The following is a 122,036-nucleotide window of genomic DNA, read 5'->3' on the forward strand; positions in this document are numbered from 1 at the left end:
ATGCTTTTTTTTCTATTATGCATTTTTTTCATAATCGTACAAATTTCATGTCAAGTTTTTTCCCGACACTTAAACTTTACACTCATAAACACCATTTTGAATAATGATTATTTTGCAATATCATTTTTGACATTCTTGTAAAGTGCTAATACATTTTTATTTTTTTTCCTCATAATGTTTTTCTCATCATATGCTGACAATAATACACCGAAAACTATCGCATCTGTAAGAAAAAACATAGTAGGCACTATAAATAGAATTGTATTATTCATAAATGTATGCAACCTTTAAAGGTGATATTTGTCAACACCGGTTCTCGGGATCCATATTTCCATAATGGTTTGCTCACAAGGACCTTTACATATGGGAGCCGCATGCATTTTTCACCCATTTTTTTCTATTTCTGACTCCAGCAGAAAGTTGCTGTTGACACATTGTATATGTATCACCACTTGCGTGGTTGTTATATAATATTCTTCCTCTACTGTTAATGCAAGGCAGTTCATTTATTATTTATTTTTCTTTAGTAAGCCACAGCAAGGACGCTAATGAGCTGTAGCACGCTAATACATCTGAGGTCACTTCAAGGCACTCTTGTCGTAACAACTTGTATGTCTAAGTCACCCCATTAAAACTAACAAATTAATTTTCTCTGTCTTTTTTTTTTTTTTTTGATAATCATACTGTACGATATTCGTCCCAGACCCAAACAAAAAGGGGAAGCGTCGTAGTGCAACGTCTGAAAACTTCTTGCCGGCCTTTTTACATATGACGGCTGGCGGCGGGCCTCCCAATTCACTCTAGCAGACGTCCTCAGACGGGCATTCTTTTGTCACGCATGGTGACGCAGGCTCATTAAGACCAGGGCATCGTTAGCGGGCAACGGCGAAGTACATCACGCCCGAATGTGGCTCCGGCTCAGGGCAAGGAGAGAGGAAATAGGGTTTGCTAATGACAGACGCATGCAGAGTATCGATCGCGGCTCTGATTTTAAAGACACCGATTTTAAAGACACCGTACGTAACATTTTAACTTTAAAATGTAATTAAAAGAACTTGTCATAAGAAAACAAGACTTATTGGAACAAAACAATGTATTCTCATATGCCAACTTCAAATTCATAAATTATTATTTCTATTTAATTCATTTAATGATCTCCCATGAGCTTTTATTCTTTCTGTTGTGGCGGTCATAGGGAGTGAGCAGTTGTCCTTGAGAGAGTGTGTGTCGTCTCTATAATTTGTCAAATGTTGTTACTTTGACGCTGATGTGCTCGGACGTGTTCATCAATCATCGACCATAGTGGAGAAGGCGCTAATATGTTAACGAGCCATGCAAATAGTAATTAAGACTGCATGCAGCATTTTAGCGTCATCATCGCACAGTTTGTATTTGGGTATTGAGTTTGCGTGCATATATATTTATTCATAAACACACACACTCACACCTGTGTATGCAAATTATTCTTTAAATGCTTGGCTTGTCCACGCCCATATTAGCAGGTGTGCGCCGCTGCTTATGTAGTTACGCAAATCACTAATTATTTTGATTTCATGCTTGTTCATGTGTAACTGTAATATTGCACATCACACCTCCATGCAGTTGTCACAGTGTTAGATTAATGACTTTGTCCTAATGGGCCCACTAGTGAGGAGTATAGTTGTCGAAATTTAATGATTGTTACCTCCCAGTCCTACACTCCTACAGTATTATTTATTTTATATCCCATGGAAAAATTAACTTTTTGGAAGGTGTGTGTGTCTCATTACATCATGCGTAAATGTACAGCATTTCAGATAAAGAACATCATCCCAACAGTCAAATGTGGTAGTGGTAGTGTGGTAATCACGGGTTGCCTCGCTCTTTCAGGACCTGGACGACCTGTTATGAACATGATTTTTGCTTTTTACCAGAAAATCCTGAAGGAGAATGTTTGGCCATCAGTTTTTCACCTGAAGCTGAAGCACACTTAACTTCTGCGGCACAGCAACAAAAATATCTCCACAGAGATGTGAAAGACTCATTGACAATTAATGATGTTATGTTTGCTATATGTCTGTCTGAGATAAAAAAAAAAGAAAAATACCTTGGTGAAACTGCAAAAAATAAGAATTTGAAGAGTGCCAATACTTTTACTATTAATAATTAAAATTATAATTGCACACAGCAGCTACGTAGTCATAAACTATGCCATCATTGGCCAGTATCTGACTCTCCAAAAATGCATCCAAAGCATATTGCTAATCCAAAAGCATGCGGCCCTTTGGAAGTAGATGATACAGAATGGATTTACCATGAAGACATTGCAAATCCATTTGCTCTATCAGTAACATCACGCGCGCGCGTAGCATGATGCTAATGTTTACACATTAGATACTATAGCAAAGAGTGTCCTTTTTTTAAACTGTTGATGTATGTCTCACAAAGTAGTGAGCTTTATTGCCCTCTTAATTTCCCCAAAGCCATAAAATAATGCACGAAGAGAAACACGGAATCATAACATTAAGTGCAAGTCATTTTCCTAACTTTTTCATCACAATGAGTTGTGGAAGAACGCAACGACAATAACAAGGGCGTTGAGGGACGTTTGACAGCCCAGAGGCAATTTGTCAGGTAACGTCCTCACAACATGGCCGCCTCACTTCACACAGGAAATGATTCATCTGCATCCTGCAGCAGCAGAGAACCAAGCCGCTGAAAATTACCAACAACTTATCTGGCCAATAAGTTCTAATCAGACAGCTGCCGCTTGGCGCACTGTAAACAAAAGTAATTACAGTAGATGTGATGGATGGAGAGAATAAGACGCTTTTGTGCGTGCTCAGGAGCAGCCTGCTGCTTGCTACTCTGTGGAGCAGAACACTTTAATTAGGGACAGCAGCATTCAATGAGCCTGACCAAGCACATGTTGCTAAAATAAGACTCTGCCTATTCTTTACTTCATTTTGGGCCTCCCCGGTGTCTCTCACAAAAACATCACTATCACTTTCTAGGCTCACGCAGCACTTTAGAAACTCTGTGCAGTCATCGCTAGCTATCATAGCCTTACTCCGTTTTCATACTTTCGATGCTCGTTTGAGCGGGTGGCCGATAGCCTTGATAAACAACTTTGCATTTATGTCAAGTGACTCGTCATTTTTCCACTTCTTGGTGCCACTTTTGGCCTACTAGTATCATCAGCCGGTCATTAAAGATATCAAATATCTATCCTAATCTTCAACCAGCTTCAACATCTTTGATATTCAGCGTAAGGTACATGAACTAATATATTTTGTGACCATTAATTAGTACATTTAGCACACTATTAGAATTACTAGGGCACACTAGTTAAATGCTTGTGTCTTTTTTTTAACTAGTAGTGAATGAAGCTTAAAATTTGCTTCATGAACCAGTTATATTTTATGTTCAGCACATGACCAGTAACTTGGGTCAAATTCACCCAACTTCTTGGGTAGGTCCAGTTTTTACATTAAAGAGTGTATGTTAATACATTGGATTGGGAATTCATGAAATTCAGAAATGTTCTCCATTTTCACGCGGTCCATATCGACCCAGTTGTGATGTTTTGGTTCGAACAGTGAGTCATGTTGGTGTTTCTGATGTGTAAATGAAGGGATTGATGGCGTCCATTGGCTAGCAAAACAAACGGACATGATGCAAACCGCAGTCAACAGTTACAAAGGGCGGTCTTGACCTACTTTGCCCTTGTTTTGTCTTTAAGTAGAAATAGAACTTCTTTGTCTGAATCTTTATTCCAACAAATGTTACTTGTGATATTTCAATGTGCCTAGTAGGCTTGCCCAACCTTTTGGCTTCATTTGTTTCCACTTCTGTGCATCCTCATCTTCAAAAAAAAAAAAAAAAAATATGCTGCAGGTTTGCTACCATGTGACTTGATGATGGATACATAGAGATTACGCTTTAATGAATTGTTCTTATTGCCTTGAATGGGAATGGATAAATGTATATTGATCTGGTGAGTTCAGTTTTGAAATACATTCAGCTCGTTCAGGTAGCACAAGTCATTGACTCATAATCACAGTTCAATCATTTTCAATCTATGTACGAGCGGGTTGGTATGTATTTGGTTTGAGTAATTCCTTGGAACATTTGAAATCACAAATAATTGGTCCTTTTGTGTGGTTTAGCAGCTTTTAGCTGGGGGCTTCTTTGGCTTTTCCAATGAGGAAACTTACTGTGAATTCCAAAGCAAATTCACAGCCTGAACGCTTGCTTCAGTGTGTCATAAAACAGCGTGCTTATTAGCAAGTTCAGTCGAAAAAGTATCGCTCTGCCACAGTTGCATTGGCTGCTTTATGCGCTGCTCCATCCTCTGCATACTAACTATGCCATCAGGACTCCTCGGGGGGAATAAAAAAAACGTTAAAACGCCGCTCCTGAAGTGGCGAACAAACCCGGGCAGATCGTAAAAATGATGCAAGGGGCGCGTCGGGAGATCTGCTTGTTTTTTTTGGGGGGGGGGGTGTTTTTTTTCTTTGCTGTGTTTACACGCAATGTAAGTGGCCAAAGCCAAACTTATTTACATGCACTTTAACGGCCTGTGATGGAGAATCCGCCGTTGCCATGAATAAACTATTTGCACATTGGCATTCACTCGTGTCCCTGTAGCTATTTCTCTTTATTCCCTTATTTAATTGCAATGGCTTCTCGTTAGCGATTAGCACGTCGTATTGGAAGCATGTGTGCGGTTTGAGTCCAAGGTATTTGGAAGCGCTTGCTGACCTCTGGTGTCTTGTGAAAAGGTGCCTGCGAGAAAAAGTCGAGATTTGCTTTTACTGAGGCTTTCAATTATTTTGTTGGAAAAATAGACGATTCGTGCATGCAGTTGAATTAAGGAAAGAAAATAGCACACAATGAGGCGCTTTACATGCCTCAGTGACGCTATTTTGGTTAGCAATGGGCTAAGCAAAGTCGTCAGTGGAAAACTACCTTTTTTTATGCGAGTGCGGTGTAGTCCTGTATGGAATTTCGTTTGACCCACCCAGGCTGAGTCATCACATTGTTCTATTTGCTCGAACTTGCTTGCTGAGTTTGCTCAGTTTGTCACTTTTAGTCCCCCTCCAAAAAAAGAATTGTTTGCAATGACAATATGGTCAGAGTGCACAATGTTTGTAAGCTCGGACCCAAACAAAGTGAGCTCACACTGAGGATATCCAAACATTAACATTCACTGTCTGTCAGCTTTGGCTTGAAAACTCATTTCAACTTGAGAAGTGTGTTGTGTTAACACTTGAAAAGGCGCTACTATCAGCTGTGAACAGCCTCAAAGTCTCTATTTGTCTTTGAGATGAAACTATAATTAATAAACCTACAGTGAGAGGCTACATTGAATTAAAAATGTATCCTCAACTAGACTTTTTGTGCAGATAAATTACAATTCATTATAATCCGGTATATTTTACATCTGATGTTGATTTAGGGCTGTAGGAAGCCAGCGATCTGCTAAAAAGGGTGCGAAACATCAAGACTTGCCTTTCCTTCCTCTAATCCCTCACCAGCAGCTCCCGAATTAGAGTGAGAGGCCACCCAAGCAACTATTGGGCCAGCAGCCACTAATCTGTAATTTAATTTCCAGCGGGTGTGCAGGCCATGAGGACACCCAGCAAGGTCAAGGGCTACTGTGCACACAGCCTCGTGTGGTTTTGCTTAGGGACCAGGATGTGTGCGTGAGTGTGTGTCTAAGGGAGGTTTACTTTTGGATGGGGGTGTCATGCTTTTCTCTCTGACTTATGCAAGGTAGCTATGTTGCTTATGATGACTAACAAACAAATCAGAGAGCCTGATAATGATCCTGAGCATTTGAATGAAGTGACAAAGCCTGGTTACCTTGCTGCCTATGACACTACCTTGACCTTCTTTGCATGCATTTGTGACTGGATTTAGGTTTTCCAACTAGGGTTTAAAACTATGGTTAGGGTTTCAAACTAGGGTTAGGGTTTCAAACTAGAATTTGAAACTAGGGTTAGTTTCAAACTAGGGTTAGGGTTTCAAACTAGGGTTTAAAACTAGGGTTAGGGTTTTAAACTTGGATTAGGGTTAGGGTTTTAAACTAGGGTTAGGGTTTCAAACTAAGGTTAAGGTTTTAATTAACAATATGGAAGCATTTGTATTTAAAAAAATACTATATATAGTAAGGCTTTTTTTATGGAAAAAATATTACCATGTATTTTTTTGATGGCTTTTTTTTTAATGAAAAAAAGACCATGTACAGTAAGGCTATTTTATGGAGAAAAAAAATGACCATGTATAGTCATTTTTTTAATGAAAAAAGGCTTTATTTTATGACAAAAAATGACCACAGTAAGTATAGTAAGGCTAGCAAAGCCTTTATTTTTTTCTAAATAAAATAATGACTATGTTTAGTAGGGCTTTTTTAATGAAAAAAAAAACATGTATAGTTGGACTTTTTTAATTAAAAAAAAAACAGGTAAAGTTTCTATTTTTTTCCCAAGTTTTTATGAAAAAAGACCATGTATAGTAAAGCATTTTTATGAAGAAAAAAAGCCCATGTATTGTAAGACTTTTTTTAATGAAAAAAAGATCAGTCAGGCTTTTTTATGAAAAAAAAAGTCCATGTATAGTAAGGCTGTATCTCTAATACAAATAGGCACAATTTTGGCATTCCTACTTAAACCTTTGGCACAGAGAAAACTCTTGTAAACCAGAAGGTGAAACCCCACACATCTCACTGACAATTTCAAGCAACCGGCTGTAGTCTCACGTTCATTCAAAACAATGCGTTATACAAGGCTGTTGGGCTGTGTCCCATGCACCATTTGCAGTTTGCCAGAGCTTAGCCGGCATTCAATTACAATCACTTCCACTTCCAGGAGATAGCAGAGGGGGGACCAAGAGCAGGCGCTGACAGATAGTGGTTACCAGGGAAACAGACGCTAATTATGAGCGTGAGAATAATGCTCTTCTCTAATGAGAGAGGCAACTTAAAAAAGATCTAACATGTTTTTTGCTTTTTTAAAATCGGTCTTTTGTATTGAAAATGACCAACTGTATTGCATTCACAGTGGTTGCTGGTGGACCTCCATTGATATAAAAAAAAAAAAAGGCCAGGAAGGGCTTGAGCACATAGTTACGTGTGATGTGTGTGATGGCCACTCGAGGGAGATTCACACGCGAAGACGTTGACGATGCTGCACTTGTCTTTCGCCCGGGCTGTGACGAGGACGCCGTTATAGTTCACAAAGGATGCCGAAAACAGTCATCAGGTAGATGGATCCTGATAGTTGGGGTAGAATTACCCGCCTGACTTTTCATTTCGGCTGCCCGGCTGAAACCCCTGAAAGAAGAAAAAGATGGTGAAATTTAGCAGACTAGCTTTGAAAGATGCTGGTCATGATAACACAGGCAGTTTTAAAAATATACGGTTTACATAAAGTTCTACTTTTGTGGTCACTTTTGGCCAAATGAAACCGGAGAATACAATATTTTTCAATGCTTCGTGATTCTCTGCCAACCGGTCGAGGGCCACTCTGCCCCTTGCCCATAGAGAAAATGCATTGATAGCTTGTTGTAAAGGCATCATGGATCATCAAATCAATCCGTAGCAGCCCGTTCTTGTGGCGAGGGATCCCATCAGACCGAGTAAATGTGCAGTCTTACAAGAATGAGGCAGTGGATAGCAGCGACAAAAGCCTTCCAATGAATTTAAATTGAGAGAAAAAAAAAACAGCTCCCAATTAGAACAGGGTGTGTGCAATTTGCAAGTATTTCTGACGTTTATCAACTTCTATGCGAATGCATTTGAAGGTTTGACATTTTAGAGCTCCAAGCAGTACCCTCAGGCTTTGGAATCACGTCAGCCTGTCCGACTCGTAATAGTCGTCTCAATTAGATAGCGGGCATGGCTGGCGAATATACTGTAAGAGTTTCTGTAGTCATTGAAAATCTGGCTTCAAACAGCCAAAGATGTCTCTAGCTTCCCTCGAGCGGGCTTAAGCCGTTCAAAGTTCTCGTATATCTAAATCAAAAGGGATCGGTGACGGGTTTAGACAAGCACAACCGAGGTCTTAATGCAGAACACCATCTCCTGTGCAATGTGGCAGAGATTATTAGGCTCCCTTGCTGCACTTAGCGTTTACCATCCCGAAAAGGAAGCGGAATGAAACTGTTGCTCTGCTCGTTGGCGACTGAGTGTTTTCATTTAGGAAGCCATGCATACACGTCCCGCCGAATGACTTAAATAATGTATCGGCAAAGACGGCGTAGTTAACGCAAAGGGCTTAATGAAGGCCTCAAACCGGTTTCTCACACTGTTAGAGGGGCTGCTGGCAAGACACAAAGAAGATATAAGATTTTCTGATTTATTCCTGATTATGCAAACAGAATTTTAACTCGTTGCAATTGTGCCAAATGTGAAATTGAGTAGAGATATTCAGCATTGTCAACACAAAGGACAAAACACATTTTATCAGTAATATGATGTCATCCCCATTATGGCAATCTGAAAAAGTTGACTCAAGGTACCTGGATTCTTTTCTTTACTTCGAAATCTTAGATGGAGAGTTTCCTTATTTATGTCTCTGGTGGGAGTGTCCCTTGGGGGTTGTCACATAAGGATCGTTGTTGTTGTTGTTGTTGCTGCTGCCAGGTGTGGCCGATAAACGACGGTGATAACCCCCAGGAGACAAACCCACCAGACATAAGTGGGGAAAATGTACAGCAAAGATTTCGAACAAAAGCAGTGTTAAAGGTGAAACTTCTGAAACAACCACGAGCCCACTTGCCTCGAGTAAGGGAGCGACAGAGATGTGCTAAAATGCTGACTGGCAAGTTTGGCAGAAACAAACAGAGGCTTGTCACGTCCATGTCTCATCTGTCTGTCAAAAGGTGAGCTGCACCCTGGACTGGTCGCCGATCGATCGCAAGGCACATACAAGCCTTCACACTCACACCTGCGCTCAGCAAATTTTCAACATAGACCATCACCAAAATAGGATTGTATCCAGGATCTTTTAACAAGGAGGAGGCCAAATTAAACGCCAGCGTGTTAAACAGGCAGAAGCAATTCTCTGCTTCCAGCGCACGAGCCCCGACGCTGATGGACGGATTCATTTGCACAGGCACTCCAACTTGCAGGCTGCTTTGAATGGCCTATCAGAGCTTGTTCATGTGCAAAATAAGGCGGATTCAATCTCATCGACCATTTCTTTCCTTTCTTATCATTCGAAACTGGGGGGAAAAAAACAGGGACCACAGTTCATCCTCCAGAGTTTGCAGCCTTCCTTCTAATTTGTATATTTGAGGAACATTACACGCAAAGAACAGCGGGGCTGCCGCTTTATGACACCGAGGAGCCAGAGCACAATCAGAGGAAGCCATCAAAGACAAACACCGGCGATGAGACCATGAAACGAAACCCCCAAAAAATTGAGGAGAGTTGGCGCATAATGAGCAAAGGCGCTTAAAAGCTTGGTAAAGATCATTACCAGGAGGATCAAACGCCCGCGAAACCATTTCTCCGTGCGGGGACTGGTAATTATGAAGTATTGTCGATAGCTGCTCAGAGACAATGTACATTTACATTCATTTGCATAACTCCCATTACCTGTAACCTATACCGTGTTTGGTAGATGGGAAGCCCGCACCGAAAATAAGATCTCCGGGGAACTTCTGCAATAGTTCAATGCATGTTTACATCCTATAAAAATATATCAGACAGCCTTGACCTCGCGTAACAATGTCTCGTCTTAAAATGTATTCTGTATGCGGATAGAGGTTAGCAGTAACCACCCACAAACTCAACAAATATCTACTCGCAGAAAGACAATCTTTAAAACCCCAGAGTAAAATGCACTAATATTGATTTCTGAAATTAATAAGCTGTTAAATGCCAGAGTAACGGATGGTGTGCTAACTCATAATAGTACACACACCAGAGGCGGACAACATTTTTCTAATAGATATAGACGTTGTCACAATAAAAACAGTGCCTTGAGATAGTTATTTAAATTATTTGTGAGCTTGTATCTCAGAAGAACCATACTTCAAATTATCATTCCCATTGAAATGAATGGAAATGCAAGTAATCCGTTCTAGCCTCCCCAAAACATCCACAATTTGTTAAAATATTACAATGTATAAAAACATAAATATAAATATGATACAAAGAAAATATTCCTAAATGTAAAACCATGTATACCTTATTACACACAGCATGAGTTTGACACCATTTCCCTACACAGTTTCTAAAGGCTGAGCGTAGAATCAATGAATTCCATTGGCATTATTGTTTCTAAACAAACACAGTAGGATTCAACTTTTGCTGTTCCACTGTATAGAAGCTCGGAGTACCAATTGTATGTTTATTTGCTGACAGTTCAGTTGAGATCAATGCATTTCTAATGCCCACAGAAAAAGAAAAAAAACAATATTGCTGTGCCCGCCAAAAGCTGCTTGGCTTTGCAAAAAGATTGCAAAGTGTGTGAGACATAATCATTTTTTATCAGAAATGACCATGCATAATGTTATGGAGAGAGGGTTGCAGGCTGGGGATATTCCTTGGTATGCAACATTGACGTAATCGTGTCCTTGAGTCTCCTCTGGTTGCTTAGCACCCTGATGGAAAAAATTGACGGGTGCCAGTAAATGTCAAACGAAATAGTTTTAGCCTATAATGGAAGGAGACTGTTCATTAGGATTAAAGATACACAACAATATATTTTTTAATCAGAGAATATGTTTCTAAATCTTTGCTACGAGGATAACTTGGAATTAAAGATACATTTACTGGGACTCAGATAAATCCAAAATATGGATTGGCCACCATCAATAAAACAAAGAGTGAGCTCCACTGGAGGAGAAACTTCGGGGCAAAAAAACGGAACGTCATGTCCTTAGTATCCATTTTCTATGATGCTTCTTTGGACCACTATCAAGGTTGGCCTGCCAATAACATCAACGCCTGCAGCCTCTCCAATTAGCTCCAGTAGCTAAAAACCAGCATTATTTTGCCTTTCCCAGTTATCCCAGTCCAATTGAACACATCCTTTACCTTGCAAGAGGCTTTTCTCTCCTTACCGGTCAAGGTATCCCGCCAAAAAAAGGCCCGTGGCACTGGTGGCGTTAATTATGAGACTCCTAGCCACAGCCCTTGAGGCTGATTCGAACACGGATGTGCATTAATCTTTACTCTTCTCTTCACACTAAAAGGATGGTTTGAAGAGACTCCTGTGGTAAGCCCCAAAGGCAAGGTGACTGGCGGAGCAGGAGGAAGGTTGAAAGAGAGCAGAAAAATAAAAGCGGCACTTTATTCGCCGCTCACAACGGGACGCCGACCGCCTCGATAGACGAGTGAGTCATTTTTTTGCCCCCGCCGCTTTACATCCTCACTATGTTAATCGGATTGAATATTTAAAGTGACACAGTATGACATTCCCGGCGACCTCCTCCTTCCACCTGCGTTGTGATTTGTTTGTTTCCCGACGCGGCGTGAAGGTGACCGTCCATTTGGAGGCTGCTGAAGGGCCACGACATGCTTATTTTCGCCAGCGTTTTATTTATTATTAGGATCCGAGCCAATTTAGTCTGTCAGATTCAAGCTTTATTTGCTTAAAATAATAACGGGCGCTCATGACAAAATGATCTACAGTCGACCCTTGGCTCTGTTTTTCCCAGTTTTTATCATGTAATTTATCAAACATATATTCATAACGTTATTCATTAATCTGGTGTGAGTGACGTGATGAATTTTTACATTAAGTTTTATAAACTGCATAAATAGTCCTTTTTCGATGTTCATATTGTCTGTCTACATGTGTTAATGCACCGTTTGTGTTCAAATATCTGCTGCTACAATGTTTATAATATCGCAACTATTGATACTACTTAGTTAGCTCGTCTGCGCCGTTTTGTATCGTGTGTTAGCATTAAACGGCCATCTTTTTCAATTTACATATGAAACAACTCTGAACTTTAAAAGCTCTGTGATTGAATTGTGACCATGTGTACCCCACCTCTCACTCAAACTCAGCTTGGGTAGGCTAGACCCTGACTCTGAAACACTGACAAGTGAAGCGGCTTATTATTTTCCATATTTGCCCAAAGCACATCACTGGACCTGGGACTTCCCGGTCCACAAGTTCTTACAGACCCAATAAAAAAACATTTTTCGGAGAACAAATACAGCAGTTATTTTAGGATAATAATTCCATTAAAGAATGCATTCATTATTTGGCTTGTCAGTTTCCACGACTCCTTTTTTGACACGTTTGTCTGTCATCTACAAATGCACAGCATATCTCGCCGTCGCAATATCCCAGCAGTCTTCATTCCGCCCATGCACATCCGCATCAACACGGCAACGGCGCGGCCCTCATGCACACGCTCTCATCTGCTTTATGCCTAATCTTTGGCAGTTAATTGAGCCCAGAGGCAGAGGGTTTCAATGGAGGCTCCTAAGGTTTTTTTTTTCCCCGGCAAAAACAAGAGAAAGAGCCCTCTCGGGGAGCGGAGTGGTAAACAGAGCGGCACGCTCGCCTTATTCATTAGCTGTCATTGAGTCAGTCGAGTAGCACAGCTGACGTGCTAACGCTGGTCATGTATTGCACATAATTAGCAATGTGAAGACAGTAAATGTAGCAGAGTAGTTTCCTTGCATTAGTCAATTTTTAGGCGATGAGGACCAAGCGAAGGCTGCTTCGCTACTTCGAATCGCCATTTATTATCCTTTCCAAGAACTTGTCTTTGTATATTGCGTTGAAACCGTATTGTACAGTGGCTCCCCCTGCTGATACACAAAAGTATGGCTAAATTAAATGTGACAAGATGACAAAACTTTTTTTTCCATCAACAAACTGTAGTACTCGTTTCTTGCCATCTCAGTGGTTATCATCGTACTCCATCACAGTACACGGACGACAGGACGAGGCTGAGGGGGATAAAAGCGCAGATAAGTGGCTGAGACGGCCGCATGCATAATTTAAATACTACAGCCAGTCAAAGCCAACTAGAAGGCATCACACAAGCTCCCTTGGAGACATTCCAGCATCCTTCTGTTAGTTTCTGCTGAGCCTCACCTGACAAATAAGACAGTGAAGGACTCAAGGTATTCCCTCTTTTCTCTCCCGCCTTGTCCTCACTTCCCCTTCCTGCCGACAGCAAAGAGTTTTAATCTCGTTCCCCTTTTGGGGAGAGCTCTTCAGATAACGCCGACTGTGCAGCAAACACTAACGGCAAGGACTCCTAATCTTAGCGGAGTATATGCGAATACACGGGGGTGGATTAAATTGATATTTGTCAGTTGTACTAAAGCAGGGAGGAAACGACCATTATGTGGCACTAATTGCACCTTTGTGTTGAAAAATGCAATCCACTTTTTCGTCCGGGGTCCTCAGGTACCGAACCCGGAGCTATGGTACTTCTCACCCCTGGACTGTTTTTTTTTTCCAGATCATTTGTGTGCAAGAGAGCGAGATGAGAAACAATGAAACTGATGTCTTGATGTCGGAGACCGCAGTCAATCCATTCATTTGTGTCTGCACTGCTTGTTATGAGGATTGCAGTTAAACTGGAGCCGAAGATGACTCAGTGGCTCGCTAGTCAATCACTGGGCACAGACACATTCATTCAAATTCACATTCACACCTACGGATAACTGATAGCCTCCGTTGAACCTGAGGAAGGTTTCAACAGATTACAACTCAGAAATCCTTAGCAGATTTTCTAACCATTGTGCCAGACTGAAATGTAACATCTTTTTTTCTCATTGTGTGGCTGTGGCTCAGTTCTTGGAGTGGGTTGTCCAATGACTGAAGTGTCAATGGTTTGATTACTGACTCCGCTTGTTCCTTGTCTAAGTGTCCTTGGGGAAGACATTGAACCCTAAATGGTCTCCAGGTTGGCATTGTAAATGAGATTGTGTCTCGCACTCTTGTGCCCCCCATCTGACCAAGAGGCCGGTCAGATCCTAAACTAATGGTCATTTCATGGTAATGTTGACGAGTTTGGGAAAAAAATTACAAAAAGCCCCAAATTTGCTGAACTGTTTGCTTTGGACATATTTCTCCAACTCACAACATACGACAAAGGAGGTTAACTAAATGACACAAAATATTTGTGTGAAAAACACTTGCAGACCATCATAGTAAAGATATTTTCATGAAAAAAAATTAACGTGGCCCAAAAATTTGAATGGTTGTGGAAATGATAATACAGTTAATAAAAATTTTGTACCCTAAAAAAATTCCTTATTTTTTGTGAGATTTTTTTTAATCAATTTAAGAGTTAGAACACCTTGCTTGACTGTGTTCAACTTTGTAAGTTCTACTTTTTATGTCAAAACTAACCGAGAGAGAGTATCGTCCGGGTGTGCCGCAGATAGTTATTTACTATGTGATCTGATCTCGGTCGCCGGTAATGACGCCATAAAAGCCTCGAGCGAATAAACATAAGTCATGGATGAACATGTATCGATAAGGAGGAGGTTTATGAAAACAAAGTGCCCCTGAACTCTCCAACAAGTTAATTAAATGCAGAGGCTGGCTTGATTAAATAAGGTATACCGCAGCCCGCGTAAACGCGCAAATCGATGGCAAAAAGTGCCACACAAATATTAGAATAATTGATCAGGGATGATTCAGCAGCCGAGAGGTCGAAAAGGCCGGCAGGATATTAGCGAGCGACAAGAGCAGCGGTGAAGGTCAGTGGATACTACGGTAATGACTAACGCCCTTTCCTTGACTCCAACGGGCCAGACTTTATTTTGGCTAGTTACAGGAAATTACTTTTGCTATTTTCCATCATCTTCTTCTCGCGCCGGGCTCGCACGCGTTGGCTTTATAGCGATGACCAATCAGGGTGCAATAAAAACAAGCTGTAACTGGCCAAGCCTGTAATGAAAAGGATTCATGCAACTGACACCAAACTGACGGTTATTAAAGTAAGAGTTAGAGGCGCATCGGAGCACTAATACAGTGCGCTTCTGTACTTTATGTTAATGTCATCTGCTCTATTATTTCCCGCCTTTTGCCTTTGCAATACTATGGCGGCCAGGAATGGAGCTGTAGTTAGGGCATCAGCCAAATAATTAACAGTAAACAATAGTGAATATTTCAAACAGTAAAATTTCAATCGGATGATCATATTATGGGCATAATAATCAAAGTGTGTTTTTTGTTGTTTTACTAATTCTGCTGTTTAGTAGAGGAATCAATGTGAGTGAGAAGCTATTATCACCATATTTTGGCCATAATGTTGCAATTGCATGGCATTCGATATTATCGTTAAGAGTTTTATTTGTTTATTTTTTACTAATAAAAGCAAAAGATTGAACGCCCGATGCCGCAAAACACGAAGGGTCTGTCATGCCAAAACCCGCTTAGTCAGTCTCACGCAGAGGCAATCACGGAGAGAGGTTATGCTATCAGGAATGTGACATCTCGCATCTTCTCCGGGTGGAACATCGCCGCCGCCTCGGATCTACGGCGCTGACGTTTGACGGAGTTTGGGCCGCGGCGGAGTGGGCGAAGTGGAGTGAGGCCAAAGAGTCCTTCTCCGAGTGTACCCTTGCCAGAGGCCGTCCGTGAGTCAGTCTGCGCCGAGCCAAAACAGGCTGCTTCCACCTCCTGATGCGACCCGCAACCCCGCCCCCTTGCGTTCGTGCCACATTCACTGAATTGTTTTTGATGACAATTCTACATGATGGGGCCTTGTTGAATCAGGTTTGGCATCCCTCCATCTGTTTTAAAGTCCTTGGCTTGTGTTGTACTTTTATGGAAGAGTGCAAAATAAATAATATGGTTTCGGTCAGCTAAGGGGAGCAATACAGCTCCAGCAATATAAGCATTGATGTGTTTCAAGCTGCTTGCAGCTGTCCGTAGAAGTATCTATTAGAAGTACCAGAGTCTTTAATCAACATTGCATGCATGGCTTTGGAACGTTGGCGAGGAAAGCAACCTACTGGATTTTATTAGATAAAATAAATTGTAAAAAAAAGAAGAGGACCTTGAGGCCTTTTTGGTTTGTTTCATACTTGTATATGTGTAAGATATTTTAAAAGAATCCATTAGGGCCTTCTTGTATTTGTTTACCTCTATTTTGTAAGATCTCTTTAGGAGGATACTGCTCTCTAATACAGAATGTTTTCAGAGTAATTGCCCCCCCCTGAAATGTCACAAATTGGCCGCCGGCGCTCCGAACAATAACATCAGCAAACAAGAGCGACAAATGAATGTAAAACAAACTAAATAGTTTCTGGACAAAAACAAAGAGTGTGTGACTCAAGCTTTGGAGTGTTTACAATTAATCAGCGGTTTGATGCCAACAGCCGAGGGGGGGGAGAAAAAAAGGTTTGTTTGCATATTAAGTCCAATAAAACGCAAGTGTCACATCACTGCTGTGATTTGTTATATCAAAATGCCAAGAATCTCATATTTCTTTTGTACTGAATTAATACCGCTGAGGCTCATTACGACGTCACTTACCCCGTAATGTGCGAGCGTGTTTTGAAGAGAGTCACAAAAACAAAGACACAGGTGATCCACATTCACAACACACTCACCCTTCGTTGTCTTCGGACTTAGCTCGTCAGTAATGTCATAGCTGAGGAGGAGAAAGATGAGATCAGTGTGAGATACACATGATGTCCGTCCACCCCGCTTGTTGCATCATCAGGAAGCAGAAGGCGTCACACTTTTATTTAATTAGTCACACCGGTGCGGAGGCGGCGGATCGGATGAGTGAGATGGATACGCCAACTCTCCTAGCAAGCTTCCACTGTGCTGTCAGACGAGTGGAGATGACGCGATAGGAAAGTGCGCACTATGAGCATCACTACTAGCGGTAGTGAGTCTGGGTCTAAGTGTTTTGTAAAGAGGGATACACACATATTGGGCCAAATCGAATGTTTCCTCCCTTCCGATCAAAGTCAGGACAAGCTAGCTTGATTGTATGATTAGCCTGAGCCATGATGAGCTAATTTTCCTCCTCGAGCTACTAAAAAAAAAAAAACCTGATCGGTTCAACAGTTCCTTAGGTGTAAATAATACTGATAACCTAAAAGTTAAATACAGCTGAACTTAAATTTCGGAAAGGTCGGTGACCTCTGGAGCAGATAAATAACGGGTATTCTCTGAAACATCGTGAAGTAGTAGCGCTCCTGTTCAGCTGGATTGCGTCTAATTCCAAATCAATGCAATATTAAGAGCTTTATAATTCCAGTTATTATCCGAGCAGTGTTTCCAGTCTCTCGGGTGCATCCCTGGGAGAAATACGCTCGCGTGCCGTGCAGGCTTTTGCCGTCAAAGCCGCGAGCGCGGTGGTTCCGTAACATGCGTGTAAACCGCTAAACAACTCAGCACGGGGAAGGCTCTTAATTAGCACTCTTGAAGTTATTCGGCAGCCCGCATCTAATAACGAAGGCATCACCGCCGTCCTATTTACATATCTTTAGTTAGTAATGCGTGGCCGCTGGGAGAGCCTCGTGGCTGAGGATGCGTTGCCAGTGAAAAGAAGGGCATGTCAAGTTGAGCTGCTTTCCGCGGGCCCTCTTCCTCTCAATTATGACTAGCGATGTATGCGAGGGGACCCAAAGGTCTGTCAAACAAGGTTATGATATCATAATGTTGTAAGCAGCAGTGCAGCAATGTGTATTTATATCATGGTAAGAAAGGCTACTTTCTGATTGAACCAAATTACTGTATCACTATGCAGATTAACTTTTTCAGTGAATGAATTCTATTTTAGTCAGCTGATTTTTGATTGGCAGAGCGGTAACAACACACTTCCTTGAAATTAGTGGCTGGAAGTCAATCCGAAAGATTGTCAACCAATATGTTATTGTGGTTTCGTGTTGCAATGCATTAAAATTGAGAGTTGCCTATAAAGCTCAACATTATCTTTTCAAAAGGCATTTCCCCTCCCCTGCCCAATACATCGCCTGTATAGGAATCCATTATTTTCCGCAAGTGTACCTAATGTTGTACCCGGAGGATAGAGATAGAAAAAGGAGCCGCTGTTATTGATTTCTTGAGTGTTGCTTTCCTTACCAAGATGCCCTCTTTTCAATATAATAATATCATACAGTTCAGGACAATTATACACAAAAAACAATTGTCTGTCTGTATTGAAAAAGATGCATGCATTGTGTATCAAAGTCCCAGAGGCAATTAAAGACGCCCAGGAACATACAGCTAACGCTCCCTATAGAATATTGAAACGCTGGCAGTAATTCGCTGCGAGCGTAACACTGCGATCCCCCAGAGAAGCATAAGGTGAACACTCCGTTCCTCGCGCATTAAGGTGTTCTATCTTTATTGCCGTACGTGCCGGCGAATAACTCGATAGACGGGACAGAGGGGGGATATAAAAAGAACAGAGGTGACTTTGACTGATACGGCCGTCCTTGTTTCTGTCCGTCTGCAACAAGCGGCCTTTAGGCTCATTTATGCTTAGACAAAAATAGATGCGTGGCGTTTAAAATAGTATTATACGTCTTCATACTTTCATGCGTGTGTATTTATAATCTGGCCAGTTCTAAATCAGGATTTCCCCCCAACTCTCAACAAGTATTGACAACAGACATTTAAAAAAAAAATCTATGGATGTTCTGTGCATATCTGACAGTGGGCATAAATGAGCCTTGTGTTATCGCGCTGCGTTAAATCAAGTCAATACTTGGCTTACTTGGAGATTTGGAGGGATTTGAGCATTTGCTGTTAATTGCTTCAAAGTGAGGCAGAACGATTTTTGAGAGTTTAGCGCGGCACGAGCATTTGGAGTTTGACTCTCAACTACAATATAATAAACCTCTAAAACAGGGGTGTCAAAAACTCGCTTTCAACTCAGACGAGTAAAAACTGGTCAAGTATTTTTAAAAAAAGATATTAAAAATGAAGACAATTTGCAATTCTAGTAATGACACACGAATTTGATGCACAATTTGTCTTCGGGGGCCGCATAAAATGATGTGGCGGGTCGTATCTGGCCCCCAGGCCTCGAGTTTGACACCTGTGCTCTAAAACCATCGTCATACATCAAAGTCGCCTTCCCATATCATCTTTCATCTCTTTTTTTCTTCGTGCTCATATCACACAAGCCGCCAACACTTTACATTTCTTGCGCCAAAATAAAAGCGCACAAAGTAAAGGCCGCCTCTAATGCTAGCTGCACTCGTGTGACTGTGGTGCTTTCTAAACTGTGCATCATGCTCAGATTAGTGCACATGCTGCAGAGAGGAGGCGGGAAGCCTGTGTGTCCAACACATCTGAGAGGAGGAACACATGTACTTGGCTGTCTATACGAGTGTCGCTTTGCATGTCGAGGGGGAGGTGAGCATGTTGTTGCATGTGATGCCGCTCGTACAAGTGCCTTACTGTGAGGTACAAAAATGTCAACAGAAATACAAAAGGTGGCAAGGCAGGAAAAAAAAGTATTAAAATCTGAATCCAACTAATTTGTTTTTTCGAAACAGCTATTTGCAAACCCATCGTAGCAATCTGCATGGAAAGTAAAGAGCCATGTTGAGCACAGTGGCAAAGGTGCCTACGTGTGCACTATGAATCCCGCGATCGGAGCGCTGTTGTTGAACATTATTTGCCGTAGCCATAAAGGCAACAAAGGAATACCTCAGCCCAGCGTGACTGAGAGAGTCCTGGTTCCTAGTTATCAGCGCTTATTGTTCCAATCAGGCTGCTTTTGAAAAGGAAGGCGTGCTCTCCTTTGGACAGCTCATTAAGATAACGCACATGAGCTCCCCATCGTCGCCATTAAAGTGGAGCTTGTTTTGGGCGGCTTTGTTTCGGGCATGAACCTGTGCCTTTGTCAGCACAATTGGAGCCAGATGGCAACACAAAAGCCGCCTGTCTTGAGTGCTTGCACGAGCCCATCTCGGAAGACAACGGCCATTAGCTCGCCTTCTCCAGCGCCACCGCCCCGCGACGTCCACCTGGATCGAAACAAGATCCGCATGATGACGGGAGGGATCGAGGGCAAGGACCGTTGGTTGCAAGTCGTCGCTGTGATCGGCTTGCACTGTGCTACCCTCCTCTACCCTTTTCGCTCACGCTAAAATATTCAGGCCGGCTAGTTGTGGGGCAGCTGACCCCACTCCTGGCTGCACGGATCACTCTGAAACATTCATGAGGGACTGGGAGGCAATAAAGAATAGAAAAAGTCATCGGCTCTACCGCCATCACCTCGCGGCTTATTAAAATCACATGGTATTAACTTTACTGTTGGCGGGAAAAGGCTAAATAATTCAATCAGACTAAAGGAGGAGTCAAATGAATGACGCAAATGAGATTAACGCTTGAGGGAGAAATGCTCAGGATGGTGATGGGCATTTACTGAAGTTCACTTGGCTTCTTTAAAGTTGTTTGTGGATTTAATAGTGGTCGTGTCGTCAAGTCAAACATTTTATTTAAAATAAATGTATTTATTAAGTTTGACAGGCTCCACATTTGACCAATATTAACAAAATCCCCTGATCAGTCTAGGCTGGAGTCCATCAAGTCATTTGGAAAGACCCTGGCCCCCGAGAGACCCCGAACAATAGACGTATGGATGTTATTTTGCAAAACGACTGAATTGACTCCGGATTTACCTGCCGACTGCAGAGACTGAGCTAGAAGCGTTGGCCTTGCTATCAGCTCCTAAAAACGTCTCTTAATTTAATTTCCCTACTGACATTACATAACATGTCTCATTTTTTGTTTTTATTCATTGGATATTCCAATAAAAGTGTGAACTTAATCAAGAGGCAAAACTTTAAAACAGAGAACTTCAAGGTTCTCCGGGGATGTTCCCTTCCCGGTACTGCGTAGTGTCGATGTACACCCCAAATATCAAAAAGTGCGGCTCCATCAACACGCTTGACGTACACGGGTGCTCTGTCACCGCCCATTTGGTGCAACTTGAACATAATGAATTTTACAGTCAAGCTTTTTGAGGAAGGTGGAATGTAAAACAGCTTGTTGGCGTCTCTAAATGAGTGCATCTGTCTCCATTCAACACACACAGACACACACACACACACGTGCACACACAGCACACACACACACTTGACTAAGAATGATGCCAACAGGCTGCTGGACTTGGTGCCTGGAGCAGGTCTCATTTTTTATGTGCATTCATGCTTCATCAGCATTCACTGGCACTTGAGTAAACAAAGTTAACATTCACTAAGTGCTTTTGTTGGGTCGCCCTAACACCTGCCCACCTGCTCAGACTCTTTGCTTGAGTGTCCAACTGCCACATTGGCTAATTCATCTTCTTGCTTGTGTTTGACAAGCAACGTAGGCTATTGCAATAATTTACAAAAGTGCACGTTCTTGTAATTGTTGGTTTTTCCTTTCAGACAAATTGTTCATGTGTGAAGCCGGCAATTATTGGAGATTGTTTGGCAATTTTGGTGATATCGGCTATTTCTGCAACTCACCGTCTTCTGTTTTCTACCACTATGCCTTAACAGCTCGACATTGTGGTTTTTTTTTTGCATACTTTCTTTGTCCTTACCAAAAGCTGATAACACAAAGAAAAACATTAATCCTGCCAAGTATATTTTTCCCTGTCATAAACATACAGGCAATATTTCCGCGATTTCGATAACTGCGCTTGTGTGAGCAGGTGTGGATCGGCTGACCTGTCTTTGACTCTTCTTCTTCGAGTTCCTTGGCCTCTTCAGCTGTGAGGGAAAAAAAAAGAACCGGTATGAGTGGAAGTTGATGGGCACAATGCAGTCACTTCATCAGCAGCCTGGGGCGAGCTCAAAAGCCATCAAGCTCAACACAACTGCGCCCCGTCGCGACACGCACGCTTGCACGCACGCTTGCACGAACGCAATCATAGCCATAGCCAAGCCCAAACATACTATCCATCCTTCTCATCAGGAGAGTAAACACATTCGGCTTTAGCTGCTGGCTAAAAAACAATCAGTAGAGTTGTGGAATGACACCACTATGGTGAGTGACACACTTGCGCATAGGAACTTTTGAGTTGTGCTTAAACAGACTTTTTAATGGGCTTCTCGCAAATATTTCAGTTTCATCTGTGCCTGGCCACCCATCAAATACAAAAAAAATAGTATAATTTTTTCGGAAATTGTGTCTGCAAGCCAGACATACATTCATATTATTTGGATGATAACCACCAGAGAGAGACAATTTTTTTTTTTTTTTAAAGTCAAAGTGGGCATTGACATGAAACAGAATTTTCCTTGGCAACAGGCTAACTTCAAGAAATTCTTGCTTTTACAAAAGCAAGTCAAGTCAGACATGTTATTAGTGTTTCAAATTATATAAAAAAAATACTACATAACATGATTTATATAGTGTGATCTGGGACGGCAAGGAGAACATCATTCTGTTCCGGTAATTACCATGACGAAATGTCTGAGAATCACTTAAAAAAAAATAAAACTGCTGGTGCGGACAGGGACAGGATGGTGCAAAACCATGGGCTCCGCTGTCATGAGATCCGCGCAGAGTGGAGGAGACATTTAAATAAAGGTCAGTCGATGTCTGCAACGGTGCCCAGAGGTTTAAAAATAAATATGGAAGTGACACAGACTTAGGAGTGGGAGAGTAAATAGCTCCATGGAACATATACAATCAAATGAAATGGAAAGAGAGAAATATATAATACACTGCCTGCCAGAGCTCTTGGGGTTGCGTGGCCCCCTTTTTTGTTGGGTGGAAAGGAGGTGGCGGCACTGAGAGCAGGATTGATTATCTGGTTAGCCATCTTATTGAAATGTAAAGGCGTACAGACGCTGTTTCCCTTCTGGCAGCGCTTTGGTGTTTGAAGTGGAGGTGCCGCGTTGCCTTGTTCGCGTACAATACACACTAATGGAATGACAGGGTGTGACGACGGAGGATTATAAAAGCCAACACAACGGCCTAATTGTGCTTGTCTTGTCTTTAAATGGTGTTCCCGTGCCAAGCCGGATTGCAGTGGATTCGCTCCTACACGCGGAGTGCGGAAGGGGTCAGTTAAAAAAAAGTGTGGAAGTAAGCAATTTATCTTTGCTGTCTTCCTTGTCATAATATATGTGGGCCTTTGCGGTGCGTATCATAACCCAACCAAGCAGTGAAAGCTCCAAATCCGGGGGTGGCATTCTCGATATCTTTTTTTTTTTCCTTACAATCCTCACAGCCTTTTCCACTATACTTGATAATGAACACATGGATTGATATCAGTATCATCGATTGCGTATAATTTGATTATTGGATTGTTAGACTGTTTACTTTTACTTGAGTAATATTATTCTAAAGGAACAGTATTTTTTACTTAAGCACATTTTTGGGGGTATTTTCTTTTTCTTTAGTTACCACGCATTTATATTTGAAAACACTGACCTCCAAAATGAAAGTATTCACATTTTGTTCAACCCGCAAGGCTTATACGTTGACATGAGTCTGGTGGTGAGCCATCATTAGTGAGATGTGAGAATGCCCACCGGTGTCGAATGACCTCCTTACCTTCTCTCCTGGCCTCCTCACAGCTCTCCTTGATCTTCCTGCGGCAGACGGCGGCCAGCGCCACGAGCAAGACCAGCAGGCACACGGCCAGGCCGACGGTCACCCACAGTGCCACGGGGGGGAAGGAGAGGTTCTGTCCTGAAGCGGGGGAAGAGGGTTGGGGATTGAAAGCGGGGGCAGTGCAGTAGACAGGAGAAAACATTATGAGTCATACTGACTGATTTATTAAATTCAAATCTAGGTCAATCATCGTTGATCTTGGTGTTCATTTTGATTCACTGTCAGACTTGGTTTTGCACCTAATCCTTGGTGAAAAACTGATCCCAAATTTTGTCCCAAACATTATAACAGAAATTACATTACTAATCATCAGTGGTGACCATTTACCAGTCTTCACACCCAAAACCGAATTATGAAAGACAACAGAAGGATGAGTCAACCTTTTGGTCTTTGTGAGAATGGTTGGATGGACGGCTGGTAAGAGCCTCTTCAGAACTCCTTTTGAGTCATTCCATCGGGTCCAGATGGCTGCTTTTTTCGCTCAAACAACATTGGCATGGCATTAAGCAAGCTGGAGCTAACTATCGCCTTCTGCCGTCGAGGTTCTGATGAAGGGCGTTTTTGGTGCATTATCTCCAACAGGGATCAGGACACAAACACGATTATGCATATTAACACATAAATTGTGTTTTTAATTAATGCTTTTCCGACACAGCTCTCTTGTAAAATCACATAAAAGTGAGTTACGGTGTCTCAGCAAAGGGCAAACTGATGAGTAGAAGCAAAAAAAAAAAAAAAAAAGGGGGAAATGGTCAGCAGGAAAAAAAAAACTATATCAGAGACACAGACAAATTTCCCCTGAGTATTCAAACTGAACAGAGGGAGAAGAAAAGAAAACAGGCGAGCCAGTGAATGGCTATGAGCCTGGCGGTAGCACAAACAGGCTTCCTTCAGAGAATACCCGCTCTGGCCAGATAATAATGGAGAGGGGAGGAAAAAAAATACAGAAAAAAAATGCTGGCTTTGGAAAGAGGAAATGATGAAGCATCTGCAAAGCCTTGGCACAGAGTCTCAAGGCAGACAGTCAAGGCTTTATACAGTGAAGCCAAGATGGAGGGCAAACAGAGGGGATCCTTCCCGGGGATGAGCCTCCGTCAGAGGTGCTCCATCTGACGACGGCAAACAATTGTTCCTCTTTGTCCCTTGCAAGAGGTAATGAAGGGGCAACAGTGTTCAACAAGAACGAAAAGGATATTTGAACATGGAACAAGTTGTACAATTTGGAGTCCTACCAAAACTGTGGTTAAAATATTTGAGCACAGTTATTTTTCTCCCAGCTGACTTTGGGTGAGAGGTCCCCAGTTACACCAGTTTTAAAACAAGTGTTCTGGAAAAGGAATAAATGAACATTTGACCTCAAACGGAAAATTTCATTTTGAAAGAGGACCGAATCCAAGTTGGACAAGCGCAATACGAAAAAAAAATCTGAATACAAACTACCAGTATTTGATATTAGTGCCGTGCCGTTGCTACAAAGCGAATGAAATGTGCTCAAGTCACCTGTATCATTTTGATAATAACCAGCCAGGACCGGTTTTTCCATCTTTGTTCTTTGCTATTTAAAAGACCCCCTGAGAGCCTCATTGTATCCACAGAGAAAAACATACTCAAAAACAGTAATCAGAAGTATATCTTCAAGTACTGCGCAGACACACACTCTCACACACATTGATATGATTTTTTTTTTCAAGAGTGAAGAAATCTGACGCTCTTCGGATTGCGTCGTCTTTCTCATTCCTTTTATTTTCACACTTTCCCGGCCACATTCCCGCTCCCTCAAGGCGGACTGATAAAGACAAATGCCACAGTCGGCTATCATTGCCACGCCGGGGCCCAAAGGGCCGCACGATCATATTTTTCTTCTTCTCGTGTTTGATGATGTGATTTTGTTTTCTTCAGAAATAGATTTGTCTCTAATGGCTTTGTTTACCTAGCCTCTATTCCCTTCTGTGCTAGGAAATGGATGGAGTGCCTTGGACATTACCTGCTGCAGCAGATTTTATATGGACTTGCACCAAACAAGCTTCTCTTTATAAGTGTATATCTCTAAATAGTTTGGGTGTGTGTGGGGTTGGGGGGGGGGGGGGGGGGAGTACATCAATTCCATCTTCACCATCTGTATAATTTCATGACAACTGCATATAACTCTGAAATTGGATATGTGAAAAAGATTTTGCCATATGGCACAAGTATGACCCCACGTTTTTGTCTGTATAGTCATCATCGTTATCGTTGAAAAAAATATTTTTAAGAGCCTGCAGTGTCAGTTGACATCAAGTTGAGCTAAAGCAACTATGCAAACCAAGATAATGATAGCCTGAAAAATGTGTTTCATTATTAAACACCATTGGATTCTAATAAGAGGTCAGACAAATGTGTTTCAACTACCGTGACGGTGGGCGCACTGCATCTGCATATCGAACGGTCTTTCAACGGAATCCTCCTCTATTGGTCTATTATTTAACACGTTGCCAAACACTATTAGCAGACCTACATCCCATTAGGGAGAAGAAGTCTAGCTAATAGGCAATGAAGCTAATTTTAAGAAGGTTCAGTTCTTCCGTCATTTGTTAAGCCCAATGCAATACTAACCTCCTTGCTGAAATTCTTGTTCCGGGGAATAATACCTTCTATCGTGAGTAAAGGTTGATTTATCAACAGCATACGTTTAAAGTGGCTATAATTAAAACTATTCTTTTTGACTCGAAACACAGGTAATCTTTTTTTTACTTTAGTTCATGGTGAAAGTGGTTGTCTAAGATGACAGCCGCTATAACGGTAATTAATTGGGAGCACTGACAATCATAGCAGTATCGCTGAATATTACTCATGACCGCCTAATTACATCAGACAAATATCTTTTGGGATTTTTTTTTCCTGTAGTGTTCTTCTACATCTGCTTTTGACACAGTTGTATGTTAGCAAGCAAACGTGATTGGGGTACGCAAGATAGATTTTGAGCTTTTAGCTTTTTGTCATGGCAGTAAAATTTGATGAGTCTAATAACTCAGTTCCGCAAGGTCAAAGCTTGACCAAACATTTTGTGGGGGATAAAGAGATTAATAGGTGCCACCTACTGACCAAAATGTACAGTTGCAATAACTGCACTCCCCTAACTCATCTTGAATCTGGACTGGACCGTTTTAAATTTCAACTCAGATAACCAAAGAGTCGTCAGCCATCTGACCATTTTAGTTTGATGTGTTATGAAGTGGTTTTCATGATCAAAAACGTTGCAAGTTCAAGATAAACTCTTTGGATGCACGAATCTACCTGTAATGGTACCGCTGTGTGTCATGGTGAACACAACTGCAGTTTATCTTATTTTGTCAGCTGGATTACAGGTGCTGCATTGCCTTTGGGTGTTTTGTATTTTAAAAGGCCACAGCAGACAGCTATGTTAAAAAATAGATGTTTAACAGGGCCAGGCAACAGTATGATAAAATGCGACTTCCTTATGGAGCTTCTAACATCGCCTGTGAGACAGAAGCCCTCCTTATTCTCTGGAAGACACTAGCGGGCATTCACAAGGGCCCAGTTCCGGTATTGTTTTGGCTTCAGTAAACGCGAGCGCCACAATTTCCTGGCATTTTTTAGTAGTCTGGGTGGTTTCTCTCACACCTTTAGTGGAATAAAGTGGTCCAAAGACACACTTGCCTGTCATCTCGAATGTGCCACGAGACGACGATGAGGATCAAAGCTGTTTTCCTACCGAGTGTCAGTTCAGCGTTACCTGCCTGGAAGAAACCTTTCGTCTTACGCTGTGACCAAAGGGGAATAATGTCTCTTGAGAGACTGATGCCTTCGGGCTGAAAGAAGAGCCTAAAGCCTCACTGAAGTCAATGTGAGGGATGAGAAAACGTCAATTAGGGGTTAGCCTTAGGTGTCATGCTCGGCTTTATTCAACTCAAAACGTCGGGGATGCTTACGGACAAGGGGCTTGACCAGCAGCTATGTGCAGTGCCCTGCTAAAAGACTCAAGGTGATCACAGCCATAGATTGAAGAACAGTGAAAACCCTAAAGTCAAAAACTTTGATTGCTTGTAACATCTGAAGTTGGATCAATATTTGCAAACCAATTGTTGACATCAATGCTTCACGAGACCACATTTTGGCTACGGCTGGTTTTATTTTGGTAGGGTGCTACTTCCTGTTTTTTGTTTTGTTTTGTTTTGCTCCTCGTCCCATTGGCTTGATGAGACAGAGATGGTTTTGACCAGGATTTTGGATTTTGCTTGACCAAGAAAGGTATTTTATATTGCTCTCTTGCAATAGCCATTGGCTAGCTGGTGACTAGCTTCTTCTCACTTGCCATTTAAAGGTAGTAAAGTGCGTTTACAGGGAGCCATAATGTTAAGAAAATAATTTTGTCAAGAGTAGTGACAAATCGTGAAATGTTTTATACTTGCATGCCAATTAACCACATTAAAATGTTATTTCAAACGCTGTACAGTAAATACAGGTTTTTGGATGGCCGAGATGAAGGCATACATTCATTAAAACAACACAGTATAAACAAGATAGAACTGTAAAGTCAATGAGATATAAAACTGAGAGAGACACAAGAGCTGGCGCTTAAATCACAATGACCGAACGCTGGCATTGTGATTGATGCGTACCACCTCAAAAAGTAGTGGCTTGCCAACATAGTGATTTAAACATCTTCATCAAAGTCTTGTGTGAAAAAGAGTGGCAGAACAATAAAATAAATAAAAGCCAACTCCTTTTGTGATGGACGGTAGCCTAGATGAAAAACACGGGTACGAATAGAAATGACGATGACTGATTCTCAGTTGTATTTTGGTATTAACCTTAAAACCATTCCTCAAATCCAGAAAAGCCCTTTCCATTAAAGCCAAGTATGAAAAGCTTGTAAGTGCACACTGACTTTTTTTCCAATTATTCAAGAAACACCTATGCTTTTTGAAGAGTGAAAGACTACAAGGTGACTTGTCGACGGGAAAAAAAACTTGGCCAACTGAGACTGATAGAAACGGTTTTCCATCATTTTCTTAGAATTTCAACGCAACCCCTCTATATATAGCAAGATGCTAGCTCGCCATTTTATTGGCATGCTGAGGAGCGGCGCGCTCATATCGCGAGCAACAACCTATCGTCCAATTACTAACGTGATTTGTCTGACATTATTGCCTTTCCCTCAACGACCCCGGTCTTGTGGCAAAAATAAAACGAGCGAGCGACGAGCAGGCACCCACATTAAAACCGGAGTAATGGCTGTGCATTAGCAAGAATAAAGTTTCTAAAGGCGCTCTTTTTTTTTTCTCAGCAGGGGGGTCTTTAAAAGCCATCTGCTGGCGTTGAAAAGCGTATGATGAGGGAAGGAGTGTGCAAAAGAGATTGAATAAATGAGAGTAGCCACATTTCCAGTGGCTTTTTTTCAAGACCTGACCCATATGTAGCACTATGTAAATAAAGCTGACTGCCGTGAGGTCGCTCCACAATGTTTTGCACGTCTATCTTTATGTTCCAGTACCTCCAACTTATTACTTCCAACTAGTCTGTATTAGTATTTTTCAATCCTTTTCATGACATAATGCAATTGTAATGACGACCCTTCGGCAGTTGAGTAAATGAACGCCCATGGCCACAATTTGCAGAAGTATGGTTTCATTCTGACAATGTAATGGATTATTAATTATGAGGTGCTGTGTTAAGGTCATCTCCCCTCGAGTCGCACAGTAATGATCCACAGGTGAATAATTTCGGTCAACCACTGGTCAAACCCTACAGGCTCAGGCTCTCATTATCACACACACTGAGAAAGGGTTGCGAGAGTGATGATATTGTAGTTTTCAATATTGTCGCTGTCCCATGAAACCTGGTGAGTCCACTTCAGATAATATTTTAATAGTTTTTTCAGCAAAACGTGTAGCTAGCCAATTAAAACATTAGTGTGCCTCATAGTTCAAATCTCAGATTGTGTGGAGTTTGCCGTGTCACTGTGTGAAAGTCCACATTTCATATGCATCTTTGCTTAGTTCAGTGTAAAAGGCAAAGACAGAAAAATTCAGTACTTGCCCCCCACTTGCTGTCTTGTGTTATTATTAGGGCAGCGAAACAGTCCGCCTTGTGCTTTTAATTCATACACGAGTGCAAAGTCTACTCGTGTCAGAGTTGCGAAACGCTCACTTCTTCTTCATAGTGCGTGACATATTTGCTCAGGGTTTTTGGTCCCGTCGCTGTTCAGCTGTCCAATTCCATTTTCTTCCTTGGCATTTTTCTTGCATGCAAATGTTGCATTTGTTTTAGCGCAAAGGGGAAAGTGTATGCTCACTGGTGAACATGGGCTGAGCTCATACCGGCACTGCACTTTTGACATGACATTTACAATCTATTTTTTACAAAAAGAAAAAAAAAACACTGTAGCCGTATCCACGCGAGGGAACGTTCTCCCCGTGTAAAGTTTATCCTTGTTATACTGTCCAACCTCTACCTCCGGGCTATTGTTTATGCAGTCTCTTTCTCAGCTATTACACATTCTAACCGCGCTCCACTTGCCGTATAGACTTTGGCGTGCTAACAGGACAGCCCAGCTCCAAGCAGTATTTTCAGTCAATTAACCAGTCTACTGGGCATGGGATTACATCCACCTGTGAAGATGAGAAAATTCACTCTCAAATTGCCAGCAGCATAATGTCTGAATAAGTTCAAATAATTAATTTCAGCTCAGTTGTCCTCCCTTTACACTTTATTCACAGAATTGTGCCTATTAACGTGTCTCTAAGATGCACCAGAAATACAATGCAAAAGTCTACAAAGTATGCCAGTATAAAAGCGCTCATCAAATAAATCATTATAATTAGCACATTTTGGTCATGCAAATATGAGAGAACGTAAAAATCGGCAATCTTACTGTTGGAAACAAACAAGTAGAAATAAGAAACAGCTGTGAAAATAACAATAGTGTTGTTTTCAAAAATAGTCAAGAATTTACTTCGTGTTCATTGAATCTACCAAGTCTTCATGTTTGGTGACTGCATTCTGAATGCCAAAATAAATGCTTCAAACTGTACAATTTTTTTTGTTTTACCTGCCAATTTTATACCAAAACAGTTTTTCTTTGCGAGTTTCGCATAATGCAAATGACCAACGTGGCCATTAGCAGCAATACATCCCAGCCAGCCACCTCCCTCTCCACTCACTCAATTAAGAGCTCCTGTGATGTCCAACAACTGACAGACACTCCATCACCTTCACACATCCGCCCTTACTGATTGTGGCATTAAGATGTCGGAGGCGCCCGGACAATTGATTTTCTTCAATCTTTGTTTTTCATTCCGTCTTAGCTTCTTTGTTTCTTCACTCGGCCATCTTGGCAATGCGGGCAGAACTTGGGAGCGCCATAATCATTTGACAATGTGGTGTTGTCTAAAATTTTAATTAGCTTTAAAACAAGTGCTCCCTTACCCTGCGAGAGGTCTAGGATGTGTAGGAGAAGATTACTAGTGACAGCTATCAGTGGCCAAACAGACCATCAGTGTGGTGGAAAAGACTGAGCAGCTGAGAGGAGTCAGACAAGGATGCATTGATCCAGAATTCCAGACATGATTCACCATGAAGACGAAAAAAAGGGGGGGTTGCTTCCAATTATTGCGTCGGTCCTAGTCTACTTTAACGAACCTCCTTGACACAAACAGTACACAGACTGTTTACTGACGCACCAAAGACTGAAGGACTCTCGAAAGTCAAAAGGATTTCTCTTTTCTACATCCTCTAACAACACAGCCAGTTTATAAGATCCAACTTGGGTCTGTTTTTAGAAGGATTTCTTGTCATCATTTTTGGTCTTATCTACCAAACAATTTGTCCAATTGGTCTGATCCTCGTCTACCCCAGAGACCACATACCACAAATTGACTGACTTCTGCTGTCTTCCGTCGCATGTAGCCCACCTATTCGTCCATCTATTTCAAATTTACGACGAGGTATGCAGATCTCAGATTATGTCACAAAGAAGCCAGCGCTTACGAATTGAAATTTATTTCCACGTTAAAGCAGAGCCAAAGTTAACATGTCGTAAGTGCATCGTGCTCACCGCGAGCGGTCTCCTCTGTAGCAGAAGACAAACGGTAGTGTCAGTCATCTTGCAGACACCCTGCAGCACACACCTAGTATTGCTAAAACAGCCCCTGTGTTGCATCACTGCGGAGCCAAGCCAATGAGGAATATCACACGGGAAATTAACGTTAACATGACATCCGTTCAACCAGCCCCCCTTGAAGTGTTTATTTTAATCGAGAACCCATCCGGCGCTATCGGCATCTTGTGGAATCATCTTTCGTGTTTGAGTTGTGGGAAATATATGAGTGAAACCACCGCATATGTGACCTTTGGATCGGTCTCTATGTCCACAAATCCCGATTTGAATTAGAAATGCAATCATGGAATCCACACTAAAATCTAAATGTTAAACCCAGGAACAAAGCAGTTCTTCAAAGAAAAAAAGGAAGGCTACTTTACAATGCAACGCAAGTGATCAACCAAACATGAAAGGGCTGGGTGGACTTCTTCAAAGGACTACGGGCTGTTAGTATGCTTCGCATATTGCTGGAGAACCTGGAGAAGTGGGCGAATATGTGATAAAATTTTTAAAGGCATATCGTTGGATAGTTTTTGGCCTGGCTGTCTCTATTTATACATATATTATAATATATTAGTAAATAATTGTAATTAAAATGTTTGATGCCTCAAGTGTTACTGTATAATTTGCCATCATTACAGGATTGTACATGAATTTGAGGGGAGGGTCTCAAATGCTACATTATAAGATCTAATTTGGAATAATATTATAATCCCTTGTGGCGAAGGAGCCATCCACAGAGTTGAAATCATTAGAATATGCAACTATAGGGAATTAGTTAACAGTGAAAGTTGATGTAAAATAACCCATAACACCAAAATTACCACTGAGATTTATGGATGAAATTGTATTAATATAACACTCCGCGGGACATTTGGATTTTTACTTTTTTATTGTTGCTGTCATTTTACAAAAGACCGAGCTTCACAGCAGTCTACTTCAAATGAGTCGTGCCCACGAGCTCCTCCGAAATATCAGTGAAGTACAACTTCTCATGACTTATTACTTAAATATTCTTCGCCTCCCTCCAGCGGTTTTACAGTAGGAAATCTCAGACGGACGGAACTTTTGATGTCAGTGAATGTCTCACTGAATGGGTCACACTGTGGCTAAATTGCAATTTGGGTGCGGATGTTTTTATTAAAAGCAGCAAAAAAGAAATGAATAAGTTCGATTGAATTTTTATAACATATATTTTACATTACTTTTATTGGTTATTTGCAATGAGTCAGGTCACACAAATGGGGAAAAAACGATACTGTGAAAAAGTAAGATTATTATTGTGAATACGTTGGGTGAATGTACATACTTTTCTATACAATAAGTGACAAGTCAAGGTTCGTCTTTGACTTTTTATGGCAATTTTCACAAATGCTCTCGGAAGCTCTGCCTTCTTCATCTTGTGTCTGCCAGTCAGTTACCCGGCAACACTCGTGTTCTACCACCTGTGTCTGATTTCCTTGCCGGTTCAAAGTCAATTTACTTCCTTGTTTTCCATCCAATCTTGTTGGCTCATTTGTTTTCTGGTTGCGTTTCACTCTTGTCCTTAGTTTGATTTCAAAAGGAAAAGTTGTTCCAACCCGTTTGCCTCACTATAGAGAAGTTCTACCTTTTAATCAGGCCTTCTAAATGTTCTCATCGTGCCTATCTGCTTTGACCCTTCCCACACACAAAAAAAAACATGCGTGTTAGTGTAACTAAAAACTAAATTTGTGATGGTACGTCGTTTGTATTGATGATGTCACGTCAGAATCACAACATTGTTTGGGTGAAAGAGACATTCCGATGACACTCCTGGCCATGGCATTTTTGGGGAAGCACACATAGTATGGCATTTTCTAAACCTATTACCGGTTTCATCATTGCACGCCCGCAATGCCATTACATTGTGTAATGTGGCAATGAGAAGTGGTGACAAATTGAAATCCAAGGGCATTATTGTCACCCGGCCTCGTGAGTGAGTCAGCGGGGACAATGTATAAATAGCCCTCCCGGTCGCAACAGCACACACACTCCAATTCTAATAGACTGTACGTTGGACAAACATAAAGTCTACGCACACCTGTTCAAATACCAGGCTTTACACTTAAAATCTGGATTTATTTTTATTTTTTGGTTGAAAGAGGTCAGTACTATTGTAAACGAAGGAAGCCCTCATAGTGGTAAACGATAAACAACTGTAAAATGTTGAATTGACTTCCCGTGAATGACCCTGTTCAGATTGCCCTCTTACAGTTTACATGAAGAAAACAAATTAGCTTCAACAAATTACCAACACATCCATCACTCGTCATGCGTGGGAGTGAACAAGAGTGGCTAAAAGCCCGGACAGACACATATTATAGATATGATGGACTCTTTCAGTGCGGGTCACCGAGTTGTCTCGGCCGTCGACGTAGTCGCACTTTACTTCGCCGACAGACGCATACGATGATGGCAAGTGATGAAATTAAGCAGTTAACAATATTAATAAGAAGCAACACTAGTCTGTTTCCTCATGTCTGTTATTACGGAGGGGCGGGTCGACTGAGCCCGACTGAATCCGAACCAGTGGGGGAATATTAATGCTGTCTGGGATACCTGTGAGTCATGGCGAGCCCCCGTTCATTTAAACGAGTATCATTAGGCGCACGGCCACTCTTTGACTTCATCATTCACAAGCATAGATGTGCTTTTTGACAATAGTTTTTAAAGATGCCAATCTCCTGGAGGGGGGCAGTTGGTGCTACTACTTAAGTCAGCAGAATGGAGTCAAAGTCCAATCCTCTTGGGCCACGCTTTACTTCAATTCTACACTCGATCATCAATCACTGGTCTCTTGAGTAAGCGGAATAAAGAAGCACCAATCCCGAAAACAGACTCAATCTTTTTTTTTTCTTCCCCCGCATTAATTGGAAACATCTCACGTTGCCAGACAATGGTCTTAGAATGTAGCCAGTCGCTAATTCCGACTACAAAACAACAGAGCCATTTAGGGAGGCAAACTGCGGGCGTCCTTTGCGGCATTATAATTCACGGTGTTATCAGGTGGAGAGTTTAAACATCAAATAAACGGACTGGATAATTAAATCAGCAAACTTTGAAGGTGTGCCCGGGCATTAGTTTTTGGCTGAAAGGCCCGAGACTAAAATGATTTTGTATCACGCCGAAACGGACGCCAGACTTACTGAAAGCAATCCCTCTTACAGGATTTAGCTGGGGAGCCACAAAAAAATGTCCAATGCAGGGTCCCAGCTGTACCCCGTGATAGTCCGCCCCGTGCGTCCGAATATAAAACGCGCTCAATCAATAACAAAAGAGAGCTTTCGCGCCTTTATGGCCGCCATAAATAACAGCGTTCTGAAAAGATGAGTGAGGGTGGGGCGAGAGTATGGGCTTTTTACTGACCAGACTGTGGACACATAAAAAAAGTGCTGTTTGTGACAAGATGGCACAGGAGTGTCATCACACTGGCTTTGATCGTGTTTGATCATTTCCATCGTTTTGCGGAAACGTTTTGCGGAAATGCTTACGTGGGGGGGGGGGGGGTCCACTGTGTCAGACTCCATAGTATGGAGTGTGTGGGTGTTTGTCTCTCAAAACTAAGGTTGAGGGTTGGATCCTGTGACCAAGCCTAAGTGTCTTTGAGCAACATACGGAACCCCCACGGTTGCTTCTGCTAAAGTTGTATCGCACATTTTAACTCCTATTTTTCCATTTTCTTCACTCTCCAGCTAGCCATCCATTTTTTATACCGCTTATTCTCATTAGGAACACAAAGCTGAAGCCTATTCCAGCTAGGTGAGAGGCGGGGTACAGCCCGGACTGGTTGTCAACCAATCAGAGGGCTCACAGAGACAACTCATATTCACATCGATGGACATTTTAGAATCTTTAATGAACTTACCATGCACGTTTTGGGAATGTGGAAGAATGTGGGAGGATTATGGCGTGCCCCGAGAAAACCCACACAAGCGATGGGATGATCCCTTTAGTCTCCTCTCACCAAAATCCAATAAAGAAGTAAACGGGAGAGCCATGTTCTCCTTTATTGTCGTTTATCTTTTTTCCGACTGACGAAGCAAGTCGAGATGAGCCAAACCGAGTTAACTCGGTACTGTAAATGGTATCAGTACAAAATTCTATACTGACCAGAAACAGACGCTATCATTTCTTAAAACGGGGGTGCTCATATCTGCTCAAAAAGCTTTGAACAGTAAAAAGTAGAGACGGCACCAAGGGCCCAATAATAAAGAGACAAAGAAAGTAGCTCATTTTATCTGAGCGATTGTCGCATTGAAGAACAGCAGGGCGCAGATCAAAAAGTGGCAACAACTAAATCCGACCCAACAATCCCTCCGAGCCGACGTGTAAGACTGGAGCCATGACAAATAACGTTTTCTGGGCCGCAAATACAAAGATGCAATTTCCTATACTGAAAGCTTCCAGGAGGACATTGAAAGTCAACAGTCAAAAACAGTGACAGCCGCCTGAGTTAATAATCCTGATGGCGCCGCTGCCGCCTACCTGTGTTTACTCTAGATTGCCTACATTACCTCATACGTCTGTGTTGTCGTTTTCCCCGGCTGGCTCCCTGATAAGATAAAACACACTTTCGGCGGAAGAGAGGGAGAGCATGTTTGTGCACCTTACACTGATTAATTCAACGTTACATTGAGAAAGTTTGCCGCGGCTCCACTGACAACACAGTCGTTAATACCGCTATTTTTTCCCCCCTCGGCTCCACCAGAGACTCTGCTAATCACGTTTAGATTAGTGGGAAAACAATGGTGGAAAACAAAGCACCAGAATGTTCTTTGGGTAAGGCTGCAGCAAAAACAAAAAAAAAAGTATTTTTGATTAACATGATTGAAAAGATTATAGATACAAAATAATGGTGGGCTGGAAAGAAATGGGACTACAAATTTCACAAGAGCATGCTGTTGATGGACGCATTATTCAAATTGGACCACTGGTCATTTTAATGGCGGGGTATTTAATGTAAAATAGCTGTTTTGTGTAAAATAAAGTTGGAAGTTGTTTGGAAGCATTTAATGCTAAAAAAAAAAAAAAAAAAACGCAATATATAGCCGGATTTGGTCACAATCCCCCAGGCAAGGCAAGTAGCTCCTCAAGTACTGTAAGCATAGAAGATAGTTCTTTTTTTAACCGCAGCTTGAAGACATATAATAAAGTTTTAGTATATGGCATAAACTTTTACTATATGGTATAACTGTGCGATTAATCACACATTAATCACATCTTTCATTTCTTCTAAATTGTGTTCCACTGAAGTGGAAGAAGCTGTCCTATGGCGATAGACCCTTTCACCCTAACCTTAAAAGCTGATTTTCAACCTTTATCCTGCTTTCTATATGAACGGCACCGACACGGATCGTGGGGGGGGACTAAGTCAATTCATCCATTTTCTGTAGCGCTTGCCCTCACTTGGGTCACGGGTGAGCTGAAGCCTATCCCCGCTGACTTTGGCACATATAGACAAATGACCATTAACACTTACATTTACGCTTTCACGCTTCCATCCATCTGGGACTTGGAGCTTAGCCCAAGCTTGGCAGGAAAGTACAACTTGGACAGGGCACATACAAACAACCATTGGCTCTTCGATGAAAGCTACATAACGTCAAGTTTTTAAGATAATATTCCCATTGATTGCCAGACCTATCAGTCAAATTCCTATTTCTGTAAGGAACAAGACAAATGACAAATGTTACGAAAAATGGTTCTGGCTCAGATCTCTGTGTAAGAGAAGCTGATGTCTGGCTTTGTTGCTCATAGCGCTATTGCAACAAAAAGTCCCGCCCACCGTCTGTTCTTTTATTGCTTTGGTTAGTTACTTTTCAAAGACAGGCGGGGAGGCAGGTAGAATGGTACGGTCAATCTTTAAAAGAGGAGAGAAAAAAGGAGGGGGTGTTGTAATTTCGAGAAACTGTCATGCCTGTGATGGACTCGCACACAAGAGTTAAACGCACATTCAACTCAGCTGTCATGCTTTCAATAGGCTCCGGGTGAATTTCTAAACCATGCCCTCCATTTTCGTTCTGTAGAAGTACAACAATGGGGCCAGGCAATCTGGACTGTATAGACACATCAGTGCATGCAGGTGTTAAGGGTCATGTTTTTGTGTTGATGATTTCATGCGGATTCAGTATGCATAGCGTACCGTCCGTATATGTAGAGATGGAAAGGTTAAAGGGTGGCTGATGCTCGGGCTGCTTACTTGGCGCTCACTCGGGTCCGAGCCCTTACAAAAAGTATTTTCCCTTGTCAGGTCAAAAAGTTGGATCTAGCAAGAAGTCTTCCCAGAAATCCTTGGGTTATCTCTCGCCCATCAACGAGTCAATTTCCTGTCAACTCTTTGGACACCATCATGGTGCTTTCTGTCATCCACTTTTCACCTTGTCTGCCTCATTTCCGCTCTTGTTCGCTTGTCGTACTTGGCCACGAAACGCTGCGCTAGCGTAGTGATGCCGGGGAAATTACGACCGGCTTCAATGGGAGTGCTGGCTGAGATGGGCTGGTGGGGGGAGATTGGAGGGGTCATGTTGCTGAGGGAGGTGGTAGTTCGGTGACAGGTCTTGAAAACAAGCCATCAGCAAAACTTGCTGCGGCAATCACACCACTACGGACTTTTGGATACACAACCAAACCTCTGCCTTCACAGGGAGGAGGGGGGCAGTAGTAAATGATAAGAGAAAGGACTCTTGCACTATAAAAGCCACAATCATCATATTTTCTTATGGAGACTAAAGTGGTCAGACTGGACTAGAGGAGAGTGAGATGATAAAACCCCAGCAGAAAAGCAGCAGCTGATTTGAAGACTCGAATATGCTTCGTTCCAACACTCTCTTATTCAATAATTCTTCAGGGTCTCTCGCACAATGGATCGGCGCTGCGAAATCTATAATATCCCAGCAAATTCAAATACTCCAGAGGTAGAATGTGGGTTTAGAAAGATAACATCTCTGAGATGCTTGATACAGCTAAAGCTGCTAAAGATTTTAGAAGTGAATCAGTTAATCGCCCGCGACAGAAAGTCAAAGCAAACGATTGAAGTATTAACATATTACAGACCAAATGCTCACAGGGATCAATATCATTCCACTTAAGTGCTGCGAGTACCGGTAGTGTGCGTCTCAAACTCTTGCCGACTTTCAAAACTAATCAAGAAGACGACAACATTTACAACTTCTGTGGACTCAAAATGCTAATGAGACGCAATGAAATAGGCTTGGAGACTGGGAAATGTAGTCTTGTCATTGAATCTACTTCAAGAACCTACCAAGTTTCCAACACACCAGATATTCTACAGATTAGTCGAAGATCAACCTTGGATTAAAATAGTCAAGAAAGCCAAAGGTAACGATTGAAGCATTGACACTGTACTTACTGGCTAAGCGCCCTGACTTTAATGCTCACACTTCACATGCAGATCATTGACTAGACAATGCTTGACATTTGCCCCAATTCAAAAAAGGTTTGTTAATTAGAGAGATTCCTAAAGATGATGTTCCCGATCCCATTCTGAATTTATACCCTACTCTCTGCTTCCCCACCACCCTCATATGAGTTTCTACTTTAGTTTGATTTTGTTGTCATGGTCCAAGCACAAATTTAAGTAGCCATTTTGATGTTTGATTCCCGCCCACTGTCCTAATACACTGCCGGTCCCAATCTTGGATGAAAAAATGGCCGAGTAGTCCCCGAAAGATCATCAAAACCAAATCAACCCCTGATGGTACGAGCTGAAAGTCGCTACAAAATGGAATATGCAGTGAGCGGGTGCACGGCACGCATGTACACACAACAAGCAGTGTGTCAACTCGAGCCTGTCACACTCCACTCGGCTACAAAAGACTTCCGCGGGGTCAGCGTTAATTATAGTGGCTGTTGAGCACATAGCAGCTGTTGTAAACACATACATTTTCCTTTCAAATGAGCCCCCGCGCAAAATACTGTATATCTCCCTCATGTTTACGAGCGAGCGTCGTCGTCGGACTGCTCTGGCGTGCACAACAAGAAATTACTCTTGTTGTTTTTTTTGTGTGTATTTTTTTTTCCTTAACTGCACCCATTTGCTGAAAATTATCACAGTTTAAATTAAGGGTCTTGGGTATTTCTGAGGTTGCTTGTTTTAGTGTCCAACACTAAATTGTATGTTATTACTGTCACAGTGCTTGCAAAGTCTTATTTCTATTTATTTATTATTATTTTTTGTTCTGCTCTTGGCCAGCTTTTTCCAAACTCATTATGACTGATTCTCTAGTTCCAGAGATTGATTTGAGGAAATAAGAGACCACACTGCTTCAAATCAAAACCCACAAAGCCCCGCATATACTGACCTATCTAGATTTAATTTGCAGCCCTCCGATGGTTTGCTGGAAATTGAAAATTGTAAGAAAGTTTTGTCCTATCAACTTGTAAATCTTGTTACATAAAAGTGCCGTTGTTTTTATAACACTTCACCACAATGTTTGAATGACATTTCACAGCAGCAGATTTGACACAATCAAATAGCAAATGGTAGGACACATACATTTGGTTTGAAGATTACAAAACTCATCACGTTCTCTTTCTCTGTTTATTATTTGTATGTCCCCTGAGACTGGTTGGTAACCACGCTAGTATGTTTAATGCCTGTTGCACAAAGTCAGCAGGAATAAGCTATAAGTAAAATATCTAAGTATATTTTACCCTCTTTGTGTGTTTATACTTCTCCATGGCCCGAGTACAACAAAACATGACTCCACCTGTACGGTTTGAAAGAGGCCATCTAAAGTATTTTGAAGGCCCGCCCACCCCTTTAGCCCACTTTTGTCAGCTGGCCATCCTGTTTCCAGAAAGCGCATTCATTTCCCAGCCCAGTGGAGCAGCACACGGTGAACCTTACCTGGACCCCCACTTTACCTGCCCTGAAGTTTCAACACCAGCTCAAGCCCAAAGAAAAGGTCCGGTCCACCTCTGCCATAATTTACGAGCTATTTCACACAGTTGTGCTTCCATTAGAGACCCGGCCTTGCCTTACCTTTTGCGGTCCTCCCTTTGCACTTAACAAAGAAGGGCAACAGCGGGATTGGGGGTATTTGAAGCAGAAAGTCGGGTACAGCGTATTAGAAACCTACCTACAGTACATATTTTATAGGATCTGCAAATTCATAAATTTAAGAAAATTAAGAAATTGTAACATCGTCTCTTGCTTGCCCTTGGAGAAGATGTTTATCAAATTTGACACTGCTTCAAGTGCGATGGGGCAAAACACAAAGAACTCACTCTGATTTAGGATTCATTTGTAATAAACAGTCAACTCTAAGTTTTAGTCGCTGTTCAAAATGAATCAAAGTGCAAAATAATTCCCAGATTAATCAATGCATTAATCGATCGGATATTCGATTCCAAAAAGATGCGTTTCTGACACTGCTTTACTGAATTCTTTGACAAACGAAAAGTGGTCTTTGGGCACAAAACAATTTGAGGCTCAATGTAAAAATGGTTTTAAGAAGACAAACAAAGTCGCACTCACCCGTGATGGTGACGAAGGCATTCCCCTCCTCCCCCAGCAATGGGTTGATGAGTCTGCAGCTGTAGGTGCTGTTGGGTTCCAGCACGACCGTCAGCACGCTGGTCAGGGAGAACAGACCCTCCTCGTTAGCCACCACCGAAGTGGTGACATTGTCGGTCAGGTTGCGGCCACCGCCGTCCTGCCATATGACATCGGCTTCTGGGTAGCCTCCATAAGCCACGCAAGTGAGGGCCACCTCTTCGCCCGGCCGAAGGTTAGATTCCGGCTCCAAGGTCACAACGGGCTTGGAGTAAGGGGCTGGATGAAAACAAATGCAGGGACAAGCTATGGAAATTGACTTTTCAATTGCTTGTACATAAATAATGGCCTCGCTCAAGTACCTGCCCACCAATCGAGTGTGAAATTAAACAACCAAGTAAATGTTTTTGTTATCTGCTTGTTTTGTAAAAAGTGCGTCTGTCAGCCGGCCGTTCTGCGTATCCGTTGCATGCGGGACTAATTTTGATAATAGCACCCCCCCCATCACCACCACTATTACATATCCATTTTTGTTTTACATAATCAGCTCGGCTTCCTGATCCTTGAGGTATTTTAAGAAAAACAAATATGATGCTTCAAAAAATAACCTTGAAATTGTTTTAAATTGAGAAAAAAAATATATTTGACAGGTTATGGATGGGCTAGATGATTTAGACAAGCATAAAAACTTCCAGAGTTTGGTTTGACTACCTTGGGAAATGGTTTATATCATTCACATTAAGGCATAAATTATATTTAGTGCCACTTAGCATAAAATCGTTGAAAATCCCACAAGGTATCAGTGGCATACAGGTATGATGCATCTCAACATACCCCAGAGTGCCAAAATTCAGAACTAATCCTAAAAAAAAAGAAAAAAAAATGTTATGGTTCCAACCATGAGGTGGAAATAGGCAGAAATTGGCTGTTTCTGAGATTTGGAGACAACCCAAGGTCTGGAAAAAGAGTGTAGGCATCTGATGTCAGATTTGCTGAAAATCCCAATCCCTGGCGCTGAAGTAAGGGTACAAAGGTGGAAGCGGAAAGAGGCTGTTCTATTCCCAAAGCCAATCATGGCACAGCAAACAAGGGGGCGGAGCTGAGCCTGAGATGATTTGATCCGCTGGTGAAAAGTGGACTTTTACCATGGAGATGGGATTTACTACGCTTTTTGCGAACTAGGGGTCTTCCATGCCTAGATTAAACGAAAGCCATTTTTTATTACATATGGATCACGATTAATCGAGTCTTGGTGAAATCTTGCAATATTTTGAGTGCGACATTTTTGTGTCAGCATGTTGAGGAACTGTGTCGAGAATGGAGTGAATTATGTCAGAACAGAATTGAAGTGGATATCAGTAATTGGAGTGAATTTATAGTATGAACGTGTTGTATGCTTGGCGAGTCAATCAAGATGCAGCCGACTTAGTCTCTACTGTCCATTTGACTGCCACATTTCCTTCAAGACGGTTGGCTTCTTTGCATTCACAGCAGGTAGGAAATATACAATGTTTATGTGAATGCCGTTCAAAAATAGAAACATGTATAAATCTCATGCATAAAATGGAACCGATTTGTCACTGTTGGGAGATGAACAGGATGGGGAGAAGGGGAAAAAAACACATTATTCATTAACACGACCTAATGCACATCCATCCTCTGAGAATTGACCAGCCATCTCTCAATAGATATACAAATGTGCCACTGCACCGTAAGTAAATGAAAAGTCTCGGCATGTAAGATGCCAAGATGTTGGGAAAGGCTGATTGACCAAAACAACATCTGATAGTCAAAGTCAGCAGCTATTGATCACAACAGAGGCCACAATCAGCGCTTATTGACCTAACATGCAGTTGAGCAGCCTTGGGGAATCTGTTTATCATGTTTACTTACCGCATGCACTTAAGTGTAACACATGCTGTATTATTAGAGTGTGTGTTTAAAAGAAAAAATCTTTGGATGTAAAACTCTTATTTAGTTGTAGGCAATATTTTTCAACATCAAATGGGGCTGTGTGTGTGTGGTACAAACTCACCGGCCACCTGTAGAAAAAAAGCGGCGCTGCCGTATTCTCGCACTCTGACAAAGCAAGTGTAGCTGCCTTCATCAGCCACCAGCACCTTCCTCAGCAACAGCGAGGCGTTGCCCCGGCCCAGCTCGTGAGGGAACAGGCCGGTGCGGTTGACGAAGCGTTCGGCCTGGTCAGCCAGCTGATCGTGACCTTCGCTGTATCCGTACACGCTGCGCTTAGTGTCGGTCAGCTGCCAGAAGATTGTCACGTCAGATGCGTTGAAGGGGCCAGCGGGGCTGAAGGAGCAGTTTAGGATGACGTCCGTATCGTGCAACGCCACCATGGGCTGGTCGGGGACAAGCACCTCCATCTGGGCTACAAGAAAGGTGGAGCAGCTTGTGAGTGACATTGTACAAAGGTTAGAATGGAATTGACTGATATCCTTCAAAGTCAGTTTGAAAAGTACGCTAGATTTGTTTCAGAAACAAATGTGGCAGCAGGAAGTATCTAAAAGGGGATTAACACAAAAATTCTAGAGTGTGATTTTTTCTTTAAGACAATGCCGCCGCCACTTCGACTGAAAAAGTCGGTGATTGAGTGGCACATGCTTCATTGTTTGTCTAGACGAGGGTGAAAGCGTAATTATTCCGGATTAGCGGCCATTTCAGGCAGACGTTTGTGGCATCCTTGCGAGTCAGCGCGACTCATTGATCCCTGCCTGCTTATATACAACGCCAAGACACTCATCTACATCACAGGAGAGGAGGGGAAAAAAATTACTCGAGCCCCAGGAGCGAAAAAGTGTTTTGTCCCTGTAATTGTTCAAATCAAGGTAGCATTTTTGGTCTCTTCACTCGCTTTTGAACTCCAACACGCGGTGTCGTTAGCGTTGACTCACTTTGGTATGGGGTAGATTTGACCAATTCAGGGGTGCTTTAATCAACTATCCAATTAACAACAAACAAGACTTTGAGAGCCTTCATGTACGGACGCTGAGTCAAGGCAGGCCTATTTTTCATGCCGTGTACGTTTAACACATCCCAACGAGTTATCTCTTGCCACTGATGCCTGAACAGTGCCATCTATCGGCTCACAGTAAAACTGCAGAAAGATAACGAGGAGAAAAAGGGCTCCCGTGCCACAATAATCCCTTTCTGTTTATCGTTTTGGAAAGTGCGATAATGTTTTATGGGGGATAGAGTGGATAGAGTGTCATCTTGATAACTGAAGAAGTTCATGGTATAAAGCATGTTTTGTTTCCGCAGTGGTGATTGGGTTTGAATTCAAATGTTGCCCGGTAAAATCTGGACCAGCCGTGTTCGACCTCTCAAGGTTGCCCGTTCCACAAAAACATTCTCTGACGTCCATTGAGAAATCGGAGACTAATGTGACATTGGGTTGACTTTTTTTTTAACCACCAAATAGCAGTTAGGATGAAAAAGCAAGTGCTACACTTTGTTTTGTTTCTAGATCACATTCCTTGCACTCATGATTAGTGTTTCATTATTCCAAGAAGCGGGCCAGTGATAGCTCTCCATATGCATGTTGGAAGAAGAGGGTAACGGGACACAGGGTTCAATTAAATCACTCTGAAAGCAGGCATGGATGAGTCATACCACCATGGGCATTCAGGAAGGTGGGGGCAGGATGGTTGTAGCACAAAATAGCATCAAGCTAAAGATAATATCCGTCAATAAGGTCAAGAACACTCTTGAATTCCTCTACTGTCCACAAAGTTTAGGGGAGAGGAGGGTAGGTGGTAGATGTAACGGTCTTCCCAGTGGGGTCTTCCCTGAGGGGGAAGTAAGGATTCTCCTCTCCTGCCTTCTCTATAAAGACATGCTGAGCAGCCATCGAGGGCAGGCTGGGAGACGTCAGGCTGCCGCGATTTACACGCTGCACTTTGTGTTTATGGGCCTCAGCTCTGTTTGAGTGCCTACGTGACAGAGACGGGCACTTTCACAGCCGACATGAAATAAACTCATTTAAGCCTTTGGCGGCCGCTGGCAGCTGGCCCTGCTTAGCGGCGAGCGCTGACTAGGAAAGGAAGAAAAGAAAAAAAAGTCTTTAAATGATCTTCACACCGCTCTCCACTCTAATTTCAAGCCTAAGCGTCACCGTGGCATTTTCAAACACCTACCAACAATAACAGTTTTTGTCAGGTGTTGGCAAGACGCTATTGTGGCTCGTGATGATGGGAAAGGAGGCTCGAGGCAAGAGCGGATGTGAGCGGAGCGTTTAACCACAGTGTGCTAATCGGCACGAGCGTGCACCAACTGGGATGTTTTATGCACATTGTCGCCGGAGACGTTTCCGATGAGTTATCTCGTAAAATAAAAAGGGGAAGATGTTTTTAGTATGGTTGTCCCAAGGACTGCGGTCATAAACTTTGTGTGAGACGGTTAGTTAGGTGGTCATCAAAGTGGTCATTCATTCGTCATTTGTTAGCGTTGGGTTAAGCCGTTTGCAAACATCGTGTTGTCATGAAATGTTTATCACTTATCCAAGAAATTGTAGGTAAATCTTTGCTTTGAAAACAACTTCAATGATAATGATGGAACAGGTAAAAGCAATCAAATGAAAAAAAAAATAGTTTCAACATCATGTTTCTCTGAATGAACACCCATGAATAAGCTCCAGGAACACTTCAAAACTCTCATAGATTCTTTTTTCCCAGAAGAGCGGATGGAAAAAGGCTTATACGACCGACCGCATACGTTTTCATTTCCTGCCGGTATAACGACCAGGTATCCTTGAACTTTTTTGTCCGTGTGGTATATTTATTTACCCAATGTTTGTGCTTCATATTTCCCCAATGTTTGCGCTTCAACAACCTGCTGCACTTCAATCAACCTTGCTTATCCATGCAGCCTTACAATGGAGTTAATAATCGTACCTCATGGCAACCACGGGTAAACAATCATGTCTATGTTCTGTGCCCATGCTCGTCCGTAAGCAGCAAAATATAAATAAACTGACTTGAAATGAGGAACAAAGTAAAAGCAAAAAAAAAAAAAAAAAAATGCAGTCATATAGTGTTGTAATATGGCGTGATGGCAACCGTATGAATCAGTGTGAGTATAGACCAGCGTTGGACAGAAAAGGGTCCGTTTTTTGTTTTTTTTAGCTAAAGCCTGGTATGGTCATGGTCTTTGCCGAGGGAACAACTACTGAGCTGGCCTTGAGCACAGTACAGTGCCAAACAATCTGACCGCAGTGGTCAAGTGTGTCTGAGCAGGGTATGTGGTTTGTTGGCCCAGAGACTTGCAGAGCACTATCCCGCTTTGTGGGGTTGGGTGTAAAAAGCGGAAAATGTCAGATGTTCCGCAAAGGCTCTTATGAGTCTAGTTTCCCTGATCTCTATGAAGAAAGAGACAAATGTTGTGTAGTATCTGTTTCAATATAATCCAACAGCAGTTAGCCTCGCACACACACACACACACACACACACACACACAAAACACGTTTTCCTCTCCGACCCCAAAGGCCAGAGACCACATTGATATTCCACACCTGCTTGACTACTGGCAGGTCCGTAGCAACGCAGTGTGAGGAGTTGGACACAAGGAACTCCTGACACTACAATGGAGAAGCTGTAAGGAAGCTGCAGTGGAGCAAAGAGCTTTCTGTCAGCGTGACTGACATCGGTCACGTTGACAAACACACGCGGCAAAGAACAAATGTTCTTAGTGCCGGGTTGTGCATGCAAACTCAAACGGCGTGGGAAGTCAACACAATTTAATGGTACAAAGTTGACCACTGCAAAAAAAAAAAAATGGTGCAATTTATGGTTTAAGTCATAAATTATTTCCAATGGTCAATTCATTTTCTCCAGCGATGCTGCTGCAAGAGACTTTTATGCCACACAATTAGTGCCTCAGACTTCCTTTTGTCAAGGTAATAACTACCGTTCAATACCTGGACAGAGATATTTACACAATGATTGGGGCCTGGCCATCTGCTAATCATAGTGTGCACACATTTAAAGGGTAATTCTCACGGAGGCCAACGGTGTAGAAAGCATTAGTAGGAGTTTGTGAATGATCAGTACACGGCAAATGAAAAGGACATACTATTGACAGCGAGCTAAATGGGCAACAATTGAAGGTTTTAGACGAGTGATTGGAAAATAGTGTGTCAATATAGACACACGCACACAAACACACAAGTGGTGAACATGGGCAAACCTTGGTCGAGGTTAAGAAGAGGGATTGTTTCTAACTAGGCTTGTATAATACTGCCCCCTACTGTCAACTTGTGATATTACAGGCTAACACATTTCCATTCTGGGCGTTTTGTACGGACCGGAACATCAAATGACTGAGCTCAACAGGGATGCGTGAGCCCTTTCATACTAATTACTTTAACGACACAACCAAGACCTGCAGGAATTCTGAAAGGAAAAGTGAGCTTTTGATTTCCGCACATATTGGGGGGGGGGTCAGTGGGTGTCATTGGATTGATGGGAGTGTGCACTGTAATCATGATTTTGTCTGAAATTGGCAAACCAGAAATGGACGTGAAAAGAGTGACTAAATGAATGCTAATCGGCACACCCAATCTGAGTAGAGATTGATCCGGCCGGCTATGAGGTCTTTACATGATAATCAAGGGAGATTTCATTTGCAGATGTTTCCCATCCCATCCTCATACACAACCTATGTGCATGAAAAGAGTCACTTTCAACATCAAGCTCTGAATATAATCTCCTCTTTTCTTATGTATTTCTCCAGGAAATCACAAAGTAGTGTCCTCGCCAGGGAGACATCCAGGTGATCAGCTAGATAAGGACTCAGACTTGCTTATTTCCCGCAGAGTCATAAATCAGGTTCTTTTGTGCTGTTTTTTCTGTAAATCTCTCTGCCCCTCGATCTCTTTCTCTCTCACACACGACCCTTCCTCTCTCGCACACTCTATCTCTCTCGTCGCTGCCCAACATCACCCTTCCCTTGCCTCCTTCCTTGATACGAGCCATCTCATATCCTGTCAATAACCCGCTAATGGGCCCGGGCAGTCAGATAAGACTGAGCCTCTGGCTTACAAGTCCGCAGACACCGAGAGCCTTTTGATGAGCTGCGGTTTCACAAATGAAAAAAGAAAAAGAAAAAAAAGGAAAGTGGCTAGCTGACAAGGTAGACGTACGGTCAAAGGGTCAGATCTCACTTGAGGACAGAAGTCTTAAAAGATGAAGAGAAACAGCATGGCAGTGAAGGCTTCCTTGATTTGCCTTCACAGGATGTTGTCCATCTTTTTCTTACAATTTAACAGCCTGTTTTGGAACTGGACCATACTGAAAGGTATTAATTAAAAAACAAGTAAAAATCAGAACGCGATAGTGAGTGCCACTCAGAAAATGCCAATCAAAACAGAACACTGAGTAATTTGCTTGTTATCGTCGCTGATACCAGCCTTATTTCAAGGTACCTGTCAGAGCCAATACAATATTGAGTGCCCTCTGGTGGCCGTTTTGCAAACAACAACTAGAAATTAGAACTGAAAATTGCCATTGATTTCATGCAATTTTAAGGAAATTTGTTATATTGGGATTCCTTTAAAATTAACTGTCATCGTTTTGTTTTGGGGCTTTTTTTTTTTTTTTTTTTTTGAGGTGGGGGACTCTCCTCAGCAAAGTAGCTGAGCCTGTAACAGTTTCCAAGCATGGCTCAGCATCCATCCAAACAACTCAAAGTCAACCACACATGGCTCCGGGTCCTGCTCCACCCCTGCTGAAGTGCAATTGCTGCATATTACCTGAATCAATTTTTAAACAGTCTCACAGGCCTGCAATTTGACGACATGCTGAAATAATCATGAGGCGCTTGTTGGGTAATGCACTCTGTCTCAATGAATGCATGGGCGAGAACGGAAGGAGAACGGAGGGCCAACAAGACTGATGATGTACGTGAGTGCATATGCGCCGTGCTGAAACCAGTCTCAGTCAAGACGGGTCCTCGATGGGACACTTCAGCGGATGCAATCAAATTAGCAAGAGCATCACAGATACGGGGTAATAGCCTAAAATTGAATTTATGTGCAAGCTAAAGTGAGCCTTCTCTGCAGAATCAATCACAGTGTTGGGGGAAGGAAGACACAGGGGAGGAGCATTCACAGCTATCGCACTTGTAAAGACAGTCGAGAGCAGACAATTTTCTCGCCCAGGGGGATCGATCCAATTACACTAATTAATTTTAATTAGCCCGAGGCTCCTCTCCCAGAGTGAAATCTGGTCAACTTTCTATGTTGTATTAAATACAATTGCTAGACTAATGGCCTGCCATTAGCTCCGCCTACTCCACTGGCTGACACTACTCAAGGAAAGTCACTGATGTACTTTGGTTCAGGCAGTATGTGCTCTGCAACTGACCGGCAACCAGAAAAGGCAAATTAGACATCAAATTGACAGCCATTACAATAATTATATAAGTTAAATTACCCCTACACGTGCAGATAAAGTTACACAGGTTGTCCACGTGACACATTTTAAACATTTTACGTCAAACGTGCAAATTGAAATGCAATATCTTCCCCGACTATCGGTGTAAATTAAGACATTTAAAACATGTAAATGAGGTTTATAAAAGAAGAAATCGAATGCAGTCCAAATTAAGAAAGCTACAAAATAAAATCCCTTGGCAGCCATTTTGTTATTGTTGTTCAGAGGGAGGATGTCATATTGAGCTAGGGCTAACGTTACCTTTGATTATGCATAATCGGCACGACAACAGCAGTGTTTTTGTATCGAGTTCCATGTGCAGCAGCCAACTAATTCGCTTAGTGCTCCACTCAGTGGAGAGAAACTGAATCATTGCACGAGCCAACCGACATCTACTCCTCCTCTGTGCGGATGCCACGCCGCCGCTAATGAGCCGGCCCGTGCTCCAATTTGTGTCAGCGGAGAAGAGATGCCTAATGAACAATTGGTTGTACTGAGCTCCACTGCGCCGCAAGTTGAATCAGGTCACCACATTTTGTCATGTAAACTCCCAAGCTTGCATTCTCACTCAAATCCCAATTTGTCATATTATTTCATCAAGTTAGTATAGTCCACAGGGGAATTTGCTGTGTAGAGGAAAAGGGTTGAATTTTATGGGGTGGGTTTTTTTTTTTTTCCCCCCCAAAAGAAGTTAGTCAATTTTACAGGTTTGCCTGAGGATGTTGGGCCCGCATTTTGACATGCTGTATCAGCCGGTATGAGATTTTAATTTAAATTATGTGTCCAAGTCTACACCAACAGCAAAGAAAAGAAGGTAATAAACCTTCCACAGTGCAGATCCCAATTTTTGACATGCTAGACTCCTTTCTTTTATTTACGGTGCGCACAGACGTTATCAAGCCAGCCTGGGCCTATTTGTTACTTTTTTATGATGACCCAACTTCTTTGCTTGTACAGAAGTGAAACTTTGAAGTTATGATTCCTTCGTTGCGGCATCACCCAGCCGCCCTTTCAGAACGATGAAAAAATTTGCTCTAGAAGCAGTTTTCATGGAGGGCGTCGCAAAACAGTTTTTCTGGATTCATGCCAAAACATTCCATTCAAAATATACCGCAAAACGTATCTTATATTCAATATACATGTATGTCTAGAGTTTATTTCGCAAGCTTTTTCCTAGTTTGGCCAATTTCAGTTTTCAAAAGTCCTCCAAGGGCCCATACTATGTGACCCCTCGTCTAAAACTACAGCAACTTTGAGAATCCTTTCAATCCTTCTTGTTGCCTTACAAAGAGGGGAGACTAATGGACCTTGAGGGGTGTATTGTTACCACAGCTGACACCCACCAACAGCTTGGACGGCCAGCATGGCAGACAGCAGCAGCGGCAGCAGCGGTAGGGTCATAGTGGTGATCCCAGGGTGGATTTGGACAGCAGCAAAACTTCGTCAGGCGTGACGCTGCGGGGATCAAAACAAAGCAATTAAAGAACGTCTACTAGTCATCTTTTCTTATCCTTGCCTGGTAGTTTTAAACTCCAAAGGATTACCCACTCAAAGTCAAAGACTTTCTTTACAATGATGTACTTGTCTAAACACGGCATTCAAATTAATATTGTGTTGACACAATGCACTTTCTTTTATCCAATCCCGGGGGGCAGCCAATTTGTCACTTGCTGTCGACTGAAAATGACATCACAGTGCCTAAGGGCTCAGGTAACGACCAATCATGGCTCACCAGGTTTAGTCATGTGACGTTCACTAGCTGAGCCAATACATTTCAAATAAAATAAGACAAAAACTACAGTACATGAGAAGTTTCATGTTTTTCCATCAGCCTTAATGTTTGACTTGAGCGGAGCGGATGTGGGTCAGTCTTGCAGTCTCATCATGACCAAAGTTTCCATAACTGAGCAGCTCGCCAGTTTCTCCAGACTGTGCAAGTAAACTTGACATAGCAACAAAGAAATAAAAAACATCCACCCCTATTTCCCTTGAGTTGTTCTTTGGAGAGCACAATGTGAAATTGGACCGACTCCCTAAACCAAACCACAGGCTGACTCCGCCTGGTGGTGTCCAGACACCAGGAAGTGACTAACTGACTTGTGCTACCCCATGCTGGTAGTGTAAAAATCATTTTAACTCTTATTCGTTAAAAGTTTTTATCCCTTTTTTTTAATTGGGAAAAGATCTGGAGCGCACTTGGGGGCCGTTGATTTATAGATTGTTATTTTTAACAGGAAAAGATTTAATTTGTAGCGCCCCATTATGACAACACCACAGAGGAAGTTTCAGGAAATGATAATGTTAACACTAAAATGCATCATGGGTGTTGACTTTTTGGAGAACTTGGTTTACTGTAGACATTTTCTCAGGAGCGATTTAGTTTTTATTGTTAGAATCATTTTTTTTCCGGTGAAAGATTTCATTTAGTACATTTGATGTAAAAATGATTACAGAACATAATATTCTGTGTTGACTGACTTAATTGTCGACCCAAATGAGGATAGATGTTGGAGAAAATGAATGGATGGACAAAACAGGATGACATCACTTCCCACTCAAGTTATCCGGATGGGGACTACAACATCCTCTACATCCCATCGGATGTTGTACCTGCCTGCTGAACAAGCATGTGATAAAGAACAACTTAAGTCAGGAAACCCCCTCTTGAAGATTACTTTTGACACATCACCTCCGTTAATTTAAAAAAAAAAAAAAAAAAAAAAAAAAGTTAAAGTACTGTGCAGGGAATTCCCATTACTAGCGCGTCATTGAACGCAATTCCTCCACGTCGCCGACCGGGGGCACACAAATTATTCGCCATGACTTTCCCTACGGCTAAAATAAGAAATTACGACATTAATCCGGAGAAAAAGTATACAAACGTCAGCCCTGATTTTGACTTAACTGCCTGATGCTTTAAATAACACGCTGAAGTCGTAACTTTTAGCAAAATGCATGCAATCAAAGTAGTGGGTGGACAGTTTCTTACCATGGTATGGACAAAGACGAGAAAAACTACTAAAGTGGCGTCGGCGTTGTCTTTCCAGTCCAGTCGATGTTGCGTTCAGGACCACGACGTGTGTTTTATTCCTCTCGTCCCGCTGAGCGTGAAGATAACGGTGTGTTTTGTGTCTTGAAATGGCTCTATCGGGGTTTATCAAAGTGCGCGAGTGCGTTCCATTGATTTGGATCTGGTTGCATTCACTCAACCACTCCTTGCTGCTCTGCCCGGTGGTGATGTCATATCGAGGAGGACGAATCCCGACCCACTCCCGATTGGACAGCGTAAAAAAAAAATCTCAGTTCTGACAACCTCATTAGCATTTTATTCACGCAAAAGCTCTTTTTGACGGAGCGTTATTAAATACAGCACTACAGTGTGTGATTTTCACATGATCTCTGGTGATGTGGAACTGGTAAATTAGACAAAATATTTATTTATGTTTTATAATGTGTCTAAGGTTAGTTTGTCGAGTCTGGATAGCGCCTCTTAACCAAAATGAAAACAACCCCATCATGATTCATCTTTCTGGAATCACATTTTCCCCCCGACATGACGCAGCGCCGTCTGAACAAAGACAGCGGAAAAATCAATTAGGTGCATGTGATAAAACCATCAAAACAAACGAAATAAAACACATGAAATGTTTAGCTGGTGCATTTAACGTCTGAGAGGAATATTTCTTTGTTTTGATTAAGAAAATAGATGGAGCATGAAAGTTCCCTGACTTGGACACTGACTACAAACGCACCATGTACCACGTGACTAAAACCTAGGAAGCGAGCGGAGTGTCAACATTGAAACGGTGAGTGTGCGCTTGTCTTTAGTGCGCTTTTACCGAACATTTCCATTTGTAGTCTTGCTGTTATCCATGCAATATTGTATGTTATGTTATACAGTGGAATAGGCTAATACACATTTGCGATCCAGTAAGTGCGTCTTGGGAAAGCCGGCTAGCCGTGATTGCATATTTGCTAACGTTGCATAGGGTTAGGGTTAGGGTTAACTCGCGAACAGGGTCTTCATTGTATGTTAGCTCTGGGTGGTATATTCACTCGATTACCCCCCTCCTCCTCTAGATGGCATCCTCAGACTGGCACTTGTCCTTGAAGCTGTTGGATCAGCCCAAATCCACCTTCCACTTCCCCGAGATGATGCCAGGGGACGTCGCTCCTGGAGGCTACAGAGTTGCCACCCTAAAGCAGCTTGTGGCCGCGCAACTCCCCGACTCTGTCCCCGACCCTGATCTCATAGGTAGGCCCGCTTGGAGAGGTGCTAGTAGTTCATTAGAGATGGGTCGAGATTTATTGGTAGGGGTGCATTCAGCTGCACCAATAAAATGTGATGTATTTGAGTTGTATTATTTTTCCCCACATATGCACAACGATACTTAGGCTCCACCTTTAACGCCAGTTTGATAGATACCATGTGTGCTGTATGTGGTTCCAGAGCTGGTCCATTGTGGGCGTAAACTGAAGGATGACTTCACGCTGGATGCCTGCGGGATTCTACCGGGATCCACCTTGCATGTCCTGAAAAAGACTTGGCCAGAGCCTGAAAGCATTGCAGGTGTGTTTTTTAACTAATTTTAAGAAAATGTTTTTCATTTGAAATACATGCCAAAGCTTTAAATGTCTTTTTATTATTATTATTATTATTATTATTATTTCAGAGCCTGTGAACAGAGCGACTGCGGCCAGGGAGTTCCGAATGCTCCACGCCGCCCTCCACTCGCTACACTCCACCTACAGAGACTCTGTGAGAATGACGCTATGCACATATTTAATAACTATTAGGTCCAACCACACAATCTCAATTTTAAGTGTATAAATATAGTTAAGTATTCATTTAAAAAACAACACACTATGTGTAAAATGCCAAACATAGCTCTGGTGAGATACTACAAAATATCCAAAGAAAAAGCAAAATGCACACTACTACTCCTTCATCTCTCTCTTCTTGACCCAGGTGTACAAAATGTTGACCAACAAAGAGTCTCTGGATCAAATCATCGTGGCCACACCGGGACTCAGGTCCGACCCTGTGGCTCTAGGTATGACCCGATGCTTTTTCTTCATTGGTACCAACATGCAAATGCTGACCTTTGTCATCACAGGCGTGCTACAAGACAAAGACCTCTTTGTGCAGTTCACAGACCCCAACATGTTAGATACGTGAGTGCTTGGTTTTTCTCGTGTCAGATGTGTGGGTGCAGAGTGGCGATCATAAAGTTCTCTTTGGTACCTTACAGACTGATCAGCTCACACCCGGCCTTGGTCAACGCCATCATTCTGGTGCTGCACTCTGTGGCAGGAAGTGCACCCATGCAGTCCACCGGCGCCGCTGCCACATCTTCTAGTCGCAACACTTCAGCTAGCTCCTACAGTGATATGCCCGGTCGGTACATTTATTCCGTCTTTTGTTTTTTAGATTAAACATCATCCACCTAGCCATACTGACCCAAATTGTTCTTCTGTGGCAGGAGGGTTCATGTTTGAGGGCATGTCTGATGATGATGAAGACTTCCAGCCTGTGAGTCTTTGCTTGCCTCTGAGCGTCAGAAATCCTTTGAATCCGTAATTCTTACGAGTGTTGTTTTGGATGGAGCAGGGCAGCCCTGCAGGCCCTTCAAGCAGAGCGGGGATCTCGGCGGGCATTCGGCCGCTCTCGCTCAACCACAGCGGCGCCACGGGTCCACGACCCATTACGCAGAGCGAGCTAGCAACGGCGCTAGCTCTCGCGAGCACGCCCGAAAGCAGCGCAGTGACTCCGACCACAGCCAATCAGGTCAGGCCGTGCTGGAACATCTCACAACCATGTATGAACATGAATTATGCTGCATCAAAACTTAACAGCCAAGCATTCACACTTACTTTTTTTATGATTCTTTCAAACTACAGTTAGACTTTAGCCAAAGATTTCTATATGTCACATTATTCAAACTTGGTTGTAGGCCGAGTCGTCGTCGTCGAGCGGTGGCCCCCCTATGCCGGCAGGGACCCCCGTCAGTAACGACCTGTTCAGTCAGGCACTGCAACAAGCCCTCCAAGCAACCAACATGTCTGCCCTGCAGGTAACAAATATCTCGGTTAAAGTGCATGCTGAGACACGTAAAAGAGAAAGTAAAGCGACTTTGGGGCGATGCGTTCAGGGCCGATGGCAGTCGCAAATGCAACAGCTCAGGGACATGGGCATCCAGGATGAGGAACTAATGCTCAGAGCACTGCAGGCCACTGATGGAGACATCCAGGCCGCCCTGGAACTCATCTTTGCTGGAGGACCGGGACTCTGAATGCAGACCTGCTCATTAAACTAAACTCTGATGAATAACACAAGGATTTTTGTTGGCATGTTCTGACATTCATTGTGCTGTATCATAATATCATACTTTGTTATTAACTCACTGTCACTGTACTTGTAATACAAAAATAAATCTGGGTTCCCAAGCGTTCTGGATAATGATCAATTTTCCAGTCATGAAAAACATGGAAAATGAGAAAACGAAAACGTGCATTGCGATGTGGACTGCTGAGGATCTTGCCATCATCTCAACATTATTAAACGCACACAAAATGCAATTTGTGAATAAAAAAAAACACATTTCTAGCATGGTCGAAATCATTTTAATACAACTGAGAGGAATCGTAAACAATTTATAAAAATTATGCCCTTCAGCATGCTTGTAAGGCTTAGATGTTATGTACCTAATCAAGTGGCCCAACGTGGTTTTCTGATTTGACTACTAGATGGCAGTATAGGTCTGTTTTTGTCCTGACGATAGTTACAATAGACTGATTTTTACTTTCAATCTTTAATATGACGTCACACCTATTTAGTTTAATAATTACGTCCTTATACTATTAACAAATTGGCTACTTTCTGGTTTGTTTTGCTTAGCGAGCAGGGACCAATTTTGTTTATTCAAATCAAACAAAATTAAACAAAGTATTTTTTCCCCACCATTCTTTGGCTCCACTGGTGTGTACTGACTTGAGTCTAAATGGTTTCTGGCCATAATGGTTTTGACTATGGCAATGGTAGCCACGTGATGTGTAAATGTTTTTCTAATCAAAGCAGAACAGACGAGAAGAACAATAGCCACATCAGACCACCTAGATGAGGAACGTCTCTTTTCACCAATGTGTTGGTGAAAAGAAGCATCATTAGCATAACGTCTGGTACCAGAGATTGCTTTCTGTCACCATGTTGGGTGTAAAAAGGTGGACAGACAGCAGGTCATTTCTATCCCCTCTACGCTCCATTCGAATGCATTCAACTCACCTTTTTATATGAGATCTTCCATCTTGGCTCTTTCTTTAGTGCACAAAAGCTCCTCTGATGTGTTTCATGCATTGATGGAAGAGGTGGAGATCACCTGTCTCTATGGAACCTTGGAATAATGGATTTTAATGTACAGCTTTGATGGATGATAACATTTCAAGACAGAACTGGAAATGCTGCCTTAGTGAATGCTTCAACGAGAATCTCGGAATGTCATTAAGCATTTAACTAAAGAATACTTCCTGGTTTGTTTGCATGCGAGCATTTTTTTTCTGTTGGCGGCAGTTTGTTCTGTTAGTTTAATTATATTATCAAATTTTTGCATTTGTACGGTGTGGGTTACTTCCTGATTAGTTAAGTGAATAGTTAGTGGTGGGAAAACGAAGCTTCAAATGTACTTCCTGAACCAGTTGCATTTTCTGACTCCTCAACATGGGTTTCAAGAAATTGCAAGTCTGTGTGCTTTCAGCCCAATTTTGAACAGAGGGCCATCGAAGGAGTCAAACAAATACAACAACTGATCCATGAAGCCAGTTTGAAGCTTCACTTTCCCCCCCAATAACAAGAGAGAGAAGATACTAATAGCCACAGTCCTTGACTCAAAACAATATAGCAGCCACACGCTATTTACAGAGAAGCGTAGCCATGGCAACTGGTGCCATCGTCAAGAAAGCATCAAACAACTCGCGCTTTAGTTATAATAAACCCGATTTCTTCTTTTATTTATTTAGATGCCTCCGCGTCCCCCGTGCTTATGATACATTCAGTATATACATTTGGCCATAGGGGGACGCCGCACATACACGCTCACACTCACAAGTTAAGACACTTTAGACAGAAGAGATGCTTTCCATAGAGAAATGTTTCGAGTGTCCTCTGTGGATTGCAGTCTATTTCCTCCAAAGCTAAGTAAGGCCTCCCCCGTCTAGAACACCCGTTTGCAGCGGTCATTAAGAACCTTCGTAGACATTCATCTTCTCTAAATCTTTTCTCTCATAGGTCCACTTAAGTCGTAGTAAAGCTGCAGTGATGTTGACCTCACCGCGACGACCCTCAGTTCGACTTTTTACACAGGTGAGTCGTTTTCATCGCCTCCGTGGGACGGTTGGTACCATTGAAACACCAGTTGGGAGTCCTCCAGTTGCATAGCACACACTTAGCGGCAGTCCATTCCCTTGAATTTTAAATTTCTTACAGATTTGCTCACCAAGCAACTCCATCAAAGGTTGGTGTTTCGCTGACAATAATAAATAAAAGCTAATGACTGATGAGCTCGTATTGTTTTTGGAGACGTAGCAATGTTAACACTCAAATTGGCAACATTAAAATAAGGGTCAAATGTCAAAGTTCTAATGGTCCACTATAGGGAAATAATTTAAAAAAATGGAGATTGAACACAATTCGGTTCTCTTCCTTAAATTAAATTAAAAAAAAAAAACTGTACTTGGTGAGCAAAATCCAAGAAATGACTTCAACACAGGACTTGTCAGTGTTCTTGAGAATTTACAATGGACTCGTTGAATGCATAAAGTTCCAGTTTGAATGTTCATCGGGGTTCCAATAAACTGCGCTGCAATTGGTCAGGAAGAATTGGGCCGAGGCGTGACGAGCACACAAGAAGAGCAAAACGTAGAGCACCACAGGAGTCATCCCGGAGATCACGATCACAACAAAAAATGGGGGCGCTAATTAGCCCATCAATAAATTACAGTCAGGGAACAATCGTTCAAAAGCAGGATTGCAGTCAGCTGAGTTAGCTCCATGCATTATAAGGCTTCAACCAAACGTTTGACATCACACAGCATCATAGTAGTGACAAAAACACACTAAAGCCGGGCTTGAATTGTCCTTTTTTTTCTGCTTTTTTTTTTCTTTTTCAAATTCAAAACGAATGATACGATTTTAAGGAAAGCAGAGAGTGGATCGATGCGGGCCGTCCCACTGTACCTATTGATCTGCAGACAGACGGCTGAATGGCATTGATTTTCTGAGGTAGACAATGCAGGCGTTGTGGCAGGGGGGGAGGGGCTTTAGGCGGGACAGCTCCAGGGTTAAAAGGGGGGCTTTAGTTCCTCAACTCTGACTTGTTGGACGGGTTGACTCGTCCATCACGCTCTCTCTTTCCAGAATGTCTTGCCACTTACGCTGTCATTGGTGTAACACGACCCCCCCCCCCCTCCCCTCGCTGACGGATGGTGGAGAGTATGGACGATGACGTGAAAGAGAGATCAACGTAAAAGCCTCAGACTTCTTCACGTCCCCCCCTTTGCAATACATCTACGTGCATAGAGTATCAACTAGGGATGGGCTTGTTAACAATTGGTGGATCATGATGTCTTCCAGGATGGAGACAAAATAAAGTGCAGCACTTTGATGGAACCAGCATCGTCATCAACTACTCGTTTGCTGTCTAAACATGTTGGCTAAGGCGTGCTAGCTTCAAAACTCTGATACTGGTTCCATTTGGTCAACTTAATTATCAGGCTACGTCATGGCTTTGTTTGCTAGTTTAGAAGCCAATCCCAAATGTAATTGAGGAAAATGGAGTTGATTTTGTCTCAGTTGGTTTACTGCCAGAAGAAAGTCAATGTGACAAGTCTGCTAAAGCCTATCAGGTGCGACAATGAAGAGTTATCTCTTACATGACAACAGCCTGGAACAGAAACGGCCATCTTGTTTCTTAATTGTCACAGATCATACAGACCTAAACTTATAATGCTCTAAGGATGTATTCAGAACTGACTGTTTGGTCCACTTGAAACGGACCAGGGTTAGATTGTAAAGATGGAGCGCAGATCGTCACAAGCGTGGGTGTTTTTACAAAATATACTTCGCTTGCAAAATGTACAGTTTGAATAGGAACCGCACCAAACGAAAGTCCGCTTTTGGTCTGGACCAAACATTTGGACTAAATGACTTTTCTGGTCTGAATACACCCTAAGACAATTTACCCAAGTGTCCATCCTTAGTATTAACCTTTCAGAAAACCCACGTTTTCCAGATGAACAGCCGCGACAAATAAAGTGTATCCTCTCCGTGGGAACGCCCAAAAAAAGGAAGTAAGCGTGTGTCGGTCATAAATAAACAAAAATAACTCCTGCATAAAAGACAGATCTTTGGGAATCTGTCAACCAGTGAGGTGAGTCAGAATCAGCAGTTTTGGGATTTCCCTTTCTGTTATGGGGGATTTGGTTTGGGTGGGGTACTATAGAGTCCTGATGGCGACAGGGTACAGCAGGGACATGTGTTCGGCCCCCTTGATGGGCAGCTTGCGGCTGGAGTAGAAGTGGATGATGTCGGGCACACTCTCGAAGGGGCAACTGTTCTGGCCCAGGACATACTTGTTCTCTTTGGTCCTGGACAGCTTCATATGCATAAAACCCTGGCTGCTCCTGGGGACACACAAAACCACAAGAAACAGCAGTTAGTGAGCAAACCAGGGAGAATGCGACGAAGACTTGTACTTAAGGTCCAAGGCGTCACGTGCCCGGCATGGGGATGAGGCTAATGAACCCTTAGGATAAATCACTTAAGCTAGAGCAGTAAAAAGCAAATGAAGAGGCTCCCTGCGCGCTTCCACCCGCCTCGGATCAATACCTTTTACAGTTTCTCACTAATCCTGTGCTCGCAAATAGAAAATTACCATTCTGAGTCGGGCCATGGGGATATTAATATTCCATTAATCTTTGGAGGGACATAAACAAAGTGTTCTGATTATTGGTCTTAGCAACTAATATCTCCAATTCTGTGTTCAGAAAATTGCAAGACGAAAACAATGACAAATATTTTTACTGCCTTGGCACATCTCTAGGGGTAGGTGGTAAAACGCAACTATACATTTAATGTAAATATTGGTCCCTAACCCAAGTTCTGTGCATGTACTCCACCTGGACAATGTGCGAATTGGGATGTGAAATTCCTTTTTTAATTATCTGCTATTGTAAGTGTAAACCCCAATGGGTGTTTTTGCTCTATCGTGCACAAAATGAAAGTAATGAAGTGATAACGATAGAAAGTTGGGGGGGGGGCACAGGGTTCAATCTGAGGGCGTTCTAAAAATGACAAAGCTATGAAAAGTTGTCTCTTCATTTACAGATGCAGGCCACTGCGTAACATTTCTCGAATCAAGCGACAGTAAAACATCTCTGTGACTTTTGCGTTATTGAGTCTCCCGAGTGTCGTTAATGAGTTGAAATAACACGAAGAAACATTTCTGTACTTTCTGTATCGCCACTTCTGTTAGTCTGCGAGCGCCAGCCAGGAGACCTCTAGTTAAAAATAGTCGCTACAAAGAGCTTTTGATGAATCATCAGTCCCTCGGAGGCGGATGCTAGGTTACATAGAAACACACTTAAAACAGAAAACACTTCAGGGTTTGTTGGGGGTTTTTTTTAGATTCCCAAATGACTTCTGAGCAAATGTTTGGAGTTGTTGATGCACAATATTGTCCTTTAGAGACAGCCACAAGGACAACACTACCAACTCTTACCCTGATTCAGAATCCTTCATTCCTAACTTGTCCCTCAACTCCTAGCTAAATCACTGTGTTAGCATGCCCTTTCTCACTAATCACTAAATCCTATCTTGTAATCCTACTTTTAGTTCTACTTAGACTAAACCGTAGCCTGAATGCTAACTCATACCCGCTAACTCAAACTCAGACAGCTACTCTTGGATACTGATTTGTTGTGTCGTTGTTCTTTAAGTGCTTCAGAGTACTGATATTAATAAACGTGATTTTCTTTCTGCAAGACTAAAGAGAATTTGTTGCAAAATAAAAAGGTGGAGTAGTAAGTGAGGGGCAAATAGGGTGAGAGGGCGGGGTGAACAGAAAACACTTCCCATCAGGTCAGAGAACTGACTAGGGAAAGCTTTGTTGCTCTTTATCAATAATGCAGCGCACATACGTGCCACCATTCGGGCCTCATGCATCTTTCAGCAACCCGAGACAGAGACCGTCTTCACCTTGGGCATCCTGCTCAATCTCAGCGGCAGCCGGGGGAGCTCGCCTCATGTCGAGCGGGGCTGAACTCGTCGTCACCTCTGCTTCTGCGGCGCTCCGCCGTGATGTCGCTGCACCAATCAGTCCAAAGATTGCTTTTGAGGCCTGACCAGCGCTCGTGCCTCAGGCACGAGAACCGATGTCGCTTGACGCCCAGCAGCACAAATTATTAGCGAAGAAGCCTCTCGTAAGGGTTGTGATGTCTCTTTGTTTTTTAACTGCCTGGAGGCACATTCTGGGATATCCAACAATACATTTTGAAGTGTTTTTCCATGCAGTCAGAAAATGGGAACAATTTGAAAATTTGCTCCCTTCTGATCAAAATAAACAAATGCCCAATTGTTAAATGTCTTTAAAAGATTATTATTATTATTATTATTATTATACTGAGGGATTATCTTATGATGTGGGGTGTTAAGATTGATTTTTTTCACCATATACAGAAAGGAAAATATTAAAAAATATGACCCCTCCAAGTACACAAGTACGGGTGTCTAAAAGCGCTAACTACGGGGTGAGGCCTCCATTTGTACAAACACGATTTTATGTGAGTGAACCAAAGTGAACTTGTTGAAAATGTGACTTTAATTCCCCTCGCACTGCCCTGCTTGCTACCATCTTTTATAAGGGTCACACAAGTTATCCTATGGCAAAGCTTTAATATCAGTTAGCGGCAGCCACGGCAGCTTCGAGGCCATAAATAAATCAGGTTACTGCACCGGCTGCATATCTGCTTTAATAGCTGCTGGCTCGTTATGGAGCTCCAGCTGGACACTTTTGTGATGTGGATTAATGGCGGCGGCGGGATCCACAAGGCTAACTCATCGCTCTCGGTCCATGTAAGTGACCTGAAACACTCTTATTGTGGTCATCGAATTGCTTTAGTACAATTTTCCACTAAAAGCCCAAAAAATCTAGCATGATGATCATTTAGTGCTAAATATTGAATTTGTGTTTGTTATTGGGCGTGCGTCGCTCTTTGGAGCCCTTGGGAAATTACTTTGGCTGCTTTCAGCATCAACGGATCGTAGTTTGGCAAATAAAAGTCTTAAAGGGGATCTATTATGGAAAATTGACTTTTTAAGTGCTTTTATACAAATAGTTGGATCTCCAAAGTGCCCCCTTACCCAACAAATGTGGAGGGGAAAAAAAACAAAGTAACATTTCCGTTTGCCGGATAATGTTTTTTTTTTTTTTCTTATTTGAGCAGAATAATAAATGGTGGCCAGGTGCAGAAGCATAAAGAAGAAAATGTATACCATATTTTTGTTCCCTGCCTCCAGCAAGGTTAGGCTCAAGGCTAATCAGCATCTGTCTGCGTTTACACTTTCATCTCCCATCTAAAGGTCGTCGTGGAATCGGGAAGACCTTCCCAAATGTCATTCGTCTGCCTTCAAATCGACAATATTTCCGTACCTCCAGCAAAAAAAAAAAAACGCTTTGCCATATTGTCAGAGAATATGTGGCAACATTCCTGTTGTCGTGGCAACCGGCTCTCGCGACAAGAATGCGATGAGACTTGCATCGGGGAATGGAAAGTTCACCCCAGCGAAATGTCAAGACATAACTCGGCCAATAAGAGCGTCCCCTTGGCGGGGGGGTCAGGGTTCACTGATGGGAGTTGAAGTGTCAGCAGATTATGAGGTCTGGTGTGGCGAGGTGAAGGATGAGGGCAGTGTTGGTGGGAGGTAGAGGTAGCAAAGGTGAAGCTCATTAGCATATCGGAACAACGCAGTCAGCACACTATTGTAGTCCAGGTGGAGCTTTTTGTGCAACATAGAATTTCAAATTTTTCTAGAACTTGGGTTTGAATTCTAAAGTTAACCACCTCCTAAATTGTCTATCCAATTCAATAATAAGTAAGCGGTCTAATAAAAAGGACGATGTGATTCTTACTTAAGTGAGAGGGAGTAGTCGTTCTTGCTTGTTTCACTGTTCCGCACCAGGTAGCTCGCCTCCTTGCACAATCGCAGCAAACATTCTGCATCTGTCCGACTGATGGCGCCGTGGTACCAGCTGACAAAGCAATAAAGGGAAAAAAAATTTAGCCATTGTGGGTACAAAACAAATCCAAAGCAAGGGATCTAACTCACAATTGGCTTTCCAAGGCCATGCTGGGATCGATGCGTTCCCCCACGGAGGAGCCGGGTTGCTCGGCCGACGACATTTTGGTGTTAACCAAGCAGCCGCTGGAGTGCCGCTGCAGCGGGCGGGTTTTCCCGTCCTTGGTGGGTGACATTCGAGACTTCTCCACGCCATCAAACTGAACTATAGATTTTAAAAAAAGAAAATGCTTGAACACCTTTGAGCGGTTGAGTCGATGAGTTCTAGACATACAGACCCGTGAGTGAGTGAGTGAGTGAGTGAGTGAGTGAGTGAGTGAGTGAGTGAGTGAGTGAGTGAGTGAGTGAGTGAGTGAGTGAGTGAGTGAGTGAGTGAGTGAGTGAGTGAGTGAGTATCTCACATTTTTGTAAACATTTTACAATTTATTTCCATGGGTCAATACTAAAATGACATGACACTACAAGCACATATTTATGGACCCTACTGTAATAAAATATTTATTTTGCGAGACTTTAAAAGAATCACGGCGGTGAAACTGAGAGAAATTCTGCTTGCGATTATTGGCAGTGATGGTGACACTTGGCGACATGTTCACACGCTCCATTAATCCATCTCGACTATTCTTTCTAAATCCTTGTACATTCCTGTGTGTGTGAACGCGTCAGCAGCCGAACCAAAAAGACATTCAAACCCCCAAAAGTTAAACATTACACTATGTGGCAAGGTTACGTGCACTCAAGGCCGACTGGTAGAAGTGACTAAACTTGTTTATTGGCTATTTACATAAGTCTCACGTGCCCAGTCAGCTCCTGCTTGTGTGTTTCCCATGTGTGTGGCTTTTGGTTTCTTTCCCACCGTCATCCATCACTATAATTGATGTCGCGGCACCCTTGGCTTTGGAAAAGACCTATTTTAGAGCCACGCTGACACGCCGGCGGTGGAACCGGCATGCGCGAGTGGCGTCCCTTGCTGTGAACGCTTTGACATATCAACGGCCGTGGCTCTTGATGAAGAGAATCGATGACATCGGCCCTCTGTCATCAATGCATCGAGAGTCATCTCTTGTGTTCTATGAGCCATGACAGCATGTCCAGAGAGATACGTTTAGCTTGTGGGCTACATATGGTCCAGAGGAAAAACGTTTGATGCGTCCCGCCATGCAATTGTAAACGCATTTCAGGCAGAAGAGTCGGGCCGATGAATCGTTGGGGCGGGACCCTAATCAGTCTCAAGACGTTTGATCGCGTTCCGAGCATGCGAAGCTGCCCGACTATTAGTTTCGAGTCATCAAGTTTTGCTACCGGGCTCAGCACGCATGCGATTATAAAAACTAAATATGTTCGCGATGTATTTACATCTTGCCAAGTGAAAATTTACACTTGTTACAGTATGTTTTTAATTGGACAACAACGAAAGTAAAAAAGTAAAAGAACATTTTCACTGGTATGAATACCGCTGGAAAATTCAGTTTATGAAACTGCTGATTTTTTGGGCCTAACAAGAAGTAACAAAGCAATTTAGAGACAAAAAGTCTTCATAAAAGCCCCTCATAAAATATCGGGATCATTTGTTTCATTTTATTGACATCGTGTTGAGTAAGATGCTGTGATTTACATCCCTATTCATCAATCAGACTTTTGGCAAGCGACTTTTGTAGTAAATCCGTACACGATGTTGTATTTGTCTTTCGTTTATGTGCACTTGATGTCAATATTATGCAAGGCATTATGAATTATAATACGTTTGACTCCTAATTTGGGCGTTTAATGTGCATGGATGCAGTCTGCTCCAATGAAACCACAATGGTGTCATTCGAGCTGTAAACAGCAGGGGGTCCCCTTCACCTCCACTCTATAAATGAACTCATTGCCCTTGACGCAATCTACCACAAAGTCATAGAAGTGATTCATCCAAATGACTTTTTTTTAAATTTCTTTTGTCCTAAAATCTGATACGTGATGGGAAATCAGTGGCTTCAGAAACACTCGGGTCTAATGGGAAGGCATTGTTGGACAAAGCAGTCATTCTAGATGAGTCCATATTGAAGATGTTTTTTTTTTTTTTTTTTTTTTTGGGCCACAATATGACTGCCAGTGCGCTATGAGTCTGATACATTTTGTTTCCATGGCAACTGATCGGTGGGGACAACAGCGATGCATGTTTACGCTCCTCTTATCCCTGCCGACAGCTGTTTTATTTGTAATTCAACTTCTTCACTTTCCTTTTTTTCAAGTCGTATTCTAATCATGCCAATGTGACAATCACAAAAACTCACCGCCTTTCATCACCACTCCTACAAACTAGGTCGTCAAAGTAGGTCTGGATGTGAAGATAAAACCTTTCAAATTTAAGGTGTCATGTCTCTCTCTACCAAGTCCATGGTACAGATTTACTACCCAGAAAAAATAGGGGTTATTAAAAAAAATCTTATTTCATTAGGAAATACAGTTCACATTTTGCTATTATCCTGAACACAAATGTACATAGACTACAGGATAATGTCCTTGTTACATAATTCCTGCCTGGCTCCCATTTTTATTTCTATCGTTGGTTGCCCACACAACGTGTAAGTATTTGCTCACTTGACCACATCTTTCTCTTGTCGACGTCCAACCAAGACAAGAAAAAAAAAGAGTTGCTGCACACTGTTTGGATTATATTCAAAACGGTTTGTCTTTTCTTCCTTCTAAACCGAAAATGTATATTTTAGGCTCCAACATCAGTGAGCCAAGCTTATTCCCCTTTTCTGCACCAGATTGACGAGATGATTGGCCAAGAGGAGAACAAAAGCCTCCTGACAGGCAGCTTAAGAAGGATGAGAATGTGCACAGTTATCTGAAGAAACACACACACATAAATTGTCATGTTGTGTGTGTCGGCGCAGCGATTGTCGATGGAATCGGATGGAAGTGTCAGTCGGATGCTGATGGATGGAGGGAAGACATGCCCCCTTTTATGTGGCAGCCTTTTTGAGGAAGCACTCTAAAAAATTAAAACGGTCAAGGTATAACGTGCATGGCTGTCAAAGAGATATGCCACTATAATTCAAAATGGAATAAAAGCATCTTGATAGTGAAAGATATTCAGAATTTGGGGTGGAATAAAAAAAAAATGAAAATTGCTTTCTAGCATGGGGCTCTTTGTATGATTTCAGCTTCACGGTCACAGAGGGCAAGCCAAAAGCTCCCGCGAGGGCTCGGACCGAGTGAGGATCGCGTTACAGCTGGATACCAATCTCAATGCCACTCACATGGCGGCAGATGAGGGGCGGGGCCCAAAAAGCTTTCCCATGGATTGGCCCACATAAATCAAGTCCTCACCCACAGCGCACAAAAGTGTCCTTTTACATGCCGATCTCCACGGGAGGAGATCCTGTTCCCTCGCATTAGTTCTGTCCCGCGTCCTTCACTTCTGGTTGTAATGAAAGCAGTTCCCCATACGTCTGATTTCTGATGAGTATCAATAAGAGGAAAGACAGTGGAAAGTCCAAAGCCGAATTCCATAAAGGTTAGGGAGCTATTCAAATGTTCTGCTTCACTGAGATGTAACAATACGGACAATTTACATCATAACTACCAACTTTTGGCAAAATCAGTCAGGCTGGGTGAAGATTCAGAGCCACTTTCAAGTATTCGACACTACAATGCAGATTAGGGTGGTGACACCTCTGCTATCATGACATGATGATGTATGACACGACTTTTACATCCCGGACTAAAAACAATTTAAGATAAGTGTGATTCTTTTGCAGCTATTCAAACGAGGAGACCGCCATTTGGGGAACCATCTGGAAGCGCAGCGAGTGTGTTGACAAGAGGAAATGGGGGGTCAGAGCGAGTGATTACGCAGACAAGAGGCAGTTGGGCACAATTAAAACTAATGAGCCTTCAGCATTTTAAAACTCAGGGATTTTCCGCCACGTGTAATCCAGATGGAAAAAGTGTGGCGTTTACAAAAACTAGTGCCCGACACCGCTACGGCTACTAACTAGTCTTTCAATCATCCCTGAAGTTACTCTTCAAGTGAAAAACAAAAACACGGAAGGGTGGATGAGGGGAAATATGGTAAAAGAATGGATGAAATGATGGGACAGACATTGGACAAGTGGAACACCAACACCCACCCTGGTGGTGCTGCTCACCGACGCCTTGTCCGGGCGGGGGTTGAGCCGTCTGCGAGGGCGACTCCAGCTCCTCCACCAGGGGAGAGCTGCTGTTGAGCTGCCCCACCGGAGGGGGCCACGGAAGGTCCTTGATCACTTTAATCTCTACTGCAAGAGACGCCCGAAGGAGGAGAGGAGAAGATGGACGACGACAAAGGGGGGAAAAAGGGTAAGAGAGGAAGAAGAAAACGGCGTGAAACTTTGAACAAGTTGAGGTAGAGAGATGGTTGTTGTGACTAAACAGGAAGCTGGAATAGAGAAGGAAGGGAAAGAGGATGGAGAAAGTTAGTTTGTGAAGACGCTCGCGTGTGTGAACGCACACGTGTTGACCTTGCATTCTTTCTACCTTGGTGAACACTATTTCCAAAGGCAGGTAGAAGTTTCTCGAGGCTTTCTCATTAACATGCCTGCTTGCTCCGCTGCCATTTCATTTAGCTCCGCTTAATTTACTCGGCTAATTGCTAACGTGTGCATATTGAAAACAAGACGCTCGTGTTTACGCCGCAAATTATGTGCACGGAGAAGCCCGTTTTCGGCCCCCTCCTGCGCACGGCTTCTCGGAGCTCGTATCCATCACATGATACAATGGCGCTCCGTTTTAGGGCATGTTTATGTGAAAGAGCGCCATTTGTATGAAAAAAAAAAGAATGGAGACGTGATGAAAGTCTTTTAGCGGAGCTGGACAGCAGGAGCCTGTGAGGCGGGAAAAAACGTTATGTGTTTGTGTGTGTGTGTGTGTGTGTGTGTGTGTGTGTGTGTGTGTGTGTGTGTGTGTGTGTGGGCCAATGTGTGCAAGTGAAGATAAGCGCGGCGACGGGACACGTTAGAAAGAAAGAGGGCCGTCTTGAAGGTTATCTGCACACCGTCACCGGCGCTACGACGACGTTTTTTTTTTCCTCCAGGATCCTCCCGCCGCTGGACCGTGAAGCCTATCGATGATTTATTTGAGGACTTTCTGGGTCGTTAAGCCTGGGCAAGATTCATTAAAAATTCATAAAAGGCGACTCTCGCACACACCTGTGGCAATGTGATAAATTACGATAGCGAATCGTTCTCAGTGTACGAGTATATCGTTGCTGATATCAATCTTTTGTATTGATATAGTGGGCTTGAAAAGCGCAATACAATACATGGCAGTAGCAAACATTTGTCTACAAGCTGGTGTTTCAATAGAGTTGTACGAAACAACATATCTCACTTTTTTCTATTTACCGGTTTCCCAAACTGTGATAACATAAATCCTTTGTCCATATGCGATGGTACTGATAAAGTATCTGAACAAATAAGATCTATAATTAATATTAATCTGATGTATCAATACAGTATCGTAGCAATAATAGATACGAGATTTCCCAGTTGAAGTTTAACATCAAACTAAACATCAAACATAGAGAAAGACGCCTTGGCCGTGTCCGGCGTAGAACCCAAGTGGGATTCCTAATTACGCCTCAATGAACAGTATATCCGTCCGAGGGGGACACAACAGAAGGAGCAACTGATGCAATATGTCAAAAACTGAGTGTTAATTTTCCTCTTTGAAATTCAACTTTTTTTTTTTTTGTTTGAGGAGAAGTTGGATTTTCATTCGTATCAATGGGAAAAGATGATTATGCGCATGGTCACGTAAAAGATTAGACTCTTATCCAGGCATCACTGCATCTATTACGCCAGACAAGACATCAAAATATCAATGTTGTATCTCGCTGAAGCATGATAACATCTGCAATGAATCAACTCCAATTAGAAACTTTGCTTTCAATTTCGTGTTGAAAGTGGAGCAAAATAAAAGTTTGGATGTAGCACACACCGCCGTATACGGGCTCATCCAGATTGAAAGCGCCAGCACACTTCCTCCCGCTCCCGTGCAGGCTTCCTGGTTTGTTCCGCATATCATACATCACGGTCACCCCTCAGCTCCTTCCTCATCCATCAGCGCCTCAGACAGCGGTGGCAGCAGAAGAGGCTTTTGTTGCCGATGTGTGACTGAGCCCGCCGCCGCTGAGGTCATGGCAAGGATGAGCGATTAACTAAAAAAACGCAAGTACGCACACTCTTCCGACACCTTAACAAGGCTTGGAATTTACACAGAACAAAAAAAAAATGGTGGAATGTTATTGCGCTCTCCTTGGCTGATCATTAACAAGGATAAATAGTCTGGCATTGTGGTATCAGAGCCAGGTGGGAGGGCAGCCTGGTGCACGCGACCGTTTTACGATAGCATTATCATATTTTGTTTGGGTGACACTTTCATTTTCCTATTTAATGTGGCTGTATAAATTGTGAAGGTTTTTGATGTTTGCTTGAGCGGCCTATTAAAATTCAATTGGAGGCGAGTGCATTAGTCATTGATATTACCTTGGCTGTAACTTCTTTGCTACACAAATGCAACACAGATCAGTAAGTGCCTTGGTAGCAGGAAAAACTATTGCACTTTCATAAATGTGATCAAAATTAGATAAATCGTGTGGATGTGTAGTCACTGGTATGGATTCTCTTGGATATCAGCTAAGAGCACAAATATTGATATTTCATGCTGGTGTATCAATACAAATACATAGCAATATTTTGTCCAAATGCTGACGTATCAATAAAGTATTGAACCAAACTAATATGTTACATAGCAACTGGTGTGCTGGTTGGTACACTGATCCATCACAATATCATTTTGATTCCATTTGTTGGCGATATTGATCTTTTGTCCCACCTCTCCGTTATAGGACTGACTTAATCTCTATTGCTGACATTTTTACTCGGCAAAAGCATTCCTCCACATTGATAAGCAATTTCTGGGGGAATCAATAAGAACGAATGGTAAAATAAAATGGACATTAAATCTGTCTCTGTTTCTCCTGATGTCAGAAAGAAAGTTGGCTCCAGATTTCAGCTCTTTTTCCGTTGCACATGTCAAAAAGAGGAATCACGCCAGCTTGCTATGGAGAAAGGCTCCTTGATGTAAAGATCTAAGGGCGTTTGAACACCTTGCCGAGGAGCAAGCCTCAAATGACGAGGTTTGGACTCCAATTCACGTCATTGTTTTTTATGCCCTGCATTTAAAAACACAAGCAAGATGAATTAAAGTACTTTTAAGATGCAGCTTTCTTTTTTTAAAGGACATCTTTAATGGCCCAGTTGACACTGGCGTAATAAAAAAACATGTTACGAGGGCTTTAAATAAATGTTGAAGTGTGGTAAACAAACGTCTGAGTGCTGCTCAAAGGCGACATAATGAGAGACTGAGTTTTTATCAAAGCAGCGGTGGAGAGGCGGCGTGAGCAAAAGGCTCATTTGCATGACACAGAACTACCCAATCAAAATCTTCAAAATCATTTTTCATTTTTGGTGTGCTTTGACCAAATGTTACAGGCCTTCCTATTAAGACACGAGGGAACAGTTTGAAATTGTAAAACATTTGTCTCCTTTAACTTTTTGCTGCATTTCTCTATAACAGTACTTTATATTATGATAAATTCACTTGGAATGATTTCCAATAAGCTGCTAATTGCTTAAAATTAAAAAACACAATAGAAAATAACACCACACATAATATGTGAAATCTATAGTACATAATATACAGCTAAAGAAAACTGGCAATATTTTCCCACGTGTTGCTTTTGCACTCCCCTCGCTAATATTATTCCAGTAGCGTACACCTTCAAAGCCAGCTGATTTTCACTTCAAGAGGCCGACCTTTTCTCATCCTATTAATCAAAAGACCGCAACCTGAGGGCATCCCCCGCCCTTGCATAAATCCCAAATTGAGCACATGATTGATGGTTAAAACATCATAATAAAAAAAAAGAAAGAAAAAGAGACAAAGAGGCCCGGTTGCACAGTGGTGGTACCTGTAGGGGATTTAGCAGTGCAGTCCTTTCTTCTGTGGGGAACTGATCCAGTGCCACTTACAGAGCCCTCGTAGCTAATGCAGTCATAACAAAGCAGAGCTGTTCAAGGATACAAAAAAAAAAAAAGAATATATACACACATATATAGAGGGCTGATTAAATATGATTTCATCTAATATTTGTCTAGAACAGCCCTGTTTTGATGTTATGGCTGCTTTAGCCAACCCGGCCGTACTTACATGCACCTGCCTGTATAACCAAATATGTACACCCGTCGTCCCCTTGCTTAAAGCGGAAAAAAAAAAGCACAAAGGAGGAACACCTGTGAATAAACACGGTGGCAGGGGCTCGGGAAAGAGAAACGGGGGGAAACGGGGATGTGTAAAGCTTGAAGAAGAACAATGTTAGTGAAGAGAGAAGAGGAAATGGTTAGAAATGACAAGAAATGACAACTTTTCGAAATCGATTCCGTCTGATAATTAGAACTGCAGTCAATCGTTGCCCATCCACCAAGTGATAAAGTTCGCTCCATTTTTGATAGCCGTACTAATCAAGTGTACAAACGACGCCTCTGGCAAGCATGAATCTGGCATGTAAACAGGAGTTCAGAACATACTAACATTTGAGCCCAACACTGATCACAAGCCTGAAGATGAATTTTGTACAAAAAAAAAAAAACTTTGCGTGTGTGTGTGAGTTCTTCCCATTTTATTGCCCATAAGGGACCCGAGTGACATTTCGCCATTTGCTATCTCCTCTTATGATACCATACTAGTATGTGACATTTCTGAAAAAATAATGTTTGTCCAATTGTTGGAGATTCTCTGTAGCCCAATCGACTAACTGCATTTCGTCCAGACATGTCATTTGATTTTAAAAACTAGAAATGTCCCCCCCAAAAATATCTGGGCTTTAACAAACTACATCTTTGTGGTAAAGAGAGCATTAAAAGATATTCTTCAATCAACAAGATTTCTATGCGATAAAATTAGGAATGTGAAGGTTCTACTATATTCTGCATTTTATTTTTGAATGGACATTTCCCAGTGCCACATACATCATTGGAGGCATCTTAACCATAAATCTCAGCTTGCATATAGTATGTACCTGCAAAGGCTTTGGAAATTCTCTCCTTCTTCCACTCCCAGGGTTGGTCGTATTCTTCGGGCGGCCGCTCATCGTCCTGAGGCAGTCGACTCTCTCGAGGGCAGCGCGAGCGTTCGGGGTCTGAGTCTCCACCGTTCTCCGTGGGCTCGTACGGGGTGTCGTACAAGGGAAGCTGCTTGTCCTTGGACCCGCGACCGCCGGATCGGATTTCTAAAGACAATGACGAGAAAAGGGTTATTGTTTTTGTTCTGATATAAAACTTTATGATGTTTGGTCTGGTTCAATTGAGTTTTGTTGGACTTCTCTCCGGGGTCACGACTCACATCTGCCAACAAACAGTAGGAGAAGCCAGGAACATCTGTTTGCGTTATAAAAAGAACACATGTCACTGTCTGTCAGCTTGTCTCGAGTGGGATCCTCTTTTTTTAAATCTATCAAGCGGGAGGCCAAATGGATTTTTGGAATCATACTAAACAATGCCATAAGGCATTCCAAGGACACAACCGTCATTGGAGGGAAATACAGTAAGTATTGTTACACTTTGAATTCCGTTACCAACTGCTACTCTGTCTGGCCTTTTTTTAATAGGGCTTATCCGGTGTCCATCTCAGATTCCACAAGTTGGAGTAAAACATGGAGAGTGGACATCTCACACCAGCTGCACGTGAAGCAGTACAATGGAATGACAGAAGACTGTTTCATCAAGGACATCTTCCATCTCCTTCTTTCAGACAGGAGGCTACGGAGAATCCACAGTAGGACTACCAAGTACCAAAGTTAGGTGGATCATTCAGGCAGTCGTTTAAAATGCTCTTGCCTTACTATGACCTCCGTGTTATGTATCTCCTCCATGCCACCTGACCTAAACCAGAACACACTCCCGCCCTTCCATCCATCCATCCATCCATCTTCTTCCGCTTATCCGGGGTCGGGTCGCGGGGGCAACAGCTTCAGGAGGGACTCCCAGACTTCCCTCTCCCCAGCCACTTCATCCAGCTCATCCCGGGGGATCCCAAGGCGTTCCCAGGCCAGCTGAGAGACATAGTCTCTCCAGCGCGTCCTGGGTCGTCCCCGGGGTCTCCTACCGGTGGGACATGCCCGGAACACCTCCCCAGGGAGGCGTCCAGGAGGCATCCTGATAAGATGCCCGAGCCACCTCATCTGGCTCCTCTCAACGTGGAGGAGTAGTGACTCTACTCCGAGTCTCTCCCGGATGACCGAGCTTCTCACCCTATCTCTAAGGGAGAGCCCGGACATCCTGCGGAGAAAACTCATTTCGGCCGCTTGTATCCGAGATCTCGTTCTTTCGGTCACGACCCATAGCTCGTGACCATAGGTGAGGGTAGGAGCGTAAATCGACCGGTAAATTGAGAGCTTTGCCTTTTGGCTCAGCTCTCTCTTCACCACAACGGACCGGTACAGGGTCCGCATTACTGCCGACGCTGCACCGATCCGCCTGTCGATCTCACGCTCCATCCTCCCCTCACTCGTGAACAAGACTCCAAGATACTTGAACTCCTCCACTTGGGGCAGGATCTCATCCCCGATCCGGAGAGGGCATTCCACCCTTTTCCGATCGAGGACCATGGACTCAGATTTGGAGGTGCTGACCCTCATCCCGACCGCTTCGCACTCGGCTGCGAACCGTTCCAGCGAGAGCTGGAGATCACGGCCTGAAGAAGCCAACAGCACCACGTCATCTGCAAAAAGCAGAGACGCGATGCTGAGGTCCCCAAACCGGACCCCCTCAACGCCTCGGCTGCGCCTAGAAATTCTGTCCATAAATATTATGAACAGAATCGGTGACAAAGGGCAGCCTTGGCGGAGTCCAACCCTCACTGGGAACGAATCCGACTTACTGCCGGAAATGCGGACCAGACTCTGGCATCGGTGATACAGGGACCGAACCGCCCTTATCAGTTGGCTCGGCACCCCGTACTCCCGAAGCACCCTCCACAGAACCTCCCGAGGGACACGGTCGAACGCCTTCTCCAAGTCCACAAAACACATGTGGACTGGTTGGGCAAACTCCCATGCACCCTCGAGGATCCTGCCGAGGGTGTAGAGCTGGTCCACTGTTCCACGGCCAGGACGAAAGCCACACTGCTCCTCCTGAATCCGAGGTTCGACCTCCCGACGGACCCTCCTCTCCAGCACCCCTGAATAGACCTTACCAGGGAGGCTGAGGAGTGTGATTCCCCTGTAATTGGAACACACCCTCCGGTCCCCCTTCTTAAAGAGGGGAACCACCACCCCAGTCTGCCAATCCAGAGGCACTGTCCCCGATGTCCACGCAACGTTGTAGAGGCGTGTCAGCCATGACAGCCCCACAACATCCAGAGCCTTTAAGAACTCCGGGCGGATCTCATCCACCCCCGGGGCCTTGCCACCGAGGAGTTTTTTAACTACCTCAGTGACTTCGACCCCAGAGATTGGAGAATCCGCCTCAGAGTCTCTAGGCCCTGCTTCCTCAATGGAAGGCGTGTAGGTGGAATTGAGGAGGTCTTCGAAGTATTCTCCCCACCGACTCACGACGTCCCGAGTCGAGGTCAGCAGCACGCCATCCCCACTGTAAACAGTGTTGACGTTGCACTGCTTCCCCCTCCTGAGACGCCGGATGGTGGACCAGAATTTCCTCGAAGCCGTCCGAAAGTCATTCTCCATGGCCTCACCGAACTCCTCCCACGCCCGGGTTTTTGCCTCAGCAACCGCCGAAGCCGCGTTCCGCTTGGCCATCCGGTACCTGTCAGCTGCCTCCGGAGTCCCGCAGGCCAAAACGGCCCGATAGGACTCCTTCTTCAGCTTGACGGCATTCCTTACCGCCGGTGTCCACCAGCGGGTTCGGGGGTTGCCGCCACGACAGGCACCAACGACCTTACGGCCACAGCTCCGGTCGGCCGCCTCAACAATGGAGGCGCGGAACATGGTCCACTCAGACTCAATGTCCCCCGCCTCCCCCGGGACGTGGGAAAAGCTCTGCCGGAGGTGGGAGTTGAAGCTCTTCCTGACAGGAGATTCTGCCAGACGTTCCCAGCAGACCCTCACAGAGCGTTTGGGTCTGCCAGGTCGGACCGGCATCTTCCCCCACCATCGGAGCCAACCCACCACCAGGTGGTGATCAGTTGACAGCTCCGCCCCTCTCTTCACCCGAGTGTCCAAAACATGCGGCCGCAAATCCGATGACACGACTACAAAGTCGATCATCGAACTGCGGCCTAGGGTGTCCTGGTGCCAAGTGCACACATGGACACCCTTATGTTTGAACATGGTGTTCATTATTGAAAATCCGTGTCGAGCACAGAAGTCCAACAATAGAACACCGCTCGGGTTCAGATCAGGGGGGCCGTTCCTCCCAATCACGCCCTTCCAGGTCTCACTGTCATTGCCCACGTGAGCATTGAAGTCACCCAGTAGAACGATAGAGTCCCCAGAAGGAGCGCTCTCCAGCACTTCCTCCAGGGACCCCAAGAAGGGTGGGTACTCTGAGCTGCTGTTTGGTGCATAGACACAAACAACAGTCAGGACCCGTCCCCCCACCCGAAGGCGGAGGGAGGCTACCCTCTCGTTCACCGGGGTGAACCCCAATGTGCAGGCGCCCATCCGGGGGGCAATAAGTATACCCACACCTGCTCGACGCCTCTCACCGTGGGCAACTCCAGAGTGGAAGAGAGTCCAGCCCCTCTCGAGAGGGCTTGTACCGGAACCCAAACTGTGTGTGGAGGCTAGTCCGACTATATCTAGTCGGAATCTTTCTGCCTCACACACCAGCTCGGGCTCCTTTCCAGCCAGAGAGGTGACATTCCATGTCCCAAGAGCCAGCTTCTGCAGCCGGGGATCAGACCGCCAAGGTCCCCGCCTTTGGCTGCCGCCCAGCTCACATTGCACCCGACCCCTTCGGCCCCTCCCACAGGTGGTGAGCCCATGGGAAGGGGGACCCACGTTTCCATTTCGGGCTATGCCCGGCCGGGCCCCATGGGCGAAGGCCCGGCCACCAGACGCTCGCCTTCGAGCCCCGCCTCCAGGCCTGGCTCCAGAGGGAGGCCCCGGTGACCCGCGTCCGGGCGAGGGAAAACTAAGTCCATTTATATCACTCATCATAAGGGGCTTGTGAGCCGTGCTTTGTCTGGCCCCTCACCTAGGACCCGTTTGCCATGGGTGACCCTACCAGGGGCATGAAGCCCCCGACAACATGGCTCCTAGGATCATAGGGGCGCGCAAACCCCTCCACCACGATAAGGTGACGACTCGCGGAGGGGTCCCGCCCTTCCATCCTCCCCATAAAGCGACACTCCTAATGAACCACCGTGCCCTTGAGAGCTCGCCATTTTCTGCGACCGCTCTCCTATTCTTCATGAAGCCGTTAGTGTCCAGCGTGTGAAGGCAATGAAATATTACGCCGACACTGCTGCATAATTGCCTCTTACCCGTCGGTAAAGCTTGCGGACAAAAACGAGCAATGCGTCCGAGGCTAATGGGGCCCGCTGGTGGAGGTGAGGTGAAGCTGGCTGGACCCGTGTCCTCGCACTCACGCTGTTTGATCTCGCAGGTAATTTACACAGTATCACCATAAGTTAAGTCCAAGCTCACCAACAGAGGAGCAAATAGTTTTGGAAGAGAGGAATAAAATTACTACACCCTCACCTTGCTCCCCTTCCCCAGCAGGAAGCCCAACTTCCTGTCCAGATGCAGCACTTCCTCTTCGACTCATTCAAAACTTACCAGCCCTTTAAAATGTTAAGATGGCTAAATTCTGATTAGTCAGCCGGAAAGTTGAGCGCTGTGAGTGTTTTAAAAGTGGAGAAAGTGTGCTTCATTAAAGCTGCAGTAGCAGTGACCACAAGCATCTGTTAAATGCCACTGGGTGTGTAAAGGGGGAGGTATAGCACAGATAACTGCATGAAACCTTTAAAACATTAACTCACGTGATAAAAGGCAGTTACCAAAATGTGAGCGTGAAGCCAAAGGCAGTCGAATGTATCAAGGGATTTTCTTTATATTAAAGTTGAATTTCTTTAGTGTTCTTTCACATACAGACAACATAAAAAAAAATGTCGGACTAAATGTAACATTTCGTCTGTATTATCTACTGCTCTGATAGGTCTAAAAATTCACTCATTGAGTGGATGATAATATCCTAGCGAGGCAGCTGAAATCATCTGATAATATATTCAATGGCTGCCAGGCGCACATTAATATCACCGCTCTAAGTAATTCTGCCACAACGCCGTGTGAATGCTAAAGAAAAATGATATAATTAAGATGTGAACACACATTCCGGAGTAGCTTCGGGGCATGTAAGTAACATGTAGACATTGACTCAATGCGATGGTGTAGCAGCGCGGCCGAGGTGGGAGTTATATGACACCACGTAAAGGTGTCAGTCAGGCACATGGCTGACAAGGGAAGGTGTTTGCTCCCTGACCCGTGGTGGCCTCGCTGTTGACTGACTTTCCGCTTGGTGAGTGGAGTCGTGAGGTGGCGCACACTCGCAGAATACTAACAACTTTGCAACAGCCGCCGCATGATGGTGCTGTCATTGAACGCCATTTTATTGCCATTTGGGTTAAGATCCAATCTAGGTTAACTTTAGTAGAAGATATTCATTCACAATTTAAAAGTCAGCTGTGGTCCTTTAAAGCAGAATATTTCAAAACTACACATAAATGGAAACAGTTGTTCATACCGACAAACTATAGTTATAGTTGTCTTTATCTCGCTGTTAGCTTGAGCTAGCCAATAGCATGCTAACTGTCAACTTAAAAGTTTATGTTGAAAAAAAAAGCCTTAAAATGTGGCCAAACTATAGCTTGACCAGATAAAACTTAAAATATAATGACGACATATATGTGCCTCAAAAGTTGACTGTTACTTCCTAGCACTAGCCGCTAGGTAGCTAATTGATCCTAAAGGGAAACATTTAAACACTGAGTTACGTCAGCTTCTTTTTACATTTTTTTCACATATTTTCTTACAAAAGTTAATGATTAAAACTGGCAATTGATTTTTTATCTTAAAGCTATACAGACCTACATGTGTGCTTATTAGTTTTTAAATTATGTGACAACTTGCTCTTTCCTCAAATGACCTGGAGGGGGGAAACTTGTGAAGTATTCCACCCACAAGACAACAACAAGCAGATAGATTCATTCCCTGGATTGTGAGGCGGAGAAAAAGCCGGAGGAGCCATCAGAGCACAAAGTGATGACGGAAGTGAGCCCGACAAAGTGACAAGAGGAGAAGAAGAAGAGGAAGAAGACGAACGAAAGCCTTGGGGATCTTAAAACAAAGAAAGGCAGTCAATAGATAAAGCGAGCCAGACAAGTGAGTCTTACACGCAGTCGGCAGCTATAAACAACAGAAACGCTCCGTGACAGTGAGTCAAAGGTAATGAGGTGAGGGACGCTTCTTTGTACGACAGCCCCTGAACACAGCACTCTGAGCCTCATTAGGGAAAAAGCTCTGGTTTGGAGGGCTTCGGGGCTAAGTATTATGTAAGCCCTTACCGATAATACAAAGACAACACTTGCATTCTTATTGGGAAAAGCTCATATGCAAATAGAAGCATCTCTATGAACTGCAAATAATGTTCCAAGTATTCTTTTGTGAATTTTGTCACCTAAAAAGTGCATATTATGAAAAACCATTTACTTGCCCTAAACGTGAAAGGAGTCACCTCATAAAGACTCAAGTAAAAGACTGATACTTTTTTTTTTGCTCGCAGAATGGATGAACAAGAAGCTTAAAAACGGAGTCAAGGGCAACAGCGTAATAAGCTGTTTGACACTGGCAGAGAAGAGTTGGCAAAACATTTTCATGGGTGCAACCCACATGCTCAGTTCTGCTGCTCATCCCACAAATGCATGTTCCATATAAATGTGGCACAAAATTTTGGTTTACGTGAAAAAAACCCTGCAATTTCAGTACAGATTGTCTGCCAAAATGAAAATAACAAATTCATTCAGTGGGTAGAGGACTATCTTTCCCTAAAAACACACCAAAATGAGGGCTTATGAAGACATGGGCTTGGGTCCTTCAACAGATGTTCTAAGGAGCAAATTGTGTATCTGCTCTGATTAAACATGATTGGGACTGAGCGTCTGGCACGGTGTAATGACTGATTAAGCGGACTGGCTGTCAAACTTGAAGATGATAACACAACACTGAGGGAATTTGCCCGAGTGTGTGATTTAATCCAGATCAGGCAATGCCTCTCACTTACACATATTCCCTGAGTCTACTTTGGGCATCGATCCGAGCCGGTATGCGGGCGCAATCACAGCTCATTAAGAGCGAGGTGAAAGCTGGTTAATGGAAAAGATGAATGTGGAGATTGCTTCGGAATGCTGCCGAGCTAATGGAAGGACCCCCGACCCCCCAACACACACAGACACCCACCTCATCTCCGTGCAGGTAACTCAAAAAGCTTGAGACAAATAATAAACAGTAGATCGAAAACATCCAATCATCACAATTTCTCTCCATTTTCCTTATAAGACAGCATCAATTCTCATCACATACCTCCCCCATAGCGCCCTCTCTGATGAGGGTGGTGCCAACATCTCAAAGCAGAGAAAATGGGAAAAATACACAAAAAATAGAATGCATATAAATCTCATTCGGATGAAAGTCTGACAAACTGTAACAGGACAGAGTAAAAGCTGGATTTTGTGGAGCAGTGATGTGAGGAAACCAAGCTATTTTCTGCGTGTGGCTATTGTTCCTCCGGCGCAGATAAGAAGAACCTCGGATTAGGCCCAGAGTGCAGCCAGAGTTCAGATCACGCTGAAGGAAGACGACCGAGCAACGGGAATGTGGGAGCGAGAGCAGGGGGAAATAAAGGGAGTGAGACGAGAAGGCAAGGAAAAGACAAGTCAGCCGTGTCTGTCAACGGCACGCTCGGTGATGCGGAAAGCTATATGTGTGGTCACGAAGCAGGGGGTGGGGGGCAAAGGATGGGCCACGTGCACGTAGTCGTGATGAATTGTCACCGCGTGACCTCTTCCCAATAAGGGTCAACAGCTCATTAGGGATGATAGGGGCACGTGATAGAGCCTCACCTTGCACCCTCAGCCTTCACTGAAGCCATGTCGAGACTGATCCATCTAGCCATTTATCCATCTATCTATTACTCTAGCACAGTGGTTCTTAACCTGGGTTCAGGGGTTCGGCAGAGCTGGTATGCCATTGCCCCGCCCCGCCCCCTGTCCGAACACACCGGTAGCACAACCCCCCCCCCCGCGGATGTCCGAACACACCGGTAGCACCCCCCCCATCAGCGGATGGCCGAACACATAGGTACCACCCCCCCCAAAGAGGGGTTCTGTGAATGCACATATGAACCTGATGGGGTTCGGTACCTCCAAAAAGGTTAAGAACCACTGCTCTAGCATCATACATCCGTCCATGCATCATCCATCCGTCCATGCATCCATGCATCCATTCATCAGTCCATCCGTCCGTCCGTCCGTCCGTCCGTCCGTCCGTCCATCCATCCATCCATCCATCCATCCATCCATCCATCCATCCATCCATCCAGAAGCTTTTTAATGTGTGATGATGCTGCCTCTACAAGTTAAAATGTGTTTTGTCTCACTTTCTTGCCATGCCCTCAGCTCATGTAAGTTTGCGTTCCAGCTAGCAATGTTAATGGTTAAACATACCCAGACTATCCAATATCACCTTGAAAGCTGAAAAGTTTCATATCAAAGGACTAATTAGTATCTTTTAAATCTCACTGCTCTCTCTGTAGCCAAACAAAGCAGACACCGAAATAAACTTCAATTTTTCACTCCGTTGAGTTTCTATTCTCTCTCTGGGTTGTCACTCACTATAGATGCTGGCTTCACACTAAAACTGGTTTACTCAGATGTGGCAACAATAGCCAACCTGAACTGTGTGTGAACCCGCAGCAACTTGTGGAGATGCTTACTAAATCAAATTAAAAAAAGAACACATTCAACTTCAAAGCGTAATTAGAAGCACAAATGCAGGCTGCAACAGTGATAAATCCTAAAATTATGTTTAATTAATGGAAGAGAATTGCATCAATATTCATGATATCAAAAAGTTGTTAAAAATGCCTCTCAGTGCTTTAAAGCAACTTTATATTGATTTGGGAACCCTCAGGGAAAGGTGTACACGAACTACACGGGGTAAATACGGGAACCGTGACATTACCATAATAAACAATGTCACTGTTTACCTATGTGATCTAATCCCCCTGACAAAAAGTTTGAGGTAAAACAAAACATGACCTTCAACTGATTGTAGATTGCTTAGCACCAAACACGTCGTTCAAGTTCCTACCTACTTCCCTAACAAGCTGTATACATATAAATACACCACATTTCCTCAAATAGTGGCCCCTGACTCTAAATGACGCCATGTTTCGGTTCATCGCAAAAGATTTTGTGTTAGTGTTTTGAAATCAGTTCATACAAAATATTGGGGACTGATTGACACCAATGCTTTCCTGCTGGTATGTCCTTGAGCAATTGTCCAACCCCCTCACCGACATTTCCCTGCTTACATATGCACATGTGTGCTCAAGTGTTAAAACCAGAAGGGTATAATTAATTTTTACTCTGCGGGATGGATTAAATTGAATTCATCAAAATATAAATGAATAAAGTACACGTCACCGCTACTGCCTTTGTTACTAACTAAAAAGGGCTTAACTGTGTTTTGCAATCCTCTTTGGTTGTTTAAAAGGTGTTCGAGAGGTGGCAGAGGTGAAGTTGTGCTCCAAGTTGCCTCAGGGTGAGCTTGTAAAAATCCGACACCCCGCATCTGTTCATATTTTTTTTCCAGAACGAAAGGAAGAAAAAGGTAAAGATAAGCCCGATATTTGCATACAGATAAAGAACTGGAGGGACGTTAGAATCAATATTTGACAAGGCACCTGCTTCAGATGATGAGTTTGTGTTAGTTTTTTGTGTCTCAATTGTCATTATCTTTGTACGTGGCTCACTGTTAACCAAAGGGATTTAAAATTTATTGATAGAAGGAATCTCAATTCCAGGAGTGAATAAAACGGAAAATGTGTGGAGGGAAAAAAAACAAAGAGAGTGAAAAAGAGACAATTGATGCTTTGGCAGTGGCGGTTTGGACTAATGAATTATTAAACGGAGCACTAACACTGATTTAAGATGAGGCTTTATCCTTCAGATTAAACACAGAGACAGAAAAAAACTTTTTCCAACACGCTGATGAAAACTCTCGCGGTATCTTTGGCACCATCTTGTGGTATCTTGTGACATTTCAGAAGCCATGTACAGAAAAAGACCAAAAACACACAAATAGGTGTATTTGTGAATCATGTTGGAGATGATTTTATACATCCCACACTTCCCACTCAACAATTCCAGTGTGAACCGCACCTCCCACTGATGATCGACTGGGATAAGCTCAAGTTTCACCCACAACCCTTACGACGATAAGCGCAATAAAATAAAATTCAGAAATAAAAAACTCAGTCCTCAGTACATGCTGGTCTGGAGGTTTTATGACTTCTCCCTAGATGGCTGCAGTGCACCAGCTCACCATCAATCTCAACAGCAGCGCTGCCAAACATCAGTCAGCACGCCACTAAATTTGAAAGTCCACACTGGATTTTCACTGTTTCAGGAAAGCCATAATAAACACTGCACAGGAAACTGGCATGGGAGCTGAATAGCGGCAAGGCTTTGGAAGGCACAATAGGCTTCAACATCAAACACGGATTCCGATGCTATGGGGCAAAACCAACGTAAAGACTGGCTTGGATAAAAATCAACACAGTCGAGGGATGCTACTACCAGCTCGTTCGGTACGAATTGTCATTCACAGAAAGATGCACCCCCCGCTTGCATGTTTCTCTCCAGGAATGTCCACTCCAGCCGTCTACCCGCTTTACGTCACACCGTTAGAAGGGAACGCCACACGCACCGACTGCGCTCGACTGTAATTACTTCGTACAAAGAGAGCGTGCGTGCTAAAAACTCCACCGTGTCATTATGGAAGACTGGAAAGCCTCGCAAAAGCTGCATACTTGCAGTGTGCCAGTGATGACGGATAAAATGGTGGCATTCTCGTTTGCTAACTCCCAGGCCAGAACATTACATATTGGCTTTGGAGAGGTCCACCATGCAATGTCACAGTACATAACTGGGGAATACATATTTAAAAAGGTGGAAAGCCTATTTTAGCTATTCAATTCAAAAACTAATTCATTATATAGATTTTACTACACAGTGAAATGTTGATAATGCTGATAATTGTGTTAATTAGGAATCAAAACCTCAAATGTCAAAACAATTGAATACTATGTAAGAAACAATTAGAATTATTTTTGAAATACAAAATAAAGAAACTAAATGACGAAAGGACAAATGACTAATGTCTTTGTAGGCATTATTTTTTTATATTTTTTGGTGGCAATACTCTTGAGAGATAATGTCAAGTTAAACAGATTTTCATGGCCATTTTTTCTATCATTATATTTGGAGAAATGGGCTACTTTTTTTAACAACAAAAAACAAAACAATGTTGAAAGGGGAAACGTTTTCTATTTTTGGAAGTTTATCTTCTATCTAGTACAGGTGGATGAAATTTAGTACAGATAACTATTAAAATCATCAGGAAATGACAAAATACAGCCCATTTAAACAAAAACAGCTGACTTTGTGTCTTTCCAGGTTTTGTTTCTTGGGAGTTTTTTTGCAGGTCTACCCAAAACTGACCCACCTACCAAATGTCATGTTATCATAAACACAATTCCTCGCAAACAGTCGTCATCATCTCTGCGATTTGCGGAAGCGCTTCTGATTTTTTTTTTTTGAAGGACGAAGTAGACTTTTCAAGGGGAACTATTGACTCTATTGAGGGCTGAGCCTCCTCTCAAGGGTGTGGAGTGCAACTTCATGTACTTCCCGCTTAGACACAGGAAGCCTGCAGGATCCTGTGAGGAACAGGAGGGGCCAATTTCTTCCCCCAGCTTTCGATTCTTCAGAAATCGTCAGCCTTCTGCCTCTCCAGCGGGTGCTTCATAGCTCATTTCTGAAGTCAAGTCTAATGTAGCCCAGCGTCTTATCACCCCCCATGCTGGCTATGTACTCCCCGTTTTACCCTCAACTCCAACTTAATGGCGGGCGACCTTTTCGGGCTGCCAGTCGAGGCAAACAACACTTGAGTAGAAATATGGACGGCTGGAGAGGCCATGAATAAAAACATGAACGGATGAGAAGATAATGCAGTGGCTGAGGAGGATGGCACGGCGGAGGAGGCGGTGATGGTTGAGGAGGGGCGGGTGGGGTGGGGGGGTTATCCTTTCATTTGTTGGATTCCGATAGCTGTCTGACCGCATAAGGTAGCCTCATTTTTTCAAAATTCATTAGTTATTCAAGCTGAGCATAGAGAACATTTGTCTGCAGGCATGTGTGGAATGCAATCCAATTGGCATTTGATCACCATTAAGATGAATGGATCGCTCAGTGGAGCAGCAATGCATCACAATCAAGGTCTAAACTTTGAAATTGCTGGATGACGTTTGCTGATCATAACTGTGATGACGACAATTGTTCTACTGCAATACAGTTGGGAATATCAGATTGGAGTGTTCACCATTTTGGAAAAAAAATGAAATCCAAACAGAAATGAAGGGTCATGCTAGAGTACTGCATGGAAAATTACCAAGTTGCGGAGGAATTAGCGAGGCTTGACGGCAAAAAGGTCAGAAGGGAACAGGCGAAGACACACGAGGTGGCACACGGGGGCGGCGATGCGTGGGCGATGGCCGCTGCCAGTTGACGCGCGCTCGGCTGCTTTCAATCGTGGCCAAGCTCAGAGAGGAACCAGGTTATTCATCCACTTGTTTGGATAATCCACCATCTGCCGCATTGTTCGAAAGCCTCGAAAGGTTGGACCCGAATGCAAAGCATATGGCGAGAAGTTGTTCAAGTGAAGTCCAACTTTCCCAGAGGGAAACGACCAACAAAGTCAAATCAACATTCAAATACAATTTAAAAATAGTATTTAAAAGGTCCACTTTCAGAATTTTTTTTCTTCTTTTAACAAAGGACCCACATTAGCTTATGCTCTAGCGGTTTGCAGCGTAATTTGAAAAGATGCTAGCGCTGCATGTTTGTCTCGTAGCACTTTGCACACCACTAGAATTCTAAACGAGGAAGGAGATGGCTGTAAAAAAGCTATTTCATTACAGTGGGATGAGCCGTGATGAACAAACAGAAGCAACAAAGTACTTTTTGGTGAGGAGTGGCCGCGACGGGCTGGCGGCGGCCCTGAAATGAATGCTGGCTAAATGGAACTTCACTTCCAGCTCCCATTGTCAACAAACAAAGGCGCAGCACGACGGGGAGTCCGGATGAAAGGTGGCTTGTCGGAATATATGACTGCTAAAAACCTGTGCCGAGGTTTACGTGTGCATGTTCAAAGTTGCTGGGATGCACAGCAATGGTCCCGGCCAGCAATAGACACAGAGAGACTAGGACTTGACGTCCAAACAAAATATTAGTCTGGGAGTTGGGGGTGTTCGATACCACATTTTTTTCAGACCGATATCAGTACGAGTTCTCAAATCTTGAATGTACCGATACCAAGTGGCGATACTACTTGCCTGAAATTAGTAGCAATTTTCTACCCTTCTAATTTCTAATTCCTACTTGTAAAATGACCACAAGAGGGCAACAGTGTACCACTACTTTGAAATAATAATACTAAATCAATGTTCTGGTGCTAATGCTACAGCTAACACTTAACTCCTAAATCAGCTCATTGTCATGCTCGAGTCGCAATCTGCAGACATGTAGTAATTACTTGTCCACGTTCACAATTCCCTGCTATCACTTAGTTCGACCTAATTGAGCGCTTTCAAAAGCCAAGTCGATTTTTCCATTAGTAACAAAAGACAGGCAGCTAAATGTGTCGGCGAATGAAAACTGTCAGTGTGTGTGAGTGTCCGTGTGTGTGTGTATTCCTTCACCATTGCAGCGGTGTTGATCGTCATAATGAGCTGAGACAGCTGGTCTCAGGTTTGCTGTCATTTTTTTATTTTTTTTTTAGCCAGCACGCTGATGGAAGCTTGATAGTACGCCAGGCACAATGAGCCACCAGAACGACAAGTGATGTGCCTTGAATGCCAGATGATACGCGACTAAAAACATACAAAGCTTTAACGACCTATAGAATCGCTCGTTCCGCCAATGGAGTTCTGCGCCCGCCAAGACCTATTGGGAGAAGCACCAACACCTGTAGCATCCCCTTGTCGCCCAAGGCTTAATTAAACAAACATTAGCGTTTTCAACGTGATAGCCCGCTTAATGGCGGTGCACAGATGGGCTTTACACCCCGATTTATCAATTTCAGGCGTGAGCAGTTGTCGGTACGCTCGGGTTTTTTTCTCCCCGTTGCTTAAACACAGCGCCTCCCGTCACGCCTCGACCGCACATGCTTTTGCCGTAATGACGCCAAGTCCCTTAATTCTCTGAAACGGCATCAGATGTCGAGTCTATTATTAGTGTTTAGCGATGTGTTAATGTTGCTACTGTACTCCATCCATGCAGAGCATCCATTTCCTTACAGCGCTTGTCCTCGTGAAGGTCGCAGGTGCCACAACAGATGCCTCAGTGGTGTTTAGACAACATTTTATCAAGGAAGCTTCATCGTCAACCTCGCTGATGTATCCGATTCATCACTTTCCATTTTCCGGATTTTAATAATGCAGTGACTCAAAGGCCATTAATAAGCAAAGCAGGAGTTTGACTCGGGCACCTCTTAACCTTGCTTGGCCTTCGCTTCTGCTGAATTAATAATCAGCCTAAATGTTTACATAGTGTCACTTGTCCATCGAACGCCACCTCCTCCGTTGCAGTTTAGCCTCCCACCCCCACCCCATTTCCTGTCTGTCAATGGATAAACAATCCAGGCGGTAAACATTAGCGGTGTCACCGGAGTTCAATAAGGCCATTAGGAAGCTCGACTAACAGTTTGGTGACCGTGAAGCTGGCTGTAGTGGTTTGTGTTTGTCCTTTTCAACTATCAAAAAAAATACATATATATATTTTGAGTTAATCACACTTTTCTATAACCTGCCTCTGAATGTTTACCCACTGTCTGGAAACCCGTCATGAAAGTCGTGTGGACTCCACAAGTCCCGTTTGAGTGTGTGAATGGACGACGGAAGCGCACCCTGCTTCCCTCCCGCCCACGCTGCCGCTCCACATCCTGACAAAGGAAAGCGACTCACTGGGTCAAGCCCGTGCCCGCCGCTTGTCAGGATAACCCCGCCTGTGTTGCATAAGAGCTGGATGTCTTCCTGGCATGCCAGGGAGTTTAATAGAAAGTCACATTTAGAAGTAGGAAGTGAAACTACTGATCCTTAGGAGTGGTTTGGAAAGTCTGGAAATGTACCAGGAGGACTCTGTCTATATGGGGAGTGGGGAGGGAGAAATAGGTCATCATGCTCTTATGAATGAAGCAGGAGAAAGCATCACATCCTGTTCGTTATAACGATGCTCGATTTTTAGACGACAACTAAAGTGATTGCTTGAGACAAACCAGCCGCGTTGAATCGCAAATCTCATCAGTCTACAGATTTATTAAAATGTGACGGCTGTAAAGTTGGTAACAATGGGGGGGTGACAGTGGGGGTCTGGCTGGAAGTGTAAGGAAACTGATAAATTGAGGGATGATAGCAAAATACCCACTGGGGCTGGAAACAGAGATGCTTAAATGAGTAATGGATCAAGTGCCATGAGGGACCCAAATAACTGCGGTGCATTCGCCCCCCTTCCCAAAACTCCATCTACCCCTCCGACCCCCACCGCCAGTCCTCGCTGTCTGCATCCTCACAATACAGGAAATACTAGGTCAGGCTAGTCGGCACCCAAGCGCTCCAATAAAGCCCCAAAGGGTCCAATTACTCAAACTGCAGCCCCCTGCGACTGCGATATGCTGATCAGGGTTATCGGATATCGGCTCGGAAGCGACAAGAAGGATTTATTGGCCTAAATCCTGTCATGAATCTCCGTGAAAAAGCTACATCTGATGTCATAAAACATCAAATTGTGTCAGTCCTTAAGAGATGTAAACATTTTATGGCCGATAAGACGCCGTATCGTATAGTGTGCGCCTGCAGGAATCAACATTAGCACCACTAGCATGCATGAATGTAATACTCGCAGGAATCCGTGTGGGCCTTGAGGTAGAGACCTGTAAAAATGCATTGCATCCTTAAAGTAATGAGGACGGAACCTCGCGCTTAGCCTTGGGATGCACATGGCGCGCTAAGTATTTGCATAAAAGTAGAAAGACTGACTTTGAAATCTGTTTGCGCATCGATTTATCTGTCTATCCCTCCAAACGCAATGCAAATTTTACTCCAGTGGTCTCCCAGGGGATGCCGAGATATTCACGAGCAAAATCTGGAAGTAAACTTGTCATAAGAAACACGACAATGTTAACGACATCACCCGAGATGTCAGCATATCTTCTAAAACTTGAACATTTTGAGCAGGCTTTTACAAAAATCATTGTCAGGCCTTAAAACCAGATGCGTGAAATTGTTCAGTTGGTTGGCTACTAGGTCCAAAATCACTTAAGTGACAAAAACATTGAAAAGTAATCAGAGAAGAATGTGTCACTTCGATTCCTAGCCCATCCAGTAATCTCTTTCTGCAGGCCCGTCTCATTGCGTCTCATTTACAGAACATGGTACCACTAATAAGTACAAGCTTCATCAATAGCAGCTCACCTTAGAGGTTTATTTTGTAGTGTGACATACATCAGCACATGTGTTTGGTAAATGTGACAGGAGCACATTCACTGAACCCCCAAAACCACCGATGCGTAATCGATGTTGACTCTGAGCAACTTAACTGAGAAGCATAAAAAATTCCTTCACTTGGAACACAAACTTGTTTCCCCACCTAAAATAGACTTTGCGGCAAAATCACATGTCTGGCCCAAGCCTTGGAGGACACGCCAATCCTCATCGGAAGCGCTTTGTGATTCAAATTGCCCTCGGGCGCAAGTCAGAAGCCACATGTCGATACAGTCATATTTGGAATTTTTGCCTTTCATCTCCAGAGCATCTTTTTCAAACTTTTGGCAGGTCGAATCTATTTTTTTTTTCTTTTTGGGGTTGAAATTGTTGTGTTCTGACAGACAGACCAGTAATAACAATGCTTTGCTCTCTTTAGGAAATGATGCACCGGGTTGGCCTCCAAATTGAAGCTGTAGGATTTAAGTGTTTTGTTTTTCGTGACGGCCGGATAATAATCCAAACCAGGAAATATGACGATACAAAATTCTTGAGTTCCAGTGCTGTGTGAGTCGTTGGCTTTAAAAATGTTCAATTCAAAAGGTAACCAGCATACCGCAGAGAGCATATGCTCCCCCCCGTCTGTCTTTCTCCTCAGGACATGGTGTACTTCCAGCCTGACCTGGCATGACAAGCCGGCGGGTGGCTTCAGAACACCCGGGGAGATTCTAAAGGGCTCTGTGACCCCCACCTGCATGCCCCTGCTAGCTTGCCAGCTGACAGTGACATGTGGACTTGCTGACAGAGCACGACGGGGTAGCCGGTACAAGTGTGATGAAGCAATGCGGCCAATCATCAGGTTCAGCTTCACCGCTGAGAGGAAAAGCAGGTGCGACTGGACAGGAAGATTAGGACATGATAGCATAACTGAGTGAAGTCTATTAATCATTGACTTGTACCATCGACTACTCAGTTTTTGAAAGTGGCAGACTTGGAGTATCTTCATCTTGTGAGGGAAGAAATTACTCGGCCTGATCACAATAATCAGAATCAGAATCAGAATCAGAAAACCTTTATTGTCATTCTACATAGTACAATGAAATTGGAGACCTCCATCCAGTGCATGAGGTAGACACAAGACACATAAGTTTCAACTTTGCAGGTTTCTGAGAATTTTTGTTGACTCAACATTAACTGCACAAGAAATAGTAGTTAGATCTTTTTTTCATATATATTAAGTCACTGTATTTGTCAAGAAGATCAAAATAGTCTTAAGATACAATGATAGCCAGAAACATTTTCTTGAATTGTCAAGAACACTGAAACTGTCTTGGTCTAATGTTTATCACAAATCAGTAGCCTCTGGAATTCATCTGTTGTCTAGTATGAGTAACACATATCTGCCTCTGCCACAAGTGCTTAGCTTAAATGACAGCTGAAAATGATAATGACATCGGGGGTGCAGAGAACAGCACTGACTTGAGGCTTCCTTTCCATCAGTGGAGAAAAAAAAACTACCACAGACTAGTTGTCACTATTTGTTATGAAGAGCAAGGGATGATGTGGGACAATAAAACGATGGTCATTGAGATGTACTTGCCAACAAAGTGCATCAAGAAAACATTAAATCTCTTCATACACGACTCATACAAGGTCCATTTAGTTCTCCAACAGGACTAGATGTTTGGTCATATCTCTGATACCCAAGAATTTGCCCCAGGGAAAGCAATCCAGTCAAAGGTTTTTGAGTAGTTGTCCAGGTCTCACAGCCATAAAGCAAGAATGATACCAAGACTGTAAAGAATATCTGGAACAGCAAACACTCTCGTTGCAGGAGAGAAGATCAGTTGAATTGAGGAGTGAATTACTCCATGCATCAAAGTCGACCCATCTGTACCTGGGGAATTTTCTCAAGGAGTTTGGACTAAAGGGGGTCAATATCTATGTCTCAAAGCCTTTAAGCCAGACCGGATACATCAAGATGCTGAAGACTAGCACCTTCAGAAGTGTATGTAAATATCTGGAACACTTGGGGTTCTTAATACAGCCGCTGGACAAACAACCTAATGAGAGCGTACAAAAGAGCTCCATGATGAATTTTCTGCTATGAATAGATTATCTAAGGCCATAATCAAACGCAACATGAAATCAACTCTCTCAGTAATTTATTCTTTTGAATAACTCAAAGAGCTTAACTTCCCCATCACCTAGTGGAATCATCGCAAGCTATTTTTAACACAGCCACTTACTGACTGAGTGTTAGCAACTCCAAGCCAAGTGCTGACAACTAAAAGAAATGTTATGAATGATTTGAGCTTGTCTGTGCACACTGATTTGTCGGTGTGTGTGTGTGTGTACACCTGCTTGCTTAGTCAGTCGTTGCGAAAAAACGACAAGACTGAATGGAACACGATGAGCCGGTTCAACGGCGACACAAACCGCAAATTAGCGACGCTGGCAGCAGACGTGTTTAGTTTTTTTTTCCTTTCCATATCTGAATGAATGTACGTCTCACCATCAAAAGGGGACTTGGCTTGATTAATTTTTTTATTGTCTGGAGGGTAACCTTGGTCTTCTGTCGTCTAAATTGTATGCAGTAATTTTCCATTCCACTTTGGCATAGAAAGAATAGCGATCATTATAAAGTCTGAAAACATTTTACAAAATATTTCAAACACTTGGGTCTTTGGATTGCCTGCCAACACATTACAAGCGAAATTAAACAACCCAAACAATCATAACCAAACTATTTATCATGCGACTGACACATTGCCGAACACAAACCAATTATTGAATTGAATTCTTCCATCTTTTTCCTCAAAATATCAGTGGAGCTCCATTTCCCAAGCTGAAAGAAAGAAAATTGAGGTTCCACTGTTGAGTTCCCTCAATTGTGATTAGTAACTCCAGATGACCAAGCTGGAGGTTAACCACATTTCAGCGCTGAGGAAAAGGTCACTTAAAATAGGCTTACCTGGAGGTCCAGCGAGCTTCTCTGAAAAGCCAGACATTGGGCTCCATTCTAGCCAAGGCTTCCTCAATCACCAGAAAGTCAATACAAAGCACAAGTCAATTATCCAGAGACGTTGTGGGCGGAGGGATTCACGGCGCCATGAAGATACACAAGGTTTCCCTATCCAGACCGCCAATCTTTCTGACAGCGGAATCATATACACATGATTGGATTTGGCAAAGAGAGATTTATTTATCTCGTTTTTTACATTAATAATTCACTCTGTCCATTTCCGCGTATCGTCGTACGCCGGGCCACAGGGGTAGAGCGGCCGCACGATGTGGCACACAGCTGTCGGGGAAAAGGCAACAGCGGAATGGAAATGAATTCTCACTCGCGCGGGTGATTGCATTCCAGCGTCAAACATTTCCATCTTGCCACTTTGCACGCTGTCAATCTCCTTGGCACGAAATATAAACTGTCCATCGCAAATGGTACTTTTTAACTCTTTTATGTAATGCTTCAGCAAAATATTGGTTTTCCGGTTAAGAGTAGATGAGTTCGAAATGATTCATCAGCAAATTGTTTACAATCCGCAGAGGCAATGTGAATTTTTTGTAAACTAGTTTGCTGTGCTGTCTAAAGAGGAAAAACTCGGGAAGTCCTACATCATACCTCGTTCACATCCCTTTTCGTTGCCGCCAGCGCTCTCGTAATGGAGCGCCTTGCCGGCCCTAATGAGGTTCCTCGGCCACACACACACCATATCAAATTAACAGGCGGCGCCATCCTATTACAACCCCCCCGAAACCCCCAGCAGCCAGCCCCCGAGTAGAACCAGCGCCTCACCTCACCGCACCAGCAAGCCCGTTCCATGATTGATAAAATGGGATTGGAGCAAGGACAGAATGGGGGAATGGAGGGGGGGCAGTCGGACAAATGGGCAGACAGACTTCTCAGCCAAAAGAAAGCCGTCCATAGTTTTTTTCCTGCGATTTGCCTTTCCGCGGAATAATTATCCTCTTGATGGAATAAGTAATGAAGGGAAAAGGTCACATGAAGCGGCTGTCAAGAATCTCGTATTCGTCGACGATGAGGCTGCCAAACATTTGTAATTGAAGAATATGCATGAATAGGTCACCAGCAGACAGAGATAATGGAAGTGATCACATCCCAGATTGTGTTCAACATTTTGAAAGTTTGGCATAAATGTCACATAAATAGAAGTGACCAAAAACGAAAGAAAAAGAAAAATGCAAATAATTGAATTTTTGCTCAAATCAATTTGGTGACGGCAGCACCAAGGACGAAGCATTGCAAACGTATCCCCGTGGTGACAGCAGTTAGAACTCAAAAGTCCGGAATAAGCACTGGAAATTAAAATAAAATAAAAAGCCCTCAACAACACAATATTTTGCCAAAATAATGGAAATTTACGGGCATTCAATCTCCCCACTGTTTATTGTATCGACGATATATTGCTTAGTCGGGTATGTATGGCAGATTAATGCGTAGTGAATGGCACCCTCCAGTGTAATTGCTTCTTGACACTTGGAAGACACACTCCACTTGCTCTGATAAGGTCGTAATCTGGTGCCGGTTTACCCTCCTAATTAATTTGCTGCCTTAAAACCAAGTGAGAGTCCAATTTACATTGGTGCAGATACAACAATCAATTAGCGGTGGCGGGGGGGGGGGTGTAGACATTGGATAGAAGGAGGAAAGGGTAACCGTTGGAATCAAGATGTAATCAGGGCCGGATCGCCCGAGGAGGACAGATTACGGCACGTGTCCCAGGAAGTGAAGGTCATCCTTGGGTAAATGTCACAAACAAATTGGCTCCTGGAGAGATTCGGAGGGTTGTTCTATAAGACAACAAAGCGTCCTATAAGGAGCTTAGTGCGTAGTCTATGCAAGTGAAAGCAGGATTCCCGGGTGGCTGCCTCCGGAGTCGAATGATGGAACGCGTGTGTGCGCTGAGGCAAACATGTAGCACACACACACACAGAGTGGAAAAGAAAGGAAGTCAATCTTAGAAATGAGGCAGGGAAGCAAAAGAAAAATGGCTAGTGAGGATTCAGTGAAAACAAAATCAAGCGGAAAAAATGTCAACAGGATGTCTGTTGAGATGGTCAATGCGGAGCTCTTTCGCACAGACAATTGAAGTTTCATTTTGCAATTACAAAAAAGTCTCAAGAACTCATGCATGAGATTTTAATAAAATGGAAATCGGCCATTTTGATTTGCAGTTATGATTCACAGATGGGCAACGCAATCCATCCATCTTTTTTAACACCATTTTTTTAGCGTTCGGATCTGGAACCTTTCCTGATTGACTTTGAGCAAAAGGCAGACTACAAGCAGGATTGGACGCCAATCATAGGGCGCATAAAGAGACTGACAACCAGTCACCGAACAGAAATTAAAATCAAGTTGTACCAATGTCAGACGAGTGAATTTAAACATTGTTGCCAAACTCTGACATGGGAACTCTCGCAGCACCAGTCCGAAGCAGATTGATGTTTAAGATTGAAGCTTTTTAGCCTATGCCATCTAACGATCCGTTCTACCAATGATAAGGCGAAGACCCATTGAACCCTGCTTCCAACTATCATGCATATCCTTTCTTTAACAGCTGAGACACATGCAAACCAATGACCCAAATAATCTATCATGTAATTTTCGCCATTTTAGCAGCTGCGTGGCCGGAGCCGCTGACCATGTATCGCTTCATCACTTGGCTGTCAAATATCATATAACCTGCTCACAATGTAAACAAAGAAGCAGTCTAGCGACAAGACCGGGAGGAAGCTTGCATCTTAGCCAGCACATTCCAGTTGGCCAATATCCTACTGTGCTAGGCAGGTGCCAAGCTAAGGATGGATGAACGTATGGAATGGCCGAGCTTGGTGGCTGAGGAGGAGGATACGGGGCAGCCACTTTGGCACAGGTCACGGTGGGCTAGAGCCATTCATTTTGATTAACGACATCATTATTCCCCGTCTGGGGATGTCGCGGTTTTGCATGGCATGTAGCAGGCAGTGATACGCGCTACGCAACATAGAAGTTTACACAGCTGCCGAGCTCACACATCCACGCATTCCTGCGGGTCAACGGATATGTCAAGTATCCATTCGCCCTCGAGTGCCCGCAAGTCGGAGCTTGCGTCTTGCCGTCGCAGGCTGCTACTTGACTTGAGGTTGATTGTTGAGAGTGAATTATCAACGGGGAAGCAGATGGCTGGCACGAATAGCAGGGCGAGCGTCTGTGTGTGCGAGGGAGTGTGTAAGTCCGCGCTAAAACTTAAGCGAGGGCAACGGGCCTGTTGACAGTGGGCTGAGCCAAAACTCTCTTTGGGCACGGGGGTGTGCAAGTGTACGCCTTACACGCTACAGCTGTTGAGGTACACGACAGCAACAGATGCAAGCTCTCAAGCGGGGGTGGAAGGAAATGCCACAAAACCTTGCCTTGGTATGTACCTTGGTTTGAAAGTTTGTAGCCGGAAACACAAAGCACTTAATTATGTGGTGTCTCTGACCACTAGGGGGCACTATATAGATGGAGTAGATAAGAGACAAAGGAGAAAAAGGCTGAGGAAGAACATATCGTAGGTAGAACTTGGTGGATATAAAAGTTGGACTAAAGTGATGTCATGTTACCTCAGATAAACTGAGCAAAAAGAAATAAGACTGCTTCTTGAAGAAATCAAAGAAAGATTTTCTATGAAGCTAAGGATTTAGTGTTAATGTTGTTTGGTTGTAGACATAAATGAATAAATAGAATGTTTCGAGTTCTGTGCTACTTTTTCTCCCTCAGCTGTCAGAGGATTTTGTTAAGCAACTGCACAGCATTGGTCCAGAACATAATTGAATCTGGAAAGCTAGTGTGCTTGAATCATTAATCCCCCGCCTTGACGCACAACAAGATGGCAGCGCACAAACAAAAACTAATTTGTGAGAGAGACATATTTAAGATGTTTTTTTTTGTCTTAAAATAGAAATCTCAGTCAAACACTAGAAAAGCAGGCTGTGATACCTGAGTCTGGGTTTTTTTTGTCAAATACGTGGGAAGTGTGCTCCACGGCTTTTGAGCGTTGTTGCATCGTGAAGTAATGTAACCAAAGAAAGCCTGATGACAGCAAGATTGGATGAAGGTCGCACAGCAGACACATGCGTTTTTTTCCTACAATTCAAAACAGTTTCCTGGTGTCTTAAAAACATGTCAGTGAGCCCAAGGATAAAAAATTACTTCAATACCGTGTGAATGGGTGCATGGATACAAAACACAAATACTTTCCTCATGTCTTATGATTAATAATAAATTCTTAATTTTTTACCTCTGCTTGTTTTTATCATAACAGCATGATGGCTGATAAATATAAGCGTCGGACACCTGCTTTGGCATTATGGCGCGCTGGTCGTACATATCTGTCAGATCATTGTATAATAACTGTCAGTCATTGTCTTGGTACAATTATGTCAATGTGACACAAGCAGATTTATTTCTCACAAAATCTTTGAGAGTAAACAAAATGACCAGGCAGGTTGAAGCAGTCCAAAGTGCCACATGGTCAATAGTGTAATCATTATAAAAACATCTGTTGCTTAAGATGGAACAAGTGATGGACAAGTTGACATGTTCATAAGTGTGAATGTTGTTGCGTGTCCAGACCAAGGTGCCCCCACCTATCCCCCAAAGTCAGCCGAGGTAGGCTCCAGAAGTGAGCGATCAAACAATTTGAACCATGAAAAACATCCTGAAATGGATTATTGATAAATCACAACAGGACATTCCTGAGCTGATAGTCTTCCCGGCATTGGATCTGTTAAGTCAACAAAAGGCTTAGTTACAACATTCTCATGAGTAACGGAAACGGCTAACTCCATGACTCGGTCTCTTGGAACTGGATGCTCCGAATCACCGGGAGTGTTCCCGTAGAAACTTCCAAGCATGACTCAAGCATTGTGGAAAACGTGAAGGGTTTCCCCGCCCCCTTGGATGATAACCTGAGGAGGATGTCAAATCAATATTGACACAGTGTGAAGAGCTAAAATATTTCACACTGCCGGTGTTACTTGCTTTGGACACGGTAATAGGGAGTACCTTTGGCAAAAGTCTTCCTGCTTTGTACTCAAGCAAAAGTACAGAATAGATTTGCCATTCGCAGAGGCTAAGATTAGTACCAAGAAAGTAGTAAGTAACCCTAACTCAGTTTCCGTTTGTAGAGAATACAAAGCTTTCAGAAAAAGCAATAAATAAAATACAGATAGCTATGTTTAAATATAATAAGCAAGTACTTTACTTCCTATCATTGAGCCAACGATTATTTCATATTTGGAGACTTTATCATACTGGACCGCAGATGTAATTCACGTGAGCTGTTTCCAGAACAGGACTGTGCTGCACTGTGAGAAAAGTCACACATTTTTTGGCTGTGCTTGACAGAATGAGTGAGTGAGTGAGTATGAAGGGTGTGTGTACGTGTGTTCATTGAGAAATGTCCTGACGCAAAGCTGCCCAGGAGTACTAGCGCCGCCCCATGTACTTGTCAGTATAACAAGTCTCGACAGCTTCAACAATGTCAGAGGGATCGGACCACATGTAAGCAAAATCGCATACCTCCACAAGGGCGAAACAACCGACAAACTTTATATGGGCCTGCTACCTGCGATTTCAACTTTGGTTCTAGTGAAACAGGAAATGATAACAATGCCAACAGTTAATGTGCTTGCAATCTGCATCAACTTAATAATGTAAAATCTGGAACAACTCTGGATAGCTGCTAAAACCTACCAAGCTAAAAGAAAACGGTAACAGTTGGTCTCCTAGCGTATAGCACACAAAAAGGGCTAAGACCAACTGACTGTGGTACATGCTTTCATTCAGAATCCTGAAAACTGCTTTGCAAAACGATACATCATAAACGAATGATGATGAAACCCAAGCTCCCCGACGAAGGTAATCGTAAACCAAAAGTGGCGTCTCTTCCGGCATCTCCACCTGTGATTAGTTAGCTGCTATGGTATTTCAGGAATGAACACACTGACAGATGACGGTGGATAAGTGTCACTACTAGTGAATACAACTTTTTGTGTGTGTGCGTGTTTCCATGCTGAAAAGCTCAATGACAGCAGCTAAGGTCTTAACACCAAGTCTGAGCGGCTTTATAACTATCAAGGACCATTTTATTTCTATTCCCAGAAAACAACCTTTAGCGCATTTCCTAGGAAATCATGAGCTGCAGCTATCGTAGGTTGGGTTTCCATTGAAAATGTAATAATTGCTAACATGTTAACACTTGGTATGCTAACATGAAGTGAGTAATGAAAAAAAATTGTGCTACAGCAGATTGCTAAGAATTTTACATGATAGTCTGTAGCCAGGTTAAAATCATATAATAAATACTAACATGCTAACAGTTGGTATGCTCACATATCAAGCTAGCAATTTAAGTGAAGAAAAATGCTACACAACACTAACATTCTAACACTTGGAAAAATAACATCCAGCATGATAGTAATATAAGTACAAAATTGATGATGTTGAATAAAATACTTAAATCATCCTGGAGTCAGGCACAATTTCAAATGAAACTTCATCAAATGCGAACGTGCGAACAAGCAAAACAAAACTGGAATAACACACTTTGAAAGTTGACATTGTAATAGCTGACGCGTATAGACACGACAAACACGGCAAGCATGCTGGGAACACGTAGGCCTTTACACATGCACAAAATATACAGTCATGGTGGAGGGTGTGGATGTCTTGGCAAGACTGCAGGTGGACCTGCAGCTCGCTCACAGGGAGGCTGGGCTGCCGTTTCGGGTTAAGGAAGTCATGACATGCCCCTCCAACGCATCCGTAAATCAAGCCAGCGCGACAGCAGTCTTTGTGTATTTAAGGCGTGCGAGTTGTGTAATGAAGAAATCATCATTGCGTTTAAAAACAAATCTGCTTTCCACTCCCTATCCATTTTACGCTTTTTGACAGGGAAATTAAAAGCTGATTTACTCCCACTCTTGAATTAATTGGAAAAAATAGTTTACAACTCTCCATCTTTTTATACACCGTTGAATTTTACAGGTCGAGTCCACTTTATGAGGGAGTTTATGGATGACTTTGCTCGTTGCTTATGGTGCTAAATCAAAAAGTAGCCTGGACATGAGATGTGAATTGGGAAGTTGCTGTTGATATTTTGCTTTGGCTGTTCCATTGGTAACATCTGTCAAAAATGGTATAGTGTTAGAGCAGGGGTGTCAAACAAATTTTTGTCAGGGGCCGGATTGTCCTCATAGTTTCCCTCGGAGGGCCATTATGACTATATGATTTCTATACACATACAGTAGAGGCTACACAACACTGATGAATAACTAGTTTTGAAATCAGTAAAAACGGTTCAAATAGTTTAAAAAGATTTATGGCAATAAAAAAAATGCTAGCAATATCTCTATTTTTAAAAGATAAAGACAACTTGTAATTTTAGTAGTGACAAAAAGTCGATGCAAAATTTGTTTTAGCGGGCCATATAAAATGACGTGGCGGGCCGTATCTGGCCCCCGGGCCTTGAGTTTGACACCGATGTGTTAGAGCGACGGCGAGCTACGTTCACACGGCAGAGTGGTGTACAGTAAACACTCAATAGGTGAAATGCGGAAGTAATGGATGCCACCCTAAACGATCTTCAAAACCTAAATATAGTATCCCCAGAACTATGATCTCAAAAAACTCATCTCACATTACCCTTAAGATCAAGCGGCTTACAGATCATTTCCAAAAATATGCACACTGGTGTGAAAATACTTTCTTACGAGTCATCTTACGTTTGACTCATTGATAGAAATTCTCATTTCATAAATACATTCTGAATATACCTACACAACTATACGACATCTTTTTTTTCATGAATCGCTCTCAGGATTCCAAAACCTGAAGCCATAAAACATTAAGCTTCTGTCAAAACAGTATGAAGGCTGTCTAATAGGATGAAAATGAAAAACACCTCATTTCTGAAAGAAACGACCAAACTCATTCCATCACACCGACAACGGCTGCCATCCTAGTTTACTGTCTCTAGACGAGCAAAAATAAAAGCAAATCTAGCTCAATTTAAAACTCATTCGAGTGCTGCCACAAGAAAAAAACAGTTGCTCTGATTTTTCTTCTTTACAGCCACCAGCAGCTAAGAGGAGGCGATAAATCCTTGTTTAGTTTTTTTTTCTCCTTACTCGGCTGAGACAACGACTGGGCCAGGGTCAAACTGGTAAGACAGATGAAAACAAGAGATTGTCTGGAGGCCACGAGAAGAAAATTGCAGACGAGACACAGAGACACGCTTTTGTCGAGCTGTAGATCTGTGATGGGACTCCGTGTCGGAAGTCAAAGAGGTATTGTGGCTACACTACTTGCTTTCCGGGAAAACAGCAGGCCATGATTTTCATCCTCTTTAAAAAAAAAATATTTACAATTATGGTTGCATATTTGTTTTGTTTTTTTGTCATTGCTCACCCAGCCACAGGATGAATGTGCATGTGTGACAAAGCAGTGGAGAGAATGCGGTGCAGCTGAATTCTTATACGAGTACACAACTGTTGTGGTCTCAAGAGAAGGAAAAGAAAATGTCTTCCAAGAAACTCCCAGCATGCAGCCACTTGTATGTAGTACTTCAGGAAATAACCCTTTTACAGAACCACTGTCAACCTTATTCCTGTTTTTTTTTTTTTACTGTAAATCGCTTGGAGGCGGATATCATATCATGCCTGGCAAGTCGCTTCTTTTGAAAATGTTTCCAAATCCTCGATGACACACATTTGCTTTACGCTCTGCTGCACCTGTCATGTTAAAGCAGCACCGGGCCATCGGAGGAGATTCAGTGATTCCCAGTCTGGCAAAATTACTTTGCAACAAGAAGTGCACAAAGCATGTATATTCAAGTAACAGTGGCAATCACGTGATGTAATGTTATGTTTACCAAAGACAAGACTGAAGTGGTAATTGATGATGAAAGAAAACTCCCCAGAATTCACGATGTATCTATTTATTGTGTTACCTTATATCTCGTATGACAACATACAAGATGCAACACAATAAATAAAGGTGTTTCGAAAAAAAAATAAACAATACAATAATAGTAAAATAAATCATAAATCATAGAAAGTCATAAATAATAAAACTAAAAAATTGCGAAATAATAAAAATATAAGAAAGATAAAAAAAAACAATTGACTAAAAACCTCATTTCTCGCAAATACTGATGTTAATTTATGAAAATGTTTTTTCTAGAAATATTAATGGATCTTTTCAGTCATTGCTCATAGAATTATGTACCAATAATATTTCAGATGGCTTTAAACAATCTACAAAATCGATTGGCAAAGTCACTTCAACATCAACATCATGTTTCACCCGTGTGTAACAAAATCGTTGGAATATGACAGATATGAAAATTGTGACAAGACGTCATCGTTCTTACCTGCCATCATCTTCTGGGCCTCATAGGGCTCCATGTATCCGTCGTTCTCGGTGGTCACTTTCTCCGTGCTGGCCTGTGTGCCGCCAACCTGCTCGGCATCAAAAGGATCAGCGTAGTCCTCCAGGATAATGAGCTGCGAGGGAAATGGAAAGGTGAAATTGCGGCACTGTTTTTTTATGCTCTGTTAAACACAATGAGGTGTCAGGAGGGTTGGGATGACAGATAAGGCAGCAAGTCGTGCGCATTGGACATCTGCAGAGTCAGGCCACCGGATGAAGTAATACATAAGCCGGTATGCTCCGGCACACCGCAACGTCCCAGCGTGAGGCTTCCAGCACGCTCTCTCTGCAAATGCTGCTCGGCCTAATTATACGACAGTGACAAGCCCACTTTTCAAAAAGTAGAGGCTTCGAGCGGGCCTGTTGGTCTTTCTTAGGACAAGCAATTTGACAGATTTATACCTGGCCGACCAGCGAGCCCGAGCTAATTGCAGTCTTGCGAGGTAGATGGCAATTAGGTGGACGTCCCGAGACCCGAGGAACACGGCCCAAAACTGGAAGGAACGCTGTGTACATCGACAGGGCCTCAAGGGGGTGTATTTGCATCTGTGAAATATTTATTTTAAAAAGTAAACATTTGTGCTTTGAAAGGAACTTGAGGAGTTTGTACTTGCTGTTAGGGAATACTCTCTTGAGACTTCATATTATTGCATCTTGAAATTCTTTGCTCATACAGACAGTGTGACAAGGCTATTGCGTTTCCATTTACTTTTGTCTATTTTACTTGGTTTAGTAGCTAGCATGTCTGCCTCACAATTTCGAGGTTAAGGGTTAAAATCTCGATGGCAGCCTCCCTTTCCTTACACCCAAGAATGGTTAAGAACAAAAACAAACATGTTAAGCCTGTTGAAAACTGAATTGTACATCCCATTGACAACAAGTGCAACAGGAAATGGATAGTTCTAGTTCGCGTCACTTTTGAAATATTTATTGTGGTTCCTTTTTTGGACAAACCCTCAATTTTAACAGGGGTGTGTTCACTTTCTATTACATGCTGTACTTCCTTCCGGTATGTTTCTGAGAAACATGGAGAGTGACAGCAGATCTCACATGTCAGTGCTGCTGCATGCCACAACTCCACAATGTGTCAATATTTGGGATTATTTTGGTGAAAAAACTGGATACGACAGGAAAGCTGTAGGCTAAGCAGCCGCCTCGCACTCGTCACGCCGCCAATCGATAGAATCGAGCTCCCAAAAAAAAAAAAATCTGCCTCTTTATAACATTCGTTATGACATCACCACTCTGGACGTGACTTCAAGTTACTTTCACTGTCCTCAATCAAGGCACTTAACAATTTAATTAATTTCAAGTAATTTCAAATCATGCCGGCGCTTGTAAAACACACTGATGTATCGGTCCAATCAGCCAAATGCTTATGCAATCGACCTGAGGGTGCACGACGGGCACGGCACCCTGTGAGTCATGAGCACCGGGAAATAATTTAGACTAAATATAAACAAGCATATCACTCATCGGAGCTATGCTGAAACAACAATCAGGGATAGACATGCGCACACACACACAAACACACACACACCCTATCATGCCTCGAGTAATCATCTGTAATATAACTGGGAAAGCACCAACAATTTGGAGCATTGACTGAGTCACAGTTTAGCTCACTTTCCACCAATCACAGATTAAGTCATTGTACAATATTAAGCCCAATGTTATCCAATGATTACAAGAATACAATACAGCCACTGCGCAATTTATTTGGGAGAGAGAAAAGATAAATGTTAGGGATTGGTCTAATAATATATGAATCTACTGTGAGCTTGAACTCCACTTTTCATGGTGGTAAAATATTGAGCTGCTTGAGGCAGTTGAGCCGAACAAGAAATGATTTAAGATGCTGATGTTTCATTCTGAATGTCATTAAATATATCACTATTTGCACAAAAGGAAATTACTTTTGTACTCTGTTCACTGACTGTCTAAATTCTGAACTTAAAACAGTCATCTTGAAGGCCGCAATGATTATTTCAAAAACCTAAATAATTTGATTTAAAAAAAATAATGAAAATAAATGTCTGCCTGGAAGCTTTATCTTAATCACTTTACCACGCTGACAAATGTTACTGCAGGCTCAAATAGAAATAAGTTGGCTTGGAGCCAGGAGGAAAGACAGAACTAGCAGAACATGCTTAGCTAATTTAACATGGTCAACCGCGGCTCGTTGAACTTAATATAATGCCCCTAAAGTTCATAGCGAAAACTGTTACATTCTCGTAGAATGTCGTGTAAACCGCTTAGCGACAGCTTTAGCGTACGTTCTCAGACAGTGAATAGTAACTAAAGGACAACAGGCAAATTTCCTCGCGGCTACTGTGTGTTAAATCCTCCTATCTTCCAATGCTGCCCTTTTCCATCTGTTTTGGGGAAAATAACTAGGCCTTGTTCTGCCGCAGCATAATTATGGGTTCCTCAAATGTTATGCTTCTGTGAGTTTCAAGTCCAGCACAAACATGGCCCTGGTTTGTTTTTGCGCCACAAAATAAAATACATATGTTTCTCTCGCAAATAGAGGTAACAAAAAAGAAAACCATCTGCAACACAAACACAACAACCTCAGGGCTCAAACGACCTCAAATCACTTAGCAAAATAAATATCAATCATGATCGCAGTTTGATTACCACCTTGTCACGAGTTAGCATGAAAGCTCGAGCAACGGTAATGCCAACTCGTGTGCCAAACCGAGTTCTTACGCAGCTCATACCCGAGAAATAGTAACCCTCACTATGAAAACATAATGAATCACATCAATTCCCATTCGACTGTGGTACTTCAATGGAGTGGTTCGAGGTCGGAGGCCATGGCCCACAAAAACACCCAAAGTGATGTAATTTGTCTCCATGTTGGCATAACATGACTTGGCTTTATACCTTCGGAAAGGTTTTGACTAAGTATGGCGGAACGTCGGAACACCCGGGCAATATTATTTTTCTGGAAATTTGTTCCAACAACCGGAATTCAACATTTGATAATCTTGGTAAAGGTCAATGCCCCTGTGGACATATATGCGTCCTGGTCGATCCATAAAATAAGTGGACAATAATGATAGAAGGATTAGAATAAGAAGCACGTTCAATAAAAAACGATGGCGAAGAAATTCAGTTAACTATTTCCTATGAGGGAAGTAATTAAGAATTCTAACCAATTGGAACAGCTTGTGTTTGACATGAAAGGTTTCACGATAGCTGCAAATCAAAACCGTCCTTTTCTATGCTCAAGGTCTTCAAACACTTTCTACTGCCTTGTTATGGATCCTCATGAGCCGCAGGATGTTTGAGCATGCTTCAGGAAACAACAGCATCATTGATTGAGTTACGGGCGGAGCTGCTCCAAAAGCATGACATCATCTTTGCCTTTCCTGTTGACATAGCGTTGGACAAACGAAGGACGAGTGAGCGATGAAAACCTTGCCAACAGCCTTCAAACGGTTGCCTGAGTGTTGAGTTTAGCTATAAAATCTCAAAGAGCTGCAATATTTTAAAGTGTATGCTTTGCCTTCCCCGAGCAATCAAAATGGGATTTCAGACTGACACAGTTTAACAGTGATTTTGGAAGGCAAAAAGAAAAATGGGATTTTGCAATCAAACACACCAGCTGAGCCGCTAATTTGAACGGTCGGGAGCAATTTGATTCAATATCAGTTTTCAATGCATTTCATTTAACCGTGTGTATCAGACTGACTGGTCCAGAACCAAATGTGAAGGCTGGTGCATGTTTAAAATGGAGGGCGAGAGGCGGGTTACACCCCGCAACCAGTCACCAGTCAAGACAAAAATAACTAATTTACATTCACATTCACAGTTAATACAAAGACATCATGTATTTCTTCAAATAGAGGTCATCACTTCAAATTAATTGCCGGGTGTCGTCCAATGTACAAAATATTTGAGGTTGAAAGAGTAACTTAATTTATGCAGCAATGTTTTCAATACCAACAATTAGTCTTAATGGATGCTAACATGGTTGCAATGTTGTGTACGTCTATGTTTACGTTCCGTGAGAGACTAGTTTAGGCCAGTCTACCTCGTCTTTTACCATTACATAGTCTTTCTTCATAACATTCCTAGTTTATGACTCCAGTTTTGTGTAACATGAATATACGAGCGCTAACGTTGTTTAAATGATACGCAGTTAAGTCAGTAAATACCTCCTGGACATTTAGAAATACAGTTTATAATTTGCTTGAAGCTGGGGAATGGTTGACCCAAAATATGTATAGACCATTTTCAGTAGCTTTTCTTTTGCTATTTTGAAGCGAGAAACTAAAGCAGTCATTTCAAACAGGAGCAAATTTAAGGTCAGTTCCAGAGCAACTAGAAATGTCTTTTCATTCGGCTTTCAATTAAGTGAGTGCGTCCTGTTTTTTAATGACTTTAATGCTGTTTGTTAGACAATTTCGATGCCCTCATAATCCAGTCGTTTGTTGTCCACAACATTAATAATTTATTGTCATTACATTCGAACCAGTAATCACTATGATCAACAGTATCTGTAAAGCCGCACCAGCTTGTCCCCGGTAGTCTCGTTCGTAACTGTTAGTGGATGTAGATGAGACGGTTCGTATTTGCAAACGGCATCAAAATGTCCGTCCGGTCCCGCAGCGCTAATGACCAATCGACAGCAGGAGAAAGCATGAGGCTGTGAGCGGCAAGTCGGCATCACCCGGGGACGCACCATCTGCCTCGCGGCATGGCCAGGGTGCATCGGGACCGTAGCCAAGTCGCAGCCTAGAATAAAACTCCCCACGGAACCAAAGCTTGGAGGCCTTTTTTGTTATATTTTTAATGCTTACTTTTCACTGACCCCGAATTGAATCCTGAGATATCTGACATTAATATCAATATGAAATTCTGTTCTTTTCGTTCAGCCCTCCTCCAAAGTTCTTTAATAAAGGTGAGTTTGAATGGGCACTTTGCTGTCTCAAGGGTGAAATTCATCCCCGTGTCGTCAAATAAGAATCTGGCAGAACTACCACAAAGGCTTAAGCCACATCCCATTGGTACCTCTCACTATTACTTTTGTTGCTAACCCAGATTCCAAAACCCCATTTCTTATATCCGCCTGTTCCCAGGCGAAGGCAATACTTGTTGAAATGCGCTGCAGCTCTCAGCCAATGAAGTCCTCTTCGCATCAGCGGCAACAGAGGGAGAACATTAGCGAGGCGACCACGCCGCAACTGGCACCTGCCACTTTGGCTCAATATTTGACGACCCGAAAGCTTCTCGGATTTCACTTCGATTGGGGCCCTCATTCTTCCATTACATGGGAGAAAACATTGACGGCAATTGTCCTTCTGTGCACTTACGGGAGAGAAAGCGAGTGACGGCATATGGCTGGAGAGAGATAAAAATTGTAATGGTTGCATTAGTTGTCATTTGAGCTCATGGGCTTGGTGATGTGGCACTTCTAATTAACAAAGGCTCCGCTGATGGTTTATTTTTCGACAGCCTGGATATTTTCCAGTAATTATGAGCCACGTGTTAACCGGACAAATTCCAAGACAGGCCTGGGTTGTGCTGACGCGAGCGTGACATTTATTCCACGACGGCAGCGGCGGGGATTGAGCGGTGCTCGTCAAGGTTGAAGCCCCGCTGGGAATGGCAGAAAAGTCATCAGGCTATCCAATAGAGGGAAAGAGAAGGACTGGCGTGTGTGATTTATGTTTCATGCCACGAGGGATTTCAGCCACTGATTGCCCGATACTACACAGTGCTTAGCAGCTCAATTGCATTATGGCCTTTCAAAGGGTTTTTTTTTTCTGTTTGTCAGCATGCAAAGCAAGCAAACAGCAGGAGCTCTTCAGACAAAGGAGAAAAGACAAGATGGGAGGATATTTTTGCATATTTTTTTCTCTACTACTGGTTTAAATTCAGGTGGATAAAATATAAAGGTTTGCTGGAAAATTTGTATGTCGTCTCCAGCGGTACCAGTTGGAGAAGTAACAATGTTAGTAGAGCCAAATCAGTAGTATGCAGTTGAAAAGTGGCGCGTGTCGGCCAAACAACCAAAGTAAAAGCGAAAGGAAGATTGAGCTTGTTTGCACTCTGTAGCGATAACATCTTCCACTCTTGTGGGAGGACTTTGGTCAAGATTTTTGGAGTGTGGCTCTGGGACTTTTAGTCTATTCATCTGGATGAATCTTTGTGAGGTCAGTCATGCTGGAACAGAAAAGGCCCTTCCCAAACATTTCCCACAAACTTGGAGGCATGGAGTAATCCGAAAAGGTCGTCTGGGTGTGCGAATGTTTTTAACCCTAAATTTTGGCCTATGTCAAGCTTTGTTCGACACGGGGAAACAACCAAAAATTGGCAGCCTGGCGACACAACAAAAACTGTTAAAGTCAAATAAAAACATCGCACCGGTGAGCTATTTTTAGAACAAGCCTGCGGGATATTCATGTGGTGCCTGGGGGCTGCCTGATCCCCACGGGCACCTGGTTGGTGACCCGTGATGTAGACTTTCAACGACCCTGTAAAACATGTTTAGAGATATGGAAAGAAACCCGAGTAGCTGAAGAAAACCCACACCATCATGGAGATAACAAGCAAACTCCAAGTACAGATTAAAACACAGATTTCCTGACTGCGAATTCCTAACCGCAATCCCATTGGGCAATTTTTAAAAAAAATGATCCCGATTGATTAATTACCTCATTAAGATGTCTGTCTCTAAACTACTGCCCATATCGCAAAGTGCTTGGCTGTTTTGTGTAAGTCATTTGGCACAATGCAGTAGCCGCTATCGGTGCTGTTGTGTTTGTCAGCGGCGAATCTCGTTAGCATTAATCACGGCAGCCATTGCGAAGGACTGAACTGCATTAAATATCTTCCAGACAGACTGGGCAGATGGCGCACAAAACTGCCTTTTACCGCCGACACAAAGCCACCTTTAATGAAACTTTATGGAATACATTTCCAAAAGCATCACAACTGCTACTCGAGCATTCTCCGGGAAAATTACGTCCTCCCTCTAAAGGCCTACTGAGAGACTAGAGAAGCTAATCGTGTTATCGTATTTGCTATGAAGACATTTTTCTCAATCAAGCTGTGCGAGCACTTCACTTGAGGGCAACTGCGGGTTGTTGTTTTATTTTGCAGGTGAATTCATTTGCTTTGCTTTAATCTAATTGTAGAATCATCTCAGAGCACCTGAATGAGACTGCCAAGCGTAAACAAACAGTGATTTACGTCAGGGGAGCAATGATATAATCAAGGTTGCAGTCTCGGCGCTCTTCCAAAGGTACGCTGATAATTTATTCGTAAAAGTCTCTTCTATTTTAGTTGCAATTCACTCCCAGAGCGGAGCATTTTTTGGTAGACGTTGAAAGGATTCCATGTTGAACACATGCAGCCATTAGTTTCCTCTCCCTCCGAGACATCTGCGCCGCAACGCTTACAGCAAATTTATGACCAACCCCACTCCCACTTTGAGATTAGGAACACATTTGACGACTGCGCGCTTCACATCTTTGCATTGCTGCCTATGTGGGGCAGCTTTAATACCTCAGCCATGTTTATAGCCGGGCGTAGTTTCCATAGGAAAGCTTCCAGAGTTGTGATATCATTGACCAGACTCCAGTGGCAACAAACTATCGAAATATCCACACGGCGCGATCTGTAATTTTAAATTTGTATGGCGTTTAAAGTGCAGCTGGGTCAGCCTCCATGCAAATTCAAACTGCAGCCACGGCGATGGGCTGAATTTAGTTAGCCATGTTCTTAGAATAAGAGATGATGATTCCTAGTAAGTAACATTGGAAAAGGGGCATCCATTTTAGGAGCCCACTCAACACTGTACATACACAATCATGATACGGGTTCTAACCCGATTTCAAGTCAGCCAATTAAATTTGGATTGCCGTTAGTAAGCCAGTGTACACGAAGATGAGAAGTGAAAGGCAACTTGCGACCAATCCGCAGGTAGGATTAAAAATAAAAGTTTTAGGATTCCAGCCCACATGAGAAGAGAGCGGAGCACCGTATAAAATAGAAGAGAGCGGAGCGCCGTATAAAAGTTCCTTCAATATATATGATAGATATTCAAGATGAAGTACTTGGCGACACGCTTGGCGGCACCCAATTTCCTTCCTTTGCCACCCCCCTTAGATGCCCCGTGATAGGTTTATTGGCGGCATTGCCGCAGTGCTATAGTGCTGGTGCAGCAGCGGAATGTTAAAAAGTTATAAACTATGTTAATCCCACATGTGCTGTAATTACACGGGAAATGCTCATTTGTATTTTTCTTCTTTGACAATGCATGAGAAGGCTTAAAGAAGGGGGGGGAAGCTCACATGCAAGAATGATGGTGCATACTAACAAGTTTGGGGTCATATTGGGCACAACAAAACAGAATCTCAAAGGTAAACAAAGCTGTTTTTGTTTTTTGATGAGTACAAGTTGATGATGAAACAGACGTCAATTAAGGATGTAACAGACAGGGTGGAGACTCGAATCCCTGCAAGCAACAATCGCTAATCTGTTAGCACAAAGCGGCGTCATCAGTGGCCCATGCGACCGCCACGGGCCAGTTGCTAGTTGTTACTTTTTTTTTCAACATCCGAAATTTTGCTCCAGCCGGAACAGCTGTGAACATTTAACCCTTGGTTAGAATTTTTAGCAAAGCGAGGCGAACACAGACTTCTCGAGTTAAAAAGGGAATGTCGCCAAGCCGTAAACACTTCCTGTCAGGAAGGGAGCACTTCCCAAATCCTGGAGTGAGGGAAGCTACGGCAAACAATTGCAGACAGTGGCTGACTTTCTCAAACTGCATATTGACGAGAATATTTCTATGGTATGTGGAAAATTATTTACACCAGGTTGGAATTCCTGTAACTTATGGCACAAGAAATATCGGATACACAACACGGACGTTTGTCTTTTGTGTCCCAAAAATTATGTCAGTTAAAAAATGTCTTTAAAAAGATTCAGAAATCGAGTTTCAGACATGATAGCTCAACATATCCATATCTATGTCTAATGTTAGATTGCAGCACGATAATGTGGAAAAATACCACTCGGCTAAACCATATGTTTGTGTCATTTTAACTCGCGGAAAGAACAACTGATTCCTGGCGTCCATTTAATCAGTGGGTTGCGAGAATTTGCCCAACCACCGGGACTCCCCCAGGCGATACGCGCTATCATTAAACAAAATGGATGACATGTCAAGAGCGGCCGTCTGAGACCTAATTGTGACCCGGTGGAGTTGTTTGACTGAGCTCGTCGAGACAACGAGATTGGAAGAGACAGCGGGGTACGCCTGATTGCGGCAAAGCGTGCTTACAAAATGCCATCCGATGAATTTTGGCCTCGCTGTTTATAAAACCCCAAAACCGTGAGTAGTTATTATATTAAATAATGCGGGATTACGGCATAGTGATGTTTATGCAACGAGCTTTGCGGATTGCTAAATTATATCGGAGGCTTTCCAGTGTTTTCACGGCAGGATGACATCACGCCAACAAGCGGGGCGTAACCATGAATCCGAAACAACAAAGCGACTTCCTTCTTTTTCCAAAATTTCCAGCTCACACACAGGCTTTCTGAGAATGTTTGGCATGAAGGTCCTTGGTTTTTTTTTAGGAGCCGGTGACTAACTTGTTGACACGAGTAACCCGAGGTGACACTAGGAAAAATTCCTGAGACACTTCAAATAGTTCGGGAAGTCTGTGGTCTACTGAAAACAAACACATTCCAATCAGTTTTGATTTAAGAACATGCATGATGGAAAATTGGGCACAAATAGCAAGGCCTTTTTGAAATTAAACAACCAAGTAAATATTGCCGAAAATTTCTCCATGGAAAATTTTTGCAGAATTGTGACATCACAATCTGGTTGATTTACTTGCTATCAGTTTCTCTGCCCAAAATTGTTCTTTGTTGGACATTTTCGGATTAGCTGCTAGTTTCTGATACCTGGCACATAGACAATCATATGCAATACATTTTCCATATGTCCCCTCGAATGAAAATTGATTCTGTTGAAATGACAGAGTAGGAAAGATGTCTGGTATGACATCATCAACCTATAAAAGGATGATTTTACAGCTAAATGTGAAAAATGCATCACACTGACCAGCGTGGCCTGTCAGACCTCTCACCAAGCACTTTCAAATAGAAAGTGTTACAAAACATGATAGGCGCTGATGTCTTTCCATCCATTTCAGGGCTCTCTGAAAAAAGCCCACTCCTGCGGCCCATGTTGATGAGACTGCGACTGACATTTTTCAGGCTATCACGGCGGGGCTGAGATGAGGACGGGAGAAGACGCTGATTTTGAAAGCGCTGAGGTGAGAAGTCAGGTGAACACATTACGGCTGAAATGGGAAAACTGCTGGTACTACCAAAAGACCCAAAAATATATTTTTGGTGTCGTTTTATCTGACCATTAATGCCTTCGGATGTATTACATTGAACCTGAGTGAGGAGGACGGAATATCACGAGTTCAACTTTGTCCTACCTATTGCTTGTCAGTGATGCTTTATACAGAACAGCAACACTCGTGGGGGAGGAGGTAGAAAAATGCCAGATTTTACAAGCAGTAAAGGCTTTTGGGGAATGCTGAGCTAGGTACTTCTCGTACAAAAGTCTCACTGAGGAGAAGAACCAGAATGAGCTCAGTGGAAATTTGTTTCTATGTATGGATGTTTCAGTCCTGGCTCTAGACTGGAGCAGCCGATTCCCCCGTGCATCAACACACACTAATGATGGCGGGCCACGAGGATGCCGCAGTATCCGCGTCGCCGCCTTTTGTTTACACCTTTTTTTTTTTTTTTTTTTTTGCTGAGTGCTAGCTCATCGTCACTTTCCCGCCTGCCCTTGACTAAAAGTTGAGGGCAGCGATGAGCTAGCCGATGAGGCCTATAATGAGTTCGGAGGCGGGATGAGAATTGATCACCTCTCTCGACGCCGTCTCGCGTGAAGGGCTTACCGTCATTAAAAGAAAAAAAACACACAACAGCCTTGAAAGAGCACAACAAGGAAGTCTCTGTCAGGAGTATCCAAATCCCGTAGCCAAGAAAAAAAAGAATTTGGGTTCTATTCAAAATTCTTTGAATTGTAATACGCTGGACTTCCTGACTTTATCAAAGTCATCCTAAAGTGAGCAATTTGCTTTTCCCCTCCTTCTCTAATAAGTAAAAACAAACCCGGTAAATACGCTTTCATTCTTCCATTGGCATTCTGCTAATCAGCCAAGTGCTGATATAATTAGCGTTCATCAGTCAAGTAATTAAAACATCGATGCAGCCAAGCAGGAAGAAGTTGAGTCACTTTGTGCAGCCTCAATTGGGTTTTGTCAGTATTGTTACAACTTCCCTCAATAGACAAGAAGGATGTAAAGGAGTTATGTAAAATAAACAGACGCTTTGTCACTGTGCCTTGTTACATACTAGCATTTACATATTAGCATTTGATTCCGATTGCTAGTAACTGATGACAAGACAAAATGCTCCCCCACAAAAAAAACTACCTGAATATCACATTTTAATTCAAAAGTGAACAAACAGATCAACATTCAATGCCCAGTGTAATTTTTATCCCTGATTCTTTTCATATTTTTATGTAATAGCGGCATCCACTTGTTCCTAAAATCAATACAAACAAGAGAATCAGCTCAAGTAAGCATCGCACTTCTCAATCTATACAACACTTGTGATCAAACCCTCAGCGCCTGACGAGAAACCTTTAAAGCCAATCTCTCTGTGTGCTGCTCAAGAGCGCCGCGTTGTCAGCGCTCGTTTCACACGGCACGAACTGTTCAGAATGCACGGCACACTACACAAAGTGAAGTCTGTTAAAGCCAACGTGTGAGAGTGTACTACCGATGTGTAATCAGTTTGAACAGCTGCACTGGTTGAAGCAAAATGGTAGTTTTTTTTTTTTCTTGCTTCACATACTTAAGTGTAGGACTGATAAAACCGAGCTGCAGAAGTAGGTGCGTTTTATGACTTTGTCATGCTTGCTGATCTTCAGGCATATGGGAAATATATTTTGGATGGCAATAACAGTTGTTTGGTGGGGAGGGGAGGAAGCAAACAAGGCACAGATGCTGCACAACACGAATTGCAGCGTTAACAAGCCACATGCAAAAATGTGCCAATACAAATGTTGTCACTAAAGTCACCTTCACTGTGCTACAAAAAATGTTACCGCCCCAGGAATGGATGTTATTGTGACGTAGTGGTGACACAAAAGCAGTTTTAATCGTGTCTATCTGTCTGCTTAGTAAGTCGACGAGATTAATGATAATATTAAAGAAGCAAGTTGTCATGCAGTTAGTTGTTTGTGAAGATAGGCTTCAAACATTCCACACAGAAGGATAATACTCGTCATCACACAGGCGCGTCCTTAACCTAGTCGGCAACGCACTTCTCAGGTTTCTTCTGCATGTGTGTGTGTGTGTGCATGTGAATTCCTGAGAGGCCATGGCATGACAAAGTGCTCCTAGAAGCATTCTGCCTGCCTGTCTGTCTCCACGTTGACTTTGTGCTGACACAACAGCTCCCTGCTGTGTAGCGTTAAAAAGCATAGATGCAAGTGTTGTCTTCTTAGCAATCAACTAAAATTAGTTCATTTGGCTCTCAGTCCGGCTCCCTGTCACAATCGTGAAATAATGCGTAATGGAGATTTCAAATTGTCAGTAGGCTTAAATCCGTCTATAAGATGTATCTCGCTTCTCGCCCAAAATTTGCTGGGATAGGCTCCAGGTTACCTGATATATTTATGAGGATAAGCTATAGAAAATGTATGGATGTCATTTTAAAAGTACAATTCATTTGCTGAACTTTTACATTTTTATGAAGTCCTTTGAGAGCCAAACTAAACGTATGGAAAAAAATACGATGCAACATTCTGACGTAAGCCGACAATCTATCGGCAAATTGCGGCAAAGCCAATTGCTGCATTGTTGCTTCTGTGTTGACGATATTAACAAGAATAAATGTATATATTTCCTCTGGCTTTATCCCACATTTCAAAACATTCTATTCATTGAAGATGCTACATTGTCTTTTGGTAAGAATGTTTGTCTCCATGATCCCAGCATTGACAGGTGGCTACTGCAGGGTTTACACTGCACACTGCTTCTGTTCTCACCCAGTGAGCTGGGATAGGATCTATCTTATCTACAAGCCTAGAAGTTATTATAGAATACAATCTATTCATTTGAAAAAGGTTTATATGAAAATAAATACCCACCAATTGATCTTGTTCTCATATAAACAAAAAATATTGCAGTATTGTAGTATATGGATACATTCAATGGGTCTGTCAATAATGTAAAGACTCGACTTAGTGCTGAAAAGATGACTTGAACACACCACGATGAGCATTAAACTATGAGTGCAAAGTGAAAGTAAGCACATGACACAATTTTGCGTTTCATTGCAACATGTCTAGTTGGTTTTGGAGTGGACCGCGTTCACGCGTAACTCCCTGCCGCGCAGGGTTAGTCATTAGTCGGAAGTGAGCCGCCGCTCGCACCGTGTGACAAGTTCCACCGGTTGTCACACCAAAAAAAGTGGGTCAAGTTGTCATAAATCTGATTTTATAAACTGCACTACGAATGAGGCTGTTTAAAACACACCACTTGTTTATGATCGCGTTAGTTTGTCTCAGTTTAAACACTAAAAAGTTCACGCACCTTCTCCTTGCTGTCCTGCTCCGTGGGGGGTGACGTGGGAGATTTCACGCCGCTCACAGCGACGGCTTGAGCGACCACCACAGCACCGCCTCCTCCACCACCAGTACCGGGCGCCGGGTTGGTCTTCTCCACCGTCTCCACCTTGATGAGTCGGTGCTTCGGTGACACGTATTTGATGTCCGGCGATCCCACTGCGAACGCGATATTTCCGTCGGGAGTGTACGGGTCCTCGAAGTCCAGCTCCTTTTGGAGTTTGTACGCGGCAAGAATGTCCGGCTGAGCAGGGCTCAGCGTGAAAGTGGCCCCCGTTTGGAAGCCAGGCGCGCCGGGCACACCGGTGAGGCAGTGTCGGTAGTCCGGCTTCGGGGGCGCCGGAGGGGGTGCTTTGGTAGTTTTGAATCCGAGGTGCTCCTTGAACCACTTGGCCATGCTGCCAGAGCATCGCTTACGATCCGAAAAATGACTGTACTTCGTTGTTTCTTTCTTTTGTCCCCCTTTTTTGAAGTTCCAGGAGTCCGGACCTGGCAGTGTGAATGAAGTCCGTGTGTCAGCCGGGAGCCGCAGCCGGCCGGGGGGCTGGAGGGCTTTACCGAAGGCACTTTTCCGCTGTGAAAGTCTGTCACACGCAATCACACAACAAACAGCACGCTCACGTTGGCTTTCTACTGTAGTGTAATGTGCGTGTGCATGTGTGCAATGTGTGTGCTCCACACACGTCAAATTTCCACGCTGCGCAACATGGGAGCGACAGCGAGGACACGCCCCCTATACTTTGTTCCTTCCCCCCTTCCTTCTCGAAGCAACCTGCTCTCCGTTACCTGACAACGTTCACTGCCCTCTGTTGGACATTCACTTAAAGCATGGGAGCACCGAATGAGCGAAATCCATCCATCCATCCATTTTCTGTACCGCTTTGTCCCCACGGGGGTCGCGGGCTTGCTGGAGCCTATCCCAGCGGTCATCGGGCAGGAGGCGGGGGACACCCTGAACCGGTTGCCAGCCAATCGCAGGGCGCACAGAGACGAACAACCATCCGCACTCGCACTCACACCTAGAGGCAATTTAGAGTGCCCAATCAGCCTATCAAGCATGTTTTTGGGATGTGGGAGGAAACCGGAGTGCCCGGAGAAAACCCACGCGGGCCCGGGGAGAACATGCAAACTCCACACAGTGAGGGCCGGAGGTGGAATCGAACCGGCACCCTCCTAACTGTGAGGCAGACGCTCTAACCAATGCGCCACTGACCCACCTATGAACGAAATCTGTTTTTATTACTTATTTATTTATTTATTTATTTATTTATTTATTTCATCCATCCATTCATATTCTGAACAGGAACACAGTCAATCATTTGCACCTATGGGCAATTCCTACCATGCATGTTTTTTGAATGTGGAAACCGCAGTACCTGGAGGAGACCCACACAGGCACAGGAAGGCCGGAACCGGAATCGAACCCTCACTCTCTGCACTGTGAGGCGGTTGTGCCAACCAGTCGACCGCCGCGCCGCCCGTAAAACTGACTTCAGATGACATCACATAAACTAATCCATTCTACACTAAATATTCTTTACAGTCCAAGTACTTCCTATGGTTGCATCAAGAATATTTGTGTGGTGCATCCATACAGTCTCCCTTGCACTACTTACAGAGGGCGCGTCTCCTTTGAGACACTGGATTACAGCATTTGCATTTTGATGGCTGACAGCTCAGGCAGCAGAAAGTGGGGAACGCAATAAAAGAGTGATTGGACTCCAAATGCTAGCAGATCCTCTAATCGCAACATTGAGATGCAGCCATTATGCCTCCGCACCGACTGTATTTTTCAGTGCACCTGTGTTTATTATTAAAGAGTGAATGTCACACATTTCATGGGTGTAGGTCTTTCCGTTAAGAGAGTTTTCTGGAGACCTCATAAAAATAGGGCTAAACAAAAGGGACCCTCTAAATCAATTTCATGTGAAGCTGTTTTTATTGAGTCATATGAATGTACTAGCTTTGAGGTCACTTTACTTTCTAAAAATAAAGTGAAGACAGCAATAATGGATATCTCCAGAGTTTTTCCAATGCCAGGGTTAAACTATGATCTGAACGTGTTATTGAAAGAAGTATTGCTTCACCACTGCCGGTCTGGTAATAATGCACACTCTTGTCAGAGTTTGTTTCTTTTTTTATTCGCCCTCTGAAGTAAAAAAAAATAAAAACTCTGCTACATCCACCACAACCGAACCTCGGATTCAGGAGGAGCAGTGTGGCTTTCGTCCTGGCCGTGGAACAGTGGACCAGCTCTACACCCTCGGCAGGATCCTCGAGGGTGCATGGGAGTTCGCCCAACCAGTCCACATGTGTTTTGTGGACTTGGAGAAGGCGTTCGACCGTGTCCCTCGGGAGGTTCTGTGGAGGGTGCTTCGGGAGTACGGGGTGCCGAGCCAACTGATAAGGGCGGTTCGGTCCCTGTATCACCGATGCCAGAGTCTGGTCCGCATTTCCGGCAGTAAGTCGGATTCGTTCCCAGTGAGGGTTGGACTCCGCCAAGGCTGCCCTTTGTCACCGATTCTGTTCATAATTTTTATGGACAGAATTTCTAGGCGCAGCCGAGGCGTTGAGGGGGTCCGGTTTGGGGACCTCAGCATCGCGTCCCTGCTTTTTGCAGATGACGTGGTGCTGTTGGCTTCTTCAGGCCGTGATCTCCAGCTCTCGCTGGAACGGTTCGCAGCCGAGTGTGAAGCGGTCGGGATGAGGGTCAGCACCTCCAAATCCGAGTCCATGGTCCTCGATCGGAAAAGGGTGGAATGCCTTCTCCGGATCGGGGATGAGATCCTGCCCCAAGTGGAGGAGTTCAAGTATCTTGGAGTCTTGTTCACGAGTGAGGGGAGGATGGAGCGTGAGATTGACAGGCGGATCGGTGCAGCGTCGGCAGTAATGCGGACCCTGTACCGGTCCGTTGTGGTGAAGAGAGAGCTGAGCCAAAAGGCAAAGCTCTCAATTTACCGGTCGATTTACGCTCCTACCCTCACCTATGGTCACGAGCTATGGGTCGTGACCGAAAGAACGAGATCTCGGATACAAGCGGCCGAAATGAGTTTTCTCCGCAGGATGTCAGGGCTCTCCCTTAGAGATAGGGTGAGAAGCTCGGTCATCCGGGAGAGACTCGGAGTAGAGTCGCTACTCCTCCACGTTGAGAGGAGCCAGATGAGGTGGCTCGGGCATCTTATCAGGATGCCTCCTGGACGCCTCCCTGGGGAGGTGTTCCGGGCATGTCCCACCGGTAGGAGACCCCGGGGACGACCCAGGACGCGCTGGAGAGACTATGACTCTCAGCTGGCCTGGGAACGCCTTGGGATCCCCCGGGATGAGCTGGATGAAGTGGCTGGGGAGAGGGAAGTCTGGGAGTCCCTCCTAAAGCTGCTGGCCCCGCGACCCAACCCCGGATAAGCGGAATAAGATGGATGGATGGATGGATGGATGGATGGATGGATGGATGGATGGATGGATGGATGGATGGATGGATGGATGGATGGATGGATGGATGGATGGATGGACATCCACCACATGCACAAATGAAGCACTGATGCCACAAGTGAAAATAAAAATAATGTTTTTACTCAAACTTTTCTCTAGTAGCCGCTTGGCTAGTCGCAACACCTTAGCACTACTCGTGACGTCCAGGGAAAGAAAGGCCATACACAGCAAGAATGCAACAATGTTGATGTCCTAGCTTGTTATATACAAACAACCAAGTGGCATAACCAATATTACTTTTTTTTTAATTGTCCTATGCTCTGTGAAGTCTGCCTAGCAACAATCAAAACGAGACCAAGAATAGAAATCAGGATTAATATTTTTCATCACAATGCAACGCCAGTATAGTTAGCAAATATTTGTATACACTTTATTAATGTGTTCAATAATCTTTTGCAAGACCCAATTCCAAAACATTTAGGCTGTAAATGTTCCCTCCTATGGTGTGTTTGATCGTTGTGTGTAGAAAGCAGCCTAAAATGCACACAGCTCAGGCAGCCTGTCAGCTTAGGTTCAGTATAGCAGGGGCTTTTTTAATGCCTTCATCAGTTGCCACGCAGCTCAAATAAATAAATCAAATAAGACTTGCTGCCGTGCGAGACATGCGACGACTTTATCTCCTCTGCTAAGTCGTCTTCCTTTGGGGCTTTTTGTCAGGCTGTGCTGAAAATGATGCGCCGGCAGAACCAGGCTGTGTCATAGTGAGGACACAGCCAAATTATTTATCAGTACATATATTCCGTATTTTGAGGACATTCTTTGGGATGATTTTTTTTTTGCCCCCACAGGAAATAAAGGAAGAAATAATTGGTTCCATGGTTAAACTGAGACTATAATAAAAGCTTTATGAATTATGCAGCCAAAGCTTTAAGTTGCATTTTCACATTTTGAACTGTCAAAATTAAGCTAACCAATTAGCTTCTTACATAGTTTCGCTAAACTGTAACAATAAATCCAAAGAAAACAATTCAAGTGAACTATAATAGATGCAACAATCCATTTCCTATTTTAATCACCAATGACTTAGATTTTAAACTTATCCAATTATTTCCTCACTTGATATTCCACTTTATGGAAAGCGGTCGATCTTTTTTTTCAACACATTCCCACTTGTCAAGACTTCCTTCATTAACCCGCGTGACCTGCTCCACCTCCGCAGTTCCAAGCCCTTGAACCGCTTGTGTGATATTGAATGGATTGGCGTCTCTTTGAAGCCTTCAGTGACGATCACTCCTATAACTTTGACATAAAGAGAGTCTATCTCACATATTATTAAAGAGCACGCATTAATTTATAAAGTATGCAAAGGAGACCTTAGAGGACGATCCTTTGCTTTCCTAAATGACGGTCAAGGTGGGACAATTTCAAAAGTCAACTTAATACAGAGTGGTCATGAAGTTTTTAAAAATAGTGCTTTTGCGCCATTTCTGTGTTCACAGTGAGGTTCAAAATGGCAAGATTTATCCCTCGGCGCTGATAACTCCACATGACAACAAAGGTAATCCCGATGTCTCGCTCCTACTGTACAAATGTTTCAAAACTAGCAAGGCAGAAAAATAGGTTGTTTGGGAGCTTTCTTGTTTCACGCTAGAAAGGTCCTTAATGGTTGTGCATGGCCTGATAAAATGAGTGTCAGACTGTTGGCTCAGTGCAGATCTAGGAACAGATCCAATCTCAGGTGTCTGATGCTGTTGGCCGTGAACGTGTGACATTCGCTCACTCCGCCTCGTTTTTCTGGCTAAAGGCGTCTGCGTGACCCAGTAATGTCTGTCTGTGTCACGCTGGGCCGCGCTGGACCAGGCAGGTGGATTAGAGTTTTTTTGGGGGGCGAAGTAATACAAAACAAAACAGAGGATGACAGGCAGGGAGGAAGGAAGGCGAGATTTCAGACCGCCTGAAATCAGAATTTACTCGCTAGGACATTGGTGAACAGAGCAGACATTTGATTGCATAGCTTTATCTTTCTGAGAGGATCATCTCACTTTCTTGTATCAAAGTATCAATAATTAGAAATTAATGACGTATTGCTTGTGTAACTTTATACCCGCCACTTGCTATAATCGCTGCTGTCACACGGCAATTCTTCATCCACATTAGCATCGCTGGTGTGTGTGTGTGTGGGGGGGGGGGGGGGGTTTGATTTAAGGAGCATTTATGCACAAAAAAGCAATGCTGCACAATAGAAGTGAGATTAAACAGCCAAGCATTCTTTGAGCACTTCTCCTAACACCTTTTTTCCCAGACAAATTAGACACGGCTCGGTGGCTCGGAACGGCTTTCACTCCAGGGAAATCATCAGCAGACAATGGGCTCGCCGTCTTTGTTTTATGTCCTGGAGAAGAAGAAAGAAGAGCGTTTGGAGACTTGTTGTTGTTTTCCCAAAACCTCACTTCCTCGAGCGGTCCGATCCGAGAGTGAGATAGAGCCCACCGGAGTGCCATTGCGCAGGGATGATGATGATGACATCCCGAAGATGACGGATGGGTGCCGCCTAACGTGGGAGACGGGAGCGTGTCTGAGCTGATGGCCGGCCTGCTGGGAGCCCTTACCACAGCCTCATTA

General features: G+C 43.3%; 3 protein-coding genes across 9 annotated transcripts; 1 reads left to right on the forward strand and 2 right to left on the reverse strand.

Moving 5' to 3' along the window:
• Nucleotides 1-6,531: 6,531 nt before the first annotated feature.
• On the reverse strand, nt 6,532-52,848 carry cd276 (CD276 molecule). Of its 2 annotated transcripts, none has more exons than XM_049718985.2 (8): nt 52,583-52,848; nt 50,937-51,048; nt 43,185-43,535; nt 41,132-41,428; nt 23,451-23,588; nt 21,614-21,655; nt 16,535-16,575; nt 6,532-7,315 (listed from the first exon to the last, which is right to left on the reverse strand). In XM_049718985.2, exons 2-7 carry the CDS (start codon nt 50,992-50,994, stop codon nt 16,553-16,555), a joined length of 909 nt encoding a protein of 302 aa, XP_049574942.1. In that variant the 5' UTR covers nt 50,995-51,048; nt 52,583-52,848; the 3' UTR covers nt 6,532-7,315; nt 16,535-16,552. The 2 variants fall into 2 exon arrangements, with proteins under 2 accessions (XP_049574942.1, XP_049574943.1); XM_049718986.2 differs by lacking the exon at nt 52,583-52,848 and adding an exon at nt 51,142-51,162.
• A 430-nt stretch (nt 52,849-53,278) lies between these two features.
• Nucleotides 53,279-56,042, forward strand: LOC125967700 (ubiquitin-like protein 7). The gene is made up of 11 exons (XM_049718984.1): nt 53,279-53,399; nt 53,674-53,848; nt 54,044-54,163; nt 54,267-54,352; nt 54,563-54,647; nt 54,711-54,768; nt 54,846-54,991; nt 55,077-55,126; nt 55,205-55,381; nt 55,548-55,667; nt 55,746-56,042. The coding sequence occupies exons 2-11, from the start codon at nt 53,674-53,676 to the stop codon at nt 55,884-55,886; spliced, it is 1,158 nt and encodes a 385-aa protein (XP_049574941.1). The 5' UTR covers nt 53,279-53,399; the 3' UTR covers nt 55,887-56,042.
• A 1,523-nt stretch (nt 56,043-57,565) lies between these two features.
• Nucleotides 57,566-116,691, reverse strand: LOC125967698 (SH2 domain-containing adapter protein F). Of its 6 annotated transcripts, none has more exons than XM_049718977.1 (8): nt 115,954-116,691; nt 102,234-102,366; nt 73,053-73,262; nt 71,946-72,044; nt 68,083-68,211; nt 63,971-64,145; nt 63,774-63,893; nt 57,566-60,267 (listed from the first exon to the last, which is right to left on the reverse strand). In XM_049718977.1, the coding sequence occupies exons 1-8, from the start codon at nt 116,380-116,382 to the stop codon at nt 60,081-60,083; spliced, it is 1,482 nt and encodes a 493-aa protein (XP_049574934.1). In that variant the 5' UTR covers nt 116,383-116,691; the 3' UTR covers nt 57,566-60,080. The 6 variants fall into 6 exon arrangements, with proteins under 6 accessions (XP_049574934.1, XP_049574933.1, XP_049574937.1 ...); XM_049718976.1 differs by having other exon boundaries at nt 68,065-68,211; XM_049718980.1 differs by lacking the exon at nt 71,946-72,044 and having other exon boundaries at nt 68,065-68,208.
• Between the last annotated feature and the right edge of the window lie 5,345 nt (nt 116,692-122,036).

Source organism: Syngnathus scovelli, chromosome 4, assembly GCF_024217435.2.
Source record: "Syngnathus scovelli strain Florida chromosome 4, RoL_Ssco_1.2, whole genome shotgun sequence".
NCBI lineage: Eukaryota > Metazoa > Chordata > Actinopteri > Syngnathiformes > Syngnathidae > Syngnathus > Syngnathus scovelli.

Coding starts and splice junctions, on each gene's coding strand:
- cd276 (XM_049718985.2), bottom strand. CDS start 50,994: ATGACCCTACCGCTGCTGCCGCTGCTGCTGTCTGCCATGCTGGCCGTC. Junction 41,429..43,184: donor TTTTTTTCTACAGGTGGCCG/GTGAGTTTGTAC, acceptor GTTTTCATCCAG/CCCCTTACTCCAAGCCCGTT. Junction 16,576..21,613: donor AGAAGAAGAGTCAAAGACAG/GTCAGCCGATCC, acceptor TCTCCTCCTCAG/CTATGACATTACTGACGAGC.
- LOC125967700 (XM_049718984.1), top strand. CDS start 53,674: ATGGCATCCTCAGACTGGCACTTGTCCTTGAAGCTGTTGGATCAGCCC. Junction 53,849..54,043: donor CCCCGACCCTGATCTCATAG/GTAGGCCCGCTT, acceptor ATGTGGTTCCAG/AGCTGGTCCATTGTGGGCGT. Junction 55,127..55,204: donor ATGATGAAGACTTCCAGCCT/GTGAGTCTTTGC, acceptor TGGATGGAGCAG/GGCAGCCCTGCAGGCCCTTC.
- LOC125967698 (XM_049718976.1), bottom strand. CDS start 116,382: ATGGCCAAGTGGTTCAAGGAGCACCTCGGATTCAAAACTACCAAAGCA. Junction 102,367..115,953: donor AGCAGGACAGCAAGGAGAAG/GTGCGTGAACTT, acceptor TTTCCCTCGCAG/CTCATTATCCTGGAGGACTA. Junction 72,045..73,052: donor AATTTCCAAAGCCTTTGCAG/GTACATACTATA, acceptor ATCCTTGAACAG/CTCTGCTTTGTTATGACTGC.